The sequence below is a fragment of the Mauremys reevesii genome, linkage group 25 (genome assembly GCF_016161935.1).
Source record: "Mauremys reevesii isolate NIE-2019 linkage group 25, ASM1616193v1, whole genome shotgun sequence".
Lineage (NCBI taxonomy): Eukaryota > Metazoa > Chordata > Testudines > Geoemydidae > Mauremys > Mauremys reevesii.
The window spans coordinates 19,176,204-19,312,985 of NC_052647.1; the positions used below are offsets into that span (position 1 = coordinate 19,176,204).

At 52.5% G+C, this 136,782-nt stretch overlaps 7 protein-coding genes across 27 annotated transcripts in view; 5 read left to right on the plus strand and 2 right to left on the minus strand.

Annotated features, from left to right (window-relative positions):
• Positions 1 to 1,929: 1,929 nt before the first annotated feature.
• MFSD5 (major facilitator superfamily domain containing 5) lies at positions 1,930 to 7,191 on the plus strand. The gene is made up of 2 exons (XM_039514765.1): positions 1,930 to 2,147; positions 5,268 to 7,191. Exon 2 carries the CDS (start codon positions 5,316 to 5,318, stop codon positions 6,672 to 6,674), a length of 1,359 nt encoding a protein of 452 aa, XP_039370699.1. The 5' UTR covers positions 1,930 to 2,147; positions 5,268 to 5,315; the 3' UTR covers positions 6,675 to 7,191.
• A 2,898-nt stretch (positions 7,192 to 10,089) lies between these two features.
• ESPL1 (extra spindle pole bodies like 1, separase) lies at positions 10,090 to 37,707 on the plus strand. Its single transcript, XM_039513843.1, has 31 exons — positions 10,090 to 10,154; positions 11,575 to 11,667; positions 12,107 to 13,222; positions 14,098 to 14,202; positions 15,295 to 15,415; positions 17,100 to 17,236; positions 17,590 to 17,783; positions 19,194 to 19,436; positions 20,204 to 20,348; positions 20,920 to 21,064; positions 21,546 to 21,685; positions 22,698 to 22,832; positions 23,473 to 23,592; positions 24,693 to 24,864; positions 25,664 to 25,792; positions 26,454 to 26,610; positions 26,937 to 27,046; positions 27,774 to 28,924; positions 30,011 to 30,437; positions 31,129 to 31,299; positions 31,832 to 32,045; positions 32,718 to 32,905; positions 33,414 to 33,541; positions 33,811 to 33,933; positions 34,171 to 34,326; positions 34,647 to 34,817; positions 34,897 to 35,001; positions 35,465 to 35,580; positions 35,820 to 35,903; positions 36,437 to 36,601; positions 37,107 to 37,707. Exons 2-31 carry the CDS (start codon positions 11,587 to 11,589, stop codon positions 37,306 to 37,308), a joined length of 6,651 nt encoding a protein of 2,216 aa, XP_039369777.1. The 5' UTR covers positions 10,090 to 10,154; positions 11,575 to 11,586; the 3' UTR covers positions 37,309 to 37,707.
• Positions 37,708 to 42,245: 4,538 nt separating this feature from the next.
• PFDN5 (prefoldin subunit 5) lies at positions 42,246 to 46,475 on the plus strand. The gene is made up of 6 exons (XM_039513857.1): positions 42,246 to 42,505; positions 42,932 to 43,034; positions 43,629 to 43,660; positions 44,881 to 44,955; positions 45,895 to 46,000; positions 46,136 to 46,475. Exons 1-6 carry the CDS (start codon positions 42,434 to 42,436, stop codon positions 46,213 to 46,215), a joined length of 468 nt encoding a protein of 155 aa, XP_039369791.1. The 5' UTR covers positions 42,246 to 42,433; the 3' UTR covers positions 46,216 to 46,475.
• Positions 46,476 to 48,788: 2,313 nt separating this feature from the next.
• LOC120390890 (zinc finger protein 501-like) lies at positions 48,789 to 89,438 on the minus strand. 8 transcript variants are annotated; one of them, XM_039513856.1, is made up of 5 exons: positions 89,327 to 89,438; positions 84,933 to 85,101; positions 82,800 to 82,914; positions 80,756 to 81,429; positions 48,789 to 49,885 (listed from the first exon to the last, which is right to left on the minus strand). In XM_039513856.1, the coding sequence occupies exons 2-5, from the start codon at positions 84,948 to 84,950 to the stop codon at positions 49,244 to 49,246; spliced, it is 1,449 nt and encodes a 482-aa protein (XP_039369790.1). In that variant the 5' UTR covers positions 84,951 to 85,101; positions 89,327 to 89,438; the 3' UTR covers positions 48,789 to 49,243. The 8 variants fall into 8 exon arrangements, with proteins under 8 accessions (XP_039369790.1, XP_039369785.1, XP_039369783.1 ...); XM_039513851.1 differs by lacking the exons at positions 80,756 to 81,429; positions 82,800 to 82,914; positions 84,933 to 85,101; positions 89,327 to 89,438 and adding exons at positions 51,323 to 51,436; positions 52,507 to 52,641; positions 54,597 to 54,659; positions 55,456 to 55,571 and having other exon boundaries at positions 48,789 to 50,103; XM_039513849.1 differs by lacking the exons at positions 80,756 to 81,429; positions 82,800 to 82,914; positions 84,933 to 85,101; positions 89,327 to 89,438 and adding exons at positions 51,323 to 51,433; positions 52,507 to 52,641; positions 54,597 to 54,659; positions 55,402 to 55,405 and having other exon boundaries at positions 48,789 to 50,103.
• LOC120390889 (zinc finger protein OZF-like) lies at positions 65,311 to 73,522 on the plus strand. 6 transcript variants are annotated; one of them, XM_039513845.1, is made up of 5 exons: positions 65,317 to 65,699; positions 66,810 to 66,933; positions 67,582 to 67,694; positions 69,441 to 70,672; positions 73,313 to 73,522. In XM_039513845.1, the coding sequence occupies exons 2-5, from the start codon at positions 66,914 to 66,916 to the stop codon at positions 73,328 to 73,330; spliced, it is 1,383 nt and encodes a 460-aa protein (XP_039369779.1). In that variant the 5' UTR covers positions 65,317 to 65,699; positions 66,810 to 66,913; the 3' UTR covers positions 73,331 to 73,522. The 6 variants fall into 6 exon arrangements, 4 of the variants coding, with proteins under 4 accessions (XP_039369779.1, XP_039369778.1, XP_039369781.1 ...); XM_039513844.1 differs by having other exon boundaries at positions 65,319 to 65,699; positions 69,438 to 70,672; XM_039513847.1 differs by lacking the exon at positions 66,810 to 66,933 and having other exon boundaries at positions 65,323 to 65,699.
• A 1,845-nt stretch (positions 89,439 to 91,283) lies between the features above and the next one.
• ASB8 (ankyrin repeat and SOCS box containing 8) lies at positions 91,284 to 101,371 on the plus strand. 7 transcript variants are annotated; one of them, XR_005591250.1, is made up of 6 exons: positions 91,286 to 91,437; positions 92,811 to 92,972; positions 97,795 to 97,899; positions 98,625 to 99,528; positions 100,076 to 100,153; positions 101,068 to 101,371. XR_005591250.1 is itself a non-coding variant. In XM_039514779.1 (4 exons), exons 2-4 carry the CDS (start codon positions 92,856 to 92,858, stop codon positions 99,255 to 99,257), a joined length of 855 nt encoding a protein of 284 aa, XP_039370713.1. In that variant the 5' UTR covers positions 91,284 to 91,433; positions 92,811 to 92,855; the 3' UTR covers positions 99,258 to 101,371. The 7 variants fall into 7 exon arrangements, 2 of the variants coding, with proteins under 2 accessions (XP_039370713.1, XP_039370712.1); XR_005591247.1 differs by having other exon boundaries at positions 98,625 to 100,153; XR_005591248.1 differs by having other exon boundaries at positions 100,001 to 101,371.
• Positions 101,372 to 105,197: 3,826 nt separating this feature from the next.
• The window catches only part of PFKM (phosphofructokinase, muscle), a 51,031-nt gene continuing 19,446 nt past the window's right edge, over positions 105,198 to 136,782 (minus strand). For all 3 annotated transcript variants that reach the window (XM_039513873.1, XM_039513874.1, XM_039513875.1), the window contains exons 4-23: positions 133,998 to 134,075; positions 130,799 to 130,988; positions 129,267 to 129,432; positions 128,657 to 128,701; positions 127,209 to 127,317; positions 125,925 to 126,020; positions 125,497 to 125,589; positions 123,592 to 123,717; positions 122,833 to 122,897; positions 122,095 to 122,158; positions 121,027 to 121,173; positions 119,969 to 120,039; positions 118,761 to 118,848; positions 117,522 to 117,674; positions 113,083 to 113,247; positions 111,718 to 111,779; positions 110,716 to 110,827; positions 109,592 to 109,691; positions 106,030 to 106,135; positions 105,198 to 105,452 (exon numbers count right to left, since the gene is read on the minus strand). In XM_039513873.1, the coding sequence (XP_039369807.1) occupies positions 105,305 to 105,452; positions 106,030 to 106,135; positions 109,592 to 109,691; positions 110,716 to 110,827; positions 111,718 to 111,779; positions 113,083 to 113,247; positions 117,522 to 117,674; positions 118,761 to 118,848; positions 119,969 to 120,039; positions 121,027 to 121,173; positions 122,095 to 122,158; positions 122,833 to 122,897; positions 123,592 to 123,717; positions 125,497 to 125,589; positions 125,925 to 126,020; positions 127,209 to 127,317; positions 128,657 to 128,701; positions 129,267 to 129,432; positions 130,799 to 130,988; positions 133,998 to 134,075 (2,184 nt within the window). In that variant the 3' untranslated portion in view covers positions 105,198 to 105,304. The remainder of the gene's footprint in view (positions 105,453 to 106,029; positions 106,136 to 109,591; positions 109,692 to 110,715; positions 110,828 to 111,717; positions 111,780 to 113,082; positions 113,248 to 117,521; positions 117,675 to 118,760; positions 118,849 to 119,968; positions 120,040 to 121,026; positions 121,174 to 122,094; positions 122,159 to 122,832; positions 122,898 to 123,591; positions 123,718 to 125,496; positions 125,590 to 125,924; positions 126,021 to 127,208; positions 127,318 to 128,656; positions 128,702 to 129,266; positions 129,433 to 130,798; positions 130,989 to 133,997; positions 134,076 to 136,782) is intronic.

Sequence of the window (136,782 nt, forward strand, 5' to 3'; positions counted from 1 at the left end):
TCTTTGCAAGCTAAAATCCCGGAGGCACAAGGGTGGTGAAATTCACCTTGTTACTCCTCCACTGCGAGGCCTGCACCTCCCATGCCACACAGCAGAGGATCCGACCCTCCCACTCTGCAATGTCTCTTTGTCCAACACCCAGTCTGGGACCCTCCGTTCCAAAAGCCTGAAACCTTCACTGTCCTACTGTAGCGTCAGGGATCATTCTGCTGAGGAGGAAAACCAGCTGGTTTGGGAACATCTGTTCAGCTGTGAATGTTGCCCAGGAAGTGATTATCTGGTGAGAGTTCGTAAGCCCTGGTGGAGCCCACCTTGCAAACAAACACAGCAGCAATGGAGCCACTGACACACACAGCCAAATTCTGCTCTCACACTGGTGTAAATCTAGGTTAACTAGGCAAATCCCAGGCTCACAATGAGGCATGCAAGGAGCCTCTGCTTCCTGAAAACATGCCCCTTAATCTCTTTAGCAGGTTTTAGCCCAGTTTTGCATGCCACTGCTGCCCACGTACTAAAACGGGTGGCTCTCTCCCATTTCTTGTGATTCTTAATGACATCTCATTTCCTGGCTCCAAAGGCTGGAGCGTGACGCCACACCAGCCCTTTGTGTTGCAGCATTTGACCCCAGGGCAAAGAGACAGGCAGCCCCAATGGAGCTGGAGACAAGCGCCCTAGCACCCAGCAGCCAAATGGGGCTGTGCTGGGTGCTTCGGAAGAACAAAGAGGAAAGACACTGTATGGTCCAGCAGCACAGCAGAGCAGGGATGGTGGGCCACTGGGTTCGATGTTCACTGTCTGTATCACGGCTGAGCTATTTGGATCTGAGGAGTCTGTGCTACTCCCAGGGGAAAGGAATTGATGGGACGCGATTTTAGCTACATTTTTTAAATCTATTTCTTTACAAACGTGCTGGGTGAAGCCCTGGGGTCATACAGGGATCCTGATCTCTGCAGCACTGGGCTAGCAGGGGCTGGGAGCGCTGTGGAAATACCTTCAGCCCCAGGAAGAGCAAGGGGCAGGCCTGGTGGTAGGCTGGGGAAGGAAAAGGATAAATGACGAGGTCCAGTGGTTATTATGGGACTAGCCCTGGTGATTCAGGTTCAAGTTCTGGATGTGTCGCTCGCTGGCTTCCTGTGTGACCTTGGGCAACTCACACAGAGCTTGTCTCTATGACCACGTACTGTGCGGCAAGCTGAGGTATAACTCTACAGATCTCTAGTCTTTAGCCTCTCTGTGCCTCAGTGTCCCATCTTTAACATGGGGGTAATAATATGTCTCAACCTCTTGGAGGGGGCGACGTGGTTGTGAAGATAAATCCATTCATGATGGCGATGTGCTCAAAGGCTGCCAGAATGGGAGCCACGGAAGTACCTCAGCCAGATAAAAGGGGCGCACTCCCTGGAGGATCTTCCCGCTGACAAAATGCCGGCCCTGTTGCTACGCATGAGTGGGGTGACGCCATGACTCCAGGAGGCTGCGTGCTGTGATGGGAGGTGGTGCTTTGCCCTCCTGCCGCTTATATGCAACACACGGGCATTTTAAGGCCTCCCGGCCCTGCCATGTCACCAGGCTGCATCATGTGGCCACATTTTGACGGGGTCCTCGCTGGGCCAGGTCACCCCATTTCGGCATCACATGACCACAGCTGTGGTGCCAGATCTGCACCCCGCTTTGCCCCCGCCCCCAGGGTCCCGTGGCCATGCTTGGACCGGGCCATGCGGTGATGTCCCGCACCAGCAGCACCAGGGTGACACTAGGATGTCGTGCGCCGTCACCACGGCGACGCGAGGATGTCATGAGCCATCACCATGGCAACGGTAGGACGTCCTGCACCAGCACCATGGCAACGCTAGGCCAGCCTCATGGGCCCAACCCGCCACTTAGGCCCTGCGGGGCGGGGCTCCTTGGGGAAGGGGTCACGGAGGAGGTGCAAGGTCACGGGCGGAAGCAGCAATGCTCGCCCTGTGGGCGGGGCCAAAGCTTCTCCCCCATCACGTGACCTCCTTCCAGTATGGCGGCGCCCTGGGCTGCCTCGGACGGAGGCCGGCGGGGTGTCGCGGAAGCGGGCCGGTCGGGGCGGGGCGCGTGTGAATGAGGCAGGCGGGCGCTGGCGAGGAGCCCCCCCCCCCTCCGAGCGACCGGGGCAGGTGAGGGGCTGAGCGGGGAGCTGAACGCAGGAGAGACTGTGGGGAGGGGCTCGGAGGCCCGGGGAGGAGAGGAGGGGGAGTGGGGGCTTTGCGAGGAGTGGGGGACTGGGGGGGGCTCTAGGGGGAGGCTCTGCGAGGACTGGGGGGGCTCTGAGGAGTGGGGGGCTGGAGGGGGCTCTGGGAGGGGCTCTGCGAGGAGTGGGGGCTGGAGGGGCTCTGGGGGAGGCTCTACGAGGAGTGGGGGCTGGAGGGGCTCTAGGGGAGGCTCTGCGAGGACTGGGGGCTCTGAGGAGTGGGGAGCTGGAGGGGCTCTGGGGAGGCTCTACGAGGAGTGGGGCTGGAGGGGCTCTGGGGGAGGCTCTACGAGGAGTAGGGGCTGGAGTAGGTTTTGGGGAGGCTCAGGGTGGACGATCGGTGAGGAAGGGGAGGCTCTGGAGGTGAGGCCCTGGCAGGGGGCTCTGGGGAGGGAGAGGATCTGAGGAGTGGGGGGGGAGGGGAAGACTGGGAGGCATGGGGAGCTGGAGTGGGATCTGTGAGGGGGGGGCTGGAGGGAGCTCTGTGGAGGAGGGGGAGGCTCGAGTGGGTGCTCTCAGGGAAGAGGGAGGCTGAGGCTTTGGGGGGAGAGGGGGACTCGAGAGGGAGCGGAGCTGGGGTGTACTTTTTGTGTGGGAATGGAGAGTTAGTTGGGGGTTCTGAGACGAGTCCTTGTGGGGGAGCCTGGGAGGCTGTGAGTGGAGGGGTTGGAAAGGGAGGGATATGCTATGAGGAGTTCTGGGGATCCCTCTGAGCTGGGCGGAGCTGCCTGCCAGTGGGGGCTATGGCCCTCAAGTGCTCTTGATGGGATTGAGGCCATAACTCGACATGGTTCCCTGGCTCAGCTTTGCCCTTTTCCCAGGGTGGCTTGGGGAGATGCTGAGGTAACTCCTCCCCCTTCCCAAGCCTGGCTGTAAAGTGCTCTCCTCTGTTCAGATGTTTCCTGATGCTAACAGGGCTGCTCTTGCCACTTTGACCATGTTTTCAGCAGACTGTGTTTCCATTTTACTGGGTTCCTCCAGAGCACAGGAGTCAATGTGGTGATGAACTGAACACACTGGCCCCTTAGCAACTGTACTAAGAGCAGTCTCAAGCTCTTTCACATTTGATCTGTCCTCTGGCTTATCTTTGAGCTCAGGTGGGAGAGTGTTGGTCAGAGGAAAGCTTTGATGTCCTGTATGAATTTGCAGGAGGTTCTGAGACCAGAGCACAGACGTCATCATCACAAGTTGCAGGTCTCAGCCCATAGGCTTAAAATTGAACAAAGTATGCAGGCTAACCTGCTCTTTCACTCCTTGAACAGAAGAATCCCTTCAGGTCAGGTTGGAGGCATGTGGGCAGGGGAATGTGGGTGATGCAAACTCTGCCCCAGCCTACGCTGTTCTCCCTCTATGACTAAACCGGACTTTTGCCTCCAGAGTTTTCAGTCTGGCACCTTTCACCATTGCTTCCCCCCCCCCCCCCCCCAAAAAAAAGTCTCTTTAAAGAGCTACAAAGAAACTCAACGAGAGCATTTGAAGCACGGTTTAGAATAACGTGAAGGAATGCAGATGCACGGGGAGGCTTTATCATGCCATACTCAGATTAAAGAGTGGATGGTTCCAGGCACTTTCTGGCTATCTTGTAACATACAGGAGACCTAAAGGAAGCCACTCTATGGTAATCTCTATGAGGGTTGGCTGTGAGGGTGCCAGTTTTTGTAGTTTTTCTTTAAAAATGTGCCAAGTTGAGGGTTAAAATCTCTGATTTAAGTGTCTCCAGTGGATCTTTCTTTCAGGAACACAGCCATAGAGCTACAAATATCACACAGCAGATTACATGTTGTTGTTTTTTTCCTCACTGTAACTGTTATCCTCCCATATGACTTGAGGCTAGGAAAACAGGATGTGATTTTTCCTGGCATTGATTTGTGGCATTAGCTACTCTGTCCAACAGTCTGTTGGAACCAAAACCGTTACATCCATTCACAGTGAAGAAGTATCAAAGATCATTAAACCAATTGTACCATCTGTGGCCTTGTCTTCACTACCGTATGTTATTGTGTTACTACATAATTGCATAGAGTCAAGTTAGCTGACAGCATAAGTCCCATGATTTTGTGATCAGTATAGATAAGGACAAGTTGGAGTCAGTGTTGTTACTAGATGAGATTAAATCCCCGGGGTACAATGGAGGGAAGGTCTTTATCATACAGGGTAAGAAGGAGGATCTAGTCATGTGTGATGAGGCCACTGGCCTGGGATTCAGGAGACCTGTCTTCAATTCCAGCTCAGGCACAGACTTCTCGTGTGACCTTGGGCAAGTCACTTAACTTACATCAAAGAGATCTGAACTGCTGTTGGGATTTGAGGGCCCTTATCGAGAGAGGGATGGCAGAATACAGCAAGTTCAGATGATGGTTCACATTTTGAATATTTGCAAATATGCGGATGAAGGGAGGCAGATGAAACAGCCAGAGGGAATCCTAGGAATTACCCCTGCAGGATGGTCTAAATGCCTAAATCACCTAGTCAATATCTCTCAGTCCTTGGCTCATGCAGGATAGCTCCCTGCAATGTATTCACCGGTGTTTTATCCTGTCCAGTTCTAAACATCCTAAGCAATGAGGCTTCCAATACTTCCCTTGGGGAGATTCTTCCACAGCCTGAGAGATCGCAGTCCCAGAAAGGTTTCCCTAATTCTCAGCCCAAGTTTCCCTTTGCTTAGCATCATCCCATGACTCCTAATTATACACCTCTTCCCCTCCCCTTGGGCCACCCTGAATGAACATTCCCTGGCTGCACTTCCAACCATATGCCCTGTGGGACTTGGGGGTCAAGTGGGAAGTTTCAGAGGGAGGCTGCATGCCCAGCTGAGAACAGAAGGGCCATAGCGCTCTAGGAAGGAGGGAGCATCCCATGGGGCATGCTTTCCCCACACCACCTCCCATGTGCATGGGAGCCTGAGGTTAATCTCCAAGCAAAAAGCCTGTTCGACAGCAGCGCAAACTGCTATACGCTCAGGGCTCCTGTCCCTGCTGACAGTCATGAATCCAGTAAAGGTGGCTCTCCCATCTGTGTCTCACTGCATGTTCTTCTCTTCTTTCAGGTGCTTTGGCGTAGACCCCAGGGGATGCCCATGATGTTTTGAGGCACCATGCTATTCACTGCATATGTCGCCTTTGCTGTCCTGCTGGCAATATGCATGGGTTTGGAGTTCTCCGCCTGCCGCGCCAAGCTCACTGGCAGCGCCTGTACCAACCCTGCCTTCCTGCAGTTCCAGCTGGACTATTACCAAGTGTATTTCCTGGCCCTGGTGGCTGACTGGCTACAGGGCCCCTACCTCTATAAACTCTACCAGCACTATCACTTCCTGGAAGGCCAGATCGCCATAATATATGTCTGTGGCTTTGCCTCCAGTGTGCTCTTTGGACTGGTCTCCACTTCCTTGGTTGACTGGCTGGGCCGCAAGAAATCCTGCATCCTCTTCTCCCTGACCTACTCGGTCTGCTGCCTCACCAAGCTCTCTTGGGATTACTTTGTGCTGGTAGTGGGGAGGATATTAGGGGGGTTGTCCACAGCCCTGCTGTTCTCCGCCTTCGAGGCGTGGTACGTGCACGAGCATGTGGAACGGCATGACTTCCCGGCAGAGTGGATCCCGGCCACCTTCTCGAGGGCTGCCTTCTGGAACAACGTCATTGCGATCGGCGCGGGGGTGACGGCCAACTTCTTCGCTGAGTGGTTGGGCTTGGGCCCCGTGGCCCCATTCATGGTCTCCATCCCCTTCCTCATGCTGACAGGCATCTTCGCCATGAAGAACTGGGATGAGAACTATGGCAAGAAGCGGGCACTGTCCAGGACTTGCGTCGATGGTTTGAAGTGTCTCCTGTCTGACCGGCGTGTCCTGCTCTTGGGCACTATCCAGGCCTTGTTTGAAAGCGTCATCTACATCTTCATCTTCCTCTGGACGCCCGTCCTCGATCCCTACAACCCACCTCTGGGCATTGTCTTCTCCAGCTTCATGGCTGCCAGCATGGTGGGGTCATCGCTGTACCGTATTGCAACCTCCAAGAGGTACCACCTCCAGCCCATGCACATCCTCTCGCTCTCTGTCTTGATGGTATTCTTCTCCCTCTTCATGCTGACTTTCTCCACCAACCCTGGGCAGGAAAACCCTTCTGAGTCCTTCCTGGCCTTTTTGCTGATTGAACTCTCCTGTGGGCTGTATTTCCCTGCCATGGGCTTCCTCCGGCGGAAGGTGATCCCAGAGAAGGACCAGGTGGGCGTGATGAACTGGTTCCGCATCCCCCTGAACCTGCTGGCTTGCCTTGGCATGCTCATCCTCCATGACAGCGACTACAAGACGGGTACCAGGAACATGTTCACCATATGCTCCGTGATGATGGTGATGGCGTTGCTGGCCGTTGTTAGCCTCTTCACCGTAGTCCGGAACAACGCAGAGCTCAGGGTGCCTAGCCCACAGGGGCAGAATGAGCTGTCCTCTCCAGAGCTCTGATCACGTGCCCGGCACGACTGCCCCCCTATCCCCCCCGGTACAGTCTCCAAAAGCTTAACACTTCAAATATCATGACTCTGGGCTAGAGGGGAGGACTCTGTAAGTGAGAGAGAGACTGTGGAAAAGACAGCTGCTCTCAGGACTGGTCTTTGGATATTGGGGGAGGTCCTCTGTTTTAACTTTCACTTGGGAAAAACGTATTGTTTCAAACAAAAGTTGTATAAATCACAAGCAGCCTGGTGAGCCCCCAGCAAGTATCGTTTGTTCCTTCCCACCCTGGAGTGCCTGCATCCAAAACTTCCTAACCCAGGCCTGCAAACCCTGGGAGCCCCCTGCATCCTCTGTTCTGTAGCTGCCACGTTTGGAGGTGGCGGGGAGAGGCCAGGTGGGAGCACATGTCACAGCTGCTTGGCTCCTAGCTTTTGCTGGTGGGAGAACAAGGAAAGAGACTCTTCACGTGTTGAAGGTATTGACCCCAGTTACTGCATGAGCCAAACTCCTTCATTCTATTTTTTTTTTAAATAAAAAAGAAATAAAACTCTTTCCTTGGAGAAAAACTCTCCTGTGATTTTATTCCTTTGTGTCCTGAACGGAATGGAAATTTAATTATTCTTAAGGTTGTTGGTTCAAGGGCTGCAGATCCACCTTCACTTCACTTGGATTTGTTGGGGCCAGGTGATGACTCTGGGGGGCTGCTATTGATTAGGATTTTACTTCAGGCAGATATTAACCCCCCTTTCCCAACACCCTGTTAGATAGGAATTGAGAACTGAGTTTGCCAATGCCTAAGCTCTGCATGCAGCTGGCTGTCACGGAGTACCTGGTTCAGGAAGCATCTGGCTCTCTGCCACAGCATGAATATTGAAGAGACAGTTCCACTCAGCAACTGCAACCTCAAGCCCAATCTGGAGTCCTGAGCACGCTACATCTTAGAACAGAGAGCATGACGTGTGTGGTGGCATGGTTGTCTCTAAACATGGCTGGGTTCCCACGAAATGTGGTTAATACTTGGTCAGGAGCCAAGGCAGCTGATGACAAAGTTGCCCTTGCCAGTCATGCAGGCGTATACTTGTCTTCCTGCATCCAGTTCAGTAGTTTCAGGTGAAACTAGTTTGGCCAGTCCTCATGGCCGAGAGCGTTGCCCTACGGGTCGCTGGTGCTGCTCTTTGCCCGTTCTCTGGGAATTCTACCCCCTTCTGCGTTAGTTTAGGATAGATCCCCAGGTATTCCCAGGATGCGCTAATGCAAATAGGCTTTGGCAGGGTGGTAGGTGTGGCCACCTAAACAAGGTTGAAGTTGTGTTGGGGGGGACATGGGTTGTGGGGGGAGAAAGATGCCAGGACCCCCAGTTAAACCATGTTTGTAAGTGGACTGGAGGAGTGTCAGGAACTGATTACAGAAACATGACTGTACTCAGAGCCTTAAGGGTGCAGCGTGCTGGTCCGTCTTAGTTAAAGGGGCACTGTAGTCTTGGGTCTATTAAGAGTAAAAAGTGAAGCCTTGCTCCAGCAGCTTGCTTTCCCCTACAGAGAGCGCCCCCTTCCTGTTTCATGGTGAGTGACAAGTTAATGCTCTGTGTCGCCCTGAAGTGCTGTGCACAGAGGGACTCTTGCTAATTTAAAACTCCCATTGCAGCTCCCCCTACCGGGATGCCTCAGCACGCGCTCTTCTTCAGTGCCCCCCTGCCTCTGAAGGCGACCCCTGTAGGATGAAGGGGAAGGGTGGTTAGGACACTAGCCTGGGACTTGAGACCCGAGTTCAGTTCCCTGCTATGCCACAGACTCCCTGTGAGACCTTGGGCAACTCTTAGTCTCTCTGTTCCACAGTTGCCAGCCTGTAGAATGGGGATAAGAGCCCTGCCCTGCCTCACAGGGGGATTGGGACGTGTCCTGGCTCCCCAGGAGCTGTGCTATGCCCCAGTGTTTAAACAGTCCCTTGGAGGAGCCCCTTCAGTTGGCCAAACCCCCAAGGAGTCCCATTCTTCTTTAAGGATCAGCCATGTGGCCTCAACACCTCTGTGTAAGTATATCTTAGCGGTGGTGGATTTTCCCACTAGATACTCTGAGGCAGCTGCTCTGTCTGATATAGAAGCTGAGACAGGGGCAAGAACCCCACTCACTATAGTCAGCAGAGTTGGCTTCCGTAAGGAGATTTTGTCTGATCAGGGGGCAAACATGTCACAGTTATGGAAGGTATGAGGCGTGAAACAACTTAAGACTGCCCCCTATCGCCTCCTGGCCAATGGGTTGGTGGAAAGGTTCAATGGGACCTTAAAAGCCATGCTGGGAATGTATGCCAAGAAAAGAGGCCGAAGTTGTGACGAGTGGTTGCCGTTCCTGCTGTAGGCTTACAGGGAGGTACCTCAAGAGTCCATGGAATTTTCTCCCTTTGACCTTCTATATGGAAGAAAAGTGAGGGGACCCCTCAATCTCATTAAAGACACATGGAAAGGATGCCCAGATTGGCATAACAGGCAGGTTCGGTGGTATCTCAGCACATCAGGCGGCATCTAAAGGGGGAGCAAACTGTCTGTATTACAAAACTTGTGCTGTTCTTCTGGGTGACACACCCAGATAGTTTGGCATCAGCACTGCCTAGCCTGCTGGATGGCCCGTTAAGGACCATGAGCTATACAATTGACCCATTGAGAGAAAGCAAGGGCTACGCCTTATGACTCAACAAGGCATATGATGGGGTATGCCCTGACCTTGGCATTTCCAGTGAGGACTGCCCCAGGCATCCCGGTCACAGTGGGGAGAATGGGATAGGGACAGGGCGGAATTTGGTGGAGGAGGGAATCGGGGTGTGTGCACAGATCCTCTGACATGGGGGTAATGGAAGGATCACAGTGCCCCTGGCACGGGAGGAGGGTTTGGAGTTGTACAGAGCCCCTGGCATGGGGGAAAGGGGAAATGCGGGACATGCAGAGCCCGGGGCGCAATGTGGAGAGATTCCCTGAAGTAGAAGGGGTTGGGAGATTGGCAGGCAGGGAGTTTATGGGGGCCGGAGGGAGGGATGCAAGGCGCCCCGTGTGTGCAATCAACTCGGCTTGCAGGAGCGACAACTGTGTCCTCTCTAGTGCTCTGTATTAAATATGGACCGTTCCCTACAGCTCCTATCCCAAGCATAGCGGAGATTTGGGGGGCAGGGGATACATTGCATACTCAGGTTCGCACAGTGGTGGGCCCGGCTGATGGTGCTGGTGCACACGATGAGTTTGCGCCCTCAGGCTGGCAGGATCCGCGCTTTGCACGGGGCACACACTGGAAGGAGTTTAATTGCAAAACGCAACACGCCCCCACCCCCACCCGGAGCGACCCTGAACTACAATCCCCAGCATGCAGCGAGGCAGGAAGGGGCGGGGCACGGGACGCCGCGGGCAGCTGATTGGCTGGGGCGGAGATTTGAACCGGCCCGGGGCGCGGGGGTAGAGAGGCTGCGGCTTCGGTTGCTCTTACTCTCAACCCCTCCCGGCTCGCTGTGAGTGGGGCCTGTGGGCGGGGACCCTCCAGAGGGAGGGGGCACCGCGGGGGACAGCGGGCGCTGGGAGGAGCCCCGTGGTAGGGAAGGAAGGACCAGGGGGCTGGCTGGAGACTGGGGAGGGCTGGAGACTGGGGAGGGGTAGGGGGCTGGAGACTGGGGAGGGGTGGGAGTGGGGTCGGAGGGGGCTGGAGACTGGGGAGGGGTGGGAGTGGGGGTAGGAGGGGGCTGGAGACTGGGGAGGGGTGGGAGTGGGGTCGGAGGGGGCTGGAGACTGGGGAGGTGGGGTCGGAGGGGGCTGGAGACTGGGGAGGGGGGGCTGGAGACTGGGGAGGGTGGGGGTTGGAGGGGGCTGGAGACTGGGGAGGGGTGGGGATCGGAGGGGGCTGGAGACTGGGGGAGTGGGGGCAGGAGGGGACTGGAGACTGGGGGAGGGGGTATGGGGTAGGTAGGTGGCAGGGCTGGAGTCTGGGAGCGGGGGTATTGGGGGTAGGTAGGTGGCAGGGCTGGAGTCTGGGAGCGAGGGGAAGGATGTGGGGGGGCTTTGGGAGGGAGCTGTGTAGGAGGGAATCTCAAGGGGCTGGGGGAGGGAGGGTCTGAGTGTATGGGGGTATTGGGAGAAGGCGTGGGGTGAGGAAGACCCCACTGTCTCTCAGCAGGCAATACAGAGCCAGACAGGATTTTCCTCTGGCGGTTCTCAAAGTGGGCCCGGATCCCATTTTAATGCGGTCGCCAGGACTGGCTTAGACGTTCTGGGGCCAAAGCTGAAGCTTGAGAGCTTCAGCCCTGGGTGTCAGGACTCCGGTTCAGGCTCCTTGTCTGGGGCTTTTGGCTTTTGTGGTGAGGCCCAGGCTTTGCCCCCTCCCGGGCGGCAGGGCTCAGGCAGGCTTAGGCTTTGGTCCTCCCTCCTGGAGTTTGTGCAGTAATTCTTGTTGTCAGAAGGCGGTCTCGATGCAATGAAGTTTGAGAACCCCTGAGCTAGGCTGTTGGTGGGTTAACAAGGGTCAGTCACGAGGGCTAGTTGAGAAGGATCTCCCTGGGCCCACTCGTAAGTGGGTCTCGGGAACTAGGGTGATGGTGGGGAGGTGGGAGTAGGATGGTACTTGGCAGGGTCAGTGAAACGGCCTGGTGAGACAAGCATTGTCATTCAACACTACAGAAGTTCTGATCTAGCTTGCTGTGTGGGAAGATGGGAGGGCAGTGAGGGATAAGAATCTCTGAGTGTAGAGAACTGGGTTGGATGTGTTGTTTTCACCCACATAAGGCCAGCATAGGAGAGGTTCTCTGTGCAATGGGTCTTTACACTTGCGTTTACAGAATTAAGTGGCTCACAGAGTTCAAGGCCAAAAAGCATGACTAGATCTTTTAGAGAATGTCATTCAATTACTCCAGTATTATGGTTCATTCTTCCTTGCTGCAGGCCAGAAGTAGGATGAAGCGCCTAAAAGGAACCGATTTTATGGCACGAATCAGCAATTGGGAGGAGACGCGGATGCTGCTGTTGGAATTGAAGGTGAGACTGCAAGAGAAGACCTCTGAAACCTCTCTCTGGGAGAAGTGGACATTTAGCTGTTCTCTGGGTCGGACCCTTAGTGAGAAGTGTGCGCAGGGAAAAAGTTTGGCATTAACTACCAGCAACCGAGTCGGCATCGTACATGGATGCACAGTTAAGGAACGGGGTGTGTTCCATGCTTCCTTGTTGTAGGAGTGCTTAGGGGTCACAGCAGTGGACTGGGGGTCAGGACTCATGGGTGCTATCCCCAGCTCCACTGCTGACTCAGTGTAACTTCTCAATGGAAGCTGCTTTCCTTCTGTGCCCCAGACTCTCCATCTGAAGAACAGGACCAATATTGTCCTGGGAGGGGGTTGGGAGGCCTAATATGAAAATGCTCTGAGATCCTCCGAGGTAAAAGGTGCGTATCGGTTGCACTAACCATCTTGTTTCCTTTCAGGAAAGCCTTGCCTGTGCCCCAGAAGACCCAGCCAGCACAAGCAAGCTCTCCTGGCAGAGCACGGCGTGTGATAAAATCCTGCGGGCTTGCATCCACTGGCTGGGACTAAGCAGGAATTGCCTGGCACACTTTGAAAGCCTCTTGGACCTGGCTGAGCTGGCATGCCAGGGTTATATAGCAGCTGGCCCCCAGCATGTTCCCCTTTACCTGGAGAAAATCCTCTACCACCTGCTGAGGAACATTGCCACCCAGGGAGCCTATGATGCCTGCTTAAGGTTTGCTGGTCTGCTCTATGCCAACCTGGCAAGGTGCCGGCCCCCAGAGGTGCCTGCTGAAGACTTTGAGGCCATTGCCAAGAGCAGCTTTAGCGTGCTGTGGAAGGGTGCAGATGCCCTTGCTAAATCGGGCCAGGCACCAAGGGAGAGCAGGGAGGTGCTTTCAGGCCGGCTGCAGGCCGTGCGCTTTCTGGTCTTCCTGGAGGAAGACTGCTCAGCCCAGCTGCCCCTGGAGCCCCCGTTCTTTACCTCCCAAGTAGCTCGTCAAGCTGCAGCTGCTGCTGTGATGTTTGAGGCCCAAAGGACCCCCCTGAGCAAGGAAGATGCCTGCTGCTTCAGCGAGCAGCTTGCCAGCCACCTGATCGCAGCCCTGCTGGATGGGAGGAGTGCGGTGGAGCCCTTGCCCCTGCAGCGCTCCCTATGCCTGTTCGAGCTCACCTTGGAGCGATGCCGGTGGCTCTGCAAGAGCAGCTGCTTTGGGGAAGGCAAAGACGTGATAGACCAAGCCCAGGGCTACCTAGAAGGAGCTGGTGGCATCAGGAGGGGCTTTGGTGCTGCTCTGGGTCTCCTTCGTGCCGGAGTCCAGCTGAACCAGGTGTTAGCACTGGGTGAGAGTCGGGCTGGGCTGCCCCTCTCCCAAGCTGCTGCAGCTCTGAGCGGTGCGGCGGGAGTCCCTGAGCCCCTGCCCAGGGTGCTGGTTGAAAGCTGCCAGTTCATTGTCTCCTCCCTAAATGGGTACATGAAGAAGAGCAAGCGGAGGCTGTTCAGCCTGGAGGACATCCTTGGCCTTTCCACTTTCATGGAGGGTTATTCCTGGCTTCTCCGTAGGCTGCTGGACAGCGTGAGTAAAGCTGGTGATTTCGGGGCTTCCCCTAGGTGGGGTGAGGCCTGAGACACAAAGGGTTGTGCCCGGGTTTCATCTGGGCTTTGTACACAGCCTGGGGGTGCAGCAAAGGATTAGGCCCATTGGCAGCTGGGCTCTTTCGAGCTCCAGGGCTCTAATGCCCAGGCTGGCATTAGGCTGGGGATTGCATGTGGCTGAGGTGCCATTTCTGCAGTACACCAGCTTTGCACCGCAGAAAGGATCGTGCTCTCTGGGTAAGTCTACGCTGCAGCTGGAGGTTTAAGTTTGAGCTCAGGTAGACGTACCTGCACTAGCTTTGATCGAACTAGTGCACTAAAAATAGCCGTGTAGCCACAGCCGAGCCGCTTGAGACCCTAAGAAGTACGTATGTGAGCTGCTAATGTCTGCTGCTGCCCATGCTGCAGCAACGCTGTTTTTAATGCGCTAGCTTGATCCAAGCTAGTGTGTGTCGGTCTCCCCAAGATGGAAATTACACCTCCAGTTGCAGTGTCGATGTCTCCTCTGTCTGGGAATCTGCCTTCCAAAATCTAACCTGTTAGGGTGCACAGGTGTGTCTCCACCTGATAAAGGGGTTCTGCTGATAAATACAAGCTTCCCTTCTCCGTGAGCTAGCTGAGGACTAATAAGGATGCATCACAGGTGAGTGGGGTGGGCCTGCATCCACATACTAGCCAGTTGCTGCTGCTATTTGGTACCTCATCTGTCTGCCAATTAAATGACAATGCAACCTTTTGTATTGTTTCAATGGGGCCTGATCCATGTGTGCTGAGCTGGTACAGATGCTCCTTGGGGATGCCAGTGTGAGTTCTCCATGCTGATCTGGCTATTGCATTTTTGTTTTCCCTCTTCAGATTACCCCTGACAACATGAAACAGCAGCAAGCAGTGAAACAGCTATACTATCACAGCCTGCAGCTCTACACCACAGTGGCATATGATGCCTTCCTGGGTTCCCAGGTACTGGCAGTGGAGGGAATAGCATATGCCACTAGGAGCTGGGAGTGGGCAAGGGAGATCTCCAAGAAGCGCGGGCGCAAAAAAGCGTTAAGCTTCTCATTGCTGGACTGGTCCCAGTTTGAGGCCACTGGACTCCCATGTGGGGCCTGGTTCACTGAGGTCCTGGCTCAGCAGGGCTCTGAGTGCTGTAATGGCAACAACACTCCCCCTCTCTGAAATTGCTCAGTCTCATCCAGCCTACCCCAGAACAATATGATGGATGCCTTATGCAGCCTTCCTTTGTTAGAAGGTCTCCGATTAGACTGGGCTGAACGTGCCACAGAGCATCACTGAATGGCCAGCAGGAGATGTCCTCCAGGAGCCATGGTACTAGCAGGTTGCTATTAGCATAAACTACATTTATTACTCCAGGGTTCCCTCTTGCCAGTTGCTTTCTGCTCCCACCCAAATGAAGGAAGTGTGGTCACGTGGTTAGTGTTGGGAAATCTGGATTCTGTTCCTGAATCTTCCCTTGACTCCCTGTAAACCCTCAGCCAGTGACTCTGGGCTGCACCATCAGAGTGGCCTAGTGGCTAGGGCAGTGGACTGGGACTCAGGAGACCGGGGTGCAATTCCTGACTGTCACTGCTTTGCTGGGTGACCTTGGGCAAGTCACTCTGCCTCCCTGTGCTTTAGTTTTCCAAGCTACAAAATGGAGATATTTACCTTTGTAAAGTGCTGTGAGATCTATAGGCAAGAAGTATTCTGCAAGAGCTAGGTGGTGGTGATCTTCTATGTGGTGTGAGACTTTTAACCAATATTTTGAGAGACCAGTAAGTACTTGGTGTATTTCATCTGGAAGTCAGGCTGCTTTGCAAAAGCAAGTCAATTACCACAATCGCCACTCGATAGCGCTAACCAGCAATAGCCACTCCAGGTGTGGTGGTGACCCTCTTAGTTCTGAGCATAGCTGGCAAATAAAGGCTGTGTAACAGTGGAAGAATGCTGCTTCATGCTCTTAATCCCTGATTATTTCTTTCCTGTGCAACTGCTCAAATGTCCTAGCACTCCTGCTGCATCTCCCTTGCTCCCCAAACCTCTGACTTTCCACAGGTGGCAGGGGCGGCTGGACTGGAGCAGCTGGTGGGCTCTTGCCAAAGTGTCATTACCTGGATGCTTGATGCACTAGAGGGGCTCTCCGAACAAGACCAGGTGGAATACCTTGATGTCACAGGTCAGTCCCTGAGCCTCAGAGCAGGGTCCCGCTCCATTGTGGGTTACAAGGCCTGCTGTCGGTGGGCAGGGAATGGCCTCTCCAATATTTAACTGCTCTGTGCTGCTCTGCAAGAAGATCTGGTCCGTTACCCTGAATGCAGAACAAATTTGGGGTGAAAAAAAGTGGCAACATTGACTAATGCCCCACAAATATGCTAAGCACCACTGGGCTGCCAGGGAGAGAAACTGACCGATTTCTCCACTGAGATCCCTCTGCCAGGTCTGACTGAGACCTTTCCCTTCCAGGCAGGGAAGCATTGCTGTCGCTCTGGTGCTCCTCCCTATCCTGCAAAAGCTCTAACCTGTAGTAGCTGGAACAGGCGTGGCTTGTGACCAGATGGCCCTGGTTCTTTGGATTACAAAGTCCTTCCCAAAGTAACCCGTGCTGCTGCTGGACTGGAGCTAACTACGGAATGTGGTATTGCAAAGTCTTGCCACTTGATGGTGCTAAGACTCCCATGTGAACGGAACAAGAGCATCATGATTGATGCTGCTACTCCTGTCTCTTGCCCCAAGCCCCTCCAAAGTTCTGCTTCTTGGCTCCAGTTCGTCCTGGTAATCACTGCCACTAGAGAGCAGTGGCTCCACTGCAGTCTTTCCTGATGAGACCCTAAAGAAAATGTTCTTCCTAGACCCCGTGAGCCATTCGTTTCCTCCCACCTCAGTATCACGATCAACTGTTCTGTTCAAATCACCTGTCGCTATATCTTCCTCCTCTTCCCCCTGACTCAGTCCCAGGCAATGCTTGTCCTGCTTCTGCATCTGACTCTTCCCACTTTCCTCTTCCTTAAATCTGCACTGCAGGGAAATGACCGAGCATCCTGTGGCCCAAAGAGCAGTGAAGGATCAGAGAGTGTGGGCTTGAGACCTCACAAAGCCCAGCCTGGGATTGAAGGGGCAGGGGTGTTGCTGGTATCAAGTATCCATTGGAGGAATCGATAGCCAAGCCTTGCACATCACAAGTCCTAGGATTAGGGGGATGGTCAAACGGAAAGGAGGGGAGAGGAGTCCCAGAATGGTGGCGTGAGGCTGGAGGCTTTTATACAGCCCTTCCAGTCTAGAGGGGATGGTCTCCTACCTTAACTCAACTCCTGGGGCCTGATCCTGTCACTTGTGCAAATCTCCAGGAATTCAGCTGAAGTCAGTGGAGTGGCACCTGGAGTGAGGAGACTTGGATGCACCAGTTTGGTACTGACTGGTGCGTCTCCTCCTGTCAGTGTTTACATTTCCTCTGTAGACTGATGCTTTCGTCCAATGGGATGGCTGTGGGGAGTTTGCAACCGTAGCTCTCTAACAGAAAGTGCCCAAGGCAAACCCTTCCTTTTGAGACCAAATATGGTGCCTCCATGACATGCTTTTCTTGCTGGAGTATTGGGGACAGTGTCTAAGTGGTTACACATGGCTGGCACTAAGCCAGTGAGATTCTTGATGCTCTACTGGAAAATCCAGCTCTCTCCTTACAAGCTCTTTGCCGTTGCTCCCACAGCTCATGGAGACAGATACCCTTGCAAGAGAATTGGTAACAAGGCTTTCAGAATGAGGGTGGTAGGCCCCTATCCCCCATAGGGGAGCGGAGAGTGAGAGTACTGTAATCTCGTAGCGAGGCAGCCTTTTAATATTCATGCTTTTGTTTGCTGTGGCAGCCTCGTGTGCATTCAAGCTGGCCTATGGCTTCTACAGCCAGAAGCTGTATGTGGAGGCCAGCTCCGTGACTGAGGTGTTCTGCCGGAAGCTGGGGATGGCAGAGTCCTGTCAATATCCAGAGATGTCCACAGAAAGGGTGAGTAGCTGCCTAAGATTCCGGGTAGCTCACTGGGGACTCGGGGGTCTGGTGTAAGGGAGCCATGAGCTTGAGTCCCTGGGCTGTAGGAACCAGACTTCCATGCAGGCCGCATGCTCAGGCCCTGAGCGTCAGGAGATGTAAGGCACTTCCTCTCCATCCTATAGCTGATGTGGAGTCCTGACGGGCCCTCCACCAGGATGGAGGCTGCAACGTGGGGCTGGGGCCTCTAGGGCCCAGGAAACGGGGAAGCTTTTGCCGATGGTGCCTCTTTGCAGGGATTAGGTGGAAGTGAATCTCGTTCATCCTATTCCAAACCGCTCCTTCAAGTCATGCTCTCTGTCTCTCTGCAGTTGCACAAATGCTTTAAGCTGCAGGTGGAAAGCTACAGGAAGCTGTGCTGGTTTGAGAAGGGCCTTGAGTCTGTGTCACTCTGGCTGGCCGCACTGCATAGCAAGATCACGGAGCAGATGGCAGAGCCAGTCTTGCTCTGGGTCAGAGTCAAAATGGATGCAACAAAAAATGGAGATGAAGACTTGAGACTAAAGTAAGGAAGGGGCTGAAATCGGGGGTGGGAGCATTTCTTTTGGCCTGTCATTTCATGGAGCATGGGATTGGGAGTCAGATTTCTGGGGTCTATCCTGGTTTGGCCACTCATCTTGTGGCCAGACTGCTCTCTGCCTCAGTTTCCCTATCTGTAAAGTGGATGGATATTTCTCCTAGTACCCCAAGACAGATCTGTTGTCACACACAACCTGGTCACCATCGTAGTATAGACCAGGGGTCGGCAACCTTTCAGAAGTGGTGTGCCGAGTCTTCATTTATTCACTCTAATTTAAGGTTTTGTGTGCCAGTAATACGTTTTAACGTTTTTAGAAGGTCTTTTTCTATAAGTCTATAATATAGAACTAAACTATTGTTATATATAAAGTAAATAAGGTTTTTAAAATGTTTAAGAAGCTTCATTTAAAATTAAATTAAAATGCAGAGCCCCCCCGGACAGTGGCCAGGACCCGGCCAGTGTGAGTGCCACTGAAAATCAGCTCGCGTGCCAACTTCAGTACACGTGCCATAGGTTGCCTACCCCTGGCATAGACAAAGCTGTGTAACTAATTATTAGGGCCCTACCAAATTCACAGTCCATTTTGGTCAATTTCATGGTCATAGGATTTTTAAAATTGCAAATTTCATGATTTCAGCTATTTAAATCTGAAACTTCATGGAGTTGTAATACTAGGGGTCCTGACCCAAAAAGGAGTTGGCGGATGTGGGGGTCACAAGGTTATTGTGTGTGTGGGGGGGAATTGTGGTACTGCTACCCTTACTTCTGCACTGCTGCTGGCAGCAGCGCTGCCTTCAGAGCTGGGCAGCTGGAAAGCAGTGGCTGCTGGCCAGGAGCCCAGCTCTAAAGACTCAGCTGCTGCCACCAGCAGCGCAGAAGTAAGGGTGGCATGGTGTGATACTGCCACCATTACTTCTGCACTGCTGGTGGTACTGCCCTCAGAGCTGGGTGCCCAGCCAACATCTGCTGCTCTCCGGCCGCCCAGCTCCGAAGGCAGTGCAGAACTAAGGGTGGCAATACTGTGACCCCCCCCACCCCCCAAAATAACCTTATGCTCCCTACAATTCCCTTTTGGGTCAGGCCCCCTATATGAGAAACGCAGGTCTCTCTAATGCAATCTGTATAGTATAGGGTAAAAGCATGCACAAGACCAGATTTCGTGGTCTGTGACGCACTTTTCGTGGCCGTGAATTTGGTAGGGCCCTACTAATGATCACAGCTACTGAAATACCTAAAGACTAACCTGATGCTTGCCAGAAGAAATACTACCCTGGCTAGAAAGCTGGGTCTGTGCTGTAGTGCACAGCTATGGTGGGGCTATCAGGAGCCCTAGCAGCCATTTTGAGTGGCCCACCTCCAAGCGCTGCTCCTGTCTGACCGGCGTGTCTGCTGCAGGACTCTGAAGGATGGCTTGGAGGGGCGTGGCCTGGATGTAGGGACCCGGGTGTCTGTGCTCTCTGAAGAACTGAAAGCCTACAAGGCTACACGGGCCGACACGGGGCAGGAGCGCTTCAACGTGATCTGCGACCTGCTCGAGATCTGCTCAGAGGAGAGCGGCCGAGATCACGAGCGGGCGGTGAACCTGGTGGAGCTGGCCCAGGTGCTGTGTTATCACGACTACACGGAGCAGACGGCCTGGTGAGTGGCGGGTGGGGTGGGCCTCATCACCCTCCCATCTGCCTGTTCCTCTACTACCTGCTTGCTGCAGTGGTTCTGATTGGCCGCCCTTCCCCCAGGAGGCAGCCACATGGGGAAAGCAGCCAGTTGTGGGGGTTCCCCAGCAGTACTGAAAACGTGGGGCCCTTTAGTGACCCGGCTTGTGTCTTACAAATGTTTCCAGCTCTGCAGCCCCTTGCAACCTAGCACCCTGTAAGCACTGGGGATTGCTCCAGCCATGTGCAGGGCAGGAGATGTCTGTTACGCTAATGATCCCTATAGGAGAGCTACTGAATAAAAGGGGCCATGTCTTTTTCTATTGTGCCTACCACCTGCGAGATCCATGTTCCGCTGCCCTGCAGGGGCGTTCCATGGAGTTCCTCTAGAAGACTAGAGGTGCTAAGGCTCCAGGACTGTCGGGCTGCCCCTGGTGTGAACTATCGTGGGGTTTGGCCTCACAGACTCCTTTTCCCTGGTTTGAATCTCATGGTGCCAGACGATAGCCCTGGGGACTGAAGGCCTCTGTACAGTACAGTACATGCCTTATGGAGATGGTAGTGGTGAGACAAGGGACTGGAATATGGGAGACCTGGGTTCTGTACCTAGCTCTGTCACTGAATTGCTGACCTTTGCCCATTTCCCTTCACAAAAGGTGGGGAAAATATCATCCCCATTTTAGAGAAGTGCTGTGAGATCCTTGGGAGTGAGATGCTGTTAGTCTGGCTTATAACCAGTCTCCTTTCCTGCAGCTCCGCCTTGGACTCCGTGCGGGAGGCCCTGCGACTGTTGGACTCTGTACCTGTTAGTGCTGAGAACCAGGAACAGCTCCTGGATGACAAAGCACAGGCCTTGCTCTGGCTCTACATCTGCACCCTCGAATCCAAAATGCAGGAGGTAGGTGGTGGCAGCAGTGTGATGCAGTGCTGGTGATTCCGATCATACCTCCCTGCCCCATGGGAGGTCTAAGCTCTGGAGCCACCTCGGCATTGTAGTGGGGTGAGGACAGGGGTAGGTGAGTGGCTGTGGCACAACAGTCATGGTGCCGTCTTTGGGGAGTTGTTCCCGGGGCACCCCCCGTATCAATGGGGCCAATGAAAAGCTCTCCAGCTGCCTGATGGCCACAAGGAGAGGTGATGGGCACCATGTGTGCCCAGCTATGCCTGGGTTTAAACTGGATATACCAGGTGTCTTTCTAGTAGAACGTCAATGGCCCACCTGTAGAGAATGGCTGCAAAGCACCAGCACCTGAAGCAGTGAAATCCCTGTCCTTCCTGCACAGCCAAGTGCCCATGCAGTTGCCCGGGATGCTGTCTGAGAGCCTTCCCTGTGCCTGGCCCATCAGACTGGCTGCCTTCCCCCAAGGGTGAAAACCCAATGGTGATGGAGCAGAGACAAACTCTCCTCCCATGGGACGTCCCATCAACAATGTGCTGTAACTGCCTTGGCTTCTCTCAACCTGCTGCAGAGCATTGAGAGGGACCAGAGAGCCGGAGACGAGGGGCAGAAGAACCTGGAGGATTTTGAACCCAATGACCTCAACTATGAAGACAAGCTCCAAGATGACAAGTTCCTGTACAACGGCATTTCCTTCAACCTGGTGGCAGATTCTGGTGAGGACCCTCTTTGAGGTGGGACAATTAAATGCCAACAGTATCTTGGAGCAATGCCTAACTCTTCTCGTCTGGGTTAAACCGACCCATTGGGCCCAGGAAAGAGAATCCCTGAGGTGGGGGTGAGGCACATGGTCTCCCATTCAGGTTTCCAGGGGTACAAGGGGATGGGGAATGCTCCCGTTGGGAGCAAGGGGAATGTATCCCAGAACTCTGCCGCTGCAGTGGGGGTGGGATTGGTGGTCTCTCTATCGTTTAGTTGAGCCCATTGGGCCTGTCTGGATACTGTCACCTGCAAACCTACAACACCCCTGCTTGCATGTGGTGGGGGTCATTGACTCATTCCCTCTGCCTTCTCTCAAGAACCGTTCAGTCACCACTGCTCTAGAGGTGGCTTTTATCCATGTCTGATGCTCTGGCCCTGGAGGAGAGGGATCAGACCCCTGGTGGCTAAGTGACAGCTACATGCCTTGGTTTTTAGCACAGGCCAAGTGCCTGGATGATGCCCGTGCCTTGTGGAAGAAGCTCCTGGCCAAGAAGGGCGTCCCAGCAGTGCGCAGTGTTGAGCAGACCATGGTCTCCCTGCACATCATAGCAGCGCTCTACAGAATGATGGCAAAGGTATTGGGAGCCTTGGGCTCTGATGGGCTGGGGAGGTGGCTTCGTCATAGCCTTGTGGCGTTGAGAGGGTTGTCTAAGTGCATGAGGGCTTCAGGCTAGTACTAACCATAGGTCATCTCTGTAGCTACCTACGCTAAAGTTACCTGTGTCTGACCCAGTGGCTAAAAGTGAGCCAGTGTGTTGTCTTACGTGACCCTTGACGTTTTAGTCGAGCGCCTGTGCTGCTCTAGCCAAGGGGTGGCTTGTGGGCACTGCAGCCCCAGCACTTGGTGCTCCCTGACAAGATCAGTGATCAGCTTCTGTTGATCCTTCTTCCTCCCTAGATTAGGACCATAGCCTGACCTACAGCAGCACTTCCTATTGAGTGGTATAGTTGGGTATCCTATCTCAACAGTAGCCTGTTCCATATGTTTCTGAGGAAGGTGTCACACCATTATGGAAATCTCTTCAGTACTTGGCCATGGGGGTTTCATTCCTGACCCTTGGCCATTGGCAGTTGGTTTATGCCCTGAAGCATGAGGATTTATATCCTTACACTTTTATCTACTGTAACAAGGGGTGTGTGTGGGCAGTGTGCATGTAAACATTCACCTCGTGAAGCCGATTAAAATCTTGTCTTTGGTACCTTGAGGCAGGGAGTTCCCAGGCTAATTATATGTTAGTTTCCTGTGTCACCTTTTCTGATCTCATTGTGAGGGTCAATAGGAGCCTCCTGGTTGAGCTCTGTAACAGTCCCTGTTTGTATCCAGTTCTTGTGTCTCCTCTTTAAACAGTCCTAATCTCTTCCACTGTGGCTTCCTGTGGTCCCCTCTCTATTTGGGTACTTGCACAGCCCTCACTGCTGTAGGAGTGTTTGTCCTGTCCCCGTCCCTCCCCCCTCCACTTGCTGCCCTGAAGAGTCATGTAACTATTAAATGGCTGCAATACCTCATCCTGAGGTGGGTGAAGTGATGGCTTTAAAGTATGTGTGGCTTGTCTAGGATGGGGTGTATTTGTTTTCCTTGTCCCACAGCCGCTGCAGTCCATGGAAAGCTATCTCCTGATCAGAACCCTCTCCAGTGCCCTTGGTGACTGGCTTGGGACAGCCAGTGCCTTGTGTCAAGTGACTAAACTACTGTTCCTGCTGGAGAGTCCCAGTGAGGCCAAGGTGAGTGTCAGGGGTAGGGTGATGGTAAAAAGGTGACTTATAGCAGTGGTTCCCAAGGTGGGGTCTGGCTGGCCTTACGTGAGGGTCAGTCCTTTGAGCCAGAGCCAGGCCAGAAGAGCATTCTAGCACTCTTGCTGCATGGAGGACGGCATTTTGTTCTCAATGGCGTCCTTCACACACCATGCGTGAGGGGTCACGCTGGTGGGGTTTGTTCCAGTACTACTGGAAACAAAAGGGGTTTGGGACAATTGGGCAGACTCACAAAGGGTTGTTGGCGGAAAGAAGTTTGGGAGCCACTGACGCACAGGCCGATGGTGCCATTCTCTGCTAGGGTGGGGACGCTTGACCTAAGTTCCATGGTCTGAACTGTCAAGTCTGGAGAGTCGTACCCTGGGTAGGTCTTTCAGCTTGTCTGTGTAGTGTTGCTGTCTTCTAGAATTGTGAAGGGGAGGTGAAGAATCTGCCCAGTACGTGGGAGTTCAGCGGAGGAGCTGGTTTCTAATGTGATCCTAATCTTCCAGCTTTTGTGGTGCTTTGTGCCTCTTAAGCTTTTACCATGACCGTGGTTGAGCTGCATTCAGCTATCGCTCTGTGGCAATCCCTGGACTGCGCATGCTTCATTTGGCTTATCTCCTTTCAGATCTTCCTGGAAGAAGCAGAGTCCTGCTTGCAAAAGGCTGACTGCAGCAGTGACTCCTATCTGCTGCTGAAGCAAACGTGCCTTATACTCCATAGCCAGCTGTGCTGTGCAAACCATAAGGTAACCAGCCCTTTGAGATGTAGCTCCTGTGACTTTCCAGTCCCTTTGTTTATCAAGCTTCAGCTCTGCAGAAATCATTGTGACCTTTAAATATGGATCTACTAGAGCTAGTTGGAAAATGGGGCTTTCCCCACCCACAGAAAACTCTGCATTTTTTTGGCTGTAATTGTTTGATTCTGAAATACGCTGCTGTGCCTCATGGGACATGTAGTCTGGGTACCTTGAGTTCCCATTGTCCTATAGACTGGGCTCCTTGGTTGGACTCATCTCTCATAGCGCACCATCACGATGCACCTCCCCTCTCCATCCCTCCTGTGCATGGTAGTCACATGGCCCTGGAGCATCATAGAAGATGGAGTCTGGTCAATAGAAGAAAGTAGAAGCATGAAGTGCCTCAGTGACATTTCAGAATTGACATTTTTTCAGGCAGAAAATGTCTTTGACAAAAAAGCAAAACTCCCCATGGAATGCAGATACTCCTTTTATGAAAAGCTCCATTTAGTTGAAACCCTTACATGTTTAATAGAAAACTTTTGATTTGCCCAATATCCACCTTGTTTAGGATTTGAGTCAAAGCCCACCCTGGCACCAGTGGGAAAGGAAACTTTGAAGATTGGATGTCAGCATGGAAACCTTTCTGTTCAGCTGTGAGAGGACTTAGAGCAATGAGTCCTCTTCAAGCCAGACTGTTAGCTTACATTCTCCTGGGGGAAGGTGCTAGGTGGAGATTTCTGGATTTGCCCTCTCCAGGCAAGGGTGAGCAGAGGCAGTGTAAATGCCTTGCACACTGCCCCCTGCCAATCTAAGGTTTTTCCATAGTGTTCCTGACTAGCAGGATCTTAAACCCATTCTGCAGTGTCTCAGTCAACAGATCTTGCATGGAGGAAATCCCCTCCTCAAAAGGAGTGAAAAGTGATTGTTTCAATGACCTTGTTGTTCTTGAAACTTCTCCCTTGTATTTCTAATCTTTCCCTCCAGTCTGTTCCATGGACTACAGCTACTTGAATCAAGCTGTAACGCTGAATTGATAGGTCTTGGTTCATATGGAGAACTGTTTTCCAGGTCACTGTACCCTCAGTCCTCATCTCTATCACATACAGGTTGAAGAAGGCCTCACTCTGTTGCTAGAGGTCCTCCAACACCCAGCCCTGCAGAAGATCTCAAAGGTTTGGTACCTGCTCCGAGCCCATGTCCTCCAGTTGATGGCAGTTTATCTCAACCTTCCTTCAACCAGCCTTTCGCCTGAGCTCAGGCAACAGCTCTGGGCTCAAGGTGAGCAGGGCGACATGGCAAAACCCTGACTGCAGTCCAGAGTGTCTCAGCAGCATGGGAGATATTCTGATGGCAGTGGGGTTGTGGGCATATACTGGGTGGCATAATGCTACCTTGGCAGACTGTGGGGTGGCTTGGGAGTTCACAGATCTGGCTTTCTCTTGGCCTGCCAATGATGACCACCTGGCCCACAACGTTAGTGACATGCTAAACTTGGGTACCTTCTACCTTTCTTACCACAAATGTGGCAAATGCCTTTCTCCACCCCTCCTGTGTGGGCAGAAGCAGAGCAGCTTACCCATCTGGGGCTGTCCTCCAGAGCTCTGAGAACATGGACTCTAATGTACCAGTGGTGGATCTAGTCCTGTGTCCATCTGCAATGGCAACTGGTGCCAAATCTTAGTGGTATAGAGCTCCCATAGCATACTTTGTTGTATAAGGCTAGACAGGAAGAGGGATTGTTTCCTGACCCAGGCTGGGGATCAGCATGTGACCTGGAATAGGAGGGCAGTGGTCCAAGTAACTTCTGAGTTTCATTGCAGATGCTCCTCTTCTTAAAAATGTCCCTCAGTTGGCTGAGGGCTGCCTGCTTTGATCTCCCTGTCTTGTGACACCACCCTTCCAATTGAGATGGGCAGAGAGCTAATGCTGGAACCTGCATGCTTTATAAGTTCTGCTGGAGTTTCTGCAAATAACTGGAGTCATGCCAAGCACGCTGCTATTAATGGCACTGGGGGAATTAACTGCTGTCTGCATGGGTAGGCAGATGGTGCTAATGTTCATACGCTCCCTTTTACAGGATGGAAGACCCCTGAGACTGCTCTTGCTGATGCTCACAAACTCTTCCGCAGCATCCTCCTTCTCCTGATGGGCGGTGACTTGCTGTCCTCTCCTAAAACTGTCACAGAAACTCCGTTTGTGGATCACGGTAAGCTGCATTTGTGCCTAGACGGTATCGTTAACAGCCCTGACTAAGAGGACTTGGCTGTCTTACCTGGACCTTGCTTTTGTGCACAGAAGGAAATGAAGAGGCTGATTCTCCAAATTGTGCTCTTTGAAGTCTGCGCAGGGATTAGCTGCCACGTGGAAAACTTCAGGCTGATCTGATTTTTTTTTTTTTGGGTGGATGGAAACGCATCTTCCTATTTTAATCTAACTTCATCCTTGATGTCAGCAGGCCTAGTGTCTCCTCATAGAACTAGGAAAGTCTTAAGCCTCCATATACAACAGTCTAGCTTCCATGATCAGGTGTCCACAGAGAGCACTAAAGGGGCTGGGAGCAAAATACCAGTGAACTCTGAGTTGAGAGAATTCTAACTGTTGTGCTAGGGATACAGAGCCTGCCACCATGGTATCTGGCTGCCTGCCTGCTGATCCAGTCCTTCAATATCAACTAGAATGACTTTCCATTGGAGCATAAACTCCCGTGTGACCTACCCTGACCAGCCTCTCCAGTAAAGAGCTGGATGATGTTAATGGTCTGGAGTAGTGCAGTGTCTTGTAGACGTTAATTACCAAGTGGCTTCCCCTTAACTTTGTAGGTACAGTGCAAAAGAGGATCCCTATTCACCTGTTCTCTTCTCATGCAGGGGAGAATCTCCTGCAGAAATGGCAGGTGCTAGCGGACATGCTGGTCTGCTCCGAGAAGCTCATTGCCCTCTTCAGCCAAGTGGAGATGGTGTGTGAAGCTAAAGCTTTCTGCTTGGAAGCCCTCAAACTCACCATGAAACTGCAGGCCATTCGGGGGTAAGGGGCTTTCGGTGGGAAAGACTCCATCACGGGGCACAGCATGTCCATTTCAATGTGAAGCAACTCCGGCAGTGTCATGTCTCAGTGCCTGTGAAGGAACTCCATGTTTCTGGGAGCTGTTCAGCTCTGCTTTCAGGCCAGCCCTAGGGGACAACTTCCTCATCACAGATGGGGAGGCCAGGTGTTGGGTCTTGTGCAGGAAGCAGCATTGGCGGTGGGGTTTGCTGATCCTTTCCTAGAGAGAATTCGGTCTTCATGGACTGCTAATCAAGCTGCCATCTTACCTCATGGGATCCAGGTTGTTGATGGGTTTCTCTTCCTAGGTGTGCTGGGTTTCTGGTCTTGAAGGCCAAGCTGGAGCTGCAGCGAAGTGAGCTGGAGCTGTGTCACTCAGACCTCCAACAAGCCCTGTTCCTGCTAGAATCTGGCACTGGTGAGGTTTTTTCCTTCTGATTTAAAGGAGAGCAGCGGGGAGGGGAAGAGGACTTTATGCCCCCTGAGAAGGAAATGTGACCAGTTCTTCCCGTGACATTGTCCATTGGTGGCAGTGGCCGTACAGCTCGCGCTTCAGAGGCAGATGGTGAGGGATAGAGAAGGCTCTACAGATACCAGGGTTCTGCTTTTCCTTCTCTGCAGGGTGTCTCTTACAATAGTTTTAATGTCACAACTGAGGACACCCTGAAATCCATGAACCAGAGGGGCTGGAGGAAGGGGGAGGTCTTGAGACTTGGCACTCATAATTGCAAACCAAATCCAGTTGAGCTCACTGAGAGCGACTCCCACTGGCCAGTAAAGAAAGGAGTGTGTCTAGTAGCTTATTATTTTTTTAGCTGCTTTCTGGAAAGAGAGGAAATGTTAATATAGGAATAAAACTAGAGGGTTTTTTTTGGGGGGGGGGCGTGTCCCATGGTTACAAGTCTGGCTCTACAACCCAAGTTCAGTATTGTCTTGAGGCTGCATAACTACTTTCTCCTTCCTAGGGTGGGGTGGTGGTGGTGGGAAGCATTCTGTCCTATTGCGGGGGGAAAAGGCCTCCTACAAAGGACAGTCATCATAGATTGTCTTGAGTCTACTGTGTGTTCAGTGTAGCACAGCAATGGTTGACCGCAAGTGGCGACACTTGCGGTCAAGTAACCACACTCCCTCTCTTCCACCTCCAGACTTTGAAACGAAGGAGAAGCAGAAAAGCGAAGTGAAGATCAAACCCAAGAAGGGCAGGTCCAAGGGTAGCAAGTGCCAAGGCCCCAGTGCCGAGCCTGCCGGGGAAGAGGACGGCTTCCTGAAGGGCCCGTTGCTTGAGTTTGTGGACACAGTAAGCAGACAGGAGAAGGAGAGTGTCCTTACCACCTCCCCAGTGCTGAAACCCAAGAAAAAGAGATGTTTGAACTTCCTGAGCCACTCCGCCCTGTGCTCCTGCTCCCTCTGCTCTGACGTGACCCTTTCGGCTGTCTGCCTCCACTGGGCTGTCTCCTATGCCCAGTGGGAGCTGGCATCAGGGAACAGAGCAGAAGGGTTAGGTCTCCTCCGGGCTAGTCTGGAGCGCTGCATGGTCATGACCTCACGCTTCTCCACCATGGTGCAGGAGGCATCCCAGCACAATGGCAAGAAGGCTGCTGTTCGGGACCGATCCGTGCTTGGGCTGCTGGACGATCTGGTCGCCAACATTTATGCCACCGTGGCGGCTCAAAGCATGGGTGAGCACCGGCCAGAGAAGAGGCTATGGGAGCTCCTGGAGGCCGGCCTGACATTCCTGTCTTCCAGAGTGCCCTGCCTGCCAGGTCTGGAGTACCACAAAGCCAGCTTGCTGCTCACCAAAGCCGTGGCTACCGTCTATAGCCTGGTGTCCAAGCACAACAGCTGCATGGCCCACATCTTCTCCAGCGCCTGGGCCTGGAAACCCCCAACTCCCTCCTCTGAGACCAAAGGATCAGCAGTGACCAAGGCAATCAAGAGAAAGGAGAATCTGCCCTTGAAAAGTAGAAGCAAGAAGATTCCAGTGGCAGCCTCTGGCCCAAAACCCAAAGCCAAGAGAGGCCAGGGAGTCAAACCTCTGCCGTTGATAAAGTCCAGCGATGTCTTTGCCCTGAGTGACTCAGATGGAGAGGTGCCCCCGATTGTTGTTAGACCTGTGATGGATCCCTGCACCCCAGTGCAGAAATCCTTCCCTCCCACCAAGGGTCGTTCACACACTAAGCCAACCCCTGGCCCCAAGGCTCCGTTTATGGTGTTCAATGAGATATCCCCTCCAGGGACGAAGTCCCAGCTGCTGAAGGCTCCCAAAGCCTCCAAGAGAGTCAGATCTCGCCTGAAGGTAAGTGCGGGGGGGTGCAGCGCTCATTGATGGATGGTATCTTTGGGGTGGAAGGTATATTGGGGGTCCTGGGACGACATTGTGCCTGGGCACCTTCCAGAGCACCACCTGCTGGTCAGACCCGAACAGCTTCTGATCCCTTCGGATAGGGAGATGGCCTACTGGGTGGTGTCCACTCCATCTGTTTCCTCTCGCACTCCTCTGATCAGTGCAGATTGCTCTCTAGGGCCGTGTCCCTGGCGATGGGGCTTGTACTCCTTTCCTGGGGAAGACCAGGCTGCAGCCTGTCCCAGCTCACTGTTGCAGAATTCTTCAGTAATCCAACGTAACTTGGGTCTCCCTTTGCTCTATTACACCCCTCTGCTGCTAGTGACATGAGTTAAATACAAGTAACTGGCCATCCTCTGCTCCAGGAACCTGATCCCTTCATGAGAACTCTGGTCTTACCACCTCTTTGCAGGGACTGAGAGGGTTAATTGTACCCCAAAGCTGAAATTGTCCCAAGGCCAGGTGGAGACTCATCCAGATTTGCAGGCTGTTAACCCTTCCATTGCTAGTTCTCTGCCGCGTCTGGTGCATAAGATGCCCCTGAAACTCCTGTTGGCTCACAAGATCCATGGAGCCTTTCACTTTTAGGTTAGTTGGCTCAGTTCTGTAAGGACTGAAAATCACTAGTGTCTAAGAGCCAGGCTTGTGAGCAGAGTTGAGCGACACAAGCCAGTTCTAATGGGGATGTCAGTCCTCCTAGACCTCTCAGCCGAGAATGTCATCAACTGCATACAGGAATTGTCCTCTCGCTCCTATTCCCCTTGGGCAAGGCCCAGAGCTTGGGCTAGAGTGGAGGAGAAGCTGAAGTTGGTGCTGCTGGTGTTGGAGAGAAACTCGGGCCATAGGATTCCAGGGCTACTGATCCCCTGCTTAAAAAAAGGCCGTTCCCTGCAGTCCCATCCTGGTGCCAAGAAGAGCTTGATAAATCTCTCTCCACATGCATTCTGGGCACTGCCCAGAGGGGGCACTAGACTAGACTGGAGAGCAAGGAGCTGGAATCCACCCTGGAGAAAACTGATTGTGTCTCCCTGTTCCCAGGTGGTCTTCAGCGATGACAGTGATGTGGAGGATCCCGCTGCAGCAGCCCAGGAGCCAGAGAACAAGGGGCTGGCTGCTCACAAAGAGCCAGGGCCTGCCAGCCGCAAGACAACACGGGCATCGGCCTATGGCAGGAAGGCTTCACGGCCAAAGGCCTTGGTTGCTGACGCAGAGGGGGCCCAAGCCAGCTCTTCGGATAACTGCCCCCAGAGCAGCAAAGCCAAGCCCCGGAGAACACGAGCAGGCAACAGGAAAGCTGCTGGGCAAGGAGAAAAGGAGGGAGCAGCCCAGAGAGGCCCCTCTGGGCAGGGGCAGGAGGAGGAAGGGGAGCTCCTAAGAACCATCAAGGAAGAGAAGGTGATGGAAGAGGGATTTGAGATCAGCTTTGAGGTCTTGCGAGGATCTGATGAGGAAGAGCCAGCGACAGGTAGGCCTGGCTCTCTGGGGTGGGGGAGTCAGCAAGGAGGGCTTGACACACACAGGACAAAGCTGTCTGGTAAACGTGTCTTGGGCAAGCTGTATTCTGGATCATGTTAGATCAAGGTGCGTAGAAACCAGGCAGGTCTCAAACGGAGAATAGAGGCAAAGGAGAAAGCGCTTGCTAAAGTCTGGTCTGAACCCAGATTTGGGAGGCACCCAAGGTCTAACCTTGACTTGCCCATGGTTTGCAGCTGCAAGTCCCTTCGCTGTTTGTATCCTCTGTCTGTAAGACTGGCCTTGCTCCCAGGGGTGGAGTGAAAGCGCTCTGGACACTCTAGCCATGTGTCCTGGTTGGCTGGTGTGAGCCCATATAGGGCCTTGCAGACAAGGGGAGGCCTGTGGAGCTGGGTCCTGAAATGGATAGGGAAGCCTCTGGGGGTTAGACAGCAGAGGCAAGGGGGAGAGCTGAGCTGAGGAAGTGGGCGGGGGTGTGTGTGTGTGGATCTGAGGCTGCTGCTTTCCTCCCTTGTTCAGCATTGTGACAACTGAATCCTGCCACGTTCTGGATCCAACTTCTCCCGCAGAAGTGTATCTTTCCAAGTCCTGTCTGCAGAGCCTGGGCTTGAGCAGACCCTGATGGTAGCCAGAGCCCTGGTGTCCTGGCGAGGTCTGAGGGAAGTGTCTGCTTTTGTCTGCAGGGAGGAAGAGGCTCTTGGCCTACAGGCAGAGCGGTGTCGAAGGGGAGCACGAGGTTCTCCGGCGAGATGCCAGTGCTGATCTGGAGGAGAACTTCCTGGTGGCAGAGAGGAAAGGCAGCCATGACCCATTCAACCTGCAGGCACTCTCCTCCCCCCTGGCTGCCGCTGTCAGTAAGTGCCCTGGGGAACCCCACAATATCTAGGTCTCCCTTTGTTGCTTCCCCTCCTCATTGAAACATCAGGGCCTTGTGGCAGGGGACAGACTGGTGAGCTCCTGTGGGAATCCAGGGACCGTTGTATAACGAAGGTACAGTTGCACTCTGCCTGGTCTGTCCTTAACCCCGTCGCTCCAACAAGCCACAATAGCAGTGTGATGGGCCTGGATCGGGCACTGGCAGTCCTCCTCCTGTCTCTGCTGTGATACTTCAGCAGCTAAGCCTGCTGGAGGTTGCCTCCACTCTTCCCTGGGACAGCCGAGGCACTCCCACTCCACCCCGCCTGCCAGCTCCCCAAACCCGCCAACTCCTCTGCAAACATGCTCGCTGCCACTCCAACCCCCTTCCAATCCACTCTACCCTTCACACCCCACCTGCTCCCCTCTGCTCTGATCTCCACCTTCGCGTGGGGCAGGAGGGAGGGCCGAATGAAGACGCTCTTGTCACGCCCTGTCTGACCACAGGGTTATCTGCTCTGACTATTCCAGGTGTCTCCTCTCTGGACTCTGTCAGCAACTCCCTGAAAGCTGCCTTCCAGGCCATCAGCCACTGCCCTCCCGGCACCCTCTACTGCCAGATCTGCCGGCTCTTAGCACTGTGCATCGGCAGTCGGGACCCCATCACTACTGCCTACCTGGTTTCAGAGTCTGTCTCTATCACTGTCCGCCATCAGCTGATGAGCAACGTTCACCGGAGACTCTAGTAAGAGCTGCCCGCCCTCGACTGGCGGGTTCATACAGTAAAGGGAAACCCTTGTAGATCCTGCAAAGGCTGCCTCTATAGCCTCTGCTTACATGGGGCATAACAAGCCTGTGGAACCCACTGCCACAAGGTGAGACAGCATTAAAACTGTCCGTGAGCTGTACAAAGCCTCCGAAAGGGAGACCAGGCAAATTAACTTGAATTGGAGGTGGGAAGGGAAGATGGGCTGGTGGCTGATTGACCAAGCTGGGAGCCAGCTCTGCCCCACCACTCCTGGTGCTGCCAGAAGACCAGTGTGTGACCTTAGGCTGCTCACCCCATCTATAACGTGGGGATAATGCCTAGCTCGGGTGTAGGGGCTTAATAATCCTCAGGAGCTCCTGAGATGAAAGCTACTGTGAGGGTGGTAACATCGAAGTAGAAGAAGCACTATCAGGACACTCGTCCTAGTTTAAACGCTCCTCACTCAGAGCTCTAGCTCCCTTTGTTGCTGCCCTGTAGCCTCCTGCCTCAGCCTGGAGCTCAGCTCGCTGCTCTGGGGATTTGCCTGTTCCATCACCCTTGGTTCAGAACAGCCTTTCTGAACCCGGCCCCCGTCTCTGCCCCTCTCCTTTCTGGGTCCTGTGGGTCTCTGCTGTACTGACCCTCCCTGCACGCTGCTTCCATCTCCAGCAAAATGAAGAAAAAGTCAGCGGCCGACGTTGCTGACCAGCTGCAGGAGCTCACCCTGCAGGGAGGGGATGCCGATTTGCAGCTCCAGCACCTCTTGCAGCTCCAGAGCTTGTTTGAATTCAGCTCGGCAGGGCTGGGCCAGGGGGAGACCGAGAGCTTCAGGGAGCAGCTGCAAAAAATCCCCAGTGGTATGTGCTGGGAGGGAGGGTCCCCTTCAGCTGGTGGTAGCGGGCGGCTTTTGGCTTTCCCTCTGGGAAAGGGCATCTCGCAGCTAGGTGCCCGGTCTGGACCCAGCTGGGTCTGTGGTGGCTGAATGTTACACCACATGGCCATAGAAAGAGCCTTTGCTAAATGAGTTGTCCTTGGTTCAGTTCCTAGTGGGCAGGCGTCCCTGTGGCAAACAGCCATCCCAGCTGGGGGACCTTGTTTGCAACCTGAGGCCCAAACAAGGAGCGAATGGGCCTAGGGAACCAAAATCTCCTCCTCCCCCATGGAGGGGTGGGGCTTTTGGCATGTAGGAGGCTTGCACTGTTCTCGGTCCATGCCACAGCACAGGCGGGGCTCTCCTGCAGGCTGCCTGCTCTCTTCCACTGAGGTGGATTCAGAATGCATCCTCTGACACCAAAGAAGGGCTCTTAGCTGGGTTCGGTTCATTGATTGACTCCCCTAACTGCTCCGTTGCTGTGCTCATCCCAGGTGTAACCGTATGCCTGCTGACCCTGGTGAGCCTTCAGCCTGGCACCCTCGGGGACACCTTGCTGCTAACGCGGCTGGAGAAGGACAGCACCCCGGTGACCATCCACATCCCAACTGCGCAGAGCAAGGTGAGGGGCAGGGTCGATGGGGCACTTGGACAGCGGCAACTACACCTCTACCTTGATATAACGCTGGCCTTGGGAGCCCAAAAAATCTTACCACGTTATAGGTGAAACGGTGTTATACTGAACTTGCTTTGATCCACTGGAGTGCGCAGCCCCCCCGAGCACTGCTTTACCGCGTTATATCCAAATTTGTGTTATGTCGAGTGGCGTTCTATCGAGGTAGCAGAGTATGTGAGCTCAGGGCAGGGGTCATGGCGCTGTCTCTCTTGCAGGCGCCCCTGAGCTCGGTGCTTGGCGAGTTCGACGCCATCCAGAAGGAGCAGAAGGAATTCAGCAGCTGCACGGACAAGAGGGACTGGTGGCTGGGCCGGACGGAGCTGGACAGGAGGATGAAGGTGAGTGGGGACGCGGGAACAGCTGCTGACTCGGCCAAGCTGGAGACTTGGGCTTTCTGGCTTCCCCCACCTTCACCCCACTCTGCCGACATGCCTCCCCTGGCCCTAGGGAGCAAGAGGGGGAGCTCCATCCTCACAGGCCAGCCCTTGGCCTTTCCACCGAGGGGGCCAGTGGTTGCCCATGGTGGCTAGTTCTTCAGTGCCCAGGGGCTTTAGACTCCCTCTTCCCTTCTGCAGGTCCTGACCGAGACCCTGGAGAAGGAGGTGCTGAGCTGCTGGAAGGGGGCCTTGCTGCCAGCCAGCCAGGACTCTGGTGTGGCCAAGGAGGCCTCCAGCCTGCAGGAACAGCTCAGGGAGTGCGGCTGGGAAAATGCAGATCCGGCCCTGCTGAAGGTGAGAGGGGTGGTCCTGGGAGAACCAGCTGAGAAGCCCCTAGCATGACTGGGCTTTTTGCTGAGCCTGGGCGGGATAGACGTGGATTGGTCTAGCTTTAAGCTGCTGAGCTGTTGCTGTGACTGTGGTAGGAAGGGAGCCAGGTCCCTCGTGCTCTCAAGGGGCTAGGAAGTCCCTTGTACACGCATGGGGGAGGCGTTTCAGTTGAAGCCATTCCCCTGGGGCATGGATGGGGATTTGCTGTGCCCATCACCTTGCTGGCCCCTGCGTGGGGACACTGGCACAGTCACACATGCCTCAGTCTTCCTCTCTTCCCTCAGCTCGTGTTGAACAGCTCTCATCTCCTCACCCCTCAAGATGTGCAGTGCCTGGCGTCCGGGCTGTGCCCAGCGCAGCCAGATGCCGCCCAGGCCTTCCTGCAGGCGGCGGTGGACAAGCAGAGATCCCGCGGTGGGCAGACGAGCGGTCACCTGGTTCTTGTGCTGGACAAGGTTAGTGGTCCTCTCCCCGAAACGTGCCCCTGCCAGCCTAGCCTCTGCCTCTCCAGATAACTCCTCCTCTCCTCTCTAGCACCTGCAGAAGCTCCCCTGGGAGAACATCCCCTGCCTGAGAACCCTGCCAGTGACCCGGTTACCTTCCCTGCGCTTCCTGCTCAGCTACTCCCTCGCTCAGAGGGTAAGTTGTGGGGGGAAGGGGAGGGCGGGAGGAGGCGACTGTCCTGGGATGGCTCTGCTGGGCCTTGGGGAAGGATTCCCCTGCCTGTGTGAGAGCTAGGCTGGTAGGTAGCTCCCATGCTCTCAGATCAGCTGGGCCCTTCCTTCGGTGGGGGAAGAACCCACTTCCCCCTGCATGACCCACTCAAGTGACACTGAGCTTCAAAGGGTCAGCCAAGAAGTGCTGTCCCCTCTCCCTGCTAGCCGGAGGGGCTCTGAGCACCCCTAGCCTGGCAAATGGGTGCGATGGGGCAGGTGGGATGATCCCGCAGGCCAGCCAGGGGCCTCCCTAGCTGTAGCATGGACTCTCAGTTCACATGGCTGGACTGGGGGGTGCCCAGCACCCATAGCTCCCAGTGCGATTGTGGCTCTGCAGGATGCTACACTTAAGGGTGGGAGCAACATGTCTTGTGTCCTCGTTTCAGTATCGGCGAGGGGCCATCCTCACCTGCGGGGTGAATCCCAGCAGTGCCTTCTACGTCCTCAACCCACACGACAATCTGCCTGGGACGGAGGAGCGCTTCCGAGCCTGGTTTGAGAGGTGGGTGCATCTCCCTGCCCCCACATGCCCGAGGGGGAGGGGGTCTGCAGGGCGTGGTTGCCCGTCACCCTGCGTGGCTTGGCTGTAATCAGTCTCCCTCGGTAGAGTGGGAGATGTGTCCCGCTGCTGCCTCCTGCCTGGAGCCATGGGGGCGTTGCTGAGCAATGCTGTTGGGGTTTGCCCTTCACTGTGGGAGTGGCGGGTGTTCCGCTCTGTTCTCACCCAGTGTCGTCTCACAGGGAACACGGCTGGACGGGGGTGACAGGAGTAGTCCCAAGCCAGGAGCAGATGCAGTCGGCTCTCACGCAGCGTGATCTCTATATGTAAGTGGTGCCGGCATGAGCCAGCTAGTGACTGAGGGTGGGTGGCATTGGCGAGCAGGACTGACTACGTCTCCCTAGAAGATGGGCACCTCGGACTCCTGGGTTCTATTCCCAGCGCTCTGCCTAATTTGGGGTGTGACCTTGGACAAGCTACCTCCCCTTCTTGTTCCTGTACAGTGAGGATACCTGCCTTGCTAGGAGATCCCTCTCTACGGGATGCTAAGTGCACAGTTCAGTAATCATCAGGTCCATAGCAGGTGGCTCTTTCCTGTGGCTAAAGACCAACGTGTAACAATCCTGGGGAGAGATGTTTCCGCTGCTCAGGGATGGGAGTGCAGCTAGATTCAAGCATTGGGGAGCTGGGGGGAACAATGGCAGGGCATCGGATCAGTCCATGGACGCGCAGAGCATTTGCCCTGTAAGTCAGTCTCATTGGAGGCCAGGGAGCTGAGTGGGGGAGCAATGACCCCAAGATAGCTGCAGCCACCGAGTCCCCTGCAGTGCTGTGAGCTCACCCACAAACTCTGCCGTAGCTACGCCGGGCATGGAGCCGGTGCCCGCTTCCTGGATGGACCATCGATCCTGAAGTTGGACTGCCGTGCCGTGGCCCTGCTCTTTGGCTGCAGCAGCGCCGCCCTGGCTGTCCGCGGCAACCTGGAGGGAACTGGTATCCTCCTCAAGTACATCATGGCAGGATGGTGAGTCTGCCGGGGACGAGATCTCGAGCGTGGGAAATCTGTGCTCTGGCTACTATCGGGCCAGTGGCCCATGCCCCTCCCTCTAAAGTAGAATGGGGAAGGGAGATGCCAGGGTTGTAGGTTTCCTTCCTGACCCATTTAGAGGCTCTGTGCCCTTAAGCATGAGGTCTAGTCACCCCTGGCTTAGCCCATAGAGCTTCAGACACTAATGGCCATAAATCACGTCATCTCAAATCCCAGCCACGGCATTCAGCTCTGCTGCGGGGAAGCCTGATGCCCACCCAGGCAGAGCTCTATGGCTCCGGTACTTGCCTGATGCCAGTCCAAGCTATACACTTTTTCAACCAGATCGAATTAATAGTGGGAGGGGGTTGGGGGACTGAACCTCCCCACCACCTGTACCCAGGCTAGGCTTGATCCAGGCATGCCTGTGCTGGGTTAAGGTACTGGCTAGAGCCCTGTGTCTGCTGGAGGGGAGACAAGTGTCTGTCTGTTCCCTTTGCAGCCCCCTGGTGTTGGGAAACCTCTGGGACGTGACGGACCGAGACATCGACCGCTATATGGAGGCGCTCCTCCAGAGCTGGCTGAAGGCAGGGTCAGGCGCTCCTCTCCTCCAGCATGTCGCCCAGTCCCGCCAGGCCCCCAAACTCAAATACCTCATCGGCGCAGCCCCCATAGCCTATGGCCTACCTGTGTTTCTGCAGTGAGGCCCCTGCCCACTGGACTCCCAGGGGTCATGGGACTTGGCTCGTGAAAGGGATCCAGCACCTCATCCCTCCAGGCTCTTGTATGAAACACTTGACCTGAAAACTGCCTCCTAGCCAAACTTTTTCCTCTGGATCACAGCTTCTCTGAAAGTGCCTTGCACTCAGGCGCTGCTTTCAGCCTTGTCTGTCTGACTCTCAGCAGCAGGCCCCTGGGTGGCTTCTCCATAAGGACTCATGGATGGATTTATTTTTTAAGCTTCACTGTGGCATGTTTAAACAGCTGCAGTGACTTGCAGAGTGGCTGGTCCGGGGGAAGAATCGTATACATGTAAATTGTCAAATCTCTATGAATGTAACTTATTTTAATTAAAATAAATCTGAGGTTTTTTATATTGCAAATGCTTGCTGGATATGTAACGCTCGTACAACTACAATAAAGCTGGTGGAGCCATAGACTTGGACCATATGGATCTCCTGGGTCCTTGAGGTGAGAGGACAATCCACTCCCCTACTCCTAACCCTGTTACCTGCTCTGCTAGGCTTTTTTCTTTTTGGGCAGTGCCACTCTGACTGTTGCCTAGGCTGGAGGGTGTAACTTGAACCACTCTCTAGACTAGGGGCGGGCAAACTTTTTTTTGGCCTCAGGGCCACATCGGGTTTCTGAAATTGTGTGGAGGGCCAGTTAGAGGAGGCTGCACCTCCCCAAACAGCCAAGTGTGGCCTGGCCCCTGCCCCCATCCAACCCCCCCCCGCTTCTCACCCCCTGGGACCCCTGCCCCATCCAGCCCCCCGTCCCCTGATGGCACCAGAACCCCTGCCCCCGACCACCATCCCGAATTCCCCCGCCCTCTATCCAACCCCCCTGCTCCTTTACCGCACTGCCTGGAGCACCGGTAGCTGGCAGCGCTACAGCTGCGCCACCCAGAGCACTGGAACCAGCCACGCCAGCGCACTGGGTCAGGCTGCGGCTCTGCAGCTGCGCTGCCTGGCAAGAGCTCCCAGCCTTGCTGCCCAGAGCATTGCACCGGCAGCGCAGTGAGCTTTGGCTGCGGGGGAGGGAAACAGCGAGCCTCCCAGGCTGGGAGCTCAGGCTAGATGTGGCCCGTGGGCTGTAGTTTGCCCACCTCTGATGTAGACCAATCTCTTCTGGGTAAACTGAGGCAGTGATTATTTGGAAGGTTAGATGCCACTGTTGCCCCTCATCAAAGGGCCATCTTCCTACACCCCATGTGCTGGTAGGGGGCCTGCATTGGACAAAACACCTTATGACACTTGGCTTTTGTTCCTTCAGTTGCTGCCATTCTATCCTCCGACTGGGGGTGCGATGTCTTTTTGCCAGTATCAGTCAGGATGTGAGAGGGAGGATCTCTTAGTCTTGGGTGCAGTTTTGCTGGTAATGGGGGGAAGGGTGGGGAGAGCTGTTTTATGGTATGAAAAAGCCACCTTGGGCCTCAGTTGGTTGGGGAAGGGGGTTATTACAGCAGCATAGCTGACTAAAGACTGCAGGTGGAGGCCTCTGCACCAGGAGGGTTTTACTGGTACAGCCATTCCAATAGAACACTAGTGTAGAACCACAGAAATGCAGGGCCGGAAGGGATGGCAAGAGGTTATGTAGCCCATTCCCCATCCACCCTGCCTCAGCGTGAAGACCTAGATCTGATGGGTATTTGGGGGCTTTTAAGATTAGATTTCCTCAGTAGACCAGGACAAAGCCCAGACTGGGGGAGAGCCAAGCCCACGAAGGCCTCAAGTGTGTTGGAGTCCTAGATAGAAACATTCCCCTGCCTGTTGTTGCTTATCTGTCTAAGGTGGCTGGGTGAGGCTGTTGTAGCATTTAACTGCAGCTTTGTTGCCCTAGATTTGCAGAGGCCCCTGCTTCTTTGCTGGACCAGTGGAGCCACTGGCCGATCGAGATGCTAAAGGAGCACTCGAGGACGATGAGGCCATTGCGGAGAAACTAAATGAATTCTTTGCATCCAAGGATGTGAGGGAGATTCTTACGCCTGAGACATTCTTTTTAGGTGACAAATCTGAGGAACTGTCCCAGACTGAGGTGTCAGTAGAGGTGGTTTTGGAACAAATAGATAAACTAAAGAGGAATAAGTCAGCAGGACCAGCTGGGACTCACCCAAGAGCTCTGAAAGAATTCAAATGTGAAATTGCAGAACTACCACCTGTAGTCTATAACCTATTTAAATCAGCTTCTGTACCAAATGACTGGAGGATAGCTAAATTTTTAAAAAGGGCTCCAGAGGTGACCCTGGGAATTACAGGTGGGTAAGCCTGACTTCAGTACCAGGCAAACTGGTTGAGACTATAGTAAAGAGTAGCATGAAGCACGGCCACCAGGAGAGCTGGAAGTGGATCTAGAAGCTGCTGTAGACACCTCCAGGAACAAAGTGTGGGGGTGGTGATGGGGGAATTCTCTCCTATCCCCAGAAAACTTGGTAGGGCTGTAGGACACCTAATACTTCATAAAAGGAGGCCATAACCTTACTTTGTCTAGAGGGGAAACGGAGTCAGGGCAGATTAAGTGACTTGGTTGATGGTTCCACAGACTGAGTGGCAATGCTGGTCCTAGAAGCCAAATCTCTGGGCTCAGCGTCCTGTGCCCTATTGCAACAGCCTATTCTGCCTTGCTTGGGAGCAGCCCCCACACTACACGGGGGCTTGGCTGTAGTTCTGCCTCTAGCTGACCAAGTTACTTTAGTGCCAAATGCTGCCTAATAACTGTCTTCAGCACCAGCCCCCTCGCTTTCCCTCTGTACGTAGGATGGTCTCTAGAGGGTAGGTGTGCCTCTCCCTTCTAACCTGCACCTTCACACCAGCTATCGTGTGGGTATTGCTTTAGTAGGTAGTGCTATCACATCAGAGTCTGCCTTTGTGCTTGGAGAGCCCCAGCGTAAAGCCTCTGTTGCTGCCTCTATGAAAAGCATCACGCTGAGGTCCTCTAAGAACCCCATGGAGCAACTTGGATGTAAACTGACCACTCATGGAACTATGTAAAACCCAAAGAGCTGAGGCTTCCCCCTCTATCTGGTGTTCATCCAACCTGCTGGCACTGATTACTGGACTGGCTTCTTTATTTGTATTGTAGTGCCTAGGAGCAGGTCCCCATTGTGCTAGGGGCTGTACAAACAATGAAAAAACCACCCGTCCTAAAAAGCTTACAATGCACATTTATTTTAATGTGAGTTTATTACACGGGTAAGGTGACAGCCTCTCTCGAAGAACATGCTGTGGGTAATAAGGGGCTGGGGCCTCGGTGTTAAGTTGTTCTCAAGTTTCCCCTCTGTCCCCCATGACTTCCTATGCCCTGAGTAAACTTAGAGCAGTCCAATAACCCTGACTGACTTGGCTTGCTACTAAACTAAGAGTCAGGCATGATAGCAGGGGAGCTGTAGTAGAAATGCCATCTTTCAGTGAACTCCCAAAAGCAAGGTCCTGAACCCATCTTGGAAAATCTTATTAAAAATTAGAGCCATTAGCACCCATGACCTTGGCCTTAATTCCAATTCTGTCTAACTCTGCCAGGTTACTGTCCACTGATACACTGCTCTAGCCTGCTCCAGAGATGACTGAAGTGACCCTTGTGGAGCTGATTTAGAGGAAAATTGGATCATGCAGAAATATTCAGGATGGGGGTTAAATAGTATGGAACTAATTAACCTATATGCAAATCAGTCTTAGCTGTTCATATACACGAATTAGTTTTGACCTGCAGGTACTATGTGCAGGTCTTTCTGTACATATGAAAATAGCTTACAGTGACTTTATGCTGCTAATAGCAATTTATCTGCTTTAATTATATTTATTTGCCTCTCCTCTGAAGCCTGGGAGAAGGTCAGCATCAGGTGATTCCAATTCATAAATTCCAAGGGCAGAAGGGACAATTGTGATCATCTAGTCTCACCTACCTTATGATGTAGGCCATAAAACTTCCCCACAATAATTCCTAGAGCAGATCTTGAAGAAAAACAGCTGATCTTGATTTGAAAACTGCCAGTGATGGAGAATCCATCGTTCCTCTTGATAAGTTGCTTCTATAGTTAATTACTCTGTTAAAAATTGACACCTTATTTCCAATCTACATTTATCTAACTTCAGCTTCCAGCCAGTGGATCATGTTCTTCCTTTCTCTGATAGACTGAGGAACCCATTATTAAATATTTATTAAGTATTGGTGTGTGCTGGGGGGGGGGGGGGGGAGGCAGCAGTATTTCAGCATCCGTTGCCCCTTCTTTGTGTCTATAGTAGTTTACACACCTACCCCCCCCCCTTGCCACACAAGTACATATACCACTTTAACAAAAATCAACCTGCAACTCTCCCTAGATATTAAAAACAGTAAGGCATTGATTCAAACAGAGCCAACGATCCATTGTAATAAGAGCAAAAGCCCAAAGCTGATTGTGTTCGCTGTTTATAATTAAATGTGCACAAAGGGATTAAGGCACCGACTTTATATAACGTTATGCAAGCTCAACCGAACTCCATCATGCTGCACGGTGCCAGCTGAGGACCTGATGCCGCTGGAGGAATCAGGGTTGCTAGTTATTCAGTGCTGGGGGTGAAATGTGTGCAGGACAATTTTTTTCCTTAAATTTCTCCACCTCCTCTGCCTCCCGATACATTCCACACCCCCAGTGTGAGAACGTCGGTCTAGGAGTTTAGTGCTGTTAGGACCATCCCCCTGGGGTATAAGAACGAGACAGGCACATCGCTGCTGTGGTGGACTGACTGTGACCTTGTAGCCCACCTTGACCTTGAAACTGAGCAAGGCCTCGCTTCTGAACTCCTCAGCGTGGGTTCTAAGTGTGGTGGATCCCCACAGAGCAATGGCGGCCGGAAGTAGGATAGACGCTTATCCCCACAGAGCAATGGCGGCCGGAAGTAGGATAGACGCTTATCCCCACAGAGCAATGGCGGCCGGAAGTAGGCGAGACGTTGATCCCCACAGAGCAATGGCGGCCGGAAGCAGGGTAAAGGCTTAGCCCTACAGAGCAATGGCTGGCCCAAGGAAACCATAGAGACTGGGGTCCAGAGGAGGCGTCGCGTACCATAGAGTGGCTCTGTGTCCGGCCCAGAGCGCCCCCCCCGGCCCGCTCATTGACTCTCCCCCAAGATGGCGCAGCAGGTGAACATCACGGAGCTGACGCTGCCGCAGCTCGAGGTGCTGAAGAACCAGCTGGACCAGGTCAGAGCCCCGCCCCCAGCCCCGGGAGAGACCCCCCCCGTAGCCCTCCCCCAGCCCCGGCTGAGGCCCGCCCCGGTGAGACCCCGCCCAGCCCCGGCTGACCCCGGTGAGACCCCCGCCCAGCCCCGGCTGAGGGGCCCCGCCCCCTTGTGAGACCCTCCCCCAGTTCCCCGGCTCAGGGGCCCCGCCCCCCGCAACCCTCCCCAGTCCCCATCTGAGGGGCCGCGCCCCGTGAGACCCCGCCAAGCCCCGTCTGAGGCCCTGCTCCCCCCAGAGACTCCCACCACAACCCTCCCCCAGTCCTGTCTGAGGGGCCCCCGCCCCGAGCCTGCGGAGCCCCATCCCATCCCTCTGTTCTCCTGCCCCCATAGTGATGCAGGGTTCCCTCCCGCCCCCATGGGTGCCGGGCTGTGCTCTCCCCCCCAGGAAGTGGAGTTCCTCTCCTCCTCCATCGCCCAGCTCAAGGTGGTGCAGACCAAGTACGTGGAAGCCAAGGACTGTCTGAACGTGCTCAACAAAAGCAATGAAGGTCAGTGCAGACCCCCCTGCACCTCTGCCCCCTTCCCACCCCATCCCCCCAGGCCCATCTGGGGATGGTGCCGTCGCAGAGGGCCCCCTTTGGCATTTGCATGCGGTCGTTAAGCCCCCGAAGCTGCTCGTATCCTCCAGCTTTGTGCATGTGTCTTGCCTCTAGGCCACCTGGAATGGCCTCTCTCATCCCATGGACTAGGTCCCAAGGGGAGGGAGTTTTCACTAATGGTTAGAGCCAACCACTGGGAGCCAGGACTCCTTGATCCTGATCCTGGCTCTGCCACGGACTTGCTGCGTGGCCTTGGGCAGGCCACGGTCCTGGTTGGTGCCTCAGTTTCCTTACAGGGTCTGTATGTGTAATTAATTCAAGAGCTCTGAGATCTGGATGAAGGATGCTATGGAGGGGCCAAGTGTTGGTATTAACTTGACCAAACTGTGCAAAGCCTCTGAATGCTGATGAGCACCCCATAGTCGTGGCTGTCCCAGGCAGCTTTGGCACCCCCCGCTCCCACACTGCTGTGTGGAGCCCCCCCTGTACTGTGCAGTAGGGGGTAGCGTCTGGGTAATAACAGGCATTTGTTTCTGTCTCCAGGGAAGGAGCTGCTAGTCCCGCTAACCAGCTCTGTATCCTTTACCCACCACCTCGGAGATGCTGCCGACATTGTGCTCTGGTTCCTTGCTACCCTGGCGTTTTGATTCTCACCCCAACGGGGAGCTTAGCCCTTCGGGCCCAAGGATGCAGCCTGCTCTGCCTTGGATGTGGAGCAGGCTAGAGCTGAACATTTCCAGTCAGGGGACTGGAGGCTGGGAACACTCACAGGGACCCTTTTCGTCACTAGTCTGAATCCTGCCTGGATTGACGGTGACCAAAGCTGCTCCCATTGGACGGCTGTTCCAGTGACCTCTCTGTTAAATGATCTGTGCTGTTCCATGTGGCCTGCCATCCACATCCACATCCCAAACCCACACCCCAGCTGGCCCGTTAGCCCCCTCCTTGCCAGAGGGGCCAAGAACCAAGGAGGCTGGTAGAGCACAAGCTCCCCTCTAACTCCGTGGTAGGGCTCAGGCTTGTTGGCCAAGATGCACTGGGGGCACTTGCCCTGCTGCTGCTTGGGTTGCCCCTGCTCTGGGAATGAACAGGGGCTTCTAGTTCCATGCTCAGTCCCTGCTGCCTCCTCAGCCAATTGATTTCTCCAGCGATACTGGGATATTGCAATGCTCTTGGGATCTCTCTGCAACCTCCTCCCATTAATCCTGGCTCGGGTTTCTCCTCTGGCCAAGCATCACCTAGGGGCTTTGGGACTGATCTGATCTTTTGATTCCTGTTGAAATCGGTTCTAGTCATTCCCATGGGCCCTGCCCAGTTCATATCTAGCAACATGGCACTGGCCTGTGACCTGGGTTCTATTCCCAGCTGTAGCACTGACCTGCTGTGTGACTGTGTGTGAATCACGTCCTTTCTCTGCACCTGTTTCCCATCCCACCTTCTCTGTCTTGTCTGTTTGGACTGTGAGCTCTTCAGGACAGAGACTCACTCTCTCTCTCTCTCTGCATGTTTGTGCAGCACCCGGTTCAGTGGGGCCCTGAGTTTGGTCAAGCCTTCAACCTGCCACCACAATATAATCTAGTAAAACACTGCTGTATCTTACTGAAGCTGTGGGCAGATTGCACACTCAGATCCGCCTGTGCTCAAAGGAGCTCTGTTGCTTTATAGCAGCTCAGGATCTGCCCCCTTGCAGGAGGTGTGGAGCCAAGATGCTTTGCCCAGGATCTATCACCATAACCTTGTTGCTCTCTTATGGTTCCCCTGCTGGTCCGGTCTTTTCCCTTGACCTCCCTGGCAGATGTACGTCCCCGGAAAGCTCTCCGACGTCGGCCACGTGCTGGTAGACGTGGGGACAGGCTACTACGTAGAAAAGGTAGGAGGCACTTGTGAGCCAACCCACCGTGACAGCAGCATTAGACTTGGTGCGCTCCAGGGAGCGGCAGGATGTGCTTTACCTGCACATAAAATGACTTAGAGCCATCTTTTCCCCACCCCAACCTCTGTACAAAACGCACTCACTCCTTGAGCACAGAATTCCTGCTGTCCACGCTGCAGGCCCTCCCCTGGGACTGGCAGGAGTGTGACAGCAGGCATGGTAAATGGCCAGTGAGGTTAGTGCACTGCAATTCTCTGCTTGGGGATTGGGTTGCATTCCCTTAGCCAGACCTCCTTGGTCTGTGCTGCAGTTGGGTCTTGCAAGCTAAGCAGGTGGGTTCTTTGATAAGAAACCTTCGAAATCCAAGCAGGTACCGCAGGCAGTGGTGGTGCACTCTTCCCCTTGAAGCAGTGCCTCAGCCTGCTGGGCGACTCTGCTGCGGGGTGCAGGGCAGATGTAAAACCGACCTGCTGCCCATTAACACTCCAGTGACCCTTTCCCCAAGTATCAGGGGTTTAGCCCTGGCCAAAGATGCATGGTTATGTGCTGTCTCCTCTTGCTGCTTCAGTCAGAAGACGGCGCCATCAATTTCTATCTCGTTTTGTGGCGTTGTGATGCGCTATTGTACAACTGTCATGTTCTACCCCAGAGGTGGCTGCATTGCAGTAGCAGAGGAGGTGATATATAGGTACACCTACAACTAAGGCATGCTGTGAGGCTTCATTACTTAGTGCTTTGAGGTGCTCTGATGAAAGGTGCCGTAGAAAGGCTAAGCATGTTACTGCCTGAGCAGCCAGATCTTGGAGCAATTCAAGTGTTTATCCTCTATCCTGTGCATCGCTTCATTGTCACTTTATTTCTGGCAGGGGGTGAGCCCCTCCCCAGGTGCCCGCCTCTCCTTAGGGTGGGCATATCATGCCACCTTTCCTCTTGCAGACAGCAGACAATGCCCGAGATTTCTTCAAAAGGAAGATCGACTTCCTGACCAAACAGATGGAGAAAATTCAGCCGGCACTGCAGGAAAAACATGCCATGAAACAAGGTAGGGATGTGTTGGCCTTTCTCTGGCAGGCCTGGTTCTGGGGCGGTGTCCACAGCTGGCACCTGCCTATTAACAGCTAGAACAGCCCCTGGCCAGCTCCCTTCAGTGTGTGTGTGCGTGTTCTCTCCCTTGCAGCTGTGATGGAAATGATGAGCCAGAAGATCCAGCAGCTAACAGCCATGGGGGCTTCACAGGCTGCAGCAACGAAGGCGTAGCCTTTGGCATCGGTCCCCCGGGCCCTGCACGCCGCGGCGTGACTGAGGCATCTTGTTCTGTTACGAGCAGAGTCTTAAAATCACCGAGGAAGCAGCTGGGGCCGACACCCTCCCGGCCGTCGGGAGGCATCTGCTCTTTGTGCTGGTGGCTGTTACGTGCGCGCAGTGTCTTAAATGCAAAGCTGTGGGAAACTCTTCCCCTTTTGAATGTGGCAGGTGATATCAATGTGCGAGATAAATTAAAGCAGTGCTGAATGGTACTCGGCCACCTCTGGTGAGAGCTACACGAGGGGTGGGGCTAGGACACCTTCCAGCTGTCGGTGTGGCCCCTGAATCCACTGGAAGTTGTTGCCGGCTGATGTATGGGATGGATCTGTCTGTCTGAAGGTTCTGTTCATCACCCTATTCTGAGCCCCTTCCACATAACAGCAAAGGCCCTACTGGAATGGTGGCTCTGGCTCCAGAAGGGGAGGGGGCAGGAGATGCAGCATAGGTGGGGGGTGTCTCTTCAGGGATTCCTAGTCTCTAATTGGCAGGTCTGGGCTGGAGTACTACAGGGAAACAAGGTGGTTCCTGTGTGAGCTGGTGTGAAGATTCCCTCACGGCATCTGGTGAGCACCCGACACAAGGCAAGTCACTGGCACCTACCAGCACCCTTACCCCCTGGCTGGATTTCAAGCTGTGGGTGTGTCTCTTGTCAGATACGTGTACCCTCTGGTCCTACCCAGGGCCCCTGCCTGCCCTTCTCTCACCCCCCCGTTTCCTCTCCAGCCACTGAGCACTACAAGCAGGGACCCAGTTTCCTGTTAGGGGGAGGAGGAAGGGCTATGAGGAGCAGTGGCCATTCCCTGCTGCCCCCAAGTGCCCGTTGACCATTCTGAGAGGCAGCAGGGGCCAGACCTTGATGTGATGGGTTTTTGATGGGCTGGATGTGATGTGGTTGGGGGTGGGGTAATACTGGCCAGGCCTCAAGCTGCATGTAGACCTTGAGCTGAGGGTTGCCATGGAAATTAAGCCCAAGATGGAAGCAGGCATCTGGTCAGCATCTTATGCCACAGGCTCTTTCCCTACAGCTGCTCAGAGGCAGGAGAGTTCCCTCCCTCTTTGTCTCCAGCTGCTGAGAGAGGCAGGAAGGGAGATTGGTTCACCTCTGTTGCCCCTGGATGCAGTCCTTAGAGTTAACATTTTTAACGCTCCCCCGGGGATTCAGACACCTGGATTCCCTTTATGGGGTGCCCAAATCCCTTAGGTAACTAACAATCTCAGCCTCTGTTTGTGCACAGCTCCTCTGTCCATCACTTCGAAGGGATTCACACACAACCTAAAATAATGTACCTGCCTCTAGCTCAAAGCCACCTGCTGCCAGGGATGGAGAACGGTGGTGAACAGAGCTAGAGGAGAAAACCTCTATGGCCAGCACCGCTATTGATCATCAACGCAGCTGGCGAGAGACGGGCCAGCTGATGGTTCCTGCTGAGTTTCATTGCCAAAATAGACAGTCCTCATCGCTGAGCTGCCACTGGTTTCTATTCCCCTTGGCGGACGCAGCCTGTCTGAAACTCCTGCAGGAGCTGGGGGCTACTGGCCTCGTGAAAACCAGGCCCTGAGATCTTAACCCCATACAGCAAGACACAGCTCATGCCAAGTCACCCAGAGGGGGGAAATGCCCTGCCCCCTTCTGCCAATCATGCCCACAAACTCCAGGCGTTGGAGAGAAGTGACTTGCAGTTTGGGATCAAGATCCTGGGCCTGCGTTTCACCAGGTGCTGAGTGCCCAGGCTCTAAGGGGGGGGCGGTGTCCTCTTGAGTTGGACACTAATCAATCACTTGTGAAAACCTCAGGCAAAGGGAAACAGCTCTTCCTATCACCTGTGTGCACTGGGAGCAGCCCCCGTTTGGAGCAGCCCATGCAACTGGGCCAGGCCTCAGTACTGCATGGATGGCCAATGCCCTGGAGGGATCCCTTGGGGGATTCCCTGCCAGCCAGGTGCCTTGCATTAGGTCACCCAAGGTGTGAATACAGAGGGAATACAGACAGGCTGGGGGTTGGGGTCTGAGCTTCTGTTCTGCTTCACTCTTTCACTTCCATTGCCGATTCCTTCTTTCAGTCTCCAACCAGCCCACAGCCTCGGAAGGGCAAGTCCTGTCCCACGCTAGCCCACTGGGGCATGTCCGCAGAAAGCTGCCAGCTTGGGAGGGGGGGGGGGACAAGAGGCTCTTAAAAGGGACAAAGAACCTTTGATTAATTCATGCAATTTCCCCCTGCCCCCATTATCGTATTAGCACAATACCTAGGACCCCCCCACTCTGAGCAGGACCCCAAATATAGAACCCAGGTGCCATTTCCTTCCCAACAAGCCCGAGCCACACAGAATCTACACCCCCAAAACAGCAGAATTTTATTCTACACACGAGGCACCTCCTCATCCACAATCCAGCTTTTAACATCACCCCCCAGGAGAGGATGCCCTCCCCTGCACCTAGACGCTGGCTTCCCTAGGATGGGCAGTTGCCTTGTTGAGTATTATGGCTTCTACCTTAAACATCCCCCACCCCCACCCCTGGTCCCCACCCCCCACCTTATGTACATCTGTAGCTCTGTCCCCTGTGAGTTTTTTGAGGTCTGCTTTCCAAGGCTTTGACCACAACGTTGACACTGTGTGTGCGGGTCGCGTGTGGCCAATCTAGTGGCTGGCCATGTGACGCCATAGACAGCCACGTATCTTGCCAACGCTAAGTGCTCGTTGAGATCATGGAAGGTCACATGACGGGCCACGGGCATGCTCAGCAATGTCATGGATGGCACAGGCATGCTCAACATGCGTCGATAATGGTGGAGGGCCCCGCTCAGCACACACCAATACCGTGGACAGCCACGTCCGGCGATGCTGGGGCTGGTCACGTGACCGGCATAGTCATGCTTTGGAGGCATCAACACTGCGGCCAGCCACATGCTGAACCACACGGAGCGCATCTTGATGCCACGCGTGGTCACGTGACGGGCACGGCCCCGCTCCACACCTGTCGCTCAGCGCACGAAAAGGGGCTTGTGGACCCTCTTGTGCCGGTTGAGCGTGGCGCTCTTGGCAAAGCTCTCCCCGCATTCCACGCAGATGTAGGGCTCGTGCCCGTGGGCTTCGGCCCGGTGGCGCTCCAGCTCGGCGCTCTCGCGGAAGGCCTGGCCGCACTCGGGGCAGGGCTGGCTCTGGCGGGCGGCGTGGAGCCGCTGGTGCTTGAGGAGGTTGGTGCTCTGGGTGAAGCCGCGGCCGCATTCGGTGCAGCGGTGGGGGCGGGCGCCCGAGTGGGTACGCTGGTGCTTGATGAGGTTCTTGCTCTGGGTGAAGCTCTTGCCGCACTCCCCACACTGGTAGGGCTTCTCGCCGGTGTGGATGCGCTGGTGCTGGATGAGGTTGGAGCTCCAGCTGAAGCTCTTGCCGCAGTCGCCGCAGCGGTAGGGCTTCTCGCCGGTGTGGGTGCGCCGGTGCTGCACCAGGTGCGAGTTCTGGCTGAAGCTTTTGCCGCACTCGCTGCAGGTGCTGGGCCGCTCGCCGGTGTGAGTCCGCTGGTGCCGCAGCAGCTTCGACCAGTGGCTGAAGCTCTTGCCACACTCGTTACAGATGAAGGGCCGTTGCCGGCCGGTGGCCCCGCGGTGCCGCACCACCATCCCCCCCTCTTCCTCCTGCCCGCCAGCCAATTCAACCAACTCGCTGCCATAGTCAGGGGGTGGCCCTGCCGGGCTGTCTGGCCCTCGGGCTTTGGCGCTGTTCCCGTCGGCTCTCTGGGAAGCCTTCTTCTTGGGCTTCTTGGCCAGCGGGCTGTGGGGGATGACAGTCTGGATGATCTCGTGCTGAAGCTCCTCCTCGCTCTCGCTCACGATGCCGTCGTCAGCTGGAAAGCAAAGGGGAGCCAGGGTTGGCACAAGCGCCCAGCTGAGCGCTGCAGAGCAGCCCAAGGGATTGGTGGTCCTGTTTCCAAATACCTGGTTGCTGTGAATTTTAATGGCTTCTCCAGGCAGCTTCAAAAGTCTCCCCCATGGTTCTCAGGGTGGGAGAGACGGCAGAGGCCAGTTCTCATTTCAAACCCCGCCCCTCCCGGCAGAGGCCCCAAGCTTCCCCTCATCCCCACCCCCTCCCGAGCTAGGCTGAGGTGACAAGAGTGACCCACAGACCCATGAGAACTGGATGGGGAAGCTTTTGGCTGGAAGTGTAGTTACAGCCCAGGACCCATGAGACATGGGAGCCTTCCCTTTTCCCCCACTCACCCTGTATGGAAGAGAATGGGCACGGGGGGAGGGGGGGAAGCCCAGCTGTCTCGCACCCTGAAAACAACCCCTTCTTATTCCCTGCAAAACTGGAGCACACGGGGACCCCCTCCTCAGCCAGCGGCACAGCAGAACGCCCCCACCCATCGCAGGTGGGATGGGGCACTCGCCAGAGAGAGGGATCTGCACAAAGCGATGCCAAGCTTTGCCACATGCAGGGAGGACAGGAGGAGAGATCCCAAGGGGAGGGCACGGAGGGATGGGGCTAGGACACCCTTTAATGGATGAATTAAAGCCACCCAAGAGACCTGGGGTTCACCCTGAAGGTGGCTACTTGAGGCACCAGCCTGCAGAGGACCCTGCACTCAGTAACCTTGCACCTTCTTCCCTTCAAATCAAAGTCACTTGGTAAGTGAAAAAGCAGGTCGCTCTGAGGGGAGGGGCCTCTCAGGACTCTCATGGAAATGGCAGGGAGCCATGAGTGACACCTGCATCCACGTGGGAAGAACGGCCCAGTGGTGAGGCCACTAGCCTAGGACTTGGCAGACCCAGGGGGGTTGAGTCCTTGCTCTGCCACAGCCTTCCTGTGTGACCCTGGGCCTCAGTTCCCCCTCTGAACAATGGGGATGCCGGGCCCTGCCTCAGAGGGATGTGTGAGGAGAACGCCATTGGCAACTGGAAGGTGCTTAGATACAATGCGAACGGGGCCAGACAAGTACCATACAGAACACGAGGAGCGCTAGGCTAGGACAGATGGAACTAAGAGTCCCCTCCGCCCCTTGGGTCTCAGCTCCCTCCACCCACACTTCACCGATCAGTGGCTCCTGGCTTTGCATCCGTCCTCACCTATGTAGACTCGTCTAACGATATCAGGGTCATCAGAGTCATGGAGCTCCACCACGCACGGCTCTTCTTGCTCCATTTGGGGGGGGAAGGAGATGTGAGGAGTCAGGAATCCTGCCAACGGGGGAGAGAAGAGAATGCAGCCTATTAACTCTCTGCCCCACGGCAGCATCACCATTTCTCACACCCTACAGAGCCCATTCCCCACACACGCAGCCCTTGAATCTGACAGGAGATGGAGTTAAGCAGTAAGGCCAGGAGGGACCACTGTGGTCTCACAGCCTGATCTCCTGCAGAGCACAGGCCAGAGAACCTCAGCTAGCAAGTCCTGCCCTGAACCCAATGACAAGCGGGTGAGTTAGAGGACACCCGAGACCTCACCATCCCCGATGAAGCTGCTCCAGGGGCTCACTACCCTCCCGTGTTGAAAATCCGCATCCTATTTCGACTTTGCCTTGCAGCCATCAGATTGCTGTGAATGGGAGGTGGGCACTGACCAGCTGAGGCACTTCTTAGCCATCAGGTTTCCTGGAAAAATCTGCCCCTAAGTGACTTTGCCCAAGGTCAGTGGCAAAGCAGGGAACTGAGCCCAGAACTCCAGAGTGCCAGGCTGCTGCCCTGACCACTGGGCCATCCTGCCTCCCTTAGAAGGGCTACGACTGAACCCCAGTGCAAATCTAGCTCTTCCAAGAGCTTCTCCTGAGAACTCAGGTTAATGCTTCACAGAACTGCTTCAGCAGAAGTCTAGGAAACATCCAACCCTTCGGTAAGGAGCCCGGGCAAAGCGTAACACACGGGCTAGTGAGACACAGACTAACTAACCGCACCGTGGGCGAGCTCAGCTCCCGTTTGGGCACCATCGTTTTCAGAGCTCAGGAACGCTCTTGGAAAACCCAGCCTCACTTTTGGGTGCTGAGCCCCCGAAAACCCAGCCCCGTGTGCCTAGTTCCCAGTGCTGCATCATCCCTGTTCTAAGAAGTAGGCATTGCTAGCCACAAGCAGAGCGCCACTGCCCAGGCAATCTAGGTGCCAAGGCTGCAATTGCTCCCCAGAGCTGCCTAGGGGATTCAGACACCCCAATTCCCATTTGTTTTAGCCCAACCTGACACTCCCATTCAGGCCCTGCCAGGGTTCCTCTAACAGGCATGTGCTGTACAGGACACACTGGGACATCTCTGCACCATTACCTGCACTCCGAGACGTGTGGGTCAGGGTTTCCTGTGCAGGCAACGCCTTGGCAATCCAAAGGCTATTTTCCCAGCTTGCCCCTGCAGCCCCCGTCTCTCTGCACAGTGTTGCTGTGGCTGGATGCACTTGAAGACCTAATGGAGAAAGCAAAGCAAGTAAGAACTCTTATTATTATCTGGTCATCGGCAGCACAGCAGCTTATATCCTTATCACACCCCTCTGGAGTAGGGGAGCATTAGTCTCATTGCAACTGGGGCATAGCGAGAGAATACTTAGCTCTTATATAGCTCAGTGGGCTTTGCAAACGAGGTCACACCATCTTTAGCCCCATTTTACAGATGGGAAAACTGAGGCATGTAGCAGCTAAGTGACTGGCCTGAGGGGGTCAGACAGGAAGTATGTGGCAGAGTAAGGATCTGAACCCTTCTCTCTGGAGACCCAGGCTAGTGCGCTAGCCACTCTTCCTCTCCTAGTCATCTACACGAGGTGAGTCAGGAGGGACTGCACTGAAGTCTCTAGAGATACAGCAGCAGAAAACGGGGGGCGGGGGGAGAATCCAGCCCAGAGTTTTCACTCCCTGCTCCTAAGAACTGAAGTCAACATCTTCCACAAAGCAGCTACTGATTTTGAGGGGCCTTGGTCTTTGGGAGTCCAGCTTGGGGCCTCCCCGCTCTGTTCCAGGGGGTAGGAGAATATTCTGACATGAGGCTTTTTCAGTAAGGTTAGAGCTAGTCACTTCTCTTTGGAACACAAGACTGGAAGGAACCTCCTGAGTCACGGAGGCCAGTCCCTTGATACCGCGGGCAGCCCAGTCATACAATCCTGTTCATAAATGTATCAAGCTCCAGCTTTTAAGCTAGTTAAGGTGTGTCACAAAGTGTGGGGGAGTCAGGGCCCTGCACCCCCCACTTCCTGCAATTCACTGTGACTCTCAGCCAGCCACTAAAACAGAAGGTTTATTAGACGACAGGAACACAGTCCCAAGCAGGGCTTGTAGGTACAACCAGGACCCTTCAGCCAGGTCCCTCTGGGGGCAAGGATCTTAGACCCCAGACTTGGGGTTCCCTGCCTCTTCCCAGCCAGTCCAAAACTGAAACCAACCCCGCCTCCAGCCGGCTCTCTCCCCCTCTCCTTTTATCCAGTTTCTCTGGCAAAGGTGTGGACCAGTCCCACCCCCCTTCCTGGATCAGGTACCATCCTTCACCTAAAGTCATCCCCTGCTCTCCCATCCCCCATGCAGACAGTCCCAGTAAAACTAAAACGACATTCCCAGGTCAATCCACCCCGCTCCCTACTGGGTCACAAGGTGTTAGCCTCCTGCTAGGTGTCATGGAGTGGCAATTCCAGAACCTCCCTCCTCTGACGGTTAGAAACCACCTTCGGGATCTCCAGCCAGAAGTTATTCCTGGCTAGTTTCTCCCCATTCGTTGCTGTACCAACACAAGTTGTCTTTTAAACTGAAGATTCAACCTGAAAAAAAGAAAATCCCACTAATGTACGGCCATTCTTATGTTCTAATGCATCCGGGGAGCGGGAGGGGGGACAAAATAATCCAAAACACAGTCTCTAGGGCTGGGACCAACCCTCTTTGTACAGCGCCTAGCGCAGCGCAGTCCTGATGTGTGACTACAGCTCCTAGGTTCTACTGTGATACCAATATTAAGTTCTTACAAGGGAAGTGGTATGTGGGGGTGGATCAGTCCTTCAGGAAATGGGGCCTGTTTTCAGAGCTTTTAAAAAAAAATTATTAAAAAAAGTAGAAAAAATTCTTACAAAGTCACAGTTTTTGTTTTAAACAGAACTAATGCTTTAGTTTCCTGTTGTTCTGGTTTGCACTGCTGGAGTGTCCAGAGACCCGTCCTCCCCACCCGAGATCACATCTTCCTATGCTCGGGGGCCTGTTCCTTTGCATGGTAAGGGAATGCCTGAAGGCTGAAATATACCTGTTCCTGGCAGCTTTAAGTTCCAATTTCAGCTGGGAGGTGGCAGGGACAATCCTGGTAAAGAGTCATGTCACTTGGGACAGATCTGCTGGGTTTGAGGGAGGAAAGGAGCCTGGTTTGTAGAGACTGTGAAACCAAAGGCTCACCCGGAGTGTCGCAATTGCCGACAGTTGTGCACCCAACAGAACAATTTCTTCCCCCTCCGGTAACTGATGGCAAAGTTCGTAAAGGAGAACAAAGCGGCGTGAATCACCCCCCCGCCCCGGCAGGCAGGGAGAGAGCTGGCAGGTCCCAGCTGACGTTAGCCACCCACTGCTCTCAAACTCAGGGGGCGGGGGCCCCGAGTCCCATCGGTGCTCAGGGGTCAGGCTGGGCAGCGGGCCAGGCAGCCATGGGTCACACCCACCTTCAATCACTCTCCCGCCCCTCAACTGCCCGGATCAGCCCGCCCCCCTCCAGCTGGCCTGATCTCGCCCCCGCAAGGTGCCAGGATCAGGGACCCCCCCCCCATTGCCCTCCAGCTGCCTGGATCTCGCCCCTCCCCCGCGAGGTGCCAGGATCAGCCCCCTCATGACCCCCCCCCCCAGCTGCCCGGATCTCGCCCTCCCCAGGTGCCAGAATCAGGGACCCCCCCATCACCCCCAGCTGCCCGGATCTCGCCCCCTCAAGGTGCCAGGATCAGGGACCCTCCCCATTGCCCTCCAGCTGCCTGGATCTCGCCCCTCCCCCGCGAGGTGCCAGGATCAGCCCCCGCGACCCAATCACCCCCCCGCTGCCCGGATCTCGCCCCCATCACCTCCCAGCTGCCCGGATCTCGCCCCGCATTACCCCAGCTGCCCGGATCAGCCTCCTCCATCACCCCAGCTGCCCGGATCTCGCCTCCCCGCGGTGCCAGGATCAGCCCCGCCCCAATCACCCCCGCGGTGCCAGGATCACCCCCTTGCCCGCCACCTGCTCGGATCGCTCCCCGCTGGCTGCCCGGATCGGGCCCGCCCCCCCGCTCACCGCTCGGCCCGGGGTCTCCAGCGCAGCCGGGCTCGGGCGCAGCCAGGTGCGGGGGCTGCCGGGAACAGGAAGGTCCCTGCGCGGCCACCCGCTCCCCGCCCCCCGCGTTTCCTGGAGAGCTCTAGGAACGGGCGGAGCCGCGGCTCTATGGTGGGGGGAGGGGTCAGGCTCCGCTCCGCGGCCACGGCGGAGGGGGGGTCAAGCACCGCTCCGTGGTGGGCGGGGTCAGGCTCCGCTCCATGGCCCTGGGGGGGGGGTCACAGAGACACAAATGGGCATTAAGGACCCAGCTTCCCTCATCTCCCACCCCCCCCACTAGCCCCCACCTCACAATGACTCGCACCTCCCCACCACCTCTCCTGCCCCCCCCCCAACTCCCAGCAACCTCCTGTAACCAACCACCCCAACTCCCCACCTCCTGCCCCCAACTCCCAGCACCCTCCTGTAACCAACCACCCCCTGCCTCCAACTCCCCGGTTCCCCAGCTCCCACCAATCACACCCCAGCTCCTCTTGAAAAAAAAATCCCCATCCCTAATATAGGGGCCTGGCCAAGCCCAGCCCAGCTCCCTAGGAATTAATTGCCAGGACGAATCAGATCATCTAGCCCCGTGTCCTAACCTCGGCCCGTGCCAGATGACCCAGAGGCAGGTGTCTGTGGGATAATCTGCCCCCCAGTTTTAGGTCTCTTCCTGGCCTCTGATTAAGCTCTGGGTTTAGGATCCTCGCCACAATGTCAATCGTCAACTCTTCTTAGTCCCAGAAATGTTCCAGCCCTTTTGGCATCTTGCTAGTTCCTTGTGGCGAGGAGTTCTGCAGGCTAACGAGGCGGCATGTGGGGAAAGTATCTCCTCTGCTTAGTCCCGAATTCATCAATCTTTCGTGTTATTAAGTGTCCCCTTGTTTATGTGTCATGAGACAGGGAGAACAAAAGCTCCGGATCTACCTCCCAGTGACACCCTTGGGACGTTTGCACAAAGATCGGGATATGGCCCAAATTACAGTCACATGCAGGACTGCTCAGTGGGGGATCTGCTCCCTCTGCTGCTATTCCTACCTTTTGCTTCTCTTCCTTCTCCATCGTCCTTCCTCTTTTTCTTTCTCTCCTTTCCCTGTTTAACTCCTTTCTTCCCTCTGGATCTTCCTCTCTGCAGCAAATCTCAATCCTCCCACTGGGTTTAACCCCACCCCCCTTTGACATACCCTCTGGTCTAATACTCAGCAATGCAATGTTAACATTGACACTTTAAATGAGTCATCATTAGGCACCAGTGTTAACACCCAAATGTTATGAATGGAGGACGGGAGGGTCACACTCTTCAGAGTCAATGTTTCAGGCTGTCTGCAGACATCACTACATTGGGTTAAATTTCTGATCTTGAACAAAGTGTATCTTCACACTCACGAGAGCTAGAAACTTAATGTTTGTGGTTAACACAAAAGCGGAGATCCTTAACATGTCTCACATGAACATAAACACACCAGGCTAGCCTGACCTGGCCATGGGTCAGGTGTCCAACACCCTTACCTTAAATCACTACAGAAAATTTTTTGACAGTAAAAGCAATTGGGGTGTTGGGTTGCAACTTTCTGGGTGGGTCTGCCTCTCAGCCTCCTCCCACCTTAAAATCAGGTTGCACATAGGCTGTGTGACATTGTGTGTGCAATATAACATCTCATTGAAAGGTGACAGGGCCAGAAAGAGTTAATTACCTCACAGACTGACCTGACCCATGGCCCAACTTTAGAAACTGGTTAGGAAGATCTGTAAATGAATAGAGCTTTGAAATGCGAGTCTGCATTGTTAGAGGTAGGTGTTTGCTCAGGTCTTGGGATGTAAGCAAACGAGTCTTGTCTATTGCTATAGCTTTGATTCAAAGATCAAAAAAGGAATATTAACATTTAGGAACCAAGTATCAGAGGGGTAGCCGTGTTAGTCTGGGTCTGTAAAAGCAACAAAGAATCCTGTGGCACCTTATAGACTAACAGACGTTTTGCAGCATGAGCTTTCGTGGGTGAATACCCACTTCTTCGGATGCAAGAGTGTCTCATTCTCTCTTTGAAGGTTGTGGTAACCTGTATCTGAACTGTTTCATGGATAAGTTACCCTGTGCTAAGTGCCAGGATGTTTGGGAGAAGGAGAGTTAAGCCTATTGTTTTCTCAGGCCAAAAGGCTGCTGGAAATGTATAAGAACCCTGGGACACGGTCCTGCTTCATCTCAGATCTGCTTTGGGTTTCAAGAAGGGGAAACCTTAAGCCATAAGGATTGGGATCCCCAGTCACTGACTGGAGCCACCCTGAATATGGACATTGGATTATAACCTATGGACTATTTCTAAAAGGACTTTTGACAACTACAAGCTCATCTCTATTATATATCTGAACCTCAAGAATTGAATTTGTCTGTATGTATATTGATCTTTTAACCAACTCTCTCTCTCTCTCCTTTTTAAATAAATTTTAGCTTAGTTAATAAGAATTGGCTCCAAGTGTGTATTTTGGGTAAGATCTAAGTTATAATTGGACCTGGGTATGGGGCTGACCCTTTGGGGTTGGAAGAACCTTTTCTTTTATATGATGAGAGAAGATTCTCAGGAATCATCATCATATGTTTGACAGGTGTGTCTGGACGGAGGCCTGGGGCTGGACACTTTAAGGGAACTGTGTTGTTTGAACTTCTAAGTAACCGGTGAGGTACTATAGAAGCTGTTCTGTGCCGGCTTGGTAAATCTAAGTACTGGAATAGCCACCAGCTTCTGGGGTTTGTCAGCCCCGTTTTGTTTGCAGTTCACCCTAATTGAGTGACCTCAGCTGGCTCCTCCGGGCAGCACAGTCACAGGCTGCGTTAGGCTCGGACTACACCATGGAGCCTACACTGAGGTTGCATCTACACTACAAGCACTACACCGGCGTAGCTGCAGTTATGCTGCTGTGGCACAGACACTTGCTACAGCTATGGAATAGGTGTGTCCCATCATTGTAGTTAATCCATCCCCTCGAGAGGCAGTAGCTAGGTCTAGGGAAGAATTCTTCAAGCCACCTAGCAGTATCTGCACCAGGGCTTAGCTACATCTCTCGGCGGTGTGAATTCTGTCCACATCCCTGAAAGATTTTAGCTGGGTTGTTCAGGGGTGAAAGTAACTTACAGGACTTACCGGTACTGCCGGAGTCCTGAGGGGGCGTGGCCTCACCCAGAAGAGGCGTGGCCTCTCAAGATTTAAAGGCCCTGGGGCACCTGCTGTGACTGGGAGACTCAGGGTGTTTAAATCAACCAGGGGCTCCCAGCTGAAGAGATGGCTAGGCGCCGCCCCCCGGCTCAGGGGCAAATTAAAGGGCTCGGGGCTCCGGACGCTGGGGGGAACCCTGAGCTTTGCAGGGCTGGGGCAGGGATTTAAAGGGCCCAGAGCTCCTGCCACTGAGGGGAGCCCGAGCCCTTTAAATCCTGTCCCCAGCCCGGCTGCCAGAGCCCTGGCCAGGATTCAAAGGGCTCTGGGCTGCCTGCAGCCCCGGGGAGCTCTGAGCCCTTTAAATCCCAGCCGTGGCCGGGATTGAAAGGGCTCTGGGCTGCCTGCAGCCCCGGGGAGCTCTGAGCCCTTTAAATCCCAGCCGTGGAAGCTGGTGTGGTCCAGCGTGGCGTACTGGCTCTTGCCGGTACACCGTACCAGACTGGACCGGACCAGCTTACTTTCACCTCTGGGGTTGTTCTAACTTTGAGGTGTAGACTAGGCCCGACGGAAGTTTTTCTGCCAGTGTAGGACCACCACCTCCCTGAACAACAGTAGCTGACAGAAGTCCTCTTCTGCTGACAGAGCTGCGTCTACACTTGGGGTTTTGTGGTTTAGCTCTGTTGGTCGGGGTGTGGTTCTTTCGTAGCTAGGCCAATATAACTTTTAAGCATAGGCCAGACTTTAGCGACAAAGGCCAGATTTTCAAAATGCTCAGATTCACTTTATGCTCCTAAACAAGGATCAGATTTTCAGAAGAGTTAAGCACTGTGTGCTGTGACAGACCCAGGCCAGTGGGATACAGGAGTCGGGTAGAGGGCAAATATACCAGTCACTGGATGAGTAGTTTTCTGTTCCCTGAGTGACCAGAGCAGGGGCTGCACTAGAGTAATCAGGAACCTGCTAGAACCAATTAAGGCAGACAGGCTGATTAGATCACCTGCAGCCAATCAAGTCAGGCTAATTAGGGCACCTGGGTTTAAAAAGGAGCTCACGCCGGTCAGGCAGGTGGGAGCCAGAGGAGAGGAAGTGTGTGTGAGGAGCTGGGAGCAAGAGGCACAAGGAGCTGAGAGTGAGAGTGTGTGCTGCTAGAAGACTGAGGAGTACAAGTGTTATCAGACACCACGAGGAAGGTCCTGTGGTGAGGAGAAAGAAGGTGTTTGGAGGAGGCCATAGGGAAGTAGCCCAGGGAGTTGTAGCTGTCATGCAGCTGTTACAGGAGGCACTCTAGACAGCTGCAATCCACAGGGCTGGAACCTGGAGTAGAGGGGGAGCCTGGGTTCCCCCCCAAACCTCCCAACTCCTGATCCAACACAAGAGGAGTTGACCCAGACTGTGGGGAAGATCACTGAGGTGAGCAAATCTGCCAATAAGCGCAGGACCCACCAGAGTAGAGGAGGAACTTTGTCACAGTGCACTGAGCTCTTTTGTAAAACTGGCTCCTTACTCTGGTGCTGAGGTCATCTGAAAATCTGACTTGTCCACACACAGAAGTTGTACTGCTTTATGCCGGTATTGTTAAAGAGGTACAGCCTACCTAGGGTGGATGCAATTATATAAGTACAGCTGTTCCCAAATGGGATGGGGAATATGTCAGACCTGTATAAGAACAGCCGTACTGGGTCAGACCAAAGGTCCATCTAGCCCAGTATCCTGTCTTCCGACAGGGGCCAGTGCCAGGTACCACAAAGGGAATGAACAGAATAGGGAATCATCCAGCGATCCATCCCGTCACCCATTCCCTGCTTCTGGCAAACAGAGGCTCGGGACACCATCTCTGCCCATCCTGGCTAATAGCCATTGATGGACCTACCTTCCATGAACTTATCTAGTTCTTTTTTGAACCCTATTACACTCTTGGCCTTCACAACATCCTCTGGCAAAGAGTTCCACAGACTGACCCTGTGTTGTGTGAAGAAATACTTCCTTTTGTTTTAAACCTGCTGCATATTCACAACATCCTCTGGCAAAGAGTTCCACAGCTTGACTGTGTGTTGTGTGGGGAAAAAAAAAACAACAAACAAACTTCCTTTTGTTTGTTTTAAACCTGCTGCCTATTATTTTCATTTGATGACCCCTAGTTCTTGTGTTTATGAGGAGTAAATAACACTTCCTCATTTACTTTCTCCACACCAGTCTTGATTTTACAGACCTCTATCATATCCCCCCTTAGTCATCACTTTTCCAAGCTGAAAAGTCCCAGTCTTATTAATCTCCCTCAGTGGCAGGGAGAGGAATAGAGCCTGCATCTCCCTTGCCTGGGATCCTGATTGTATATGACTGTGAAGTCTTATTAATCTCTTCTCCTATGGCAGCTGTTCCATACCCCTATAACTGAATTCTCAAATGGGTTCAATTGGTATAATTATATTGCTCAGATACAATAGTAATGGGAACCAGTTAAGTACCTTAAATAGACAGACATAATTGTATTGGTACAAAAAACTGTGTAGATCAGGCTCATGTTTGCATGATAATCACCATTTTTCAGTTGCTCAGACCTTTAAGCTGAAATCATCCTGCTCCAATTAATTTTTTTTAGGAACAGTTTAGCAAAGCCAGTTCAGACATTTGTGAAGAGGATGAGAAGGGACGATAAGGTACTTTTCCCACTAGGAAAAAAGAAAGTGCTCCTTAGTTAGTTTTGGAAGCATTAGTACTTTGCACTTTGGGGCAGAAATTTGCACTGCAGTTGTTTTCTGAGACGCACAACATGAGAAGATCCAGGATTTGTGGGCTTGATACAGAAGTGACTGGGAAGGTTTCAGCGTTGCCATGATGTTGCCTGCAGCTCTCGCTGTCTCCGGTTGGAGGCGAACGCTGAGCGCTAGAGAGCTGCAGCCTGACCCAAACCTGATGGGAAAAGTGTCAGGTTCAGGATGTCTCTAAAAACAACCCTACCCTCTTGGGGTCAGGTCATCTCTGATCACCTCCTTCTGCTGGTGGGGTTGACACGGCCATGTGCCCTACTCCTACTCCCACCTAGCTGAGCACTGCAGAGGGAGCGTGCCAACTACCCTCCCTGGGCTGGCTGCCACCGCAGACAGATGGTGGGTGCTGGGCATGAGGGATGGGAAGCTCCCACTGTCCCAACCCCAGGGATGAGGCAGCATCAGTGCTGACATAGGTTCTTGGGGGGCGGGGGGGGGAGTATCAGGTTTGGTTCGGTTCTCGGTTCAGGTCAGGCTTTAAAATTAGGCTCAAGCAGACTCAGAACCAGAGGTTGTTGGAAAAGGTTTGGGCAGGAGATTTCTAATACTTCTGGTTTTCCCTCCAAACTTTCCAACAATATTTTTGGTTTTAAAAAAAGCTGTATATTTGTGGGGGGTAAATCTGGTTGCAGGGAAGGGAATTCACTTTTCAAAATCCAAATATTTTAACCAAAAAAAGGCCAATTCCTGGTTGGTTTTTTTTTTACTTCCTTTCTCTCCTCTCACACAATGAAGAGCCAGAAACGTTTGATGCAAAATCACTTTTTGGCAGTGAAAATTTACATTTCAGTCCTAAAAAGATTTTTTTTAAAGTTCTGATGATAAAAAACAAAAAAATTCAGCAGGCTCAACGCAGCACCTGTGAATGATTCCTTCTGAAAGTCACACTCATTTTCAAGACGGATCAGCACCAACTCTAAGGGCCAGATTCTCAGAGGAACACAGCACGTGGGTTACCACGTACCCTTGCCATAAGAATACTTAGCACGTTACACCAGAGATTTCAAAGCACTCCACAAAAGAGAGATTTCCCCATTGATAGGTGGGGAAACTGAGGCACAGAGCAATGAAATGAGTTGCCAAAAGAAGATCGAGGATCAGCAGCCCAAGGGCAGAGCTGAGAATGCAACCCTGCTGTTCCTCAGGCCACGTTTATGCACGATGGGAGCAATTCAAATAAAGAAGTACCAGCCCATATATTTTAAGCCCTTTACAGGTCACTTGCAAGCAGCCAGAGCTTTGCACTCGCATACAATCAGCATCCAAGACCCGGGAGATACAGGCTCTAGCCCCCTCCCTGCCACTGACCTCCTGTTTGACCTTGGGCAAGTCACCCTCCCCCCGTGCCTCCATTTCCCCTCCACCCTTGCTCCGTTTAGGGCTCTTTGGGGCAGGGACTGCCCATGCAGCGCCCACCCAGCCCTGCTCTCAGTTGGGCCCGCCAGGCGTTACCGCAACGCATTTAACAATCACTCTGAGTTTTATAAGACCAAGGAATTTCTTCCGCCTGCAGTAACTGTTTGCAAGGCAGCAAGGAGAACAACGCTACGGTGAATCATCCCCAGCAAGGTGCGGCTGGGCCTGGCTGGTCCCAGGTGACAGCCACCCACTGATCTCAAAGCCAGGGGGGCTGGATTCCCGTGCGCTCAGCCGGGGTATCTCCATCCACCGCAGCCACAGCCCCCCCCGCAGCCTGGATCGTCCCCTTGCTCCATCCCCAGCAACGCGCCAGGCTCCCGCTCCCCTTCCTTGGCTCCGATCCCCCCCTCTTTCACTCTCATCCCAGCCACGCCTCGTCTCTGCTGTTGGTTTCTGCCCCTCCCCGGGGGCTGCCTCTCCCTGCGCCTTCCCAACTCACCGCTCCAGCTGGGGAAAGCAATCGGTGCAGGGTGTCTCCACTGGGGCTGGGGATCCGGGAGCTCCCAGCAGACCGCAGGGTTGAATGGGTGGCTGGGAACAGGAAGGTCCCTCCTCTATCCAATCCCCCCGGCTGTGCTGCCTGTGATCGCTGGGACTGGCAGCTCTCTGGGTCAGATCCCTTAAGTCACTGGTTGGGGGAATGAAGTATTTACTGTGGGATAAATCGGGTCTGGGGCGCTCCTAAAGTGGTGCGTGAAATCTCCAGAGCAGCTTGCATCATCGCTGGATCATGAAGCAACCCTCCAGCGTTAAAACTCCTGCCTGTTTCCACTGAAACTCCCTATTCCGGTTGCTCAGAATTTTTTGCACACGCCTTGCTCAGAATTTGTGCACACACCTTGGGTTGACATTTGCCAGGGCCGGGCTTGGCCCAAGGGTGAATTTCTTAGGGAAGATTTAGCGAAGATGGGGCAGGGGGTTGTTAGCGGCGAGGGAGTGGAGGTAAAACACTTTTCCTCCCAGGAAAAAACGCCACCACTCAAAACACTGGGGATTAAAAAAAAAAAATGGTTCTAAATCTGACCTAATAATTTCCATGTGCAAATACAATAACGCTTTCAACACCTTATCCCGGAACTATATTATGGTGCTGGTGGTAGCAATAGGCTAGTTAAGGCCCTCAACCTGCAAAGAATTTGTTTTAATTGAGTTGTTCTTTTTTTATTATTTGTATTACCATAGTGTGTAGGAGCCCCAGTCATAGGCCAGGATCCCACTGCACTAGGTATTAGGTGCATTATGGCAGCACCTAGGAGTCCTGATCAGGAACCAAGGCCACATTATGCTGGGCACTGCATGTTATTTATTAGGTGTATTATGGTAGTGCGTAGAAGGCCCAGTTGTGGCCCACGACCCCACTGTGCAAGGCGCTGTACGAACACAAAACAAAAAGATGCTCCCTGCCCATCTAAGTATTAAGACAAGAGGCACCAGATGAGGGGATGCAGCAGCCTAACTGTGGTCGAATTTAATACCATGACTCGTTGTCACAAAGTTAAGCATGTGCATAAGGGCTTGTGAGATCAGTTTCTAACTCGGGTATTGGTATTGGCCGCCATCAGCATAGTACTGGGGCACAGCACACTCTGCAGTGATCTCCCCCCACCCCCCTTCTGGAATGCATGGCTATTGTTGGTGTTTTACAGATGGGGAAATGGAGGCACAGAGAGGCTAAGGGACTTGCTCAAGGTCACACAGGGAGTCTATGGCAGAGTGGGGAACTGATTGCAGGTCTTCTCAGGGCTAAGCTACTGCTCTAACCATACACCAGGAAGTAGAGGGTTCTGCTTCACAGGAGCGTTAAACACAGTGGTTAAGGTATGTGTGTGGGTAGGGGAGGGTTTGCCAGGGGTCACAGACCCCAAACCAGGTCACTAAGGGGCACGCTTTAAGCACTGTCTGACCAGTCAGCTTCTCGTAGGTCCTGCTAGAACTCCCCACCCTTTTCTCAGGTCACTTTAAGCACAGGATAAACCTCTGTTTTGTGAAATCAGCACTGCCAAATCCACATGTTCAAAAATCATGGTGCAGGCCTGAAAAATCACGAGATTGCTTTTTTTCCAGGTTCTTTTATTTGCCTCCTAGATTCAGAGCCTTTAGGTGTCCTGTTTTCCAGCTTTTCTCTGCAACCCTGAGGCCTAGAAACATACCTTTAAAAAAAAGTCTCTCCCATAATAACAGGACTCCAGGAGCTGGGGCTTTAAGAAAACCACCAAATATCACGTTGTCTGGGACAAAATTGCAGGAGCTGATAATGCCATAAAAATCCCATCAAAATGCCAATAAAGGAAAGATTGTGGGTAAAAAAAAAGTAATATTTGTTTTTTCACAGTGGGGTTTCAGGAAAAAATATGTTGCTAGAACTGCCACTTCCTGATATTTAGCCTAAATCTCCCTTGCTGCCCGTGAAGGGCTTTTTCCCTTTAACTTCCTGTTTCTATGCCTTTAAAGTTTCCGACTGGCAAACAGAAACAGGTGCCTGGAGTTGGAGGCTGGCACAGGTTTTATAGCTTAAAGGCAGCAGGGACCATTCGATCATCCAATCTGGCCATTGTATTTCACCCAGTTCCCCCACCACCCCAGCTGCTCTAGGGGTGAGGTGCAGAAGGGTGGGACAGGTGCACTGGCCACTGCGTGGGGTGGTCAGTTTCGCCCTAGAAGGATTAACCCCATAGAGGTCTCAGATCCTCCAGCTCTCCCGGTGGGGATGAGGAAATATAGTGCAGGGCAGGAGGGGATTTAATGCAGCAAGGACCTTCCTGTTGCCTGAATCCTGGTGGTGCCTGAGCTCTGCTGCTGGCAGCCCCTGCTGCCTGGATCCCCCAACTCCGGTGGGGACGCCCCTCTGCCCGCAGAGCCCAAGACACTCAAGCATCCCCCAGCAGGAGCGGTGAGTGGGGCGGAGAGGATCCGAGCCAGGGGGAGGCAGCCCTAGGGGAGGGGAAAAGCAAAGGAAGAGGGGAGGACTGCTGCCTGGAGGAAGCAACCAGAGAAACGGGATCAGGCGCCTGGGTGGCAGCTGGGGGAAGGAGAAAGGAGGAGGGCCAGCTGTCTGAAGAAGAAAAAACACGTGGGGGCGGACTGTGCAGCCTTCAGCCCTGTCGTTCCCTCCACCCAGTCTTTCCGTGCCTCAGTTTCCCCACCAGCCACGCAGGGATGGTAACGTCGCCCTCGCGCTGGGTGGTGGTGTGGGATTGGTACACGCGCCGAGTTGCTCCGGTGGAAGGTGCTGCAGCTGAAGAAACTGCAGGATCCTGGTGAAAAAGGGTGTAGGCAGAAATGATTGTGTATTACAATACGGCCCCGGTCCCAAAGAGAGCACCTCCTAAAGAGACAAGACAGGCAAAGGGAAGGGAAGGGAAACTGAGGCACGAGCAGGGAAGTGACTTGCCTAAGGTCATGCACAACAATTCGGTAGCAGGGCTGGGAAAAATCGCGCACAGTCACTTGTGGAACTCCTTACCTGAGGAGCTGTGAAGGCTAGGGACTATAACAATGTTTAAAGGGGACTAGATAAATTCATGGTGGCTAAGTCCATAAATGGCTATAGCCCAGAATGGGTAGAATGGTGTCCTCCCTAGCCTCTGGTCAGGAGATGGAGGAGATGGGCAGGAGAGAGAGATTGATCATTGCCTGCTGAGTTCACTCTCTGGGACCTGACACCTGGCACATGGCACTGTTGATAGATACTGGGATGGACCTTTGGTGGTCTGACCACGGTCCTTTTGGCCTTTCTTATGTTCTAACTCAGGGCTGCTGGGACCCAGCCACTAGACCACGCTGCCTCTCAGAAGTGCAAAAAGCAGCCATGGCAAATATGGTGTTATAGCAACTCCTCTCCTTGCTTATCAGCAGGATTTGAACATATGATCATGTGCATCACAGGACTGAACTGCAGTCACTCACGCTGAAGGTGTAACTCTGCTAATTGTTATTAATAGCAGGGAGTTATCCTCTGTGGACCATTCACAGAGCCAAACACATCGTATGTTGTCATTAGGGCTACATGCACCCTGGAGCAACTGCTCATGGAGCAGCAGCTGTGCTCAACCCCAGAGGGGACGCACCAGAACAGAGAGACTCATGACCACCCTCTATGGCTAGATGATGGTGGTGGTGGTAAGGTAGGTTGCAGTATAGCTAAGGCTGAGAGCCAATGGATAGATCTGGATGACAAAGGGGGAAGGTGACTGGCTGGCCCAGTTTCTGTAGAATCGATTATTTAAACACTGGTTTTAATTTCACTGTTCTTATTATACAATTAATTATATTAGGGCACCTAGAGCCTTCTGGTAGAGTTGGGTGAAATTTTCACCCAATTTCTGGTGGAAAATGCAGAATTGGCAACACCAAAACTTTTCACAATTTTGTGTCGATTTTGCCAAATTGTTTGTCAAAAAAAACCTAAAAATTTTTTTTAAAAATTTCCTTTTGACCTTTTCAAAACAAAAGGTTTCAATTTATCAACATTTTCTTGAATTTAATTCAAGCAATCAAAAACATTAAAAAATGCTTGAACCCTCCCCCCCTTTGTTCGTAGTGATCGTATTTTCAGTTTGTCAAAAATTTTGAAAAAAGTGTTCAACCAAAACTGAATTTATTTATTTATTTTTTTAGAATGGCCAGAGAACCAAAAAATCCATTTTGTCAGCCAGCTCTGCCTTCAATAGGCGTCTTTATTATTTTCAGGCTAAATAAATAAATAAGCCGCTGCTCTGCAGATATTTAGCAAGTCGCAGCACCTCCTATTTTCTCCCACCCTCCTTTTGCAGGTTGTGTGATCCTAATCCTGACACCATCTCTCTCATGGAATGCAGGGAAGAACCCTGTGTCTCAATTCTCCCGGACCCCAGCGAATGGCTGAATCAAAGAGGTGCCAGCAAAGGTAATGAATAATCAGAACTAGAAGGGGAGGAAGTGTTTGGATTGTTTCTGGAGGATCCCAAGTGGCAATTAGGCTTGATCTACAATCATTTGCTTTTCTGGAGCTCTCGTGTGTGTGAGACGGCCAGCACTGGGTCTATGGACTACTTAATTCCCCCTTCAGCCCTAGTAGTTTAATGGGTCTTGAGTGAGCCTCTGCATTGCAGTGAATTTCACCCGCAGTGAATAGTGAATGCTTGTCTGAGTATTTGCAGGAAGTTCACAAGTAACAGTGATTTGAGGGCTGGAAAAATTGCTTTGGAGTAGGGAGTCGGTAGGGAGGTGAATTTACCTACGTATACGGCATTGGGGAGACTGGTATTGGAATACTGCATCCAGTGCTGGCGTCCACATTTTAAACAGACTTTGGACGATTGGAGAGGGTGCAGAGAAGAGTCACAAAAATGATTTGCGGGCTGGATAAAATGCTTTACGGTGAGAGACTGACGGAGCTGGTCTGTTTCGCTTAACAAACAGAAGATCCAGATGTGATTTGATTACAGTGTATAAAGTACCATCCCAGGGAGAAGATGCTAGATACTAAAGGTCTCTTTAATCTAGCAGAGAAAGGCAGTGGTCTGCGGTCCAGTGACTCCGTTCTTCGCTATCTCCTGGTGGGCGTGGGCATTCCCGGTGCTCTTACTAAAACCGAACCGTTTGCTTGGCTCGCACCAGAGATTTTCCAAAATCTGCCTGTGTTCCTGGGAGCATCGCGCTCGGCAAAGCATTTCTTCTGCTTGGTGGCGATTGCAAACGCAGGAGGCGGTTCACGGCGTTTGCCGCTCAGGGGTCAGAATGAAATGGAAGGGTTCGACGCCGAGCTGCTGTATTTGAACCGGAGGATTGGTTCCATTTCCTGGGAGTCGATTGGCTACTCTTGGGATAGCAAGGTCAAAGAACCCCGGCCCGTGGGATTGTGGGATAGGATTGGCCGACTCAGGGTCTGAGGGTCTAGCTGCGTCCTCACTGCGAAACGATGGAGTTTGGGCCAGAGTCCCAGCTGGACCCACAGGCTCCAACCCATCCCCCAGTGGGGTCCCGGGGCCCAGGCTTGAGTCAGACAGAATTGTGTGTAGATGGGGGTTGGGCTCAAGCCTGAGTCTGCACCCAAGATTACATTGCAGAGTAAATGTACCCTTGGCAATAAAATATCCACGCCACCGAGTCTCAGAGCCCGGGTCAATTGACTCGGGCTTGCTGAGCTCAGGCTGCAGGGCTAAAAATTGTAGTGCAGACGTTCAAACTCAGGCTGGAGTCTGAGCACCGAGATCCAACCTCCTTGTGGGGATTCAGAGTCGGGCTGCAACCAACCCAAGTCTGAGCATCTACACGGCAGTTTTTAGCCCCACAGCCTGAGCCCCACAAGCCCGAGTCAGCTGACCCCGGCAGCCGCAGCTGTGCCGTGGGTCTTTTATTGCTGTGTAGCCTATATAACCTTAGTCTCGGTGCCTCAGTTTCCCCATCTGTACAATGGGGTAATAGCGCTGCCCTGCCTCACCAGGGGTTGTGAGGATAAATGCATCAGAGAGTGTGAGGTGCTCAGATACAGAGGTGATGGGGACCATAGTAAATACCTTAGATAGGCTGGGGTGGGGAAGTTACCCTGGGGTCATCAGGAGTGGGGGAGGGGGACTGTAGTATCAGGGAACATGTCAGTACTTTAAAGAGCAACGTAGCCACATCTGGAGTCTCCTTTTCATGCCAGCAGATCACCAGATCCTGAGCCAAACTGCAGAGGAGACCCCGCTGCAGGAGGGCGCAGGAAAAGCGGAGTCGCGCGGGGCGTCAGCAGAGAGAACTGGAGGGGACGTCTCGCAGCAGATCCAGCCTGGGGCAGGGGGAAACCCTGTGGAGCAAGATCACCTTCCCTCCACCACCCTACGGGGGGCCAGGCAACCCAGAGGGGATGTCACCCAGCAGAGTCTGTGCGGGCCTGAGGAAAACTCCACAGAGTGGGATCTCCAAGACATCGCTACCAGGAGACCTGGAGAGGACATCTCCCAGCAGAGCTTGTGTGGGGCCGGGGAAAACCCCACTGAGCGGGATCTCCTAGACCCACCGGCATCCCGGCATCCCAGCGCCTGCGCCGACTGCGGGAAAACCTTCAGCCTGAGCTCGAACTTGCTGCGTCACCGTCGCGCCCACCTGGGTCAGAAGCCCTACCGGTGCGTTGAATGCGGCAAGGCCTTCGCCCAGAGCCAGCACCTCCTGGCCCACCAGCGCGTCCACACGGGCGAGCGTCCCTTCCTCTGCACCCAGTGCGGGAAGAGCTTCTCCCAGAGCCAGCACCTGCGCACCCACCGGCAGATGCACTGGGGCCAGCGGCCCCACCAGTGCCCCGAGTGCGGGCAGAGCTTCAGCCAGACCTCCAACCTCCTCAAACACCGCAGAGGCCACCTGGGCCACAAACCTTTCCGGTGCGCCCAGTGCGGCAAAGGGTTCGGGGAGAGCTCCACCCTGATCCGCCACCAGCGCACCCACACCGGCGAGCGGCCCTACCGCTGCCCGGCCTGTGGCCGGGCTTTCAGCCAGAGCTCCAACCTCCTCAAGCACCAGCGCACCCACACCGGCGAGCGGCCCTACCGCTGCGAGCAGTGCGGCAAAGCCTTCGGCAAGAGCTCCGCCGCCATCCTGCACCAGCGCACCCACACCGGCGAGCGGCCCTACCCCTGCCCCCAGTGCGGCAAGCGCTTCAGCCAGCGGCCCCACCTGGCTGCCCACTGCCGCGTCCACACCGGCGAGAAGCCCTTCGCCTGCCCCCAGTGCGGCCGCATCTTCAGCCAGAGCGCCACGCTGAGCCGGCACCGCCGCACGCACCGGCGGGAGGGGAAGCAGGCGGGGGAGGTGCCCCGGTCGGGAGAAGACGAGGGTTTGGAGGAGGCAGCGCCGGGCGAGAGCAGTGCACGGCGGGGGGAGCGCGCGGCCGGGGAGCACCAATACATAAGCATGGGGCGGGGGGGCGACGACCGCAGCGGTTGTTGAGCCTTGATCCAGGGTAAAATGTGTGGACAGTGCCCAGGTGTGTGCGTGGGGGGGGGACAGAGAAGCTCTGGCGTGGGGGGCGGAGCTAATGGGGGCATAACCGAGACCCTAGGGAGAATGAGGGGCACACCGAGCTCCTGGCAGGGGAGGGAGAGATGGGGGCACAGAGTCCCTGGAGGGGGAGAGGTAAATAGGGAACACACAGAGCTCCTGACGGCGGGGTTAATGGGGAACATCCATTAACCCAGAGCCCCTGGCATGGGGGAGAGGGGGAAATAGGGGGTGCACGGAGCCCCTGGCATGGGGGAGAGGGGGAAATAAGGGGGACATGGAGCCCCTGGCATGGGGGAGAGGGGGAAATAGGGGGCACACGGAGCCACTGGCATGGGGGTGTCATGAGGGATGCTTAGAGCCCCTGGCCTGGGGGAGGATGTGAAGGGGGGTGTTGCAGGGAGTCCCTGAAATAGAGATAATGGAGTGGCTGATATGGGACTGGATTAACAAGTTAAAGGAGGGTCATATCATTAATGCCCATCAACATGGATTTATGGACAATAGATCCTGTCAGACTAACGGGTTGTATATTTTTGAGGAGGTTACACGTCTGATTGATGAAGGTGACAGTTAATGTAATTAGACTTAGACCTCTGGAAGGCGTCTGAGTTGGCATTGCACGACATTTTGATTAGAAAAATGTGAATGCTATAAAACAGGGGTTCTCAAACTGGGGGTCGGGACCCCTGAGGGGGCCGTGAGCTGTCAGCCTCCACCCCAAACCCCGCTTCACCTCCAGCAATAAGTTTATTATAGTGTTAATTAAAAACACTTTTTAATATATTTTTTATAGGGGGGGGGGTCGCACTCAGTGGCTTGCTGTGTGAAAGAGATCACCAGTACAAAAGTTTGAGACCCCCTGCTATAAAATGACCATGGCCCACGTTACATGGATTAAACACTGGGTAATTGATCGGTCTGTAAATGCAGCTGTAAACAGAGAATCATCATCATCATCAACTGGGTCTAGTTCCAGTGGCGTCCCGCAGGGATCGAATCTTGGCCCTAAGCTGTGTCACGTTTTTACCAATGCCTTGGAAGAAAACGTAAAAGCATCACTGATGATATCTGCAGGTGACACACACTCTGGGGGGAATGGTAAATGATGAAGGAGACAGGTTACTGATACAGAGGGAGCTGGATTGCCTGGTAAGCTGAATGCAAGCAGACAATGTGCATTATAATAGGGCTACATGTAAACGTGTGAACAGAGACTGTTGGCCATAGTTACAGGATGGGGGACTCATTCCCGGGAAGCAGTGAGTCTGAAAAGGCTTTGGGGATTGTGGTGGATAATGAGCTCCCGGTGCAGTGCTGTGACCAAAAGGGCTAATACAATCCTTGGATGCACAAACAGGGGAATCTCCAGTAGGAACAGTCGTGGTGTTTTACCTCTGTGTTTGGCACTGGTGCGAGAGGGGGGCCAGATGTCTGGTTTTCAACCGGAAAGTCCAGTCAAAAAGGGGCCTGACAGTGTTCAGTCAGAGCTACTGACCGGACACCTAAAGTCCAGTTACTGCGGGCAGGGACCTGCACCTAGGGTGACCAGACAGCAAGTGTGAAAAATCGGGATGGGGGTGGGGAGTAATAGGGGCCTATATAAGAAAAAAGACCCCAAAATCGGGACGGTCCCTATAAAATCAGGACATCTGGTCACCTTACCTGCGCCAGCCCCTACTCAGCTGGGGCCACCTCCTACCTGCGTTGGGCAGCTGCAGCTCCCAGCCTCGGCTCTGCAAGCGAGACCCACCCGACCTGGGCTGAGGGAGAGGAGAGAGGAAAAGCCGCGAGTGAGGGGGGGCTGGGGGAAGAGGAGTGACTGGGGGGCAGGGCCTTGGGGGAGGAGGGGTGGGACCTCCGGGGGAAGGGGGGGGAGGTTCCAGCACTCCTGATGGAGTGTCCGGTTTTTAAATATTACAAAGTTGTCAACCCTCTGGTGCGTGTTGCTGGAATCCTGGGTCCAGTTCTGCTGTCCACAGTTCAAGACGGCTGTTGATAAATTGGAGCTGGTTCAGAGATGAGCTGTGAGGGTTTAGAAAACATGCCTTATGGTGAAGACTCAAGGAGCTGATCTGGTTAGCTTAACAAAGAGATTGATGACAGTCCGGCTGTACCTACCCGGGGAACAACATTTGACAATAGCCAGCTATTCAATCGAGCAAACAACTACATAACAGGAGCCAGTGGCTGGAAGTTGAAGCGAAACAAATTCAGACTAGAAATAAGGCAGGTTTTTTTTAACAGTGCAGGTAAGAAACCATTGGCTCAACTTAGCAGCTCGGGAAATTTCAGCTCGCAAGGGTTAAGTTTGGTAAAGTTATAAGCAACTGAAAACAGGTTCTTATAACGAGAAGCATCAGGCAACCTTAACTAGACGCTGCTGATGCTTATACTAAAGATGTGGCTGAAGAATACAGGTCAAAATCCTGCCAAGCAAACAGGAGGGTCTTGTGGAAAATGACGTAGTCCAGATTGTTACTAATTATACCTGCAGGCTGAATTTTTAAACATCTAAAGAATTGTTACTCGTCTGTATCTCTGCAGGGCTACTCCGGCCTGTGACATACCTTGGGCTGCGGAAACAATGTCGCAGATGTAAAGACCATGTAACCTCCCAGTTACCACTAGAAGGCACCAGCCCCCACTCTGAGTGTGGGTTAAATCAGCTTCTCTTCTAATGGTTGATTTAAAGCAGCAGGCCACACGGACTTAAACAGAAAGACTGCGTGAGATAATATTCCTGGCACTTTAAAATTTAAAAAAAATCAACTACAGGGCTGGACTGACTGGTCGCCCAACACCCCTGCAAGCTGCCGCCGCCTGCAGAGATGGCTGAGAGGCAGAGGCGAGGGGTGAACAGCAAAGGAACCAGACCCAGCGTGAAAACTGGCCCGGTTGTTCGTCTCTCCTCTTGCATGCGTGCGGTGTGGCAGTAACGGAGGAGGGTTACGGGGCAGCACCATGACACCCCCTAGTGGGGTCGTGGTCGGGGCTGGGATCCAGCATCCTGATGCTAAGTGGGCCAGCGTCTGCTGCCCGAGGGAAGATGGCCCAGCAGGGTTGTGTAGCTGGCCCTGCCGCTAACCGGAGACGCAGCCGCACTGTCTGCCTGGGTGGGCTGCGACAGGGATCCCAGACGGCGTTTCATTTACTGACCAAACGAGCTGCGGTTTTGGCCGGCCAATCAGCTGTGCCCCGGAAAGCCACCGCCTGCCCCAGCTTTTAAGCTAATAAAACACGTCCAATTATCACCAACCAGACCGTTTATTTGATTGACACGACCGGTCTCTGCTTTTCTACTGCCCCTCCCCCTGCCCCACAGACAGAGCAGTAACGGTGGGGGCCTGCCTGGGCCCCTCGTGTTGCCCATGGCATTGCATTAATTCTGTCAATGTCACAGGGATGGTCAGCGAGGCGGCACCTGCTCCCAGCTCGACCTCCAAAGCTGCTGCAGGGGAAGCAGCAGGATCCTTCGCTCTCCCCTCCACGGGCACGATTCACTCACCTCTTTAAAAATCCCAGGGTCCAGGTTGGGGCAAACATTGGAAATTCCTAATCAAATACCAATTTCCTAGGGCCGCCATTGGCAACAGCCACCCTTTGAACCCACTGATCCGAGCCAGGTGCGGCACGCCTGGCCTTTGGGGTCTGTCGCGCCGGCAGCTTGCAGCAGGCTTTAAGTGGCACGCTCGCTTTTAAGGCTGTCTCATGGAGGGAAGCAGCTAAACCAGACCTGCAGCCTGTAAAGGGTTAATTGGGCCTGGGGAGGGAGGAGGGGCTGAGAGCCTCCCCAGGCTCCAGCACCAAAGGGGCCCTCGGTGGGCCTGACGCGAGTGGCAATGGGGCTCGCCCGGTTCCCACCAAAACCACTAGGGCCATCGCTCGGCCCATAAAAATAAAGCCTGGGGCAGCGGCTTGTGCTGGCCTGCAGCTGTCCCGCCCTTGACACCAGCCTGCAAACGCTGCGCAGGCGAGTGGGCGGGTACCGTGCTGCTCATTTCCCACCTGCGTGGCATGAGGCGAGACGTGCAGTGATGGAGAACTGAGCTGATTATTGGGGTTCTTTCCCCCGCTTTCATGGTTTTTTCCCTTTGCATGTTTTCCACTAAGTCCAGTCCTGCCCCCTCTCCCCCCTCGTGCTCTTTGTGGCAGGTTCCAGCAAGCGCCCTGCGTAACAGGAGCAGGAAGAAAAGGGCTGAACTCCAAATCCCCCTCTCCGGGAGAGAGGAGGAAGGTGCTTGACTTTGTAATACGTGAGGGCAGCAGATAACGGCAGAGGTGTAACCCCCTGAAGTGTATTGCACATCTCACCCAGTGTCTGCTCCACAGAGGATGCGTGTCCATTACAGAGCTAAGCAGGGACTCCCAACTCTTTAGCTCACGCCAGAGCAGCTCCTGCTTTTTGCGCTGGCGTTCCCTGGTTCAATCCCCCATGTGGCGGCTCTCACAGAAGCTATAATGCAGAGGAACAGGGAAAGCAAAACCCAAACTTCTCTGATCTGGTGGATGGGAGCGTACAGGTGCTGCTGCAGCGCTGGCTTTCCAGCCACGCAGTCAGGGTGAGGGCTTCTCTACACTTAAAATGTTACAGCTGCACTGCTGTAGCGGTTCAGTATAGACACTACCTACTCTGAGGGGAGGGGTCCCCCGTTGGCGTACATAATCCCCCTCCCTGAGAATTCTTTCCATTGACCTAGTGCTGTCTACACAGGACTGAGGTTGGCTTAACTATGCCACTCAGGAGGGTGAATTTTTCACCCCCCTGAGGAACACATTTATGCCAACCTGTCTAGTGTAGACCAGACCTGAGATTTTGGAGTCATATGAACGGATCTAGGGACCCCACTCCCATAAGAATGAAGGGGAACTTGGACTCAAATCCTCACAGCCTTTTTTGCAAAATCTCATCCCAAGAGAGCTCAGTAGCGCCTAGTCTCACAAGAGTTATTTTCCTTAAAGCCCCACCTAAAGTCATGAGGCTCAGTCTCCATTTCAAAAGTCAGTGTCTAGCTCTCGTGGTTGTGGAGAAAAGCTGGAAAGCAGGACCCCATACGCCCTGACAGCAAATTAAAAGCACAGGTACAATTTATTATTGGTTTTCATATCTCAAGATTTTTAGGCCAATCTGATGCTTTTGGGGGGGGGGGGGGAGGAGGTGGTCAATGATTTTTGATCCGTCGGGGCAAAGACAAGAATGAAACCAGACGCCATGGAACAGGTTTTGTTTTGTTTTTAATTAAAAAAAAAACAGTAGCCACTAGTTTATTGAACCGAAATCCTACAAGTTATTCAACATCTACCAGCAGCCGTTTGTCTGCAGTTTTATCCCGGCTTCTAGGGCAAGACTCAGGCACCGGATGGTGCAATGGATGTTACCGAGCGGCATGCCAACTGCCCTGCTCACAACAGCAGCAAACTCTCCACAAGAGAGTTTTAAACTGACCCCAGCTGCCGGCTGGGAGCAATGGAAATGGAGGCTCCTCTTTCTCCAGCCGTGGCCAGGCGATTGCTCTCGAAGACCATGGATGTGAGTAACCTACTGCTCATTTTTAAAAAAAAAAAAAAAAAAAAAAAGAGAGATACCGAGACGCTGCAGAAGTGCCTAGCATATAAATGCGACTACGCTTGTCCTAGTTTTCCTCTCTCATTAAAGAACAGGCCGGCTTCTGCTGCTCCATCCCCTCCACAAAACATCCCCTTGAAATTAGAGGAGTATGGAGTGGAGATGGGGGTTGGCTGCCTATACATAGACTGACATGGTGCAATCCCATGTGGACACTCTTAATTCAATGTTGCCCAGAGCATGGTTAGTGGGAACCAGATTAATGATGGGTTTTGGGAGGAAGGATCATGGGAGTTTGACCCCATGTCCCACAATTGCATTAGCCACTGGCAAGTATCCCACAATCTATTGCAAAAATTCCCAGAATGCCCAGCCGCAGCTTGGCACCCCGGGATGCTCCGTTACACACTTATATCAGTACAGGGCGGATGCAACACTTTGCGAGCAATGTAGCTCAAAGCAAGGTATGTACAAAAGGTCTAATCAGCTTAAACCAAACCCAAACCTATTCTAGCCTCTGCTGCAGTCACTCCTCATCAGATGCTGGGATTGGCAGTAGGTGCTTAAGGGAGTTAGGGGCCTGATTCTCATTGGAATCGGGCCCCTCACTCAGCTTCCCGGCCTTAAACTGGCTCTACTCTGAACCGGAGATGAGTCTTTGGATAGTTTGGATCGGGATTTGAACCTCCAGAGTTCAGGGTTTCTACTGAAGAACTTCTCATCCCCATGTTACTTTGTATCTACCTATGAACCTATTCTACCCTAGCTATATAGTTAACCATGCTACTCTTAAATCCTATGTACACTGACACTGTATTTTATAGTTCTCTAAGCTAAGTCTGCCTCAGACATTAAAAAACATCTGTCTCTATTACAGTGATATACATATGTGCATGTGGGAATACCCTCGTTCAAGATCCAAATCTCGGTCTTTCACCAAACAGGTACCAGTTCGATACAGCGTCGGTATCCCTTGCCATCGGAATTCGAGTCTCTTCTGCTAGTGATTTCGTCCATCCTCCAACGTTTCAGCTAGAGTCTCCATTTCAGAACTTTGGTTCACGACGCAATTGATGTTTTGTTGGGTTTTTGGACAGTTAAAATCTTGGATTCCGGTGGTGGTTTTCATGATCAAATTCCAGTTTGCTCCAGGGCATGTGGCCATGACAGTAGTCATCAAAGGCTGATGTTTAAGGACCGCACCATTCTCTACTTATGCAGTCTTGTTTCATCGGTTTCCTAGACTTGAGGTTTTTCCCTGCCTGTGTCTTCTTCTAAATCTCCAAGAAACTCCTTTAATTTTATCCCCCGGGATCTTCTCAACTTGCTTGTCATTTTGTGCTTGGATCCTGTGGATTTCTTCTTGCTTTGATAGATGCCACTGAGTTTGGATCTGAGCCAGTTCAGATTGAGTAGCTATCCTGAGTCGCTCAGTGAGATCCAAGAACCTCTGAAGGGTCCTCTTCACTCACTGTGATGGTCTCCAGATTTCCCAGACACCATCTTAAGAACATTCATCTCATGAAAAGACTCCACCTTTTATTTAAAAGGAAAAAATGTTATTTTTCTTTAGTTCCAGCCCTTTTTCAAAGGAGTTGTCCTTGTTTAAATATTTACAGCAGGTCTCTCGGCATTCCTGGCGATCTTCCTTGACTTGTCCCATCACTTTGGTTTTGGTTTTGCTGCGGCCATTGCACGTTCCTGCACCCAGATCCTCATTTGTTTGGAATTTCTCTGGCCTGTGTCATGCAGAAGGTCAGACAGGAGGTTCAGGTTGGTCCCTTCTGGCTTTAAAATCTGAATCTATGAATTCCCAGCCTTCTGCTCTGCAAAGTCCATCATCAGATCAGTGCCTTTGCACTCTTCCTAGGATTTCTTATGGCTCCCTTTACACCAGGGGTTCTCAAACTGGGGGTCGGGACCTCTCAGGGGGTCATGAGGTTATTACATGGGGGGTCGTGAGCTGTCCGCCTCCACCCCAAACACTATTTTGCATCCAGCATTTCTAATGGTGTTAAATATATTAAAAAGTGTTTTTAATTTATAAGGGGGGGGTTGCACTCAGAGGTTTGCTATGTGAAAGGGGTCACCAGTACAAAAGTTTGAGAACTACTGCTTTACTGGTAAGTCCCTACCCTCTGTCTGCAGCCGGGGGCCCTGATTCTGCCACTTTTCGTCCACTGGATTGAAGTGACGTTCAAGGACCCTTCATCCCTGGCATCAGCTCCTGCTCTTTCCACTTGCAACCTCTCGCCATCAGCTAATCCTCCATTCCACTTCCTTCAGCCTCATCTCAGCAGGTGGACCTACTTTTCTGCTCTAATGACGGCAGGTCTTTACTAAGCTGAAGATCATCACCATTCACCTGAACAGAGGTGTGGTGGAGACAACCATGCACAGTTATATGAGCTTCTGCTTCCATCTTGGGTAAGGTCTATTTTCACCTCATTCACATGTTCATCGACCTTCCTTTTCAGCCTGGATTTTACCTCCATAGAGAATCCAGCCTATCAGTGTTTCCCAATGAGTGAAGTGTATGTCCCAAATGGGGTGTGTGAGGAATTAGCCGGAGGAAAGGGCGGGCGGACCTTGTAACTCTTCTCCAGATTCTCACCTGTTATGGTTGCGAAGAAAACCTTGGAAGCTGATGCAGCAGCAACACCTACCTGAGTTTGCAGAGAGCCTGAAACAAAAGCTCCACGCCCAGTTCATTTCAACAGGTACTAGCTCAGAGGCCAATGTCGATGCTTTAAATACCAGTGTTGTGAGCTATTTCGAGGCTCACTGAAGTATGTGAAGCAAGGCTGGGTCAGATGATGAAGATCAACAATCCACCGCTCAGCTTGGGTACAGCTTTTAACAACACACAGTGGTGGTGGCGGTGGCAGGGCACAACTGATTTCATTTTGCTAATATCGGGGCTCAGCTTTCACATGTTTTGGAAACACTGCACTATACAATGGTGATTGCTCTTGGCTTGTGCTGTTTCCGTCATTCTCCATCACCTTCCTCTCTATGTTCACGTGGACCTTCAGCTCTGGTCAAGAGAGATCTCTGTCCCTTCTTCAAGCCATATTCACAACCTCAATCTCCAGCTGCTTCCTGCTCTTTTCAGGCCACAGATACACCTTCCATTCTTTGGAACGGCTCCAGAAGAGGAGAGAACCTTTGAAGGTTTCTCTTCACTAGGTGGATCTTGAGAACGTCTTTGGATATCACTTCAAGAGCATTTGCCTTATGCAAAGCTTTGTCTTTCCTTAAAAAAAAACTTTCTTCCTTGGATTTCAGATCTTGTTTGAAAGGCCTCCCTCAAAATACGTTCTTTTCCCTTGCTCTGCTGTTCCTTCAGAGCCATGCTCATCAGCCTCCCGCTGCTCAGTGATGTTTTGGGACAGTGCCTGGACCATCTGAGCAGGCTGACACGGGAACGGAGCCGTTACATGCACCTGGAGAGAGAGGAGATGTGACAATAGCCCGTGCGTGCCTGAATCAGGGCTGTTAAACTAAACTGTTAGGAGGCTGGGACGGCGACTTCTCTCTCACTTCAGTGGGACTTAAAACACAGTTGAGCACATGCCAGGTCCTAGTGCTATGTGGCACTAATGCTAGAATGTATCTAAATAAACACTATGCACAGCTGCTCAATATGCTACATAGACACCCATGTGCTCCTGATCCAGCCATGGCTCTGACTTTGGCCTGGTGGTTTACTCTCTCACCTTACATTGAATTCCCACCTTTTGGGTGGATGCTAGGAATCTCCATCATGGATCCCAGGATCCTGGCGTTCTTTGCAATGTCAGCGTACCGCTCTCCTTCGGGTCTGCCACTCGCCACTGCTGGGTGCTCCCGACGTCCTCTCGCTGCTGCTTTGTCAGTGTAGTTTGCGCCGCCTCTTTGATTTCATTCTCGGGACAGTTCGGCATTGCCCAGTTTCACCAATAAGGCAGTGACAGCCCCTGGGTGGGGAGTCTCTCTCGGGAAACTGAGGCTTAGATTTTTCAAAGGCGCCAAAGGGAGTTAAGCACCCCTCTAGGGTGTGATTTTCAAAGTCACCTGAGGGATTTCGGAGCAAAGTCGATGGGGCTTAAAGAGCCACAAGCCCCACTGTCGTTCAACCAGACGTAAGCTCCTAAATCCTTTCGGCATTTTCAAAATTATCTGACAATATAACGGGAATCACGCACCCAACTCACCTAGGCCTCCAGCCTTGGTCAAAAGAGCATAAGTAAATAGGAACCATCTCCCATCTAATCCCACCGCCAGCTGTCCCTAAGCAACAGAGCGTCCCCCAAGCCATCCATGCCACCCCCCGTCCCCTCCCTGCAAGGAATCCCCCATCTCACAACCCCCACCCCGCACCCCACCCAACCACCTGTTCTGTATCCGATCTCTCCCCCTCTCCCCCCCGCCTTCTATGCCACATGCAGCTTCTGGTGCCGTCTCAGTTGCGACTTGTGGCGGAAGCTCTCGCCGCATTCGATGCATATGTAGGGCTTCTCGTCGGTGTGGGTCCGGCGGTGGCGGATGAGGTTGGAGCTGACGCTGAAGCGCTTCCCGCACTCCCCGCACTTGTAGGGTTTCTCACCAGTGTGGGTGCGCTGGTGCTGGATGAGGGCGGAGCTCTCGCTGAAGCGTTTCTCGCAGTCCCTGCACTGGTAGGGCTTCTCACCGGTGTGGATGCGCTGGTGGGTCACCAGATTGGAGTTCTGGCTGAAGCCTTTGCCGCAGTCGGCACAGGTGTAGGGTTTTTCACCAGTGTGGGTGATCTGGTGCCGGATGAGGTCGGAGCTCCGGCTGAAGCCTTTGCCGCACTCGCTGCAGATGGTGGGTCTCAGCCGGGAATGTGATCGCCGCAGCACCAGGATGTCCTTGAGTTTCCGGAAGCCTTTCTCGCACTGGGTGGCGGATTTAACCAGCCTCTTGCCCGGGGTCTTTCTCCGCTGCCTTTCCGGCCGGCCCTGACTCTCGCAAGCTTTCTCCGGATCGGGACTCTGCGAGACAGCCTCCCTGAGGCTTTCAGAGACGGGCCCCTGCGGCTCAGCGCCACCCTCTTGGGGCATCTCCCCCTCGTTCTCACTCGCACTTCCATCGGTGGCTGGAACAGAGAGAGAGAATCCAGTCCCGGGCTAAACACAGAGAAGGCTGTGCAGACTAGTGGGCAGTGCTGGACCGACACTTGGAGACATGGCTTCTATTAGTGCCTCTGCCACCACTTTGGGCAGGGCACTTTCCCTCTCTGTGTTTCTGTTTCTCCTCCCACCTTTTGTCTAATTGGACCCAGATCCTCACATGTATTTAGGTGCCTAACTCTCACTGGATACCAGGAGGCAATGGGCCATTATAAACTCTTCAGGGGAGGGGGGTGCTGGAGAAGGAAGGTGGCCCAATGGTTAGCGCATTTGACTAGCATCCAGGAAATCTCAGTACAACTTCCTCCTCCGCTACCCGTGTGACCGCGTACAAGTCCTCAGCCTCTCTGTTCCCACGTGTACGCTGGTGGGGGGCGGGACGGCCCTGCTCTGCCTGGGAGGATGACCGCTAACGGCCGTGATACGGTGATGGGAGCCATATCAATACAATAGACTGCCTCTCCCTTTTGTACAACACCTACCACCGGGGGGCCCTCCGCTCGTTTGGGGGAATCATTACGAGTAATAAACTGGAGAAAGATTGTTGTAAATATCCAGCATAGAATCTCAGGGTTGGAAGGGACCTCAGGAGGTCATCTAGTCCAACCCCCTGCTCAAAGCAGGACCAATCCCCAGACAGATTTTTACCCCAGTTCCCTAAATGGCCCCCTCAAGGATTGAACTCACAACCCTGGGTTTAGCAGGCCAACGCTCAAACCACTGAGCTATCTCTCCCCCAGTTCCCCCTAGACTTGGTTGCTGGGAACCTGGGATCACCTCCAGAACAGCTGGGTGCAGAGAGGGGATAGAAGTGGAAGTCAATGAGGACAGGTGGAAAGCTTAGACCTGACACCTGCCATAGGCAGAGAAATGGTGCCCGTAGTATTGAACTAGATGAGAAGCAGCTTGTTGGAAGACACTTAGCTGGAGCTGCAGGGTGCTGGATAATACCTAACTCCTACACAGCACTTGTTCCCTCAAAGCGCTTTACCAATCGGGTCAGTCTTATTCTCCCTTTTACAGCTGGAGTAACTGAGGCGCGCTGACTTGCCCAGGGTCACCCAGCAGCTCAGTAGCAGACCCAGGAATAGAAGCTAGATCTTCTCAAGCCCAGACAACTGCTCTATCCACTAGGCCACACTGGCTCTTGAAACATAAGCCCCTGAGGCCTGCTCTAAAGAATCAGGCCCATTAGCGCAGAGGCATACCGCAATACACGTTGCAGCTGCTAGGGGGAGACAAAGCCACCCTTTTATTGCTTGCAACAGCTGTGTTGGGATTTCCTCTCTTTCCCTGGCATGCTGATGTCCAGGGGCTGCTTCCACATCTCCCTCACCTGCACAGGTGCCTCCTGGCAGCTCCGCTTCCCTCAAGTCCTGGGAATCCCGGACACGTGGCTCTCCCTCTTGTTCCATCCGGACTATCACGTGAGGCTCAGGAACCGGGAAATCCTGAGCCCGAACGAAAGACACAAGGCAAATAGGTAGGTGACAACGGGGTTTGCTAACCAGTCACTGAGGCTTTGTTACAATGTGTCGTCCCCCGCCCCCAAAGGCTGAGGAATCCCAGCAGATGGGATAGGGCGCAGGGAAATTCTTCAGGATCCTAGGACAGTTGAAGGGCAGAGGGTGGCGTGCTCCGGGGAAGGACCTCCATGCACAAGGGGGCTTGGCTGGCTCAGAACCAGCCTCTGCCCTGAATTAAGCCTCTTGAAACAAAGCTCAGATCTCTTTTGGGGCAACAACCAGCAAAATCAATTCATTGTGGTCTCGGGCTATTCCTGGCCCTGCCATGAGCTTGCTGGGTGACTTGGGCTAGTAACCGCCCTGCTCTGTGCCTCAGTTTCCCCTCCCAACTTTGTCTTTAGCGCGTGAGCTTTTCAGGGCAGGGACTCTCCCTTGCACCTCGTCGGCGTAGCCCCTGGCATGATGGGGCCCTGATCCTGGCTGGAGCCCCTAGGTGGTAACGTAATATAAAGTAATCGGAATAATACCACGGGAGAGAACTAAGCTAAGGTTCACCAGCAACAAACCCCAGATCCTGGACCCCCAGCCCCTGTTGTGATCCCGGATCCCTCCCTCTGCTCCCCTGCAGCACCCCCCATCCAGAATCCCAGCCCCTGCTGCTCCTCCCTCCCCCCACCATCCAGGGATCCCCTCCCCTGCAGCCCCTCTCCCCCCACCATCCAGGGATCCCAGCCCCTGCTCCCCTGCAGCCACTCTCCCCCCACCATCCAGGGATCCCAGCCCCTGCTCCCCTGCAGCCCCTCTCCCCCCACCATCCAGGGATCCCAGCCCCTGCTCCCCAGCACCCCGCTAATCCACGGCTGCACTACAGCGCACACCCCTGGGTGCCCCCCACCCTGGCACGCGGCACTGGGGTTTGGAGCCGAGCTGCCAAGGCGGGCACCGTCCCTACAACCCCTCTCTCCCCTGGGAAGCCCAGCAGGTCGGGGCACGCGCCCAGGAGACTCCGTTGCTCAGCTCCTCCAGGCCCCGGGGACGGGCGCGTTGCAAGCCCCTCGGTAGCCTGCTGGCCCCTTAGGCCGTGCCGCCTCCCCTCCCGCTTGCAAGGGGCTGGAGGGGGGTGCAGCCGCCTTGGCCCTGTTCCCCGCCCTCCAGGCTCCAGGGGCAGCAATTTCTCGGCGCTTCCCTCCCCCCGGGGCAGCCTCTCCCTGCGCCCGCCCGGCCCCGGCTCACCGCAGCGGACGGGCCCGGGGTCTCGGCTTCGGGGCGCTCTCCCGGGCGGCGCGCGGGGGCTGCAGGATGAGGCTCCCCGGGGGCTGCAGCGAGCCGGAGGAGGCTGGGAACAGGAAGGTCCCTGCTCTATTCGCTCCCCCCCGGCCTGTGAGCTCCGGCAGCGGGCGGAGGCTGCCGCTCTATGGTGGGAAGCCCGCGCGCAGCCCGGGGACCCGCCGAGGCTGCCCCGCGGTGCGCAGCGCCCGGGGAGCGCGTCCCGCGGTAACAGCGCCCGCCTAGCGCGGGCACAGCGCGCTTCAGTCTCCGGCGCACGGCGCTGTACCAAGGGGCGCTGCTGAAATCCGCGGGGCCAGAGCCCCGGCGGGTGGAAATCTGCCATAGCTCCATTGAAATCAGTAGGGGCCTGATCCCTAGCTGGTGTAAATCACCCATAGCTCCCTTTAACGCCCTGCCTCAGGGGTCGGCGACCTTTCCGAAGTGCTGGGCCGAGTTTTCATTTATTCACTCGGATTTACGGTTTCGCGTGCTGGTCGTACGTCTTTAGAACGTTTAACGTTTTTAGACGGTCTCTTTCTATAAGTCTATAATCTATAACTAACCCATTGTTGTATGTAAAGTAAACAAGGTTTTAAAAATGTTTAAGAAGCTTCATTTAAAATTAAATTAAAATGCAGAGCCCCCCAGACTGGTGGCCAGGACCCGGGCAGTGTGAGTGCCACTGAAAATCAGCTCGCGTGCCACATGCCATAGGTTGCCTACCCCTGCCCTACCTTGTTGCTGGTTCTCATTCATCTTCTCTTCTGTATCCTTGGAGAAAGCCTGGGCTCTCTTGTTTCTCTACTGCTACGCCACGCCTGGAAGCCCATAAGAGCTGGCTTTCCAAGGTGCTCCCCTGGTTCCACGTAGCAGCTTCCCCATGCTCTGAAGAGGAGTCGGTTACTGTTGGAGATGGAAGGAAGGAGCAGGCTGACCCGGAGGCGGATTGAGTAAACGGATTTCTTTATGCCGTTACTTGTTCCCCTCGACACAGTTGTTGAGTAAGCCCCGAGTTAATCACGTGACACTCGTTGAGCTAAGTGAATCTGTGAACCCCACATTTACTACAACACCCTCGAAACCCTTAGTTAATAATATAAACCCCGGTAGAATTTTTCTGGAGCCTTTGAGGCAACTCTGACCGCGTTTGGGAGATAATTTTAATTGTTTGGTGTGTTTTGATTTATTGTCGCTCCCAAGCAGCGTGGCCTTGAAACCCTCTGTTTGTTTTCATCTATCTTGGAGAAGATTGGTATCCTTGACGACTTTTGAATGTTTTCCTGTTGGAATTTGGATATTAAACCAACTTGTGTGTGCTACGATCCCTGTGAAATTCTTAGTGTCACATGCTGTGTTAAGAAATCAGCGCTCGCTGGATGTGAGAGTCCAGAAATGTACGATGGTATTGTGCACACCTGAGGGTCTCCACGTGCAAAGCAGCTGCTTTGCATGCCTTAGAAAGCTCTTGGAACCGCTGTGGTATACAAAGGGCCCAACTTGTACATGGCACCGAGATGTGCATTATGGCGGGTCAGTCAGTTCCCACGTGGGTACAGACTAAGGCCGTGTCTAGATTACAACTTTTGTCAGTATAACTTAGTTCGCTATGGGGTGTGAAAAAACACCCCCCTGAGTGACATAAATTACACTGACAGATGTGCCGGTGTGGACAGCACATTGTCGGCAGGAGAGCTGACATAGCTACTGCTGTTTGTGGAAGCGGTTTTATTATGTCGACGGGAGAGCTCTCTCCTGTTGGCATAGTGGCTACATAAGCAATCTTACAGTGGCACAGCTGCATCGGTCCAGCTATGCCATTGTAAGCTCGTTAGTGTAGACATGGCTTAATTACAGGGGCGGCTCCAGGCCCCAGCACGCCAAGCGTGTGTTTGGGGCGGCATGCCGGCTCTGCCGGTCGCCGGGAGGGCGGCGTCCCGTGGCTCCGGTGGACCTCCCGCAGGCGTGCCTGTGGAGGGTCCGCTGGTCCCGCGGCTTCGGAGGAGCCTGTGGGAGGTCCACCGGAGCCGCGGGACTGGCGACCGGCAGAGCCCCCCCCCGCGGCATGCCGCCGTGCTTGGGGCGGCGAAATGTCTAGAGCCACCCCTGCTTAATTAAAATACATAAAGTGGAGATAGTGCTCGCCTAGAGGTCATGTGATCTAGAGGAATGCACATACAGGGCTAGGAGCCAGAGTCCCACTTATTCCATACATTGGTCTAAATAGTTGGCACAGTATATAGCGGAGGTTAAGAACAGCTTTTTGTTTAAAGGTGGATTCTTCTAAATGCTCCAAGTTCCCACGTAGTCATTGGGATTGATTTTTGAAATGTGCTGTGCCTCAAGGAGATGCAGTGTAGGGTTAGCAATCCGAATTTGGAGTGACTTGACCAAAACTGAAAATGGCATTCAAAAGAGAGTGTAGCTTCATACATAACCTAATGCTTGGAAGCCAACATAAGTGCCTTTCATCACCCTTGGGCTCTCTACTCACACCCTCAGTGCTGGTTTGAGCATTGGCTTTCTAAACCCAGGGTTGTGAGTTCAATCCTGGAGGGGGCCATTTGGGGCAAAAATCTGTCTGGGGACTGGCCCTGCTTTGAGCAGGGGCTTGCCCTAGATGACCTCCTGAGGTCCCTTCCAGCCCTGATACTCTATGATTCTATGAATGCCCATCTAATGAATATTAATAGCTATATACCGAATATAATTATCCCCGCCCCTGCTTACAGCATTAAGCATATGCTACAGACATTTTTACCCTGAAGATACATTTCTTTGCAATAATTGTAGCCACAAGTTCCCTTAATCAGCAGTTCACAGAGGAAGGAGAAGGGGCCATGACCCCAAGCTCATTTATAGCTGGGAGAGGAAGGGAGGGAGGAAGATAACACTTCTTCACATACACAGGATCCTTCAGACAACCACATTCCTTATGCAGCTGCAATGCTTATCTATCCTTAACACGCAGAAAGGAAGGGGGAAGGATGGCACCTTTATCAAGCAAAGAAACAGTGCCTGCCTGTGCCTTTACTCCCTATTACCATGATACTTTACTTAACCTTGTCATACCCCAACAGTCGGGGCAGGGAGGAGACGATTAAGGTAACAGTGCAGTGTGCAGAGACTCATCCGATAGTTGGGATTTCTTAAAGCCCCAGCTCTTGGAGTCATGGGGTTCGGTGTGAATCTCCGTTTGCATTAAAAAAATGAAGTTTGTTTCTAGCCTTCGCAGTAGTAGAGAAAAACTGAAAAAGGTGACCCCTAAAGGTTCTAAATTAACCCTAATTTTTTTGAATCCCAGGATTTTTTAGCCAATCTCATGATTTTGGGAGGCACTTCCCTTCCCCCGGGTTGGCAAGACTGGATTGAATGTGATCCCCACACCAGCTGTCTAGCCTTTGTCTAGTGTTCTGCAGGCATCACAGGAGAGGGGCATTTTAAGGCTTTGCTGATTTTTGGTCAAGCAAGGGGAAGCTCTGTACACAACTCAGTGGCATTTCGCTATTTGTCTTTCCATCAGTCATGCGATAGCTTCTGAATGCCGCGTCTCATCTAGTCCAGAATCTCAGGGAATGTTCTAGGTGCAGAATCCTATTGATTTGGGGGAAATCTGGAAAACCAGAAAAGTCTGATTTCCACTCGTGTAAGTAAGGGGAAAATTTGGGGTCCAGTCCTCTACTGGGAGGATCATGTTGTCCCACAAGAGCTGGTCCAGATGGGAATAAGTTATACTGTATACAGCACAAAATTGAGGCACTCAGCTAAGGGCCAGGTTTTACAAACCGCAACCGGCCAAATTTGCAAATGAGAAAAAGACCCAGCGTGCACCCAACACACTGAAAATCTGGCCCCAAATATCCTTGTCATGTGCCACCTCAAAGCCATCCCGATTGGTTCATCTGCTCTGCATGTCTGCCGTGCTCCATACAGCTGAGAACAAGGGGGATTGCTTTGTCCTCTTCTCCCTGGTCCAGTAGAACTTTACCCACAGTCTGGTGACAATCTTAAGCGTGACTGCCCAGTTTTTGTTAAGATCTCTCTGTTTTTCTGTCCTTTCGGGCACTTACAGGCCATACGCTCTGGTCTGTAAGAGACCCGTTCCTGGTGTTCCGGAATCCTGGACCCAGCCATGTTTCAGCTCTTCCTGCTGTTGCCTCTTTATTAAATGATATATCAGTCTAGCTGCCCACCCGACCACCCCTGTGTGATTCTGCTTTCAGGTTTAGCCCTCCCAGAAATCACTGCTGATCTCCACCCACCTGGCTGCTGCTGCAGTAACTCATCTCGTAACAGAGAGAAAGGATCTGGATACACTCCTCTGCTGCCCCTGATTTCTGGGGCTGCCTTATGGGCTGATCCAAATCCCCCCCGCCCCACAGCTCAGTTTCTCTATGGGAGCAGAAGACAAGAAACCAGAGGACAAAAATGTCTCTAAAATATATGGTCAGGAGGAGATTTTCAGAAGCACCTAAGAGATTTAGAAGCACGAGTTCCATGGACTCTCGGATGCTTTTGAAAGCTTCCCCCCTAGGTGTCCAAATAATACGGCCCTCATCCCCTTAATGGGAGGGCCGATTATCCCACATCTGCCTGCTGTGGGGTTCTCGTGCTGGCTAATGTCAGAGACAGGGCACTGAGCTGGATGGACCTTGGGGCTGATCCAGTCTGGGAATTTGCTACATTAAGGAGGGGAATCGGGTCCCTCGTCCACATGGATCCATCGATGCTGGATCAGGTTGGAACCTGTGTGGGCTAGTGGACACCACACTGGACTGGGCCTTGGGAGACCTGGGGTGACCTTGGGCAAGTCACCTCTCTGCTCTGTGCCTCAGTTTCCCCAGTGGTAATATGGGAATCATGCTATTGCTCTCATCTGTAAAATGCTTTGAGATCCACTGACAGAAAGCGCTATAGAAGAGCTGGGGATTGTTATTAAAGATAGACAGCACGCTACAGGGCGTGACTAGGAAAAGAGTGACAGCCACCTCTGTATCCTTGCCTCTTAGCTCACCTCATTAAGAGGTGCCTGGCTCAGATTTCGATAGCACAGGCAATGATTTTTTTGCCTCCCTTGTTTGCTTTTCCCAGGGGAGGTGCCACCTCTCTCTACCGCCTCCTCCTAACTCACCGGCTCCTGCTGCGGGATGGGGTCAAGTTACTCCCCTTCTGAGGTCATCAGTGGAGAAGGGGATCCAGCCATTGCAGGCAGAAGGAGCTGAGAGCTGTCCCAGCAGCAAGGCTCAGCCACTTGGTGTCAGGGGGAGGCTGATAACAGGAAGGTCTTTGTTAAATCTCCCCTCATCTCCACTAAGAGCCAGATGATTTGGGAGCTCTATGGTTGTAACCCTTTCGTTTCCTAGCTAGGAAGGAAAAATCCTGAACAATGGAGCAATTAGGGTGGAGCATTGCAGGCCAGGGGCTTTATTTGTGTGGTTAAACCTGGAAAAAAAAATCTGATTTCTGCCCACTGAATGCAAAGTGCAATACCAGGGACACGTGTTTGCTGAGGACGCAGGCAGTACCACTGGCTGATCAAGGAGCCAGTGGCTAAATCAAGGCTGGTTGCCCAACCACTGGCTTCAGTTGCCCACAGGTGTTCCATGGCTACCATCACAAATACGGTTACCAACAGGGCTGCTGGGAAGCCACTCAAGCCCCACACTAGTTATTATTTCTTTTATGTATTATGGTAGTGCCTAGGGTCCCAATTAGGAATTGGGAGAGCCATTGTGCATTTCTCAGAGGGGTAGCTGTGTTAGTCTGGTTCTGTAGAAGCAGCAAAGAATCCTGTGGCACCTTATAGACTAACAGACGTTTTGCAGCATGAGCTTTCGTGGGTGAATACCCACTTCTTCGGATGCAAGCAGTGGAAATTTCCAGGGGCAGGTGTATATATAAGCAAGCAAGAAGCAAGCTAGAGATAACGAGGTTTCTCAGGTGCATTTCATCTGAGTTCCTTGGAGAAAGGCTCAGCTTCTCCGCACAGACAGCTGGAGGAGCAGAGACAGAGACAGGGACTGACACAGCAAATCAGACCAGGCACTCAAGCTATATAAAAGCTGACAAAGCATAGGAAGACAGACCCCCTTGGGTGACTATAAGGAGCAAGTATGACCCACCCAGAATAGCATGTGCTTAGACTTCAATTCTGTTTCCATTTGCCATGATGGTCCATTCCTGATCTGGTGGCAGGTTCCTTTGTAGCGTGACACCAACTCTCTCCTTTCTCCCAGGGTCAGGCACCATCTTTCCTCCTTACCCTCTGACCGGATGTCTTTAAGATCCCATATACCTTGAGCAAATCACTGTCTCACCCTCTCACGTTTGGGAAACTGGAGTAGGAAGTGCTTGTGCTTCAGTCTCGTCTCTGTCTTGCCGGCTGCAGAGTCGCCTCTCTCAGGGATCAGGCCGTGCTCGGTGTCTTCTGATTGCTCCCTCTAGCTGGTGATCACCAACTTGGTATTTGGCAAGCCTCTGCCTTAGCACCAGCTCCGTCAGTGGGAGGCACAAGAAGCCCTCCCCGCTCCCCGAGAAAGCCGAACGCCTGTGTGGAGGGGGCAGGGGAAAGGCGCAGAGGTGATTATGGAATGATCTGTCCACAGGGGGCTCTTCCAGACACTTCCCATCCACCCCCCTAGTCAGGGGCTGGCTCAGCCTTGAACCAGGAGGGTTTCTACACCCCCCCAGCCCCAGATTTTTGGGTCCTATTCCCACCCTTCCCTGGCACCCAGGGCTTATGCAGCCCAGCACCAGCCACCCCAACCCCCCACTCAGCCAGGGCCGGGGAGGGGGGGTCCCCCAAAACCTGTCACCAGAACTAGGGGCCTCTAGGCTCCCAGCCCCACTAGGCCCAGCTGGGCTAGGGGCAGGGGGGGGTTGGGCCAAGAGGATTGAGCAGGGCAGGATGAGTGAGGAGGGGATTGGAGCAGAGCAGCGTGAGGGGCGGGGCCTGTAAGGTGAGTGAGGAGGGGATTGGAGCAGAGCAGCGTGAGGGGCGGGGCCTGTAAGGTGAGAGAGGAGGGGATTGGAGCAGAGAAGGCAGAGGGGCGGGGCCTTCAGGGGGAGGGAGGAGGGGATTGGAGCGGAACAGTCGGAGTCCTTCACTGCGCACGCGCGTTGTTTCGTCGTTGGCCTCAGGGGAGTTGTCTTCCCTTCCGACCGATGAGTTTCCGCCTCCGGTTGGCGACAGCGGGATCCCACTTCCCCCATGTCCGGGGCTCAGCGGCGCTGTCGGGGTTGGTGAGTGAGGCCAGGCCCCGCGTCACCCCTCCCCCCTCTGGTCCCCCTATCTCCCCTCCCCCCACTGCCCCGTCACCCCTCCCCCCTCTGGTCCCCCTATCTCCCCTCCCCCCCACTTCCCCGTCACCCCTCCCCATCACCCCCCCACTTCCCCTTATCACCTCCCCCCCTGGTCCCCTATCTCCCTCCCCACTGCCCCGTCACCCTTCCCCGTCACCCTCCCCATCACCCCTCACCCCACTGCCCCATCAGTCCCCGTCACCCCTCCCCAACTCCCCATCACCCACAGCCCTGTCATCCCCTCCTCTCACTGCCCCATCGGTCCCCTCATCACCCTTCCCTGTCATCCCCATCACCCCTCCCCACTGCCCCATCAGTCCCTCCGTCACCCCTCCCCAACTCCCCGTCACCCCTCTCCTAACTGCTCCCTCCCCACTGCCTCATTGGTCCCTCTGTCACCCTCTCTCCCCACTGCCGTCACCCCCCCATCATCCCTACCCCTGCCTGTCTCCTCCTCCCCCTGCCTCCCATCACCCTTTCTTTATCTTCCTCTGCTGTCTCCCTTTCCCTCCCCCTAGCCAGTCCCTACTTGTTCTCTTCCTTCCCCCTGTTTGGCCATCACCCCCTCTCTCTAACCCCCCCCAGACTAGTGTTGGGTGAAGGCAGGGGTGTGTGTGTGTGTGAGAGAGAGAGAGTGAGATTAAGGGCTCAGGCTGGAAAGTGTCACTCACTTGTGGTGTCCTTTCACTTGCTGCACGATGCCATGATTCCTAGTTGCCAGGTGTGCTGCTATGAAGTTATAGATCCTGCCTCAGAGAGCTACCTGCCATCAGAGGAAGGGGTAGGGTGGGGAGATGGTAGGATTGGAAGCTTTTTAGGGCAGGGATGGTAATTTTTCTCTGTATTTTACAGTGTCTAGCACAATGGGGTCCTGGACCATGGCTGGGGCCCCTTGGCATTACAGTGATACAAATGACCAATAAGCGTCTTTGGCTTCAAAAAAACTGCGAACATAGGAAGGTCACAGACATGCAGCTGTTACTTTTATCCCTGAATTTTATCTTTGTCTGAAGGGGAAACATCGGTTAGTTTTGAAGCTCTCGTAGAAAGAGAGCAAATATTGACAGGTTTCAGAGTAGAAGTGAGCTGTAGCTCACGAAAGCTCATGCTGAAATAACTTTGTCTCTAAGGTGCCACAAGTGCTCCTGTTCTTAGAGCAAATATTGTTGCTATAAATGCTGCTAGGAAACGGAGCGGAGTCTGGCCAATCTCATGGTCAGACTGAGTCGTCTTACTGAGATGAATAATGCCTGGTGTGTGGCTGGCAGGGGAGTGAAGAAATAATTTGTTTAAAACTTTTTTTTTCTTTCCAGGCAGTTTAGAGCATGTGAATTAACTGAAGGAGCTTGAGTTCCAGTATGTGGTATATTATGCAGAGCATTCAGAGTAAATACTCCTTGTCAGAGCGGTTGATCCGGACTATAACAGCCATACGATCTTTCCCACATGATAATGTTGAAGATCTTATCAGCAGGGTATGTAAATGCTATGTTGCTTTAGTGTTGTGTTTTGAAAGCTCCTGCTTCTCTATCTGCATATCTCTAGCTCATCTAACGTATGTGTGTGTGAATGAGAGGCACCCTGGGGCATGAACCTGGCTTTTGTTTCTGGCTCTTCCACTGTTGTGTGGCTTGGGGCAAGTCCCTTACCCTCTCTGTGCTGCTTTCTCCCCTCATTCTTTGTCTTGTCTGTCTGGATTCAGGGCAGAGACTGTCTTTTACCGTGTCCAGAGCAGCAGAGCTCTGATTTTGTTTGGGACCAGCAAGTACTATGGTAATAGAGGTAATAGCTTGATTGGGTGGCTAGGCGGATATCAAGTCATACTCCACAATTCAGGGAAATTAGAGAGGTAAGGTTCACACAACAAATTTAACTCTGCTGTGTTGTGTCTAATACTCAGCGCCCCATAATTATGTTGCAGAGCTCATCCAGATCTTCCACCCTCGAAATCCTCTTCTGTTGATCTGTATCTCACCTCTGAGGGCTTGGCTACACTTGCAAGTTGCAGCGCTGGTAGAGGCTTTCCAGCGCTGCAATTACACCCCGTCCACACCTGCAGGGCACAACCAGCGCTGCAATTCCCTGGCTGCAGCGCTGGCTGTACACCTGGCCAGGTTTTATTGGCCTCCGGGAATAAGGAGATATCCCAGAATGCTTTTAACTAAAATTACTCCCTTTGTTTTGTTATGCAGCCTCTCTTTGTTTTGTTAGAACCTCCAATCAGCTCCTGTTTGCTGTGATCAATCTGTGAACAATCAAATGAGATCCTCCTCTCTGTTGTGAACAGCTCTGTGGCTGCTGCTATCTAAAAAACAAACATAGCTCCTGTTTGCTGTGATCATCTGTACCTGGCTGTAAACAATCAAATGAGAGGCAGGCAGGAAACAGCAAATGTTCTGATTTTTCAAGTCAGGAAGCTAAACACACAGTGTTGGCTCCAAAATGGATGACCAGCGCTGCAAACCTGAGAGAAACTGCTTCCCTAAGGGCAGAGGTACTGTGAAGACGGATGCTATATAAAGACCTCCATAGAGGGTTCAGACCTTTCCAAATCCTACATGGAGGTACTAAAACAAGGGATTGCAGCAGGGCAATTTGCAGCCCTGCCATGTGGATGAGAAGCCTGCGTGTAACTGGCGTTTACCTTAACCTATCAGAGAATGCAGCCTCCGGCAGGAGGCAGAAGACGCTTTGTCTTCTGAGCTACATGCTACGCTTGTTGCGTTTGGTTTCTTTATTACATGTATCCCTGTGCCAATACAGTTAGTTATTGAACACTTTCTGTTCTAGCTTCTGGCTTCACACCCTCATATTGCCAATCTGAAGTGTTCAAAAGTCATGATTCAGGCCTTCAAAAATTGAGATTTTTTTTTTTTTAATTGGGGTTCTCTCTCTTTTTTTGCCTTGTATTTCTTCAGCTGGAGGGGTATGTTTTTCAGGCTTTTTCTCCATAACTGTGAGGGCTAGAAACATTTTTTTTCCCAGAAAAGCTGAGAGTCTCACATAATTACAGGTCTCTGGGAGGTGGAGCTTTAAGAAAAACACCAACTAATCTGAGAATTTGTGATTTAAAAACGAGAGATGGCAATTCCAATGTTTGACCTTTAGGGCTGAAAGTTTTCGTGCTTGGTCTCTACCTCCAGGTGACTTAAGAAAGAAAGAAAGAAAAGTACGACTGTACTGGAACTGTCAACTAAAAATTATCCTGAGCACCTATTTTTCATGGGGGGGGGGGGAAACTCTCAGAACAGCAGAACTTCAAAGCTTTAGACTAAATTCAACCTTTAATAGTGTTAGAATATTTGAAAATACATGGAAAGCCTGATGTCCTGTATCCTTCTGCTCGCATTTGGTGTAGGAGTTTCACAAACCTGCCTTTGTCATTAACAAAAATCCCCACCATCTTCATCCCAGTTACCATAAAATTCCTCGCTCTTCCCGCAACATTCAATGAACGAAGCCTTCAGCTTTTTCTTCTGCCCACTGCTATTGTCAGTGTTAAATACCATCATTCTGAAATTTCTGCCCCCGGGTAAGATAACCAGGGAAGCATTCCCGATCCGGTGCGTTTGAGCAAAATATTCAACTAACGAATGCAGTATGGTATGGATTGTAATTCATTCTATTTAACGTAATAAAAACCTGCAGCTTTTTTCCTGTCATTTTGGGCTGCTGCAAAAGTTTGGTGGGTGTGTGTGTTGGGGGAGACTTAGAGAGAATATGAAGGGCCCTTAGAAATGTATCAGGAAATAGAGGGGTGTGGAAGGAATATGAGTCAACCATATAATCAATGAGACGGAGAAGAGTCTTTCTGCCAAGCGGACTCCTGGCAATTACTTTTCTCCAGCATTGATCAACAGGAATGTCATGTATCAGAGTGGTAACTAACCACAGGGCCGGTGCAACCCAGTAGGCGACCTAGGCGGTTGCCTAGGGCGCTGACATTTGGTGGGGGGTGGCCGAACATCTGGCCTCCACGGTCGTCGGTGGTATTTTGTGGATGGGACCTTCTGCCACCTCTGTCAGGGGTGCCATTTTGGGGGCGGGACCTTCCGCCGCCTAGGGTGCCAAAAAGGCTGCCGGCACTCCTGGGTAGCCATGTTAGTCTGTATCCACAAAAACAACGAGGAGTCTGGTCACACCTTAAAGACTAACAGATTTATTTGGGCATAAGCTTTTGTGGGTAAAAAAACCCCACTTCTTCAGATGCATCTAACGCCATTTGACAGAGGCCAATGATGTAAAATGGGCCGGAATAGATGCATTTACTAACGCCGTTCGCTATTCCCTGTTTTTTACCCATGAAAGCTTATTTCCAAATAAATCTGTTAGTCTTTAAGGACCACTGGACTCCTCATTGGTTTTTTGGGAATGTCATGTCACTTCTGGCTGCATGAGAGAAGGGGAGAAAATTGGGGGGGCTGTTTAATCTCCAGAAAAGGCACCTAGAACTGAGATTCTGCATATTGTGCAAATGCTTAAATGTTAAACTCTTCCAAACCTTATTCTTAAAATTACACTGTAAAATATGCTCAGCCTGCTGCAAAGGAAAAGGCTTAGCATTTGTCATAGTGTCAGATTACTCACTCGCTTGGAAATGGCAGAGGGTCCAGATGAGCCTTGACTGATTCAAGCAGCTGCTGAGTTTTTTTTAATCCCCAGGTATTTCGAGGTTAAGCAAGCCCAGCACAAGTGCCATAAATCAGCTTGGTGATTAAGGAAGCCCTTTGAAGTAGGCAGAATCCCTGGCTTCATGCAATATATTCTATAGCTGAACAGTACTTCAAAATCATACAGGTGCAGGACACACCTTAACTTGAGATTAGCTGGGAGGCATCTGCGTTATATAAATTTGTTTGCCAGTCCTAATGTGTCAGATGCTTGGATGCTGATGGCAAACGGCTGCCAGTGATCAGGTGCAGTATTGAAAAGTAGGAACAGGGCCCACCCCTGCCTTTTGCTAGAACCCCTATGGAACCAGAGCCTTCTCTCTAGAAAGCAGGGCGGTCCAGGAATAGAATTTGGAGCTGCAACTGAATTTGTCAAGGGTTAACTAACTTGCTGCCAGCTTTCTCAGCGTACAATAAAATTGCCACCAATGATTCTTGAGTCCGAAGGAAACGTCAGCTGATAGAAGTTGCTTGCCCGTGTTTGTTTGGAAGATGGCTCATATACCAGGTGTGACTGACACGGAGCTGATATGTAATAATGTTATGAACACTGTACATGACCAGTCAGAGGGGAAGTTATTGTATAGCACATTATGAGAATTTCCTGGGTGATCATATTGATCTAACTTATAGCGGGGGTAGTGCAATGTTCGTTATATGCCTGTAATGCTCAAATTCAGTGGCGTTTGTGCATGAGCACGCACTGATGGCTTCCTAGCTAAGAACTCCCAAGTGCACACTCTGAAGCCAATGGATCCTGCCTCCAACAAGTTGCAGACCTTGTTTTGCCGGAACTGGAAGTCACCTGTTACAAAGGGTTAAACTAGACCTGAGTATAGTCTGTTTTATTGTTTTAAAGATGTTTTCTCTAGGATGCTCTTGTTTTAAGTAAATGATACTTAGCTTTAAGGAGGCTGTTTGGTCACTGGTTACCACTCCTGGTGCCTTGAAGGGAACAGAACTGCAGCGTCTGAGCCCAAGTCAGACCTGCTGAGGCAACCGTGGTTAGTACCAGGAGACTGTGACCCAGGGCCTGCTCTTGAGAGTGGGAGAATCGTGTGATTCCATCCTTAGCCAGGTCACTGCTAGAGGCCTCAGGCCTGAGGGTGGGGGATGCATTCAACAGGATCAGATGATGTTAGAGGTGCAGTGCTCCTGGTAACTGACACACCAGTGGCTAGTGATCCAGGTTTATTAGGGCCATGGGTTGCTAAGATGTTGATCTGAACTTTTTCCTGGGCTTGAGATAAGGGCAGCTCTTAGGATGCAGGAGGGAACCCCTCTCCAGAGCCATAGTAGCAACAAAGGGGAGTAAATTACAAAGATACCGACAGAAGCTGCAAGATTTGTGTCCTGGATATGAGGATCTAGAAAGTGGTCCGAGTTGCAGGTTCTAATACAAAAAATTACCTGATATTACTCATGAGTGTTATATGCTTGGGACATCTGTTTAGAAACACTTTATAATAAGGTTCCATTGATACTGTAACCATCTCAGTATGTAACATCCGGTGTGGGAATCTCTCACATTTAACTGGTATGTGTATGTGACAGAAGCCATGATGTAAAATGGGCCGGAATAGATGCAATTTACTAACACCATTCGCTATTCCCTGTTTTTCCTCAGGGAGCCGACGTTAACTGTATGCACGGCATTCTGAAGCCGCTACACTGCGCTTGTATGGTTGCTGATGCGGATTGCGTTGAACTACTGCTGCAAAAAGGAGCGGAGGTAAACGGGTTTAAAAAACAGGAGAGCCATTCAGTTGGGAGCTGAGGCAGCCACAGTAAAGACGCTCTGTAGTTTGAAAGAAAATCAGCTTGCAGCCAACCTATTAAAAATACCTGGAAAAAAACCCTTTGGTTTTGGTCTGCGTCTAGTTCTCAATGAACCATAGTTACTGTACTGTGATCTTGAAAGGATGTATTTTAACTCTGAAGGCTTAAAGTTGCGTAGATGTACAGCACATGTATATAGTTCAGTGACTTGTATTAATGGCATCTGCCTTATGCCCTAGTCTGGCAAATGTGCACTTACAGAGCTGCACAACTGATGTTACACAATTCGGGAAGTCTTTCCTTACCTTTTCTGGGAGCGTGTGTTTGCAGTTTGACTCTCACACACACATCAGTTTGGGGAGGGAAGGAGGTTTTGTGGCTAATGCCTAGGATTGGGTGTAGGTTACGTTATTGACTTTAGCACAAGCTTCCTGTGTGATCTTGGGCAAGTCAGTGACCCCTCGTGCCTGAGTTTCCTTTTCTGTAAAACAGAGGTAAAAATTCCCTACGTTGTCAGAGTGTTGCAATGCAGAGTTAATGCAGCGAACACTGGTAAAACTCCCACCAACTTCAGTGGGAGCAGAGTTAGGTTAATGCCGAGTATTCTGCAAATCCCACTCAAAGATCTGTTAATGCGTAACACCCGTCTCCCAAGAATCCATTCCTCTGTCTCTGCAGGTCAACGCCCTAGACGGGTACAACCGAACAGCCCTTCATTATGCAGCAGAAAAAGATGAGACCTGCGTTGAGATCCTCTTAGAATACGGCGCAAACCCCAGTGCGCTGGATGGGAACAAGGACACGCCCCTCCATTGGGCTGCCTTTAAAAACAATGCGGAGTGCGTCCGAACGCTTTTGGAGAACGGCGCCTTGGTTAATGCTCGGGATTATAATGATGACACACCCCTGAGCTGGGCTGCCATGAAGGGAAACCTAGAGAGCGTGAGCATACTCCTGGATTTCGGAGCGGAGGTCAGGGTGGTTAATTTGAAAGGCCAGACGCCGATATCTAGGCTGGTTGCGTTGTTGGTCAGAGGACTTGGTACCGAGCGAGAAGATTCTTGCTTTGATCTTCTTCACAGAGCTATTGGACACTTTGATTTAAGGAAAAATGGGAATATGCCCAGGGAGGTAATGAGAGATCAGCAGCTGTGTGAAAAACTTACCCTGCTCTGCTCCGCCCCAGGTACCTTAAAGACGCTGTCTCGCTACGCGCTGCGGCGCAGCCTGGGTGTCCAGTTCCTGCCAGATGCAGTGAAGGAGCTTCCTTTGCCTGAGTCCCTGAAAGAATATCTGTTGCTCCTTAGATAAGCGAGCGGTAAAATTCTAGGGGATTCTGTGCTTGATTCACTGCCCCCCATTCCTTATGCTTTATGGGGATGCCAGTAACATAACTAGATTTGTGACTCAATCCGTGACATCAGACACTGGGTTCCTCCTCCTCACTCTGATGGTCAAGCTGATGACCAGTCGTCATCCAAGATTACTCCAGGCTCTAGGGCTCCCTCTCCTGTCTCACCCAGAGCTCCATACAGGACGGTGACCTCCATGGTGGCAGCTGGCACTACTGGTGGCTTAAAAGGTGTGTGAGGGGAAATACTTGTGCTATTTCGTCCTGCACGGGCCTGTTCCCCATCTCCAGCCTCTGGATTGCTCTCCGAGTTCAGTACCAAGCCACCGGCCGTCTCACAAGACATTGCTGAACAGAATTTGTCACCTTCCCTGCCACGGAAAGACAAATTATCATCCTGCTTTCTGGAGACTAGGTGTGGGCTTTAGCGAGAGAGATGCCTTCTCAATTAGGTGTGGAGAGCAGGCAAGGGGGGGATCTATTCCTGTTGGAAGGAATTAAGTATGGGACGGAGTCTTGGAGCATGGGAAAATCCCACATGGTTGCTCTTGCCTGTTGGAGGAAGTGAGCTGGTGCCAGTCAGCTTCTGTGCTGTCTCGACTGAGTCAACCAGGCAGCAAGCAGGACTCCTGCTTGCAGACTTGTTAGTTTTAGTGGTAGCTCCCACCCCAAGCACATGTATTTAGTTTGTATTTTTTCATAGACCTTGGAAGGAGAGCTCCTTCCTACAGAGTGTTTGTATCTCTAATCAATGCTTTCCGCACTGCACCTCCCCGAGCCTAAAGCACAGCACCCAGCTCTGGATGGAGGGAGTCATGAACAGAGTCATGAGCAGAGATAGAGAACTGTAGGGAAGGTAAGCCCTGTCTGGAGAGACACCGGTTTTTCCTTCACAACATGCACTGGGGGATTTCCTCCCCCCCACTTATTATTTCTAAGATGCATCAACTCTTAATTGTGGGGGAAGGAGATATTTTAAATGTGTTTCTAACAAAGCAAGTAGCGTGAATGCAGACGTTTTCTGAGAGCAGGGTGGGGTGGGTATGAGACGCCTTGGTGCTTCAGTAGCACCAGTAAGAGAGGTCGCCTGGCTCACTACTGCTGCGGGATCGTTAAGGCAAAAGAGTAGCACCCAGCACTGCTGCTGGGATCCAGCAGCACTTTCCAGAGCCCCTGAACTGCATCGTCTCTGGCTGATTTCAGAAAGGCTCCGGTGGAGCTGTCCTTCCCACAACTGCAGTAACGTTGGCTATTAAGCAGTGCTGTGTGGGTGTGATTGTAGGGCAGGCGGGTGGGGGGCGGGGCGAGGTATTAAAGTGGGGAGAGTTATGGGATTCTTACAATATAAAGGGTGCGCCCTCTCGAAAATACAATCGGCAACAACCACATTTTGTCCTAATGAACAGCCCCTCTCAAAATCCTGCACTTCAAATGGTTCAGGTCCTCTGGTGAAAGAACTAGATGCCAAAGTGTGGTGTGGGTCTGCTCCGTGGTGAGGGCTGTTCTCTGCTTCAGGAGATCACCCTGCTGAGAACATGCTTTTTGCATCTCCCAGTGGTGGCGGTGCCCTGCGCTACTGATCTCCAGTCCTGCCAGGTGTGAATGTATTCTGGTGCGGGAGAGACTCAGCTTGTAACCCTAGGCACTTGGTTTCTGTGACATATTCACTCACACTAACACGTTTGAAGGTGTTTGGTTAAAGTCTGACACTTGGTTTTACGCTATTCCACTGCCATTTCACTGATTTTTTTTTTTTTTTTTTGAGAGCAGCGTGTGTGAGAGCTCGCAGCACTTCCAGGAGGGAGAACTGATCAGCAATTCCTCAGGCAGTGCCCTGTTTTTAACAAGACTCTGTTTTCAATGGGGCGTTCCCTGAAACACAGAGTGACAGCATCCAACTAGGGAGAATGTTTCAAAATAGGAAAAGGAGCTGTTGGAAAGGTCTTCTGTATATAAAACTCTGCCGGGAACCATGAAACACTCCCCCCCACTTCTGGTTTCTGTAGTGATTTGTCTTGTTGCTCTCTGTATTTTATAGTTACAAAAATAAACCACTCAAGACCAGCTCTAAGCAGCTCCTGTGCTAGCTCTCTTTTCACTGATGCTGTCTGGGTACTATGGGATTCTCTCCCTATTAAACTGGCTTTGTTGCTCAGGCCTGGGCTACGTTACAGAGTAGTGCTGTACATCGACCTAACTGTAAGTGTCTATGCGAAAATGTAACTCGCCCACTACACCAACCTAATAACTTCACCTCTGCGGGAAGCGCAGTGCTTAAATCGATGTTGTTAGGTTGATGCGGTGAAAGCGTAGGCACCGCATTGCTTACATTGCCTGTTACATGGAGCTGACAGCTGGAGCCCTGCCACCCATTGAGGGATTAGGGGGCGGGAAGGAGATTCTGAGCCTGGCCTGGTGAGGGATGAGTGGGCGCAGGGGGAAAAGGGGAGCCCAAGCCTGAGCTATCTCCTGGTGAGGGATTGGGGTGGGAGCGGAGATTTGGTTAAATTAGTGTGCGCGCTCCTGGTGAGGACGCACACCGCTGACTGAAGGAGCTAGTGTGGACCTTAAAAATCAAATGAACCACTGCGGTGGCTGTATGTCGACTTCATTTTGTAGTGTAGACGTGCCCTGAGACTCTTCACAAATCCTTTTGCTGTCCTGGCAACGATCGCAGCATTTCTAAGAGACCGAGTTCGGCTCTAAAATGACTCCTCTCCGAGGAGTTCTCATGGAGAAACAGCGGAGAGCAGGCTGCCTGTGAAAGCTTTCTGAGCCTTGCTGTTAGTGAGCTGCAGAAAGGTGGCTCGGGAGAATGAGCGACTGTCCAGATCCCAGCCAGTCCTTTAAGGAATAACTCCGTTTCTCCTGGCTGCTTTCTCTCCGGCCGTTCCAGTGACGTTCACTTGGTCTCATTGATATTTGTGCTTTAATCCTTCTTTCCCCTTCTCGGTGACTCTGAGGTCTCCAGTCCTACATTATACCTCCTCCAGCCGTTAAGCACGCTGTTGTATCTACCATCCTTAAACCACTTGCTGCAGGATCCCTCCCCGTCTCGGGGAAACTGCTCTCTTCTGGCCTCGCTACTCCATTCCTTAACCAGCTGCGTTCAGCGGTGTGGCTGCCACTGATGCGTCCAGGATCAGACTCCTGGACAGTGCTGTTCTCAATGGAGAGCCCTCGCTTGTAGAATTAGTTCAGTGCTAAAATTTGAGATGTGCTACAAGACCCATCTTGTTACGCTGGTCTCCTTGCCAATATGAAACTAGACGGTAGGCCAGCGATGTTCTCAGAAGAACCTCCCAGAGTTTTGCCCTGTTTGGGAAGCTCCTGAAAATGGAGGGTAAAGTAGCCTTTGCCCTTTGGATGATGGGACCTGATGGGTCTCAGTACGTCAGAGGGTATTTAGCTACTGGTCAGAAGAGCCATGAGGGCCATCAGCTTAGCTAGTGCCAGGAGAAGCCAACCTCCTCAGAGCTGGTTGAAAAAAGGTAAGTGTGTTTTGGGAGAGGAACCCCAATTTATTGTTTTGGTGGGAAATAGTCCACTTGTCTTAACAACACAAAAACTCCCCTCCAGGACAAGATGTCAATTTTCCCCCCCGCACTCACTTTATTTTTATTTACTCTTTTTCTAGAAAAACTTATTGTAAAAAACGCCCTAGTTCAAAATGAAAACAAATTTCAACATTTTGTTTTGAAATTTTTGTAAAATTTGAGCGGGGGGGAATTTTCTGCCACACTGTCAACTCTTTTCTGTTTTTTTTAACAAAATAAAAAGCTTCCACCGTCTCTCTTCTTCACCTTGAATTTCCCTCCTCCGGCCCCTCCAGAGACCAGGATTCTCTTCCTGAGGAGGGCTTGTTTAGCAGCTGTTGGCATATGTCCAAGCTAGCACCTCTGCTGCAGTGGACCTTTCGAATGAAGGTATTAGCAGCAGTGGAGGGGATAAAGGGCTTGAATTCACGTGCGTGTGATGAAGCTGATAGAGATGGTATCTGTAACATTCTTTGGCTCTGGCCTCAGCTCCTGCGAACTACTGGCTGCTGTGTGTTGTGATATGGAATTGTCATCCCGGAGGGGGAGGGATCATGGTTGGGGGGGGGCATTATAGGCTAGGGGACTAGGACTCGGGCCAGGTCTCCATTAGACACTTCTGCCAGCATAGAAATGTTGGTTAGAGGAGTGACTCTTTTGGTGACCTTTCTATACCGGCAGAAGCCCTAATGTAGATGCAGTGATACCAGCTTAAAAGTGCTTTTTGCTGGCATAGGTTATGTCACTGGAGGAGCTGGTATAAGCTATCCCAGCACCAGCCAGTATGAGATGCATTTGCACTAGGAAGGTTTGCCAGCTATACAGGTAATCCTTTACTAGTGTAAACATCTGGAGAGCTGGGTTCCATTCCTGGCTCTGGGTGACCTAGTCGACCCTGTGCCTCTGTTTCCCCAGCTAGGGGGCTCATAGTTCTCTGCTGCAGAAGGGTGTTGAGGAGAAATTCCACTCGAGAACGTGAGGTGCTCAGAAACCAGTGCTGTGTGAAGCATCCAGCTAGCTGGACGTGAACAGATGAGGCCTAGTGTGTGTTCGAACAGTGGCATTCATAGGGCATTGATCGGTTAAGTATTTGATTGAAGTAGTTTGCTAGAAAAGCAGGATGCTGAAGTAGAATCTCACCCAGACCCTGTGTACATACTCCAGTAGCGAGCCCATATCCCCGCCATGGCTACGTTGCTGCTTTAGTAAGCGATCTCAGGGATGCCTACGTGTGCTGCAGTCACACCTCTGACTGATTGCAGTGTAGACAGACCCTTATAAGCTCTTTGGGGTAGGGACTGTCATTTTGTTGTGTTTGTCCAGCACCTAAGCTCAGTACCGATGTGGACACAACAAATGGATATAAACTGGCCATCAGGAAGCTTAGACTTGAAATTAGACGAAGGTTTCTAACCATCAGAGGAGCGAAGTTCTGGAACAGCCTTCCAAGGGGAGTAGTGGGGGCAAAAGACATAGTTGGCTTCAAGAGTAAGCTTGATAAGCTTACGGAGGGGATGGAATAATGAGATTGGTCCTTGACTATTAGCAGTAAATACGCCCAATGGCTTGTGATGGGATGTTAGATGGGGTGGGATCTGTGTTACTAGAGAGAATTGTCTGGCTGGTGAGTCTTGCCCACATGCTCAGGGTTTAGCTGATCACCATATTTGGGGTCAGGAAGGAATTTTCCTCCAGGGCAGATTGGCAGAAGTCCAGGGGGTTTTTCGCCTTCCTCTGCAGCGTGGGGCATGGGTCACTTGCTGGAAGATTCTCTGCACCTTGAAGTCTTTAAACCATGATTTGAGGACTTCAATGGCTCAGACACAGGTTTGATACAGGAGTGGGTGGGTGAGATTCTGTAACCTGCATTGTGCAGGAGGTCAGACTAGATGATCATAATGGTCCTTTCTGACCTTAAATTCTATCATTCAGACAGGTTGATGCAGGCGATTCCTGTTCATTCAAGTTTCTGGAGAAGTTAAAACCATAGAGGTGCTCTAGTAATTCTACCCATAACGTTTATTCTCGTTTCGGTGGCACTTCCTGCCATAACACGAGCTAGTTCAGAAACACGGCGGGTTTCTTTTAAAACCGTTACATAAATTAGACTCTAACGTTTTAAAATAGTTAACTCGGATGTAAAAGAAGCCTGATTGACGCATCCATTTAAACTACCCTGTGGAAGCTAAATCAGCCCCAGAAAGTGCATTTCAAAACTTTTTTAACCAGTAAATTAGGCAGTTTTATATACCAGGATCTTGCATTGCCATCCTGTGAGTTGTGTGTCTTGTTTTCATACACACACGTGGCTGGCTGCAGCCCCAACTACTGTATAAATGCTAGACTGCTGCATGCTGAGCTGGGGACGTGAGCTAAAACAGTGAGAACTTTATTTCAGAGGTCCCTGATGCCAAAAGCTATTTTCAGAGGCAGATCTGCTCTTGTTCCAGCTGTTTTGCCTCGCCAGTGGTTCAGATGTTGGCTTCAGCAGGCACCCCCTTGTGCGTGATGTGTTCCAGGTGGGCTTTCTCAGAGGTATCCAAGTCGGCCTTGTATTTGGCCAGAATCTTTAAGATTGGACGAAGTTTTAGCCACCACTGTTGTTTGGGGAGGCGGTGCCTGTTGGGGAGAAAGGAATGTGTATTGTAAAAACCACTCCCGAACATGGGACACACGTTAGGCATGTCGCTTGATGCAATACTGGAAGGTGCTTTACGGCACAACTGCTCTGTACCCTTCATAGAATATCAGGGTTGGAAGGGACCTCGGGAGGTCATCTAGTCCAACCCTCTGCTCAAAGCAGGACCAACCCCAGACTTTTCCCCCCAGATCCCTAAATGGCCCCCTCAGTGATTTTTAACTCACAACCCTGAGTTTAGCAGGCCAGTGCTCAAACCACTGAGCTATCTGTCCCCCCTTACTCTGTCTTCTCCCGGTTTCTTAAATGAGTTGAGCAGTGGGGCTTCCACCACTTCTCTTGGGATGCTATTCTGTACGCTGAGAGATCTCCCCAGTTGGAAGACTTACCTGATGTTCAACGTAAGACACAGGAATATCATAATTAGAGACCAGCCCTCTACAACTCCCTCGCTTCCTAACCCTTTCAGATGTTGTTTTCGTATCCTCCCTTACTCATCAATTTGTCACCAGTGCGGTAGATGCACAGGAAAGGGGGGAGAATATTTGGAAAACCTACTCAAAATCTGTCTCTTCTTCGAGTTCGGCGAGTGGCTGGAAGACGAGACTCCGTCTGCGCATGCCCAAGAGGCAGGCTGAATCCGCGGTGTTGGCAAAGATACGACCTGCAAGGAATTGGAGTGAAACCTTCTTAGTACTTCAGGCCCCATCCCTCCAGTTCATCTGCAGCTCGCTGATTGTGTGCCCAGCTGCATGTGCAGAGGAGGCAAAAACCTGGACAAGGAGGCAGAGAACAAAGCGAGGCAGCCTTAGGCCACCCTCAAATGTGACAGGGAGGCCTCTTGCTGAATGCTATGGGATTGCACAGTCCCCCTGAGCCATTCGTTCTGCCTGGAAACAGGTTCCACCCTGCCCAGTGATTGCATGGGGCGAATATCCCTGAGGACGTGAGGATTTGGAAATCTGTACGTTCCTGGGGACTGACGCTAGGTGAATTCAAAGTAAGTGACAAGCACAACTGGATGCAAGGATCCTTCCTCCTCAACCACATTTGGTGAACTTAGTGGCCCCGGCAATTCATTTCTAACCACCCTCCTCATGTGCTAAGCAGCCTGCTGCTCCACCTTCCGTAATAATGCCTAGCTCTGTTCATCAGTAGATCTCAAAGCGCTTTACAAAGGTCAGTTTTGTTATCCCCCTTATACAGATGGAGAAACTGAAGCACAGAGAGGGGATGTGACTTGCTCCAGGTCACCCAACAGGTGCCCCCATGTTTCCGGAGTCCGCCAAATGCTCTAACCTCTAGGCCACACTGTTTTGGTGCCGTAAGCCTCATCCCAGCCTCTGTTAAGTCTTTGCTCAGCAGTTTTTGAAGGGCCAAATTCTCTTCTCCCCCGAATGTACCCTAGCTGTCTGTGACTCAGGCTCTTGCAGTTCCTAGGGCCAGCGCTGGTCCTAGCGCTTGTACCTGCATCCGTGTTTCTCTCCGCCCCACCCAGCAGAAATGAGGAGAGGCCTCCCCACCCAGCTGCTCTCCCACAGTCTGAAACATCCTCATGACCTCTGAAAAAACAGGTCCTAAAGGCGTGCGTTAGGGTTACCACCTTTGTGAAAATACACTGAGAACTTACAGTTCTCAACCTCTGCCACTAGGTGGCGGCAGCGCCTTCACCCACTGCAACACTCACCCACCTTGTCTCAAATATCCTGACAGCCACACAGCTACAGCAACACTGCAGGCTCCCCCAGCATGGATTGCCAAGTGCTTTTAAATCACTGGCTTTACCCCCTGATTTAATAATCCATTTCAATCTTCTTTTGCATTTGTACTTTTTAGTTATTTTCCTTTAAAAAAAACAAACCTGATTCTCATTAGTTGATAACCACTACATAGAATATCAGGGTTGGAAGGGATCTCAGGAGGTATCTAGTCCAACCCCCTGCTCAAACCAGGACCCATCCCCAGACAGATTTTTACCCCAGTTCCCTAAATGGCCCCTCAAGGACTGAACTCACAACCCTGGGTTTAGCAGGCCGCCAATGTGCAAACCACTGAATTATCCCTACATGTTAGTTTGTAACTAAATGCAGCCTTTTCACTACATTTGGTGCTTCTTTTTGTAAACCAGGAAGCTATTTGCTTAACATCTGTTTATTCAAATTCTTAATTTTTCCTTTTTTTACTCTTAGAAAACGGCAAATGACGCATTTCTTATTTACTACATTATTTTTTTACTCAAGATACCTTAAATGTGCTGAATACATAAGAAAATGTTTATCGAAACCAACTGATTTATTAAACAAAGTATTGGCTGTAGTTGGTGAACTGATCCGATTGTTTTCTGGTCATTATAGCCCAGATCCACACAGTTAGCACCTCTGTGGGGGGTTTAGGCACCTAAGTCCCTGTTTTGGCATCACTGCAATTCACAAAACTCAGAACCCATAGGCCCCTGAACTCACTCAGACCTAAGTTGTCAGGGTAAAAGCTACCTTGGTGCTTATGTTTCTGCCTCTGGGCATGCACACTGCTGCCTCCCTCTAGGAATCCAGATGTCCATCTACCACCTTGGTCCCAGAGTGATTCACAAACTGGGAGAAGACAGGTGAAAGGCCACCTGCTGGATCAGGTCTCGTTCAACATGTTGGTGGAGGGGCGGTGCCTACTCTTAGCCCAGTGGTTTGAGCACTCGCCTGGGATGTGGGAAGGGAGATCCCTCAAATCCTACCTCTCCAAAAAGTGCTCTAGCCACTGAGCTATGGGATAGGCTGGTGGGGGGACTTCCTCAACCTTTCCTGCTGAAGCTGTTCCACTCTGGATAAATAATTGACAGAACAAGGAGTGATGATCTAAGTTGCAGTGGGGGAGATATAGGTTGGATATTAGGAAAAACGTTTTCACTTTTTTTTAGGAGGGTGGTTACTGGAATGGGTTACCGAGGGAGGTGGTGGAATCTCCGTCCTTAAAGGTTTTTAAGGTCAGGCTTGACAAAGCCCTGGCTGGGATGATTTAATTGGGGATTGGTCCTGCTTTGAGCAGGGGGTTGGACTAGATACCTCCTGAGGTCCCTTCCAACCCTGATATTCTATGAATGGAGCGATTGGAGCAAGGGACTGGATGCTGGGTCTCCCTCCTCCCAGGTGGATGCCCTAATCGCTGGCTTACAGAGCCATTCTCTCTCTCTGGCCCAATGACCATCCCACTGTGGCTAAATACTTAAATAGTCATTGGGCCAGAGAGAGAGAGTGGCTCTGTAGGCCAGCGGTCAGGGCACCAGGTGGGTGATAGTGCGAGGTCGATGGAAGATTGGTCTATCTACACCAGGATTAGATCGACTTAGCTATGTCTCTTGGGGTATGGATTTTTCATACCTGAGAGGTCGCTCTGCCGACACAACTTTTCAGTTGTCCTTCAAGATTTTAGAGCCAGCAGATCTCATCCTCTCACACCTCATTTAGATGGAAATAGAGTAACCAGATGTCCCGATTTTATAGGGACGGGCCCTATATTTGGGGCTTTGTCTTATATAGGCTGTGGTGCCTATTACCCCTGACCCCCGTCCCAATTTTTCCCACTTGCTGTCTGGTCACCCTGGATGGAAAGAGGAAAACAAACTTTCCTGCTTTTTTCAACTCCCAATCAGTTCTTCAACTTCAGACGAACTAATCACGGAGCTGAACTAGTTGAATAAATTGAATTGAAGAAAATAGTCTCTCTGCGCTTGCAGCAGAGGCCATTGCTGCTAAAAGGTGGTTTTGCACATCAGCAAATTCTAGTTCCAGGTGCTTTTCCCCCCATTCAGTGGTTTGACTTTCTTTAAAACGTCGACAGCAATCATGTACTGTCTGAATATTTTTCATTTAATTTAAATGATTTTAAAAGATTATAGTAAGTTTAGGCGTTAGGTAGGTTATTTGAAATTAATTTTAAAGAAAAATGGATTTAATTTCAAGAACAAATCCCGTTTAAATAAAAATCAGATTTTTAAAATCAATTTTTATCCACCCTGAATGTAGCCACGAAAGCAAGTGACGTTCACCCAACTACTGCACAGAAAGGTAGGTGGATGGCTCTGCCTGGGCCATGGGGGGGTCTCTTCCCACTGTGATGTGGAACCTACCGTGCCTGGAGTATTCCTTGATTTTTCCGGTGAGCCATGCCACAGACTTTGCACCCATCTTAGTTCCAAAGTTCCTGTCGAAGGGAGTCGGCGTCCCACCCTGCCATTCGCACCGAGAGAGTCAGTTTGGTTTCAGGCAAGAAGAGTCATGACAACAGGGAGAACTCGCTGCCTTTCAACAGGATACCTGGCGCATCACCGACCCGGAAGGCAGAAAAAATCGTACAAGGGCTACTGTACCAACCCCAAATTCCAGCACCTGTGATCAACACCAAGACCCCCAGTGCTTGGCCCAGTAAGGCGATGCCCATCTAGAATGGTTCTCTCCCAGCAGAGGATTTGGGAGCCCAGAAGAGCTGCTATTGGCTCTTTAAGGTGGCAGGGTTGCCCAGAGGATTCAGGGGGCCTGGGGTCTTTGGCAGCGGGGGACCCCTGCTGCCGAATTGCCGCCGAAGACCCAGCAAGTTGGCAGTGGGTCCCGGGGCGGAAGGACTCCCCACCGTGGGTCTTCGGGGCACTTTGGCGGTGGGTCCCGGAGCGGAAGGACCCCCTGCCGCCGAAGACCTGGAGTGGAAGAAGCTCCAGGGGCCTGGACCCCGCGAGAGTTTTCCGGGGCTCCCAGAGTGAGTGAAGGACCCCGCTCCAGGGGCCCCGAAAAACTCTCATGGGGGCCCCTGCGTGGCCCAGGGCCTAGGGCAAATTGCCCCTCTTGCCCCCCTCCCCCCGGGCAGCCCTGTAAGGTGATGTTGCTGGAAGCCAATCCAACTGCTCCTTTCAGATGTTTGGGTCACTTGGATGAAGCAGTAGGGCAGAGGAAAGACGGTGCTGAAGTGAGAGGGGCTTCGCGGTCCAGAGGAGAGCGTCCTCTGTTATTTACCGTATTATAATGGCCCTGACTGAGATCAGGGCTCCATTGTGCCGAGCGGTACCGAGACCGGCCCTGGCACGAAGAGCTCAGTCTAAGCAGCCAAAGGGCGGGACATGGAGGCATCAAAAGGGTAAGGGACTTGCACAAGGTCACTCACCAGCGGAGTGGCAAAGCTGGGATCAGAACTCGGGTCTCCTGAGTCCCCGTCTAGTGCCCCATCCACTAGGCCGCACTACCTCCCCAGCTTCGTGTGTACCTGCTGCATGTGTCCCAGCACATTCTTCCTGCTCTCGAAGATGCCTTTCCCTTCCTCTGAATACAGGTTGAAGATGAAGTCGGTGGTGTAGTTTTCGTTGCACTTCTCGTTCCTGCGAGGTGCAAACACGAAAGCCCAAGTGAACGAGGGGTGGACACGACAGACAGAGACAGGATACTAAAATAAGTGGCTTTAAAGCATTGGGTGATCGGGGGAAAAAACTGGGGAAGGAAGGAGATTTCACAAAGAGAGAAATATAGACTGGTGAGGCAGAGCTCGATGGCAGCTCAGGGTCAGCCCTTTGGAAGTATGCTGGGCCTCTATCGCCTACGGTTTTCATTTATGAGTGTGGCTGGAAAGTTTTGTTTTTTTTTTTTTTGTTTTTTTACTGTTATGCCAAGACATGTCATGCAGGGAGATGAGCAGATCTTTTCCCTAGACAGATCTGGAGAACATTCCCTTTAATTACTTGGGTTCCTAAACCCTATTGAAAGTCAATGGAACCTGCGTTTCTAAGGCCCAGATCCTCAGACGTATTTGGATGCCTAATTCCTATTGAAATCAATGGGCACCTAAATACCTTTGCCAATCTGGGCCTAAGTGGTTTAGGTGCTTTTGAAAATGTTGCCTTGTAGACTGTATTTTACGAATCCCAAGGTCCCTTGGTGGTCTTTGCACCAGGATTCTGATTGCCTCTCCATCCCCTCCTAGCAGCATTGTTAATACAGGCTGTGGAATATACATCCCACGTAAGAGGCGTCCAGCATAATATGGCCTATCTAATGCCGTTCATGGAAAAGTGCTTTACGAGAGGGGAAAGCCTCATCCCTGAAGAAATTGCTAGACAGAGAAGGCAAGTGACTTGCCGTAGGTCAGCCAGCAGGGCTGTGGCAAAGCAAGGAACAGAACCCAGGTCTCCTAAGTCCCGGTCCAGTGCTTCAGCCACTGGCCCCTGCAGCAGCCTGTGCCTGTCCCCAGCCTGACTTGTTTTGAGCTGGTTACCTCAACACCAGGCCTCTCTTCACTGTGGTCTTCATTTTCTCACACAGATGCTCGACGTTAACCTGTTAACGTAGAAAAGAGCAGGAGGCTTCTTAGAGTCCTGTGAATTTTTTTAAAGCAAACCCAGATATTTTAAAAGCAAATTTTTAAAGGAGTAAACGCAAATCCCCATTGCGGGGAGCAGGAAAACATCTCCGGTCAGTCGATAAAAGCTCAGCGAAAGTGATCAGATGTGAGCAACAGCAAAGCTAACCAGGCTGCTGAAATGCCTGTGTGATGTCTACCTAGACTGCAGTAACTGAGGGTTCAGAACTAAAATACCAGTGATTTTTAATGGGACATTACAGCCAATGGCAAAACAGTGGTGCCTGCGTGGACCCTTGGAGGGGTAGATGCCCTTAGCCCCAGCGCTGGGTGAGATCCTTCAGCCTGTGGGATGCAGGAGGTCAGAGTAGATGACGAAGGGTCCCCTCAGGCCTTAAAGTCTATGGGCCGGCTTCTTATTCGCTCTGTTACTGTTTGTGATTTGAATTCTGGCATGGACCAGGATCCCATTGTGCTAGGCGCTGTACGGACACAGGCCAAAAAGCCAGTCCAGGCGCCGAAGTGCTCACAAGCTCCAGTTCCTTTGCGTTGCCAGGGCATTGGTGTAAGTAAGAACCAGGCCCTACGCAAGGCGGAATAACTCCACTGCAGCCTAGGGCCTTTGCTCTGGATTTAGATCAGGGTCGCTGAGAGCAGCATTTGCTCCCTTGCCCAACACGAACCTTTCCAGCAGGAAGTGGGACAAGTCCGTCCACACCGACCTCCGTGGATTCCCCAGGGATCCCGCTACACTGACACCCTCAGATTAGTTTGCATCTCTGCCCTCCGGGATACAGGCCAAGGGCTGAATTAAGCCGGCACTGCTCCATTGCCTTTGGCGGACTTGCACTGGTTTCTGCCGGGGTGAACTTGCCTTGAAGTCTGTGGAATGCCCTGCCCCTGGGCGGCTCAGCAGCAGCGGGGAACAAACCTGGGGCCTCTTGACCGTCAGACTCCACTGGCTGAGCTAAAAAGTCCATCGCTCTTAGCCAAGTCTGTAGCAGGCTCATCAACCGGTATGTGGTGCTATCCCATCCACCGCTCGAGGGAGAGCAGAGCACCACACTGAATGGGGGTGGGTCAGACCATCGGGCCCTGTTGGGTCTCAGTACTACACCCACTGTGCTTTCTAGGTACATGCCTCTGCGCAGCTGCAGCTCCACGCCTGTCCAGTGGGGGGTGCTTGGACTCCAGGTGAAGAAGTCTATGCACAGTGTACTTGTGTTGTCTACTTGAGCACAGGGGCCCAGAAGAATTGTTTGTAGGTAAGGAGACACTCACCTGTAAGTCGCGGATGGTGAAGGGATCTTCAAAAATATAAGCTGCGTCCGCCCCTGAAGCCAGGCCTGCCATGGTGGCCAGATAGCCGCAGTACCCTCCCATGGTCTCGATGATGAACACCCGTCTCTTGGTGCCGGCTGCAGATTGTTTGATACGGTCACAGGTCTGGGGAGGGGATAGGAACAAGATTTACTTAGAGCCGCTTAATAAAGGAGATCAAAGCTGGGGTGATACGAATGAGGGTTAAAAAACTACTCCGGGGGTGTGGGGATGGGGCACGTCTGTGAAACACCCAGTGAAGTCTTTCAGTGGAAGCGAGGTAGAGAGACTTGCCCACTCATCCCAGACCAGGAAGGCTTGTGGGGCGGAGGGACTCTCACTTTAATAGCAGCGAGGTTGAAGTGTAGGTCTCTCTTAACTGCAGAATTCCACAATGCCTCAGGTTCACTGGGATCTTGTTCTGCTATGGTGACTTTGAGAATGGTAGCAGATAATGGGGGTGTCACACTGAAGTTTAGGGGTGGATTGGCACCTTGCAATCCGGCCTGAGTTATAGTGGCAGCATGTGGCTGCATTGCCTCAGGCACAGGGCAGAAAGTCAACGGAGACTGAGCATAGCAGTTCAATCACTGCTTCCCCATCTCTCCATGGGAGGGGAGTTAGCTGCCAACCCTTTTCCTGGCATAGGTTACGCCTCCCTCCATTGGCGCTGGTGCATTGGGAGGGCGGGGCACTGCTTTGGTTCTGCCCACCCGCCTGCAAAGCAAGGGGATTAGCAGCCCAAAGGCCATGCTCTTCTTTGCCCAGTGTCTGGCAATCATGATATCCCATGCAGGGGAAGTGGGCTCCTCATGAGCATACAAGAAGGCTCATAACTGAGGCCGTAGAAAGATGCAGCTGTTATGGATCAACTCATGTACATTTTATATTTGCAGTGGCGCTAAAAACGCAAACAATGCTCGGAATTTTGACTGTAACATAGCCTGGAGCTGGGCAGTGAATCAATCTAATGGATTCAGCCCTCGGAAGAGAAATATACAAATCAGGTGATTGCTAGAGTTCATTTGGGGGGAGGGGAGGGAGAACCTTTTGAGGTTTTTTCATGTTCAGTTGGAAATTTTGAGAAATTTTGTAAACTTGAAATTTCAAGAAATAAATAAATTCAATCTCCTCTATAATTTCATCACCATTTTTTCCTTATTCCCCCTCCCTGAGATTTTTAAGGCAAGAAGGAACCATTGTGATCACAGAATATGAGGGTTGGAAGGTCATCTAGTCCAACCTCCTGCTCAAAGCAGGACCAATCCCCAACTAAATCATCCCAGCCAGGGCTTTGTCAAGCCGGGCCTTAAAAACCTCTAAGGAAGGAGATTCCATCACCTCCCTAGGGAACCCATTCCAGGGCTTCACCACCCTCCTAGTGAAAAAGTTTTTCCTAATAGCCAACCTAAACCTCTGCCACTGCAACTTGAGACCATGGGTATTCACCCACGAAAGCTCATGCTCCAATACATCTGTTAGTCTGTAAGGTGCCACAGGATTCTTTGCTACTCCTTGTTCTGTCATCTGCTACCACTGAGAACAGTCTAGATCCATCCTCTTTGGAACCCCCTTTCAGGTAGTTGAAAGCAGCTATCAAATCCCCCCTCATTCTTCTCTTCTGCAGACTAAACAATCCCAGTTCCCTCAGCCTCTCCTCATAAGTCATGTGCTTCAGCCCCCTAATCATTTTTGTTGCTCTCAGCTGGACTCTTTCCAATTTTTCCACGTCCTTCTTGTAGTGTGGAGCCTAAAACTGGACACAGTACTCCAAATGAGGCCTCACCAATGCTGAATAGAGGGGAATGATCATGTCCCTCAATCTGCTGGCAATGCCCCTACTTATACAGCCCAAAATGCCGTTAGCCTTCTTGGCAACAAGGGCACACTGCTGACTCATATCCAGCTTCTCATCCACTGTAACCCCTAGGTCCTTTTCTGCAGAACTGCTGCCTAGCTACTCAGTCCCTAGTCTGTAACAGTGAATGGGATTCTTCCGTCCTAAGTGCAGGACTCTACACTTGTCCTTGTAGAACCTCATCAGATTTCTTTTTGCCCAATCCTCTAATTTGTCTAGGTCCCTCTATCCCTCCCCTCCAGCGTATCTACCACTCCTCCCAGTTTAGTGTCATCTGCAAACATGATGAGGGTGCAGTCCACGCCATCTTCCAGATCATTAATGAAGATATTGAACAAAACCAGCCCCAGGACCGACCCTTGAGGCACTCCGCTTGATACTGGCTGCCAGCTAGACATGGAGCCATTGATCAGTACCTGTTTAGCCCGATGATCTAGCCAGCTTTCTATCCACCTTACAGTCCATTCATCCAGCCCATACTTCTTTAATTTGCTGGCAAGAATACTGTGGGAGACCATATCAAAAGCTTTGCTAAAGTCAAGGAATAACATGTCCACTGCTTTCCCTTCATCCACAGAGCCAGTTATCTCATCATAGAAGGCAATTAGGTTAGTCAGGCATGACTTGCCCTTGGTGAATCCAGGCTGACTCTTTCTGATCACTTTCCTCTCCTCTAAGTGCTTTGGAATTGATTCCTTGAGGACCTGCACCATGATTTTTCCAGGGACTGAGGTGAGGCTGACTGGCCTGTAGTTCCCCGGATCCTCCTCCTTCCCTTTTTTAAAGATGGGCACTACATTAGCCTTTTTCCAGTCATCCAGGACCTCCCCCAATCGCCATGAATTTTCAAAGATAATGGCCAATGGCTCTGCAGTCACATCCACCAACTCCTTTGGCACCCTCGGATGCAGCGCATCCGGCCCCATGGACTTGTGCTCATCCAGCTTTTCTAAATAGTTCTGAACCACTTCTTTATCCACAGAGGGCTGGTCACCTACTCCCCATGCTGTGCTGCCGAGTGCAGCAGTCTGGGAGCTGACCTTGTTCGTGAAGACCGAGGCAAAAAAAGCACTGAGTACATTAGCTTTTTCCACATCCTCTGCCACTAGGTTGCCTCGCTCATTCAGTAAGGGGCCCACACTTACCTTGACTTCATCTAGTCTGACCTCCTGCATAAAACAGGCCAGAAAACCTCACCCAGTAATTCCTGCATCAAGCCCATAACGTCTGCTTGAGCTATACCATACTTGAAGTGGATGTCCACACTGCAGATGGGAGATGTAATTCCCAGCTCGGGTAGAAGTACATGCGTTAGTTTGGCTGGAGATCCTAGGTATGTATTCGGCCAGCTAACGTGAACTGCTGCGACCAACTGCTATTTGACTGCGCCAGCTTGACTGAAGTATCGCACCCCCAACTGCTGTGTAGATGTACTCGAAGACTTCCAGGGATGGAGAATCTCCCACTTCCATTGGTAGGGAGAACAATTGAGATGGTCGGGGCTCAAAATTCAAAACATTCCACCCGGCTCTGGTAACTAGAATGGCACTAAAACCATTGATCAACTCTTGAATGAAAGAAGACAGATGTCTCCAAAAGAAAATTTCATAGGAAAAAATATTTATATTTAGTTAAGGTTGCTTTAATAAAAATTTAAAAAATAACCAAGGTATTGCCTTAATATCTGGGAAATATACAGGTAAGGAATTGTGAAGTAATTTCCTTTCTACATAAAGAAATATTTCAATCTTTTTCAGCAATTCTACCTTTCATTTTTACCTCACTACACAATTCCTTTACTGAGACTAACTAATAACTTTCAATATATTTTTAACCTTTACTATGGATTTGTGGCTGATCTTTATATAACAAAGACAGCAAACGTTTGGATTCCTTTTGAGAATTAGTAAGAACATAACATAAGCGGCGCCCCCCCCCTTTAGCGCCCCCCCCCTCAAATTTTAGTTAGGGGTATATAATAAAGGCATGGACAGGGCACAGGCTGTGAATTTTTGTTTAGGGCCTGTGACCTAGCCATGACTTTTACTAAAAATACCTGTGACTAAAACATAGCCTTATTTCTAGTGATAGATTCAAGGAGCTCAAATATTTAGCTTAAGAAAGAGAAAGTTAAGGGGTGGCTTGATCACGCTCTGGTACCTAGATGGGGAACAAAAACTTGCTAATGGGCTCTTCAGTCTAGCAGACAAAGATCTAACAAGATCCAGTGCCTGGAAGCTGAAGCTAGACAAATTCAGACGACAAACAGGCTCATGTCTGTAAGTGTAATTAAGCCCTGGAACAATTTACCAAGGGATGTGGCGAATTCTCCATCACTGGCAATTTTAAAATCAAGATTGGATGTTGTTTCTAAGAGATCTCTCTCGTTCAAAGAGCAGGTGCTTCAGGGAAGTTCTCTGGCCTGTGTTAGGCAGGAAGTCAGAGGAGATGATCACAATGGTCCCTTATGGCTTTTGAATCTACAAATCATGCTGCTAGTGGAGCGATGGAAACCCCCGGAGGAAGATTTCAAATGCTTTACCGTGGTGATAGTATTGAGGGCGGTGTCTGCGCCGATGCTGAAGTCAGAGCCAGGGACGTTGTTGGACACGGTGGCTGGAATAACACACAGCGGGATGCAGAGCTCTTCGTACTTGCCACGACCTTCCACGAGCTCTAAGCTCCCAGTGAAAGCCTACGGGATGCCCGGAAGAAAGGGAGAGCAGCATTGAAACACCCCGGGTTTGCTTCTGGCTGGCGCCACATTCACCTCTAGGGGCAGGGAGGATGGTGACTGAGTTGGAAGCTTTTCCTAACGCTTAGTAGTTTGGTAACATAATCCTGGCCCCACTGAAGATGGGTGTTTTGCCATGGACTTCAATGGGGCCAGGATTTCTCTTGGTGCTGCATCTGGAAAACGGTCAGTGTGAAGATAGGATTAATGGTACCCAGAATGAGACAGTTAGGTATTTATTATTTGTATTATCATAGAGCCTGGAATCTCCAGACCAGGTGGTAGGCACGGTACACAGGAAGGGTATTGTGCTGGGTCTAAGGCCTTTTGGGGTGGGATCAAGATTGGTTCCATTTGATTCAGGGTGGGGTAGCAGTGGCCCTGTGGGTGCTCCCCCCCCCACCCTAAAAGCCTGAAGACAGGCAGCGTGTCCAGAAGGTGCCCAGTGTGGTGTTTTGCACAGAGGGGCAAAGACCTGACACCAGTGCCCTGCATCTACCACGAGAGCTTTGCTGAAGATCGCCCAGTGTCCCACACAAACACGTTCTGGTCCTCTCAGAAATGGAGAACCCAGGAGCTTTCTGATCCAGCTCTACCAATGCCACCCAGACACCTAGTGAGGGGACCAGCCATTCTAGGAAGCCGTAGGGAATGGAACCCTAACAGCTCCCCTGAGCCTGGGGACGGAAAAAGAGATGGGCCTGGAAGGGATCAGCCCACAGGTTGAGTTCCTTAATGCCCTGGTGACTGGAGCCCCAGGGGCTGAGCCCCGCTCTGGATGGGACTCAGCACTCACTTTGCTCCTGAGTCACCACAGGAGATTTCCAGCATTTTCAAGGCATTGACAGGTCTGGGAATGATCAGGTTCTTCCAGTAACGACCCCCTATTCTTGGTGAGCATCTCTGAACCTGGCCAAGCAGCTGGCCTCACGTCCCCCAGGATTGAGATCTCCTCTGGGGTGTTCCGTGGGTGGAGAAAGGAGGCTGGCCCCCTGCTCCCCCACAGGCCCCAGCCTGTAAAGACTCACTGCAGCCTGCCTGACTCACCTCAAAGCCCCCAATGATGATCAGCCCGTGAATGTTAAAACTGCTGATGGTTGCGCTGATTTCCTCCAAGTATTTCTTAGGCAGAGTCCTGTTGGAGGCAGAAATGCCAAAAAAAGCATCAATGCACCCTCCTGGGCCTGTGGAGTCCCTGGATGTGGAGAGCACGGAGTCTGGGCTGGAGGGAGATGGCACAAGAGGAATTTGATGGGAGGACACAGGGGGACGGGGCTCAATTTGCTGAATGCAAGGAAGAGACTGGATCAATTTGCAAGGCGCCAGACTAGTTAAGGGCTTAACACACTTGCCATCTGATCATTGCAACGGTTGCTTCAGTCTTCTCCATCGAATGCACGTATGTGTGATCACGTCAGTATCTCCCCCCCACCCCCCATCCACCAACACATCATTCATGGCATCCTGCTGTGTTTTAGAACAGGGATGTTCTCTCCGTGCTCAGGATACCATCGAGCAGCTCTCGCTTCCAGGGTGAGGCCAAGCGTGAGAAGCCAGGGAAAGAGGAAAAGTAAAAAGCAACTGAAATGAGTGGCTCAGAATGGCAGGGCCATCTCGACTTCTACTTGCCACAGCATCACTATGGAGACATGCAGGCCACGATCCTGCACTGCCCCAAGTGACAGCTGGTTGCAGCTCCCTGATCTCCAGTCGCCTGGGCCTGGAAGAAGGAAATCCTGGTTGAGAGGCTAATTTAACTTCCACCGCTGGTATAAGCTTCATGGCGGAGATTATGTCAGTAGTAGAGCTCAGCTCCATCATGCCCCCTTTTCACTCAGGGTAAGGATGCGCCTGGGCGAATTCTCCAGTCTGTATCTCTGGTTGGTTTCAGTCTGTGCTGCACATATTATTTGTGTGTGTTACGTAGCACCTAGGAGCCCCGTCGTGGCCTACAACCCTATCATGCTAGGTGCTGTACCAAACACAGCAAAGACAGTTTCTACCTCAAAGAGTCTAAGTGATTTTTACGTACTTGGTGGACCAGAGAATGTGGCCCCTGAGACCTAATCTCCAGAGGTGCTGAGCGCCTGCAGTGAACACTGATTTCACCTGGAGTCGCGGCAGTTGGTGCCACATGTCTGAAAATCAGGCCTGTGATGACGCTGATCAAAGCATGTGTTTGATACCGCTCTGGTAATAGTATCTTGAAGGACACACAGGTAGCTAGCTAGAGGAAGAACGCTTTAGTGGGTTACCTTTTTGTGCCAAGTTTCGACCCACCAAGCCCCGTCCAGCCACCTACGCCTCCCCAGCCAATCTCTTCCACCTGGTGAAAAGGGGAGAGAAGAAAGGAGTTACGAAGAGTGGGGCTATTTGATTTGCCAGTAACAATGGAGGGAACAATTTCCCTACATGGTAACAAGGTGGGGACAGTGGAAGTGACTCACAATGGGAAATTGCACCTACTGAGCCCAAACACATCTTGAAATAACTATTCCCCGGGTTGGAGAGTGAGCAACTGATGTTGGTGTGAGACTGTGGGTTTGATTCTCCAGTGCCCTGCGTCTTGTGATGTCATTTACCCCAGTGCTTCAGAGGCAACAGTGAGGCTGGTCTGTGCAGAGCAGCTCTTACCAGACAGAACTTTCCTAAGCAATTTGAATTGTGTCCTGTGGGACTGCACCTGATGTCCCCCATATATGTACAGAGTTAAACACCTTTCAAACACCTTCAGGAAGACACGTTCAAGATCGTTAGGTATAGTTCTCAGTGCTGCGTCTAACCAGAATCCACATCAGCGCAGACATTCTTTGGGACACGCTTGTTTCTTCCGGAGACGGAAAGGCACCACTGGGCTGAGATACAGATACTGCCCACAGCAGCCTTTGATCCGGTTTCTCTGTCCACGCTGCCTGGAAGCCCAGTACTAAACCATGACCCTTTTCTCTTTCACCTTGATTGTTCACTCCATAACCCCGCCGTGGTGAACATGACCTGACTAGGGCTGGAGCCTTGTCATAGGCTCCCCCGTTCAGTTTAGGATCCATAGCTCTCTCTCTAGACCTCCACACCTCTAGCGCTACCCTTCTCCAGACACTCTTGCCACGTGCCGTGGAAGAGCCTTCTCTTCTGCAGCTGCCGCTCTCTGGAACGGCCTCCCTATCTCATCAGCCCCCTGTTCCTCCTCAGATTTGCCTCCTCTCCATGGCTCTGAATGTTCCTCTCCTCCGGCTGCTCGTCAGGGCTCTTCACGGCGCATGGAGACTCTGTCTGGAGGAAGGATGCTATAGAGCTGCCTTGTCCTAGATGGTACCTGTCCGTGGGCGAGGCCATCAAACCCATCGTGCACAGCCAGCATCTTGTGCCCATGGATCAGCCCAATCCTGACGGCCGCCCTCACGGCTGCATTCATCCCGGAGGCTGGAGCGCCGACGTTCATCACGGCCAGGTTATAGCCGCTCTGCAGTGGGGGGGAGCAGGAGATGGCATTGAGAAAGAAACAGAGAAAACGGGAATGCTCCCCAAACAGCCAGGCCTGCTGAAATCAGTGGGGAAAGGTCCCATAGCACCAGGACAGCAAGGCCCCGTGGCACTGGCACAGATGTACAGCTTTGGGCTGGCCCATAGTACAGACCCGTAGCCTTGCACTGGCACAGCCACATGGCCCCACAGCACACTGAGGGTCTAGACCAGTGGTGGGCAACCTGCGGCCCATCAGGGTAATCTGACTGTGGGCCGCCAGACATTTTGCTGATGATGACCATCTGCAGGCACGGCTCCCCGCAGCTCCCATTGGCCAGGAATGGCGAACCGTGCCCAATGGGAGCTGCGGGGAGCGGCGGCCAGCACGTCCCTGTGACCCGCCACTTCCTGCAGCTCCCATTGGCCAGGAATGGCGAACTGTGGCCAATGGGAGCTGCGGGGAGCGGCGGCCAGCACGTCCCTGTGGCCCGCTGCTTCCTACAGCTCTCATTGGCCAGGAATGGCGAACCGTGGCCAATGGGAGCTGCAGGAAGCGGCGGCCAGCACGTCCCTGTGGCCCGCCGCTTCCCGCAGCTCCCATTGGCCAGGAACGGTGAACTGCGGCCACTGGGAGCTGCGGGGAGCCGTGCCTGCAGATGGTCATCATCAGCAAAATCTCTCTCAGCCCACAATCAGATTACCCTGATGGGACGCATGCAGCCTGCGAGCCACGGTTGCCTATCAGTCGTCTAGACTTTCATTTTCAAAGGAGCCTGGGGCATTAGCCATTGAAAACTAACAGGGAGGGTTGGATGCCTGTCTCCCTTAGCCTCCTTTGAAAATCCCAGCCCTGATGCATACACAGCTGCACAAACTGTAAAGAAAATGGACGAGGAGCCACCTGTCGTTTGTTTTGTACCTTTGTAGAGGGTGGGCGCACATGGGCCAGCAGCTTGTAAACGTTCCAGTTATTCTGGAAGCTCCTGCAAGAAAGGAGGGGGAGTCAGATCTCAAGGCCAGAAGGGGCCATTCTGATCATCTAGTCTGACCTCCTGCATCACACAGACCAGAGAACCAATCCCAATGAGTCCTGCATCCAGCCCATATCTGGGTGGTTGAGCTAGAATATTTTTCATTTCAATATTCCAGTATTGATTTAAAGACTCCAAAGCAATGGAGAATCTACCACGTTCCTAGGAAAGTTGTTCCAATGGTTAATTCCCCTGCCTGTAAAAATGGGCACCTTTCTTTTTTGTAGTAGATAAGCATCTTCATGCTGTGGAGGAGGCTGTGAGCTTTGCCTACTTGTAAGTCTCCCAATTAAGCACCATTAGAGGAACACTGGTTTCTTTTCAATGCAGTGTGACTTAGTAGCTAGAGCAATGGACTGGGACTCAGGAGACTGGAGTCCTGCCTCTGCCACTGGCCTGCTGTGTGACCTAGAGCAAGTCACTTCGCCCCTCTGTGCCTCAGTTTCCCCATCTGTAAAATGGGGGTCATAATACCGACCTGCTTTGTAAAGCACGGTGAGATCTGCTAATGAAAAGTGCTAGATAAGAGCTAGGGCTTATTTATTAATTATTATTATAGTATATTTAGAGCCATAATAGGTCCCTGACCCTTTAAATATCTTATTTTAAATAGCACATTCGCTCACCTTCCCCTCAATTTAACAGCATCTTCAAATCGTCTCTCATTCATTGCTATCGTGACATCTTTGGTCTGTGAGGAGGAAGCAGCAGGAAAAAGAAAAGATCTAAAGATCTGTCTCTAAAAATCTCATTTTAACTCGACTGCAACCCCAGATGGAAAACGAGATTAAGCACAAGCAGGTCTGGAGCAAGGCATTACGGGCCTGGGCCGTATGTTAAGATCAGAATCTGTTTTCATTTAAAAATACTATTCCTGGCTCTCGTAGATGCACAGGAAAGCTTGGAAGTGTGACCTGAGACTGACCGAGGCCTGCTGGAGTCTGCAAAGAGCCTGAAACAAGAGGTGTGAACTGCTCCATTCATCTTAAATCTGAAACCTGATACCTCCCCTAGGAAGGGTGGGGCCATGCCACAGGGCTGTGGGGACAGGACATGAGCCTCAGTCACTAGATTGCCTTAATTAATCATACCTGCTCTCCAGCACTTCAGCCAGTCAACATCAGGAACACTATGATACCTAGAGAACACGGCCCCTGGTGATGTCTAGGTGGATGGCAAGTTGTGATCTCTGCTACTGACCGGCTAAGAACTGCCCATCTGTTTTAAAGCATCTATTTGTATTATTCCCGTCCACCCTATTGTTAGTCTCATCCACCAGTCTTTTAAACTGTAAGCTCTTTGGGGCAGGGGCTGTCACTTACCATATGTTGGTACAGCACCTAGCACACTGGACGCGGTTGGAGTGGAGGGAGGGAAATACTCACCACTTGGACACACTCCATGAGAGGCAGGCGGACAGCTTGGTTCCCGGACAGGCTGACAACACATGCTGGGGTATCCGGGGTCCCTTCCAACAAGGCCATGACTGCTTCCACCCCCATTCTGCTTCCCTGAGACACACAGAAGGGGCTTTAATCCTTGATGGCTCTATATTTCCTGGGACATCCATAGCCCATGCTCCCACTTATACCCTCAATACAGAGTCCCCTGAATCAGTCTGTAGGAAGAACTTAAAAAACCACAGTAACACATTGATAAGTAGATCTCTTCCCCCAACCCTACCATTGGTGGCTAGTCTACATAGAAGATACCAGCCTACTACTGCTATCAGGTAATGGGGCTACTCCTTTTGTTCTTTCATTTGGAGCTGGAGGTCACAGGTTCAATCCCTACTGATGAATGGAGGGTGGTGGCCCTTTTTAGGACTGGTCAAAATAATTGCCACTGAAGCTGTTTTTTTAATGTAAAATCTGTTTTTCAGCTAAACTAGTTTTTTCGTGAAAAGTGTCTGCTTTCCAGGAAAATGTTGATTTTTCATTGAAAAAATTAAATATCCAAACCCAGAAATATTTCAGTTCTAAAATGCAACCGTGGTGCTTCATGGGCGCTGTAGTTTGGGTGTCTTATTCCTCAATTCCCCTCTCTGGGCTGGGCTTGCCAACTGGCCTATATTTCCCATGATGCACCAGGGCCATGCGACTGCCATGCGAGAGAGGCCAGAGGAGAGCAACAACAAAGAGAAGTGGTTTAGAAAACCTGACCTCTGAGGAAAGGTTGAAAGAACTGGGCATGTTTAATTGAGAGAAGAGAAGGCTGAAGGGGGGCATGAGAACAGCCTTAGCACATAACATAAGAACGGCCAGACTGGGTCAGACCGATGGTCCATCTAGCCCAGTGTCCTGTCTTCCGACAGTGGCCAATGCCAGGTGCTTCAGAGGGAACGAATAGAACAGGGCAATTATTGAGTTATCCATCCCATCACCCAGTCCCAGCTTCTGTCAGTCAGAGGTTTAGGGACACCCAGAGCACGGGAATCGTGTCCCTGACCATCTTGGCTAATAGCCACTGAAGGACCGATCCTCCAGGAACGTATCTAGTTCTTTTTTTAACCTAATTATACTGCTGGTCTTCACAACATCCCTTGGCAATGAGTTCCACAGGTTAACTGTGCATTGTGTGCAGGGGCAGTGCGTGAAGTGCCCCTTGGGGAGGGTAGCACCCCCCTGCCCCACCTCTTCCGGCCAAGGCCCTGCCCCTGCATGCTACTCTTAACCCCCCCAACACACCCCCACCATGGCCCCGGCTGGGACTGCAGTGGAGCTCTCAGCCCTGGCCAGAGCTCCAAGCCCGGAGCCCCCCACGTCTGGGGGCCGCAGCTGTGGCGCTCTGAGCCTGAAGCCCCCCCATGCACCCCCCACTGCACCTCTTTTCCCTGAGGACCCCGTCCTTTCTGCCCTTACCCCCCTCCCCCGCTGTGGCCCCAGACTGGAAAAGCTCCATGCCCCTGCTGGAGCAAGAGCCTCTCCGGCCTGGGGAGATTTTTCCGAGGGCCCCAAATTGGCCAGGGTCAGTGTGAAACACTGGTTAAACAGTGACACGCTGGAACAGGTTCCCTAGGGAGGTTGTTTTTAAGACAAATCCCAGTCAGGGATGATCTAGGTGGGGGTTGGACTAGATGACCTCCTGAGGTCACTTCCAACCCTGATCTTCTATGTGTGCTTAATCCTGCCTCTTGAGGTCCCTTCCAGCCCTGTGTTCCCATGACTCTATGCTCTGCTCTGGAGTCCCCTGGCTCTGTCTTGAGGGAAGGCCACAATGGGGGTCGTTAGGGTTTGTAACAGGATCTCAACTAGAAGGAGAAGCATGGAGGAGATAGCAAATGTTCATACCAGGATGCGGTCAAAGGCAGAGGGGGTCCCACCACGCTGCACGTGCCCGAGGATGGTGACTCTCGTGTCATAGCCAAGGCGTTTAACAACCAACTAAAGGGAAGAGAGAAAACGACAGAAGAGATTCATCTTTATCTCAAGAGGCCAGACTGTGACATGAGTGAACATGCAACAGCAGAGACCACTGGAGACTAAGATCCGGGGGCCAGATCCTCAGCCTTCAAATGGAGACACCAGCTGAGGCTCTGCAACTGAGGGCGGTTTTAAAGCTTTCAGCTGAGGCTCTGTCTTGCTCAAGCAATACTGCTTTACACCAGCCGACGAGCTGAGCGTTCGTGGTCATTTGAAAGCAGACAGGTGCATTCTGGGAGATCACGAGAGACATATTCTCAGGGCCAAGCACAGAGCTGACCCCAGGCCCCACTCACGTTTTTGATGTCCTCCGAGGTGATGGGTTGGCCCTGCTTGTTGATGGCTCCTTCAGCCACAATAATGATGTTTAGTCTCGATCCCCGGCCTCTTGTCTGAAGGAAAGGAAAGGAGAAAGCAACCCATTGATGGAATGTGTAAAATTGCACAGTGCGGGTTGGATTCACCCCCACGCAGGGGACAGAATAGGGCCAATGCACTGCTCTAGTCCCACTTACAGCCGTGGGCTGAAGCAGGATCTAAGCAGAGCACTGGGTGCTAGTGAGGGCTGGCTGGGAAACCAGAAGTCCAGTTTTGAGCTGTCAACATTCTTGTTCCACATCAGAACAACGCCGAGGCCCTGCCTGTTTTTTTGTGAACGCAGACTGATCCCATGATCAGCATATGACAGCGCACTCACCACTGTGGCCAATCGCCTAGTGGTTAGGGCACCCAGCCCCCTCGCCTTGGCTATCTCTGCAGCCTGCCACTAATTAACCTTTGCCATCTCAGGCCTGGGATATGGAAGAGCCTTGTTCAAGACTCTGCTCTCCCGGATTCTGGCAGATCAGGTCAGTGGGCTACTCTGGGGTGTCTCTCTCCAGAAAGGTTTCAGAGTGGTAGCTGGGTTAGTCTGTATCAGCAAAAAGAATGAGTCGTCCTTGTGGCACCTTAGAGACTAACAAATTTATTTAGGCTAAGCCCACGAAAGCTTATGCCCAAATAAATTTGTTAATCTCTAAGGTGCCAAGTACTCCTCGTTCTCTCCAGAAAGCCCATCCTGGATGCGAGAAATGTTTTGTCACAAAATTCCTGACCAATTAGCCTTCCTGTCCCCGGGAACTCCATCCAACAGGAGACTGGACCAAATGGAGAGGGGAAAGCATCGAGCTAAATCTAGCTTCAGTTCGCATATGGCCCTCCACTACCACGGTATCTGAGCACTTCACAATCTTTAAGTAGATTTATGCTCACAATCCTCCTGTGAGGTGGAGCTGTGCTGTTCTCCACGTGCGGAATTTCAGGCACAGAGAGATGAGGGCTCAGGTGTTTCAGCATCTAATTCCCAGTGATGTCAGTGGGAGTTAGGCACCTAAATATCTCTGAAGAACTGGGCCCAAGTGACTTGCCAAAGGTCAAACTGGAAGCAGTGGCAGAGCAGGGACTTGAACTCCAGGATCTGACCAGTATCCTAACCACTAGACCAATGTCCTTCTCAGAGCTTGACTCTCGAGTGTCCTAGCATCCCAATCCGGGATCTGTGCAAAGCAGGAGTCGCCTATGAGAAGTTTGGCTGGGGTTACCTCGATTAGCCTCCTGCACAAGTGTTCCTCCCAGTCGTCCTCAGGCGGAGATTCGGGAATGAAAACCCAGTCGGCACCACAAGCCAGGGCCGTTATGAGAGCTAGGTAGCTAAGGTGAGAGAGAAGGAGGAAGGTTAGCGAGCCAGGGGTGTGCTGCGAGTTTTAAAGTTCATGCCTCGTGTTTAGCAAGCGGAGAAGCTGCCATTGATGGCAAGGGCTGGAGGGAGCCGTTCTGGAAGTAACTGCTTGCCGGTTTCAAATTTGCATGCAAAAATAAACTATTCCATGCAGTTCTGTTTGATGCACTGGGGCACCCCTGAGCTCCCTGGTGCTCTGTTTCTCTTCTGAACTAACTCTGATGAAATTTCAAACCTCCTGAAGTTTTGGGGTGTGTGGGAGGACCACGCTGCAGACTGGTGCAAAAGGGGCCCGCACAAGGGGCCCTGCCCAGCTGAAGGGCAATTCAAGCCCTATTATGGGAGCGTATGATTGCAGAGGGACACCAGCCTTGTGCTAGGGGAGAATTCCACCTGCAGCCAACTTAACAAAACTCTGATACAGCCACAGATCTCAAGGTCAAAAGGGACACTCCGCTAGGCTGACCAGGCAGCAAGTGTGAAAAATCGGGACGGGGTGGGGGATAATAGGAGCCCATATTAAAAAAAAGCCCCAAATATCAGGACTGTCCCTATAAAATCGGGACATCTGGTCACCCTACACTCCGCTGCACCCCAGAATTCCAGCCTTGATTTCAATGGAGCGACACCATTTTACACCAGCTGAGAACTGGCCCACTGTCTTCAACGGGAGCGGGACCAAGCCCCCGATCCTCACGCCGTAGGGACTCGCCGGTTTCCCTTCCCTGGCTCGGCCTTTCTTCTCTCCAAACCGGAGGAGCTTGCCGTGCTGTTACGTTTATTGAACAGCGAGCGAGTCACAACCTTCGCTACCGTCCGAACTGTAAGACTAATGCTGCTTTGTGGCGGCGACAGAATGACTCGCCTAGGGCAAGAAATGCCCCTGCAGCCGCGTCATCAGAGAATCCCATCTGGGGCTAGGAAGGTCCTAGCTGGAAAGAGGAGACTGTTATAATAGTGGGTGAGAGAGATGATGCAGAGAGACAGTACTAGGCCTAAGCACCACTTACATGTCACTTAAGCCCTAAGGGTGCATAGGCCTCATGCTGGCCCCTCTGCATCAGGATCAGTTTCCCCAGCTTGATTACAATTAAGAGTGACTTTTTTCCACCCCTGGGTTTTCACTGGTTTCCTTGGTGGGAAAGACAGGAGGGATGGCTTGCTCCTCCGGCCTGTCTTTTCCTGTGATTGGCCCCTCTTTCTAGCCTCTCCACTTCCTGTGAAGCAAGGACCCTGCCTCCCCGGGCGCTGGGCCAAAGGGTGGCGAAAATGCAGAACCGTTAAACGCACAGAAAGGAAAGATTTACCCACCCGCAGTGACGGCCCATCACCTCCAGCACAAACGTCCTCTGGTGACTGCAAGAGACGGGAGAGAGAGTGCACCCAGCAGTTACCGCAGCGCAGCAACACCACAGATCTATCAGCCTAAGTAGTAACAAGGCCTTAATATTGTGGAGACGCAGCCGAGTCCAGTGGATCGGGGCAGATGACTGGGATTCAGAAGGCCTTGGTACCACACCTGGCGCTCCCGAGTGACCTTTGGCAAGTCATTTCTCCTCCTGGGTTTGTCTCAACATTGCAGATGGTGAGCAATTGAGGGCTGGGACTGGTTCCTGCCACGCATTTGTGCAGCACCTCAGTATTAGCATTATTAATAATCATCCGTGTTGCATCAGTGCCCAGGAGCCCTAGTCATGGATCAGAGCCCCGTTGTGCAAGGTGCTGTACAGACACAGAACACAAAACCAAGTGCAGAAAGGCAGAAAGCTGCCCTATAATGACCCAGGGTGCTGGGCAGGCTGGTCCACCCCGTGATTGCAGTGTGGACGTACCCTTAGGCTCTGGCATCCCAACACCCCTGCATCCCACCGCCAATGCTGAAAAGGAAGAGGTGAGTTGCAGACCCGCCCCCAGGCCTCACCTCTGTGCAGTCGTTGTGATAGCATCGACTATCTCCATTATCCTGTGAAGGGCGGAGTCTGTGCCGATCGTCATGTCCGTGCCGCAAAAGTCGTTATCGATGGAGCCGACCATTCCTACAATGTTCAGGTGACTCGAGTTCTTGGCTTCCTCTGCCGTGACGCCCCCTGCGGAGAGATTCCACAGCCCCCTTGGAATGCGGACAGTCTGCGGTGAGCGTATCAGCCCTGAGCCAGAGCCCAGTGAATTCAAGGGGCTTTGGGTAAGGCCCAAAGTCACAGAGTTTAAGGCCAGAAGGAACCACCAGCCCATCTAGTCTGACCTCTTGCACATCACAGGCCACAAAAGGCCACCCCGCCACCCCCGTACCAAACCCAGCCACCAGACCAAAGCAGTACAGCCCTCAGGAGACAGAACTGCTGTGGGCCAGAGGCAGAGACCAGGAGGGCCAGAGTTGCCACCCAGGCCCCAGGCCTCTGCAGTGGCAGGGGACTGATTCAGTGAGATATAGGTCTGTTGCATCTTACGCTGGGGTTACGTTCCGCAGCCAGCACGTAAAGCGAAAATCGTGTATAGTCAAAATTACATTGAGTGTAATGGCGGGTGGAATCGCCCGCACTACAGGTACAGTATTGAAATAGTTATTTTTCTCTTTTTTTTTTGTTTGTTTTTGCCGACCGCGTAAAGCTGAAATCGCGCATGTTAAATGCGTGTAAGATGCGACAGACCTGTACGCACGGATGATCCTAGCAAGTGACCTGTGCCCATGCTGAAGAGGAAGGCGAACTCCCTCCCCCTGGATCCCTGACAGTCTGACCATGTGGAAAATTCCTTCCTGACCCCACAAATGGCCATCATTTAGGGTCTGAGCATGCGAGCCAAGCCCCTGAGAAAGCATTCTCAGTACCACCTCAGTGACGCTTCAAACCCGTCACTTCCTGCTAGAGCCGAAGGAGGAACAACATCTGGATGGAAAAACAGGGGAGGGGAAATTCACTAAGTGTTTGTGAAGTTTTTTTCCACTTCCCAGCAAGCTCTGCTGTCTGGCATTTCCACGCCCTCACCATCTTTGCTCCACTGTAGTCTGCTTGGGGATGCGCGTAGGTGGGGAACACGGGAGTGGGTGGGCAGGAACACACGTGGGCAGACGGGTGTCCTGGGACGAGACGCACACACTAGGAGGTGCCTCTGGGAAGGGAGTGCACTGTCTTGTGAGTGGGTGTCTTGGGGGCGGGAGCTGGGGAGATGGCATGCACTTGGGGTGTGCAGAGATAGGCCAATGTCCCTTGGGGTGTGCCTGGGGCTTCAGGGGTGGAGAGGTCATGGCAAACTGGGTGACGTGGCAAAGAGAGCAGGGCCCAGATCCGCAAAGGGATTGGGGCCCAAATGACTGAGGTAGCCAGTTACTTTGTAACTAAGATCAGGGGAAGGAGGAGGCCGTGCCGAAGAATTACTGGGGCTCCTGGCCACACTCGGGCAGGCTGGAAAGCTTAACCCCCTCCCACTCCACCTATTGCTTTGTCACCACGGTACCTGTTTTAACCAGTTCCACTAGCAAATTGCTCCACTCGGCCCGGAAGGTGTCTGCTCCCGTCAGGCTGCCATCGCCCCCGATGACACACAGGTTGGTAATGCCTCTCTTCACCAGGTTGCGGGCGGCTTTCAAACGACCCTCGCGCGTGCGGAAGTCCTGGCACCTGGCGCTTCCAATTACAGTGCCGCCCTGGGATGGAGGCAGAAGGGTCAATAGGGAACCCCCAACACCCACTCACCCAGAGGGTTGTGTGGTCTGTCGCAGGAGCTGATTGAGGCGGGGAGGCCAGCAGGTTGCAAGTCAGAGGGGAGTCTCGGTGAGACTGACACGGGAATGCCAAGAACAGGTCTGGTGTCCACATTTTAAAAAGGACGTTAGCAAATTGGAGAGGACGCAGAAAAGAGTCACAGGGCTGGAGAAAAAAACGTAAACTCAACACATCGAGCTCTTTATCAGCAAGAAGATGGAGAGGTGGCTTGATTACAGTGTAAAAGTACCTTCCCCGGGAGCGGGCTCCGTAACTAGCCGAGAAAGGCAGGACAAGAACCAAGGGCTGGAAGGTAAAGCCAGACCGATTCAAATTCAAGGTAAGGCGCACATTTCCAACAGCGAAGGTGCGCGCCTGCACGGCTGCACAGGAGGCCACCATGGGCTGTGCACCTAACTCCCCTAGTCCAGGGCTGTGGCGCGGTGAAGAGAGACGCCTCTTCTCCCAGCTCTGGGGCTGTAGCAGGGAAAGAGGACCCCCCAACCCCAGAGCTGCTGTGGTGGGGAGAGACACCTCTCCCCCGGCCCCAGCCCCGGAGCTGCTGTGGTGGGGAGAGACACCTCTCCCCCGGCCCCAGCCCCGGAGCTGCTGTGGTGGGGAGAGACACCTCTCCCCCGGCCCCAGCCCCGGAGCTGCTGTGGTGGGGAGACACCTCCCCGGCCCCAGCCCCGGAGCTGCTGTGGTGGGGAGAGACACCTCTCCCCCGGCCCCAGCCCCGGAGCTGCTGTGGTGGGGAGAGACACCTCTCCCCCGGCCCCAGCCCCGGAGCTGCTGTGGTGAGGAGAGACACCTCTCCCCCGGCTCCAGCCCCGGAGCTGCTGTGGTGAGGAGAGACACCTCTCCCCCGGCCCCAGCCCCGGAGCTGCTGTGGTGGGGAGAGACACCTCTCCCCCGGCCCCAGCCCCGGAGCTGCTGTGGTGAGGAGAGAGGGCTGAGGGGAGTCATCTCTCTCTGCTTCAGCCCTGGGGCAGCCTGCACCCCAAACCCCTCATCCCCAGCCCCACCCCAGAGCCTGCACCTCCAGACGGAGCCCTCACTCCCCACCCCCTGCACTCCAACCCCCGCCCCAGGCCTGAGCCCTTTCCCACACTCCAAACCCCTCAGCCCCACCCCGCCACACATCATCTCCATATTGGTGCACATAGCATTGCCCTGCTTGCTACCCCCTGATGCCAGCCCCGGCTTTTCGATGCAGAAAACCAGTTGTTGTGGCTCAGCTGGGCCATGGATTTCTCACAGCATGTTGGGGGGAGGCTCAGAGAGAAAAAGATTGAGACCCCCAGCTCCAGAACACAAGCAGCTACTTATCCATGGCAGCCGTGTCCCGCTGCATTCCCCCTTGAGTCCTCTCAGAGGGTGAAGTTCACCTCTGTGTAGGAGGCCAGCCCGAGGGCCTGGAACCCGTGCAAGTTCCACATCCGCCTTATTTTGAGGACTTAAAATGATGCATAGGGCTTGCGCTAGTTTCTGCAGAGGGGTCAGTTTTGCCCTTAGATACGGGCCTGAGAGTTAGAATCAGGGTTGAAACAACACCGTTTGCACATGTGTGGGGAGCGGGAGGTCTGATTTCCTGCCAGTTGATTCCGGCTCGAGGGTGGCCCACTGCCTAGAGCTGGGCACTGCCTCGTCCCTACGAGCCCTCTGCAGTCCTTGTTTGTGAAACCCGACCCGAGGTCCCCGATCACAAGCAGGGCTGCTGGCAGCCTTCAGCTCTGCTTTCCCGTTATTTTAGGTCTCGGACATTCGCCGTGACCCCAGCCTCGGGGATAGCGTTACCCGCAAGTTCACGAGCCCTTGCCTGTGACCCCGCCGAAGAAAAGGGCAAGATGCGACCGTCATTTTCCTCCTGGCAGGAATCCCGTCCATGAAAGTGCAATGACCTTGAAAGTCATTCTGAGAATCAATGGTTCTTCCAACCCTGGGAGGACAGACGGGTCCGGTGAAGGCAACAGCTGTGGTGACTGTGACTTAATGGCACGTTTCCCTGTCCCTGTTGTTAACCTGCTGTTCGCTGGGATGGAGACAATGGTGTTCTCTGGGCCTACGTTGTGTTCCCTCCTAGCTGCTTGCTTCCAGTAGCCGATTTAGGATTAGATGGTGGGGTGAGCCTTGCTGTATGCCTCCAGGGGCTCCCCTCGTCTCCTGTGCTGGCTGTTCACAGGGCAGGTAGCATTGTGGGGAGGTGGGAAGTAGCTTGCAGGGCTTCTACTCCCCGCTCCCATGCATGTGAGTGGGCGGAGCCTGGATTCAGCCCCGCCCCCTCCCTCCCACTCAGCCAAACTGGCATGGAAGGGGAAGTATTCTGTGGTGCCAGATATCCTGGGCTAATCCTAGGGCAGCCCAGTAGGGTGACCAGACAGCAAGTGTGAAAAATCGGGACGAGGTTGGGGGGTAATAGGAGCCTATATAAGAAAAAGACCCCAAAATCGGGACTGTCCCTATAAAATCGGGACATCTGGTCACCCTACATCCCAGTGACACGCTGCCTCCTCTGCTTGGGGCATGTGGCACAGCCACGATTCATGTGTAACATGTCTTACACACTGGTTCAAAGCCAAGCGCCGTAAGGCAGGAGGAAAAGTGCTCTTGTATTCCCGCCTGCCAGAACCTCTGCCTGCGGCCTCGCCCCTGCCGGAGCCTTTCACTGCCGTGTGTAGCTACTACATGGGTAGCACCTGAATTCTACCTGCTGCTGTAAGTGTACACCTAGAGGAAAGCAGTTTGGAGCACAAGTCCCAGGGACTTTCAATGGGGACATACGTGTCAAAGCCCCTTAAGCACATTTGAAAATCTGGCCCTTAGGTATCCAAATCCCACTGAAATTCAGTGAGAGTTGGGTGCCTGGCTCCTTTGTAAAGCCCAGCCACAATAGTGGCCCAGGGCACTGGCTCCCTTTCACAGCCGGCAAGGGGATTCATGCCAGGACCTACCAGTTGAAGCATCATGGAGACGCGTTCCCATGTGGCCTCCTGGATATTGTCACCGCCGTCCACCAGGCCTTGGTAACCCTAGAACGGAAGGCACAGGAAAGAGATTAGGGGCAAGTCTGAAGGCTTTCCTACGCCGGTTACCGCTAGGATCGATAGATGGACACTTATGGTGATGGATGGACAGAGGGCGCCCACAGGAACTGGGGAGCAGAGTTAAGCAGAGTGAGCCTCGAACGGAATGGAACCATGAACATTCAGATGAGCGCTCCCTACCCCTGCTCCCCAGCCCCACCCAGAGGTACTTTCTTGCCCATATCCCACCCAATCCATCGCAGGGTTTCAACAATCCCAGCAGCGACTGATTTCAAAGCCTGTATCTCACTGGCCTGTTGTTGACTCAGAGGATTGCACGGACCATTTTGGGTAGACCCCGAGAGGGTGAGAACTGAATAGAAGGAGTAATGGTCTCAAGTTGCAGAGGGGGAGGTTTAGGTTGGACATTAGGAAAAACTTTTTCACTAGTAGGGTGGTGAAGAACTGGAATGGGTTACCTAGGGAGGTGGTGGAATCTCCTTCCTTAGAGGTTTTTAAGGTCAGGCTTGACAAAGCCCTGGCTGGGATGATTTAGTTGGGTTTGGTCCTGCTTTGAGCAGGGGGTTGGACTAGATACCTCCTGAGGTCCCTTCCAACCCTGAGATTCTATGATTCTATGAAGACAACAGTAGATCTGAGTTCGGTTCTGAACAAAGTACTCTGGGTAGGAAACACGTCCGTGGTCCAGGCACAATAGAGCATAGTAAGCAAAGAACAGACTGGCAATCCAGTGAGACACAAGGTGGGCGAGGTGGCATCTTTTATTGGACCAACTTCTGTTGGTGAGAGTAGGGTGACCAGATGTCCCGATTTTATAGGGACAGTGCTGATATTTGGAGCTTTTTCTTATATAGGCACCTATTACCCCCCACCCCCTGTCCTGATTTTTCACACTTGCTGGCTGGTCACCCTAGGTGAGAGAGACAAGCTTTCGAACTTAAACTGAGTAAGTTTCCCAGACCTGAAGACAAGCTCCAAGTGTCACAGCGAAGTAGAAGATGGAGCAGATTGTTTAGCACAAGTAGTTAACACACATTTCAAGGGACCATTCGAGGTGAAGTGGCCTGTTAACACCTCTCCAGTCACAGGGAGGAGAGCATGGGGGAAAGCAGGTCGGGGGGGAAGGTTTGTTAGTGGGTAGTAATAAGCTAAAAATCCAATGTCTATTCAGTCCCTGATTTTTAGCGTCTAGCAAAAACAACGAGGAGTCCTGTGGCACCTTAAAGACTAACAGATTTATTTGGGCATAAGCTTTCGTGAGTAAAAACCCCACTTCTTCAGTGTCTAGCAACGTTCTGAATTTAAGCTCCTAGGCTCGTCTTGTGAAAGTGCGGTGCAGGTTTCCTTGGCAGTGCAATGGACTTGGGAGCATTCCTATGCTTGAGCCTACAGCTTCCTCGGCTCCAGTCTGCTTTCTCCTGTGCTTACTGCCCTCCCCTTCCACACCTGCTCACACCTTTCCTGGTCTTCCCCCTCAGCCCAGCATGTGGCATTAGTTACAATCACTAGGAAGCAGGCACGTGTAATGCTAAGTTCCCTCTAAGCTGCGCGACCGCGCAGCAGGCTATCAAGAGCCGCAGCCACAGGGCCTGGACTGGAGAGGTGCCTCTCCCTCGGCCCCGGCCCTGCCACGGCCAGGGAGAGGCAGCTCTCTCCCAGCCCCGGAGCTGCCATGGCTGGGGAAAGTCGCCTCTCCCCCGGCTTGGGGTTGCTGCAGCAAAAGAGGGCTGGGGGGAGTCCTCTCTCCCTGCTGCAGCCCCAGGGGGGCCTGCACTCCAAATCCCTCATCCCCAGCCCGAACTCAGAGCCCATAACCCCTGCCAGAGCCCTCACTCCCCACACCCCAATCCTCTGCCCCAACCCTGAGACCCCTCCCACACTCCGAACCCCTCGGCCCCACCCCCGCCACACATCACCTCCATATTGGTGCACATAACAAAATTCATTCTGCACGTGGATGGGAAAAATTAGAGGGAACATTGGTATAACGGTCATCTGTCCCTGCTGCCCAGATAACATGATGATGGTCATATTAGAAATGATGGCTAGGTGAGTATTTACGGTGATGGATGGCTCGACGAGTGTATGTAGAAATGGATAGATAGATGCATATAAATATGCTGATTGATAGATAGATGATAGGGCAATGGAAAGATGGGTACATGTAGGAAAGGATGGATGGACAGACATATGGGAACATGTGGTAATAGATGGATAGACAATATTAATAATGAACAATAAGCTGCGGTTCAAGATAACTAATATATTCCCCGTTTCTCACTATTCCTCTTTCCACGTGGCAGATGTCTCCTCATCTCTAAAGCCGGCTTCCTTTTCATACAAGGCAAGACAGTAAAACTAACACGGAACCTTTAAGAGCAGTATGTCCCATGGAGACATCACAAAATACATGTCAAAATATCAACTCCGGCCCTGACTCTGATTAAGTCAGTGAGTCTTGGTCTCAGGTGAGGTCCTGGTCTCTCAGTGGCTCTGTGTGTAGACACAGAATGGGTCTTTGAGGTTACTGCAGGGGTGCAGGCTGCTGATGGAATTGTGGGGCCTGGGACCAGAGGATTGGGATTTAGGGTAGCGAATTCAGGTTTGGAGTAGCGGGCTGAGGTTCAGGGATGTAGGTTCTGGTTTGGGGCAGGGAGTTAGGGTGGAGGCCAAGGATTAACTGTAAGATATT

Bases quoted from the DNA above. Each gene is read 5' to 3' on its own strand.
- ESPL1 (XM_039513843.1), top strand. From the start codon at position 11,587: ATGAAGCGCCTAAAAGGAACCGATTTTATGGCACGAATCAGCAATTGG. The intron at 19,437-20,203 runs GTGAGTGGCGGG...CCTTTCCTGCAG, and splicing joins TACACGGAGCAGACGGCCTG to CTCCGCCTTGGACTCCGTGC. The intron at 23,593-24,692 runs GTAACCAGCCCT...TATCACATACAG, and splicing joins TGTGCTGTGCAAACCATAAG to GTTGAAGAAGGCCTCACTCT.
- MFSD5 (XM_039514765.1), top strand. From the start codon at position 5,316: ATGCTATTCACTGCATATGTCGCCTTTGCTGTCCTGCTGGCAATATGC.
- LOC120390889 (XM_039513844.1), top strand. From the start codon at position 66,914: ATGATGGTGGTGGTGGTAAG. The intron at 66,934-67,581 runs GTAGGTTGCAGT...CTCCTTTTGCAG, and splicing joins ATGATGGTGGTGGTGGTAAG to GTTGTGTGATCCTAATCCTG. The intron at 67,695-69,437 runs GTAATGAATAAT...TTTTCATGCCAG, and splicing joins TCAAAGAGGTGCCAGCAAAG to CAGATCACCAGATCCTGAGC.
- ASB8 (XM_039514779.1), top strand. From the start codon at position 92,856: ATGTGGTATATTATGCAGAGCATTCAGAGTAAATACTCCTTGTCAGAG. The intron at 92,973-97,794 runs GTATGTAAATGC...GTTTTTCCTCAG, and splicing joins TTGAAGATCTTATCAGCAGG to GGAGCCGACGTTAACTGTAT. The intron at 97,900-98,624 runs GTAAACGGGTTT...CTGTCTCTGCAG, and splicing joins TGCTGCAAAAAGGAGCGGAG to GTCAACGCCCTAGACGGGTA.
- PFDN5 (XM_039513857.1), top strand. From the start codon at position 42,434: ATGGCGCAGCAGGTGAACATCACGGAGCTGACGCTGCCGCAGCTCGAG. The intron at 42,506-42,931 runs GTCAGAGCCCCG...TCTCCCCCCCAG, and splicing joins TGAAGAACCAGCTGGACCAG to GAAGTGGAGTTCCTCTCCTC. The intron at 43,035-43,628 runs GTCAGTGCAGAC...TTCTGTCTCCAG, and splicing joins GCTCAACAAAAGCAATGAAG to GGAAGGAGCTGCTAGTCCCG.
- LOC120390890 (XM_039513856.1), bottom strand. The intron at 81,430-82,799 runs GTGAGGGAGATG...TCTCTGTTCCAG, and splicing joins GCCAGGAGGCACCTGTGCAG to CCACCGATGGAAGTGCGAGT. The intron at 49,886-80,755 runs GTGGCATAGAAG...CAGGAGGAAGAG, and splicing joins GACGGCACCAGAAGCTGCAT to GGGGGGATGGTGGTGCGGCA.